Source organism: Sphaeramia orbicularis, chromosome 13 (assembly GCF_902148855.1).
Source record: "Sphaeramia orbicularis chromosome 13, fSphaOr1.1, whole genome shotgun sequence".
Lineage (NCBI taxonomy): Eukaryota > Metazoa > Chordata > Actinopteri > Kurtiformes > Apogonidae > Sphaeramia > Sphaeramia orbicularis.
In genome coordinates, this window is record NC_043969.1 from 49341203 (window position 1) to 49484938 (window position 143736).

General features: G+C 39.8%; 9 protein-coding genes across 11 annotated transcripts in view; 5 read left to right on the forward strand and 4 right to left on the reverse strand.

The window, feature by feature from the left end:
• Positions 1-21998, forward strand: part of dgkd (diacylglycerol kinase delta) — a 36082-nt gene extending 14084 nt beyond the window's left edge. For both annotated transcript variants that reach the window (XM_030152638.1, XM_030152639.1), the window contains 24 exons: positions 670-772; positions 1967-2129; positions 2241-2349; positions 5181-5320; positions 6630-6714; positions 6836-6930; positions 7813-7912; positions 8006-8312; positions 8384-8545; positions 8725-8853; positions 9001-9097; positions 10259-10369; positions 11216-11312; positions 11395-11502; positions 12718-12831; positions 15239-15373; positions 15454-15620; positions 16277-16388; positions 16770-16862; positions 16976-17095; positions 17194-17311; positions 18221-18351; positions 18585-18684; positions 20126-21998. In XM_030152638.1, the coding sequence (XP_030008498.1) occupies positions 670-772; positions 1967-2129; positions 2241-2349; positions 5181-5320; positions 6630-6714; positions 6836-6930; positions 7813-7912; positions 8006-8312; positions 8384-8545; positions 8725-8853; positions 9001-9097; positions 10259-10369; positions 11216-11312; positions 11395-11502; positions 12718-12831; positions 15239-15373; positions 15454-15620; positions 16277-16388; positions 16770-16862; positions 16976-17095; positions 17194-17311; positions 18221-18351; positions 18585-18674 (2886 nt within the window). In that variant the 3' untranslated portion in view covers positions 18675-18684; positions 20126-21998. The remainder of the gene's footprint in view (positions 1-669; positions 773-1966; positions 2130-2240; positions 2350-5180; positions 5321-6629; positions 6715-6835; positions 6931-7812; positions 7913-8005; positions 8313-8383; positions 8546-8724; positions 8854-9000; positions 9098-10258; positions 10370-11215; positions 11313-11394; positions 11503-12717; positions 12832-15238; positions 15374-15453; positions 15621-16276; positions 16389-16769; positions 16863-16975; positions 17096-17193; positions 17312-18220; positions 18352-18584; positions 18685-20125) is intronic.
• A 6558-nt stretch (positions 21999-28556) lies between these two features.
• LOC115431170 (coagulation factor VII) lies at positions 28557-37028 on the forward strand. The gene is made up of 11 exons (XM_030151403.1): positions 28557-28626; positions 29748-29822; positions 30102-30268; positions 30360-30384; positions 30478-30591; positions 30802-30936; positions 33055-33368; positions 35171-35285; positions 35367-35563; positions 35893-36018; positions 36517-37028. Exons 1-11 carry the CDS (start codon positions 28557-28559, stop codon positions 36757-36759), a joined length of 1581 nt encoding a protein of 526 aa, XP_030007263.1. The 3' UTR covers positions 36760-37028.
• Positions 37029-39270: 2242 nt separating this feature from the next.
• Positions 39271-57610, reverse strand: masp1 (MBL associated serine protease 1). The gene is made up of 13 exons (XM_030152851.1): positions 57543-57610; positions 56235-56460; positions 52768-52945; positions 51583-51714; positions 47936-48132; positions 47704-47851; positions 47291-47409; positions 47089-47167; positions 43414-43545; positions 43087-43161; positions 42734-42981; positions 41576-41764; positions 39271-40553 (listed from the first exon to the last, which is right to left on the reverse strand). The coding sequence occupies exons 1-13, from the start codon at positions 57545-57547 to the stop codon at positions 40071-40073; spliced, it is 2211 nt and encodes a 736-aa protein (XP_030008711.1). The 5' UTR covers positions 57548-57610; the 3' UTR covers positions 39271-40070.
• Positions 57611-60762: 3152 nt separating this feature from the next.
• On the forward strand, positions 60763-71047 carry clrn1 (clarin 1). Its single transcript, XM_030152853.1, has 3 exons — positions 60763-61015; positions 68202-68381; positions 69875-71047. Exons 1-3 carry the CDS (start codon positions 60763-60765, stop codon positions 70138-70140), a joined length of 699 nt encoding a protein of 232 aa, XP_030008713.1. The 3' UTR covers positions 70141-71047.
• A 10649-nt stretch (positions 71048-81696) lies between these two features.
• mindy4b (MINDY family member 4B) lies at positions 81697-89592 on the forward strand. Its single transcript, XM_030153160.1, has 11 exons — positions 81697-81903; positions 82767-82910; positions 83310-83429; positions 85066-85166; positions 85853-86018; positions 86088-86153; positions 86229-86299; positions 87622-87694; positions 87768-87944; positions 88170-88350; positions 88684-89592. Exons 1-11 carry the CDS (start codon positions 81835-81837, stop codon positions 88815-88817), a joined length of 1302 nt encoding a protein of 433 aa, XP_030009020.1. The 5' UTR covers positions 81697-81834; the 3' UTR covers positions 88818-89592.
• On the reverse strand, positions 89572-95616 carry tsen34 (TSEN34 tRNA splicing endonuclease subunit). Its single transcript, XM_030153159.1, has 5 exons — positions 94879-95616; positions 93876-94149; positions 91928-92072; positions 91551-91823; positions 89572-90160 (listed from the first exon to the last, which is right to left on the reverse strand). Exons 2-5 carry the CDS (start codon positions 94137-94139, stop codon positions 89973-89975), a joined length of 870 nt encoding a protein of 289 aa, XP_030009019.1. The 5' UTR covers positions 94140-94149; positions 94879-95616; the 3' UTR covers positions 89572-89972.
• A 702-nt stretch (positions 95617-96318) lies between these two features.
• Positions 96319-111168, reverse strand: eif2a (eukaryotic translation initiation factor 2A). Of its 2 annotated transcripts, none has more exons than XM_030152005.1 (16): positions 111114-111168; positions 108087-108156; positions 106608-106679; positions 106090-106208; positions 105417-105516; positions 104749-104831; positions 104492-104565; positions 104260-104404; positions 102198-102314; positions 100965-101121; positions 99028-99112; positions 98135-98467; positions 97843-97956; positions 97486-97605; positions 97122-97187; positions 96319-97024 (listed from the first exon to the last, which is right to left on the reverse strand). In XM_030152005.1, exons 1-16 carry the CDS (start codon positions 111139-111141, stop codon positions 96959-96961), a joined length of 1749 nt encoding a protein of 582 aa, XP_030007865.1. In that variant the 5' UTR covers positions 111142-111168; the 3' UTR covers positions 96319-96958. The 2 variants fall into 2 exon arrangements, with proteins under 2 accessions (XP_030007865.1, XP_030007866.1); XM_030152006.1 differs by having other exon boundaries at positions 97486-97601; positions 97839-97956.
• A 1651-nt stretch (positions 111169-112819) lies between these two features.
• Positions 112820-118956, forward strand: LOC115431565 (stress-associated endoplasmic reticulum protein 1). Its single transcript, XM_030152008.1, has 3 exons — positions 112820-113038; positions 114996-115068; positions 116798-118956. Exons 1-3 carry the CDS (start codon positions 112955-112957, stop codon positions 116836-116838), a joined length of 198 nt encoding a protein of 65 aa, XP_030007868.1. The 5' UTR covers positions 112820-112954; the 3' UTR covers positions 116839-118956.
• An 8988-nt stretch (positions 118957-127944) lies between these two features.
• On the reverse strand, positions 127945-140674 carry mmp23bb (matrix metallopeptidase 23bb). The gene is made up of 8 exons (XM_030152007.1): positions 140283-140674; positions 136547-136662; positions 134335-134474; positions 133113-133280; positions 132790-132954; positions 130872-130982; positions 130565-130691; positions 127945-130010 (listed from the first exon to the last, which is right to left on the reverse strand). Exons 1-8 carry the CDS (start codon positions 140337-140339, stop codon positions 129818-129820), a joined length of 1077 nt encoding a protein of 358 aa, XP_030007867.1. The 5' UTR covers positions 140340-140674; the 3' UTR covers positions 127945-129817.
• Positions 140675-143736: the final 3062 nt, after the last annotated feature.

Sequence of the window (143736 nt, forward strand, 5' to 3'; positions counted from 1 at the left end):
CAAAGCATAACATGTATAATATCAAGAGCAGTTTTGGTCCCACTACCATGCACATATTTTATAAATTTCAATAACTATATATCAATCATAAATGAACAAACTAATCTTCATTTACAGTAAAAATGAACTTCTCTACAACATGAAACTTCATTAACCATTAAAGACTTACAACTATTTTGTGGGGATGTGCAAATTAATTTTTCTCTACATTTATTGCAATTTAAGTGACTTATCGTTCATTATTACAATATCACCCTCTGCATTTTGCATTTTTCCATTGGAAATCAGGTTTTTCCCTAGTTTTAATTTACAGATAGCAATTGAGTTGATTATGTAGATGTTCATAAAAGCTCAGAGTAAATTGATAGATTATTCTATTAAAGCAGAACTGAAGAAAAAGTGACTTTTCAGCAAAACATATTGAATAAAAAATATGAGCCTCTGAACATCCAAATAAGACACATCTGATAATGAAAAGCTGAGAAACTACATTTTACCTGAAGTGTTTCAGTGTATTGATGTCAGATTAGTCTGTGTTTTTAAAATGTTATTAAATATTATTGATCTGTGGATGTTTTTGGTCGCTGGAGCCTGTTCAGGCCTTTAAGGGTTAAACACTCATGAACTCAGTGTGAACGTTTGTGTCTGATTTGCTTCTGTCGTCGTCAGGTTCACTCCGGCTGTAAAGAACACCTGTCGTCCAAGTGTCCTCTGGGTCAGTGTAAAGTGTCCGTCATCCCTCCCACCGCCCTCAACAGCATCGACTCAGACGGTGAGCACCTGAACGCACCGGCCGAAGGCTCATTTATCCATGAGAGAGTGTGTGTTTGTGTGCATGTGTTGTGTTGTGTTCACTGTCTGTCCTTGTGTTGCGTTCAGGGTTCTGGAAGATGTGTTCACTGTCTGTCCTTGTGTTGCGTTCAGGGTTGTGGAAGATGTTGTGTTCATTTTCTGTCCTTGTGTTGTGTTCAGGGTTCTGTTAGGTGTTGTGTTCACTGTCTGTCCTTGTGTTGCGTTCAGGATTCTGTTAGGTGTTGTGTTCACTGTCTGTCCTTGTGTTGCGTTCAGGATTCTGTTAGGTGTTGTGTTCACTGTCTGTCCTTGTGTTGCGTTCAGGGTTCTGGAAGATGTGTTCACTGTCTGTCCTTGTGTTGCATTCAGGGTTCTGTTAGGTGTTGTGTTCACTGTCTGTCCTTGTGTTGCATTCAGGGTTGTGGAAGATGTTGTGTTCACTGTCTGTCCTTGTTGCGTTCAGGGTTCTGTTAGGTGTTGTGTTCACTGTCTGTCCTTGTGTTGCATTCAGGGTTCTGGAAGGCGTTGTGTTCACTGTCTGTCCTTGTGTTGCGTTCAGGGTTCTGGAAGATGTTGTGTTCGCTGTCTGTCCTTGTGTTGTGTTCAGGGTTCTGGAAGATGTTGTGTTCGCTGTCTGTCCTGTGTTGCGTTCAGGGTTCTGGAAGCTGTTGTGTTCTGTCCTTGTGTTGTGTTCAGGGTTCTGGAAGATGTTGTGTTCGCTGTCTGTCCTGTGTTGCGTTCAGGGTTCTGGAAGCTGTTGTGTTTGCTGTCTGTCCTTGTGTTGCGTTCAGGGTTCTGGAAGGTGTTGTGTTCACTGTCTGTCCTTGTGATGCGTTCAGGGTTCTGGAAGGCGTTGTGTTCACTGTCTGTCCTTGTGTTGCGTTCAGGGTTCTGGAAGATGTTGTGTTCACTGTCTGTCCTTGTGTTGCGTTCAGGGTTCTGGAAGATGTTGTGTTCGCTGTCTGTCCTTGTGTTGTGTTCAGGGTTCTGGAAGATGTTGTGTTCGCTGTCTGTCCTGTGTTGCGTTCAGGGTTCTGGAAGCTGTTGTGTTTGCTGTCTGTCCTTGTGTTGCGTTCAGGGTTCTGGAAGGCGTTGTGTTCACTGTCTGTCCTTGTGATGCGTTCAGGGTTCTGGAAGGCGTTGTGTTCACTGTCTGTCCTTGTGTTGCGTTCAGGGTTCTGGAAGGCGTCCTGTCCGCCGTCCTGCACCAGTCCTCTGCTGGTCTTCGTCAACTCCAAAAGCGGAGACAATCAGGGCGTGAAGTTCTTGCGTCGCTTCAAGCAGCTGCTGAACCCGGCGCAGGTGTTCGACCTGATGAACGGAGGACCACACCTGGGGTCAGAACCACAGTTTTACACTCACCTGTCATGTCGCTGACATTCCATACAGAGGGGGAAGTGGGCGGAGCCTGTCGGTGATGATGCTGATGAACGTCCTGTTTGTTTCAGGCTGAGGCTGTTTCAGAAGTTCGATACGTTCAGGATCCTGGTTTGTGGAGGAGACGGCAGCGTCGGCTGGGTCCTGTCGGAGATCGACGCCCTCACGCTGCACAAACAGGTGGAGTACCTGATCAGACGCCGTTAAACGGAGTCAGGACATAGCATAATTTCATCGTGTGGTCACAGTTTAACCCATAAAGACCCAAATGTCCACCTATAACCTGAACCATCTACTGATCTAAACTGTTTAATACCAGTTGATCCATTAATCCTATCAATCCATGTCAATAATTGGTGTAAAATACAGGTATTCGTCTTTTCATGGTCATCAGATATGACCCATTAGGATTTTCAGAGGCTCCACAATTACCGTGGAAACACCATCATCTTCTACAACATTGATTCACCAGGAAAACCCATGAACAAAAATAAATAAAAGACCTACCAAAAAAATGATAATGTGGAAAAAATAAGCCAAAAATGTACTAAAATTAAAAAAAAAAAGGATAAAATAAGCTGCAAAATGAATAAAATCAGGCAAAGTCATGAATAAAGTGAACAAAAATTTATACTAAGTCAACAAAATAAGTATCATGAACAAAACCCCCCACAAACTCAAGTAATTTGAAGAAAAACAAAGGATAAAATGAACAAAAACAAATAAGAAAATTTACAAAATAATAAATAACATAAAGAAAATAAGCAATGAAATGACTAAACAATTGAAACATTAATTCATCAGTAAAACCTATGGAGTTGGATCAGTGACAGTGGATGGACACACTATTGTTTTTATTTATATTCATAGATAAAATGAACAAAAACAAATAAATAACCTCCAAAAAATATAAATGTGGAGAAAATGAGCCAAAAGTGTACTAAAATGAAGTTAAAAAAAAAAAAAAAAAAAAAGGATAAAATAACCGACAAAATGAATAAAATCAGCCAAAGTCATGAATATAGTGAACAAAAATGAAACATTAATTCATCAGTAAAACCTATGGAGTTGGATCAGTGACAGTGGATGGGCACACTTTTGTTTTTATTTATAATCATAGATAAAATGAACAAAAATAAATAAAAAACCTACCAAAAAATTATAATGTGGAAAAAATAAGCAAAAAATGTTTACTAAAATAAAGTAAAAAAGGATAAAATAAGCTACAGAATGAATAAAATCAGCCAAAGTAATAAATAAAGTGAAAAAACATGAATAATAAGTCAACAAAATAATAAGTAGCATGAACAAAATAAGCCACAAACTCAAGTAATTTGAAGAAAAAAAACAAAACAAAAAACAAAGGGTAATAAAATGAACAAAAACGAATAAGACAATTTGCAAAATAATAAATAACATGGAGAAAATGAGCAATAAAATGAATAAACAATTGAAACATTGATTCACCAGTAAAACCCATGGAGTTGGATCAGTGACAGTGGATGGACACACTGGGTTTATGTTCAGTTAATGAGAGATTTACTGAAAAAGTCACATTTTCTTCAGTTTTCTCTGAACCTTTGAATTTCCTCTGAGCTTTAATGAACATCTGTGATCAGTGAATTAAATATAAGAAAATACATGATTTAAAACATGATGCAAAAACATGCACTAATAGGTTAATTGGTTAATCTAAATTGCCCATAGGTGTGAATGTGAGAGTGATTGTTTGTCTCTATATGTTCAGCCCTGCGATGAACTGGCGACTTGTCCAGGGTGTACCCCGCCTTCGCCCCTGTGTAGCTGGGATAGGCTCCAAGCGACCCCCGTGACCCTAGTGAGGATAAAGTGGGTTCAGAAAATGAATGAAAATACATGATTTACACTGAAAAATGGTGAAAAATCACTTCAGAAAAATTAAGGGGGAAAAAAATCCTTTGGAAGTGTTTCTGGGTCTTTAAGGGTTAATGGTCACTTCCTGTTCGGGACATGAAGTGTCTAAATGTCAGATGCATCGCTGGGCGTCTGTCTGCATCGGTTCATAAAACGATTGAGGTTTTTTTTTGTAAATGTGTATGATTCAGTCTCTGCACCAAAGATGGATAAATTAAAAAAAAGCAAACAAACCAAACAGATGATGACGTTCATATCAGGTCATCTGTACTTAAACGGTTTTCATTTGTTTGTGATGAACTTGAATTTTCAGAATCTATCAGTGTCAGATGTTAACGTTAAACTTAAACAGTCTGCTTTATTTCAGACTCTTTCTTTCTTCTTTGTGGTTGTGCTGCTGTTCCAGTGTGAACAGACTTCCTCAGGTTTATTCAACAGTTCATCCTCAGCTGACTTTTACTCAACGTCGCCCCCTGCTGCACAACATGCTCACAACAACCATGACAACGAAAACCACTTATTACAATAAAACAGCAGCACAGACCAATTATTTTCAGTATTTGTGTTTTTATGACACATAAATCATCATTCGTGAGCATATCTTCTATGTTTATTTTTGGATTTAGACCAAAACTAGACAAACCAACACTTTTCACTGTTAAAGGAACCAAACTAAAAGACTGAATGAAAATAAATATAATATTATTATATGATAATTAAATATATATTTATTTAGTATAATATATATATATATATATATATATATATATATATATATATATATATATATATATATATAAATACATATATAATATGTGTTCTATAATAAATAATAAGTATTCTGAAATCAATATATAGAGATAAATATTAATAAAAATATAAAATAAAATAATGAAACAATAACTCGCAGATGTTACGGGTTCTTGTCATAAATACAGTAAAAGGTTAATTCATCCATATTATGAGAACATTCTGGATTTTCAGTCAAATCAGATGAAACCAGCCGACTGCAGCTCATTAAAACCAGGAGACGGTACAGGTTCTGTCCAGGTTTCAGGACTGTTTCCAGTCCCTGTTGGACTCTGTGGGTTGAACCTGGTCTTCACCTGTGTCTGCAGTGTCAGCTGGGAGTCCTGCCTCTGGGGACCGGCAACGACCTAGCCCGGGTTCTGGGCTGGGGTTCGGCCTGCGACGACGACACACAGCTGCCCCAGATTCTGGAGAAACTGGAACGAGCCAGCACCAAGATGTTGGACAGGTGAGACGGCCTGATCCAGACCAGGGTCACGGGTCCAGGATTCAGGACTGTGTTGATTCAGATCCACCCGTTCAGATCCACCTGTTCAGATCCCTTTGTTCAGATCCTTCTGTTCTCGTCACATTAGCGCTGATATGTGTGTTCTTTATTTCTATTTAAACGTATCTGCAGGTTTCCTTCTTTTACTTTTAAAACAGACTTTTCTAAAACTCTCTTCTCTTCTGTGTGAATATTCAGTTCATCTCAGTCATGTTTAATCTGTTTGATGCAGTTTTTCAGCCATTAACGTCTGAGCAGCTGATGGATGTCAAACCTGAGTCTGTTGTTAGCTTACCAGCTGACAGGCCGTCAGCTATTGTCGTCGTCCGGCGTCGTCGTCTGTCGTCGTCTGTTGACATCTGTCGTCCATTACAAAAATTTAAATCGTCTTCTTCTCCCAAACTACAATTCCGATTGACTTCAAACTTGGTATACAGCTTCTTAATGATGATGTCAACAAAAGTTAGTGAAATTATTTGCATCCGGATCTGATTCTGGATTTGGTGCCACTTTGAAAAATGTCCCCATTATAAGAGATAGGAAGTGGATGGATGCAATAACTCAGTAAATATAAATGATATCCAGTGTAAATTTCTACAGTCCAGCCCTGATGGGGAGATGACCCAAACATAATGTCCACATGCCGATCGGGATCTTCTTCTGGATCCAGGAACTTACGGAAAATTTAACATGGACTCTTATGGGGAAAAAATTTCAATCGTCTTCTTTGCCCAAACTACGGTTCTGATTGACTTCAAACTTGGTATACAGCTTCTGTATGAAGATGTCAACACAAGGTATTGAAATTATTTCGATCCAGATCTCATTCTGGATTTGGCGCGACTTTGAAAAATTTTCCCATTATAACAGATAGGAAGTGGATTGATCCGATAAATCAGTATCAGTGATATCAAGTTGGAATTTGAATTTTTTACAGATCTGATTGGAATATGACCAAAACATGGGCTATTTCTGTAATAGAATAAATACACAGAACTGGGTGATAATAAATGGCATCTGGATACATTTCCCAAAGCTTTTCATTTGGCCGGTAAGCTACAGGGCCACTGGTCCTATTTGTTTTAGTTTTAGTCTGAACCTGTGCTTTCTGTTTCTTGTTCATCTCTACATGTGGTTACTCTGTATTTATTCACATTTTTTTTCCTTAACCACTTTTCTGCCTCTCCAAAGCCTAGAAACCTTATAAAAAATGGAAAACATAAATAAAACCATCTTGGTGGAAACATGACTAATGTTTCTCTTGCTGCAGGTGGAGCATCATGGTCTACGAGACCAAGTTTCCACGGCAACACTCCGCCTCTACCGTCACAGAGGACTGCAGCGATGACTCCGAGGTAACAGGAAACAGGATTTAACTGCGACAAACGCTAAAAATCCACCTGTTGACTCCTGCTCTGGGTCTGGGGAGGCTGTTTGCTGACTTTTGACCTTTGTGGTTTGTGTCCTGTGGTCCAGGTCCAGCAGATCCTGACCTACGAGGACTCTGTGGCTGCTCACCTGTCCAAGATCCTGACTTCAGACCAGCACTCGGTGGTCATCTCCTCCGCCAAGTACGTCTGTATACCTGTTCCTGGAACTAACACCGACACCTTAGAAGTTTAGAGTTTTTGATGCAAAAATATATAGTATATTTTCAATCTTCTACATAAAGATTATATTAGTTATTTTTTTTATTTTTTCATCCTGTCGTTTGTCAATGATTAACAGTAACCTTGGTTCATATACATTATTATTTTTGGTTCTAGGTCAAATGTTAAATGTGTCAGTGTATTTTGGTTGGTACCAGTGGAACTGGTACCAACTGCAGGACAGAATGACCCATTGGAGTCTCTTTATCTTGCACACACATTCCACAGTTACATAGCACATACATAAATATTCCTTGCCCCAAACCCCAATATCACGTCTGAATTCTGCCTTTAAAGTTCACACTGTCCCCCAAATTCCTTTCATCTCCATGAAAAAATTCCAGCATGTGTCCATGTGTACTGTGTGAAAACTGTATGATGTCTTATGTTTGTGCTTTGCATTATCTTGTTCTTCTCTTCAAATTTCGAAGAAAAGGGTTCAGTGGCAGCGCACCAGTTGCAGCGGCCCAATGTCCCTAATCACTGATCGAAATCTCGTTTGATGTACTCTGTGCTGTATGTACACTGTGCTGTCACATGACAATAAAGAAATCTGTAATTTTGTACTCACGTGGTAGAAGGGTGTTAGTGTAGGAATTTAACAGTTTACAATGTGCTGGGGTTTTTTTTCACTTATGTTTTTATTGAAATTTTATAAACACATAGTCACCAAAAACAACAACAAACAAACAACCTCCTCAGTTACGACTGTTTATGGATGATACAGTCATTAAAATCACTCAGACAGAAACTAAATCGGCCTTAAATGGTCCTTCATATGATCCTCTGCTTTTGTCGGTTCAGGGTTCTGTGTGAGACTGTGAAGGACTTTGTGGCCCGTGTCGGTAAGGCGTACGAGAAGAACACAGAGAGCTCCGAGGAGTCTGAGGCCATGGCCAAGAAGGTACGATCCTGACTTATCGAAACACCCCCCCTCTATTCAGTAAAACAGTTGAAGGGTGGGCATGGTCTTGAACCTGCTGCTCTGTGTTGTCAGTGCGGCGTCCTGAAGGAGAAACTGGACTCTCTGTTGAAGACGCTGAACGAGGAGTCGCAGGCCTCCACGGTGCTGCCTCAGGCTCCACCCCCCACCATCGCCGAGGAGCAGGAGGAGGCCGAGGGCGTCCTGCTGCCTCCTCCTCCTCCGTCAAACCCCCTGCCGACCTCCGCCCCCTGCTCCCCTCGTACCAACACCACCTCCTCATCCGCGGCAGCGGCCATCTTTAAACCTCGGGAGCAGCTGATGCTGAGAGCCAACAGTCTGAAGAAAGCCATCAGACAGATCATCGAGCACACGGAGAAAGGTGAGGCGACCCTTCTGTTGGACGGTTGGACGGCGTCTTGGCGTGTGCTAAGTGTGTGTTTTGTGTGTCAGCTGTGGACGAGCAGAACGCTCAGACGCAGCAGCAGCAGGTGTTCTCTCTGAGCCGAACTGGGGACGATGAAGGTCTAGTGGAGGAAGATGAGGACGAGCTGGAGGACGACAAGATGTCTCTGCAGTCGTCGTACAGCGCCAAACACCGCAACACCCGCAGAGGTTGGAAACATGACACACACAAAGAAACACACACCCATGAAGAAGCACACACCTACGGAGAAACACACACCACGAAGAAACACAACACAGACAGAAGTGCATAGTTTATTGTGTAGTTAAATGTGTGTAGTTTGATGAGTGTAGGTTAACATCCCTCTGTTATGTGTTTTTGTGTTCAGTCAGTAAAACGCCGTGTGAGAAGCTCATCAGTAAAGGCAGCCTATCACTGGGCAGCTCCGCATCACTTCCTGTCCAGACAGGAAACAGGGAGTACATGCCCATGCTGAACACAAAGATCCTTTATCCAGGTGAGATGTTGCACTCGGACACAAGAAACATGAACAGGTTACATGTATGTCAGTTTATATTGATTCAATACACCTCTGTCTATCTGTCTATCTGTCTGTCTATCTGTCTATCTGTCTGTCTGTCTGTCTGTTTGCGTGCGTGTCCAGGTCTCAGGGCCGGTATCTCAGGCTCTCTGTCCAGCAGCTCTGTGATCAGCCGACTGTTGGTCAACGCCGACCCGTTCAGCTGTGACCCCGACAACATGTACGTACATCTGTCTCTCTGTGGTCTGAAATGTGTCTCTGGTGAAACATGCTGTTATCAAATGTCTAAACCTCAGGGAGGGTTGGGCGTCCTCAGTCCGACTGGGAGGTAAACGACTGATAATCCATGACCTTCTGCTCAAAGAACCAACGGGTCATGGATACTGACATAGGACTGGAACCGGGAGTGCACCTTGGTTCCCCGGTACCTGTCTTCCTGGGTACCTAGGTTCCCTAGTACCTATGTAACTGTACCTAACCTTAATCCTGAGCCCTGGGTGAAACTAGTGTAACACGACGTCCTGCAGTTCTGCTTTGTAGGTCTTCGTCTCCACATATGGAATTACATTCTTGTCATATATGTTGGACTGGGGAACATAGGGCGGACTCCCCGGAACCAGGTTTACTGACATTAATATGGACCTGATTCCAACACCAAGAAAAAGTGTGGATGCTTCTTTGTACTTTTTCTGTGTTTACCAGTAAACACAGAACACTCAGGACCTCCTATGCTTCATGTCATGACAGTAGTTTAGTGACATTCAGCTTCTAGAAACATGGTAGAAACATGGACAGCATCAGCTGTTTTCAGGTCAGGTGGTCAAAGTAACAAACTGCACTTTGGATGAAACTGACTGGAAACATTACATGATCACTTTTATCAGTAGTTAAAGTAAAATGTGTAACAGAATTATTGTCACTAACTTCTTAATTCGAAGTGCTGCACTGACAGGAAGATGTGAACGTTCACATCCATCCATTCGTCTGTTTTCTGAACTTGATCCTTGTGAGGGCTGCGTTAGTGCTGAAGCCTAACCTAACCTACTGAGGCTAAGGTTAATTCACTTTATCTTCCCTGTAGAAAATTCAGTCTGCTTTTTAATACACACACTACCTAGCATTAGCATTAGCGGTCCCACAGTTAATCCAACATAGGACATTGTAGCTGCTAAACACTACTGCGTCATGTGTGACTCAGCTAAATGATGCACTGAGCAGGTGTTTGTTGGAATCTGCCTGTATTGGACATCAGAGGTCGACCCCGACATTTAAAGCCTCGTCTGCTCTAGAGGAAACGCATGAGGTCACAATGGTTTCTGTCGATCCACTTCAATCTAAGTTCACCTAGAGCTCATTCTTCCACATCTGTGTTGTGTTCCAGGGACTGCTACACTGAGAAATGTGTCATGAATAACTACTTCGGAATCGGACTCGATGCCAAAATCTCCTTAGATTTCAACAACAAGAGGGACGAACATCCAGAGAAGTGCAGGTACGACGAACACCATCAAGTACTTCAGTTAACCCCCCGGTGCCCCGCCCACAGAGGGCTGTCCACTGCTGTAGAAATGTCCTTTTTTCATTATTATTATGTATTTATTTATTTTTCATATTTCATCAACTTGAGCCATAAACAAAAATACCAAAATACTCAATAGCTGTCATATGTTTCAGCCCTTTAAGTGACATGTTTTTAGTGTAAACAAACCATATTTTTTGATGCAAACAGTACTAAAAAATGTCTTTCTTTTTTTTTTAATGTTCTACATAAAAATATTACTTGAGTACTTATTTGTTTTGTCCTCCTGTCATATGTCAATGATTAACACCTACATTGGTTCATATTCATTATTATTTTTGGTTCTTGGTCAAATGTTAAATGTGTCAGTGTGTATTTTGTACTCACTTGGTAGAACAGTGTTAGTGCAGGAATCTAACACTGTTTATTATGAGATGGTTTTAGTGGGTTGATCGGAATTTGAAAAATCCTGCAAAAATGAACAACTTTTGAATTCACACCTAAAACAAATTGTGAAAAATAACATGTTTTTTTTTTTTATAACATGAAGTGTAAACTGTGCATAATGTGCTCACCTGGATACTGGAAGGGTAATGATGCCATCTTGGCTTTTGGTTTTTCTGAGATTTTTTTGGACCAAACAATTGCGAAATGAATCAACACATTTCCCAGAACATAAGTTCTCGCCTTAGTCAGATGTGTTTCGGTGTGAACTGTCATGAGCATCAGACTTACAGAACCAGATCTGCTTCAGACCAGCTGATCCACAGATCCACCTGTGGATCTATACGTTAAATGATGATTGTTCGATGTGATCAGGAGTCGGACCAAGAACATGATGTGGTATGGAGTCCTGGGAACCAAAGAGCTGCTGCACAGAACCTACAAGAACCTGGAGCAGAGGGTCCTGCTGGAGGTGAGGCTGGGCCAGGCCCTTGACCCGTTTGACTCGGTTGACTCTGTTTCCATGGTAACCTGTGTGTTGGTTGTGTCCACAGTGCGACGGTCGGCCCATCCCCCTCCCCAGTCTGCAGGGCATCGCAGTGTTAAACATCCCCAGTTACGCAGGAGGAACCAACTTCTGGGGAGGAACCAAAGAGGACGATGTAAGACCCTGCCCACCCGTCTGTGTGTGTGTGTGTGTGTGTGTCTGTGTCTGTGTGTGTGTGTCTGTGTGTGTGTGTGTGTGTGTGTCTGTGTGTGTGTGTGTGTCTGTGTGTGTGTGTGTGTTTCTGTCTCTGTCTGTGTATGTGTGTGTCTGCGTGTGTGTGTGTCTGTCTGTGTATGTGTGTGTGTCTGTCTGTCTGTGTATGTGTGTGTCTGTGTGTGTGTGTGTGTGTGTCTGTCTGTCTGTGTATGTGTGTGTCTGTGTATGTGTGTGTCTGTGTGTGTGTGTGTGTCTGTCTGTCTGTCTGTGTGTGTTTCTGTCTGTATGTGTGTGTGTCTGTCTGTCTGTGTATGTGTGTGTCTGTGTGTGTGTGTGTGTGTCTGTCTGTGTGTGTTTCTGTCTGTGTGTGTGTGTGTGTGTTTCTGTCTGTCTGTGTATGTGTGTGTCGATGTGTGTGTGTGTGTGTGTGTCTGTCTGTCTGTGTTTCTGTCTGTCTATGTGTGTGTGTGTGTCTGTCTGTCTGTGTGTGTTTCTGTCTGTCTGTGTGTGTGTGTTTCTGTCTGTCTGTGTATGTGTGTGTCGGTGTGTGTGTCTGTCGGTCTGTGTATGTGTGTGTCTGTGTGTGTGTGTGTGTGTGTGTCTGTCTGTCTGTGTGTGTTTCTGTCTGTGTGTGTGTGTGTGTTTCTGTCTGTCTGTGTATGTGTGTGTCGATGTGTGTGTGTGTGTGTCTGTCTGTCTGTCTGTGTTTCTGTCTGTCTATGTGTGTGTGTGTGTGTGTCTGTCTGTCTGTGTGTGTTTCTGTCTGTCTGTGTGTGTGTGTTTCTGTCTGTCTGTGTATGTGTGTGTCGGTGTGTGTGTGTGTGTCTGTCTGTCTTGCTTCCTTCACGTACTATCGGAAAGAGCACTTTTGTTGGTAAATTGTTCATACTCTAAATGTGTAAAATCCTCCACTAACAGCAGCAGAACATTAATAAAACCGTTGTTTATCATGACTCATGAATCCCTCGTTGCTCTCCTCCATGTTGAAAAGGTCAAAGGTTATTTTCATCTTGTGGATTAAAATTTTCTCCCAGTTCTCCAGTGGAAAATACAAGTTTGAGTTCGTAACTAGTATTTACCATAATTCCCATAGCACGTGAAGGCAGCATAAGTGGTCAGTCTGAGTCATGTGATGTGTGATGTCACGGTCTGACCGCTTCTGTCTGTGTCGCAGACGTTCACCGCTCCGTCCTTCGATGATAAGATCCTGGAGGTGGTGGCCGTGTTCGGCAGCATGCAGATGGCCGTGTCCAGAGTCATCAACCTGCAGCACCACCGCATCGCACAGGTCTGTCCGTCCGCCTGTCCGTCTGCACGTCTGTCCGTCTGCAGAGGACAGATTAGTTCTATGACAGGACTCCTCTGTTTACATACATACATTAAAGCATAAAGCAAATACACATGAACACAGAAAAAGAAGAAACTGAATATATTTCTGCTTCATTTAACCTTTGCTTCCTCACTGAGTTTAAAATCTGTTGTCTCCAGCACTGACCCCGTTTATTTATTTATTTATCTATTTATTTGCACAAGATAAAACAGCAAAAAAAACAGCATTCAAACAAGTAACATCATTGTGCAGGACAGGTTAGAAGCCAAAAAAGGCTTATATGAATACCTCCCCAGAAATGAACAATACACAAGAAAATAAAATAAATAAAAATACAATATAACTGAATGAATAAAGTAAAGTAAAAAAACAATTAAAATGCAAATCACATTACAAATCATCAAATACAAATCAAATGACATATCGCCTTACATTTTTTCATGAATTCCAGTCCTTTTCAGATGCTTTTTAAACACTGATAAAGAAGATGTTGATTGAAGTTCAGGTCGCAGATTATTCCACAGATTTGGTCCACCGTATTTCAGAGAATACTGACAGACTGAAGTTCGGCAGTACGGAAGATAATATTTGCTTGAATATCATGTAGGATAATTGTGAATAACAGAGGACAGCATAAAGAAATTCTGAAAAACTTTGGGAAGAATATGAGTTAAATGAACGGATTTGTACATGAAGACACAGGTCTGGTAAACGTTCACGTCAAAAACTGAAAGAAGTTTGAATTTTTTTGAAGAGGAGCAGATGGGTGGAGTCTCTTAGAAAAGCTGATCATTCTCAAAAATTTCTTTTGAATTAGGAGAATCTTATTGAGATATGTGGGACAGGTTGCCACCCAAACAGTATTGCAATCAATAATGTAAGGATAAATTAAGCAATAATAAAAAGTCAAGAAACAGGAATGATTTATCAAAGAACAGACTCTACACAAAATGCTAATTGACTCCATGATTTTTTTACAGACAAGATCAACATCACATCAATTACATCCACACTAATACTCTGATCAGTATCTGATTTGTGGAGTTATCAGATTATTATTGATCATGTAAACAGTATAATCTGATCTGTTTTATCAGATAACAGCAGTAATCTGATTATAATAAATCAGATTAACACACCAGCATTTGTCCCCAGTACTCCCATGTCTTCCTGCATGTTTACAGGTTCATGTGATTTATTGAGTTCTGTTACGTCTGCACATGTGGAAAAACAGTTAAATTGTTAAAATAGAAGTGATGTAGTCAAACATGAGCAGAAGACAATAACAGGAAATTTGATTCTCCCGTCAGACTTCCTGTATGTACGAACTCCAGAATAAATCCAATAATAGACTGAAACGTCTAAACCAGGGTTTTTCTTTTATTGTGTTTCTGAAGTGCACTTAAACGAATCGGATCTGATTATTACAATGATCTGATTGTAATGATGATACAATTAAAGACAAACATAGTAAAGATTAAAGACGAATGTCAGTGCAAATTTAAAAGCATCACATCGGCCAAAAGGATGAAAAATAAAGTAGAATAAAAGACACCGTGTAAATAGTCACTTTTCCATTGACCCTCAAATTGCGTGAATATAACTTGTGCATAAAAATTTACCTAATGGAAAAATGACAATTTGGCCAAAACTCTCATTTTTGCGCTGGCAAGAGGTGGTTTTTCAGGTGTAGCACAATTGGTATTTCACACAAAACTGCGATGGAAAGACCTTTTTCTGCAACTAGAGTCATGTGGAAAAAAAAACAAAACGGATGTTGACGGATGTTATAACAAGAGAAGAAGAAGAGTTCAGAAAGAAACATGGTGCGGTATATGTGGACACACCAGGAAACTGAATCAATTTTTAATTTAGTACGGGATAGAGGAGTAATATATAATAATAATATATCTGTAAATCAACACCATATTTATGTTCATCACCATGTTTATGGAATGACTTCTTGTGTCCTGTTGCGATACTAAATAAACAAATCATCGCATTTGTGATTTAATGGAAAAACCAACATTACACACTAATGTTTTTTCAACATTTAGTAAATATTGGTGAAGTTTTGTCCAACGGGAAAGCGACTAGTGACTCCGTCCGATCCAGATCCAGATCCTGCGTCTGCATTCTCACATCAGTCTGACCAGTGCGCGGTTTGTTAAAGGTTTTTAACCAGTAGAACCAGTAGAGTCCAGGTGTTATTGGTTAGACATAAAAGTAAATCTGATGAAGTTCAGCTCCACGTTTCTAGAATCCACAGCATCAGTCTTTCCTAGTTTCCTCAGTCCGGTTCTAGTCCGGTTCTGCGGTAACTGGTCACATGATCAGACTCTGACCAACCGGGTCTCTTCCTCAGTGTCGGACCGTGAAGATCACCATCCTGGGAGACGAAGGCGTCCCGGTTCAGGTGGACGGGGAGGCGTGGGTCCAACCGCCCGGTTACATCAAGATCATCCACAAGAACCGGACCCAGACCCTGACCAGGGACCGGGTCAGTACTGCAGCCGATGCGGATCAAGGGGCCGGGGCGTGACCGGGTTCTGAGACGTTAACCGTGTCCGTTGGTTTCAGGCGTTCGAGAGCACGTTGAAGTCCTGGGAGGACAAACAGAAATGTGAGTTTCCCCGAACGCCGCCGCCGCCACAGCCGCCCCTCAGCTTGCAGCCGGAGATCGTGTCTGAGGACGAGGCGTCGCTCATCAGCGAGTTTGGTCAGGCAGCAGGAGCTCTGATCTGCAGGTGAGGACCAGGTCTGGACTGGGTCTGGACTGGATCTGGTGGATTATGTCACAGTTTTATCCAGAATAATCGCACTGTTTGTCATTAACATAATTTAACACATTAATTAATTAATTTTTTATTTTTCATTATTTATATATTTCTTAATTATTTATCTATCTATATATTTTGTTTGTTTACTTTTTATTTATTTATATTTGTTTAAATCATTAATTTATGATTTATTTATTTCAAATTTGTTCAACATTCCCAGTCCTTCTATGGAACATTTACATTTTCTTTTCTTCTGTTTGTAAAGGAGCAGAAGTATAAACGTACGTGTTCCCATCACACACAACTCAGATGAATGTGTTTAATTAAAGAACAGAACAGATGTTCTTTGTTTTCTTTAAACACTTCCATTTCTGTCCTGGATTAAACTGCCTTTCCTTATCCTTATATTTATTTAAACTTGTATTTGATTTGTTCCTTTAAACTGGTTCATGTTCATGTGTTCGACTCTTCCATAATTTAACCCCCGTCATTCAAACACTCGTCCTCTTCACTGTTGTTCTGCCGTTCCCTCTTAAATACATTTGTCCTGTTCTTTTTCAAGTGTCTGTAGTTTCGGCCTCAGACTGAACAGATGGTCATGTGTCTTCTGTTTTTTGTCCCAGTATCCGTGAAATCGCTCAGTCCCACCACAGTATGGAACAGGAACTGGCCCACGCCGTAAACGCCAGCTCCAAGGCCATGGACGTGGTCTACGCCAACTCAAAGAACTCAGGGGTACGAGGACTCTGCTTCACACTCTGACTGTTGCATCAGTCTCATATGTGACGGCTTCATGATCACAACAACCAGATGTTTATATGTTTATGTTTACATGTTTATGTTCAAATACACCTGATGGTCCTCTAACGACTCTTTACTCCTGTCTGTCTGTTTCCATGTCTGTCTGTTGGTTGGTTTGTTTGTTTGTTCATTTGTTTGTTCATTCATTCATCTGTTTGTTTGTTTGTTCATCTGTGCGTTTATTTGTTCATTAATCTATTCATTTATTTGTTCATCTGTTCATTTGTTTGTTTGTTTGTTCATCTCTTTGTTTGTTCATCTATTTGTTTGTTTGTTCATCTGTTTGTTTGTTTGTTTGTCTGTCTGTCTGTCCAGGCACTGAGCTGCAGCGTGGTCATCCAGATGGTCAGTAACGTCAAAGCTCTTCTCAGTGAGACCGAGCTGCTTCTGGCTGGAAACATGTCGATGGTAAATGTGCTGTGGTTGTTGTCATGGGGGTCTGGTCTAGGGGGGTCTGGGAGGTCTGTTCTGGTCCTGCCGGTCCGGGTCCTGATGCCGGTCTTGTCTTTGTGTCTGTGCAGCAGCTGGATCCTCCTCAGCAGGACCAGTTAAACGCAGCTCTGAGTTCAGTGGCTCAGCAGCTCCGACGGATGTCCGACGTGTCCTGGATCAGCGCCGTCGTCGACCCGTCGGAGCACGAGGTAAAGACCCGGGCGTCGACCCCAGACAGTTAAACTGCCTCTGTCCGGTTTGACCTCAGCAACAAAATAATCACCTGTCTGTCCGTCCACGTCTCCAGGGTCCTCTGACCGACTTCTCCAAGCGCAGTCGAAGTGCAAAGTTCCGTCTCGTCCCGAAGTTCAAAAAAGACAAAAACAACAAAAACAAAGAGACGTGTTCGACTCTGTCTCTGCCAGGTAAACAGATGCTCGCTCTCTCCATTCATCCTGATGCTCTCTCATCCCTCTGGGTTTTCAGTATCTTTTCTCTGTCGTCTTTGTTTCTCGGAACACTGAGCAGAAAAACATCACTCAGCTTCAAACAGAATGAAACCGGCTTCTACAAAACTGAAACACAGGTTACATGTGGTTTAATCCTTGTAATAAATGCTGTATTTTAGGTTTTTCACCCAGAATGTGGACTCACAGGCTTAAAATGTTTGAATATGTGGAATGTTTTTTAACCCTTAAACACCCAAAGGTCCACCATCAACCAAAAACATCTACTGATCTAAACTGTTTAATATCTGTTGATCCACTAATCCTATCAATACATGTAAATAATTGGTGTAAAATACAGTTATTCATCTTTTCATGGTCATCAGATAACACCATATTTGGATGTTCAGAGACTCCGTAGTTACTATGGAAACACCATCATCTTCTACAACATTGATTCACCAGTAAAACCCATGGAGTTGGATCAGTGACAGTGGATGGATACACTGGGTTTATTTTCAGTTAATGACAGATTGGACTGTTTTCTCTGTTTCGATCTAATAACCTTTGAATTTGCTCTGAGCTTTAATGAACATCTACATGATCAGTGAATTAAATATAAGAAAATACATAGTTTACACTAAAAAATACAAAATACAGAGGATAATATTACAATAAATGGGGATAAATCACTTAAGAAAGATTAAAAAGAGAGAAAAATGTATTTTGGAACTACCACAAAAGTAGCGCTGGGTCTTTATAGGTTGAATTAATATCAGAATTTTTTTAATAATCGGATTTAGATGCAGTTGGTTCATATGGTTGGTCTGGCTGTTTGTGGTTTTATTGTGGCGAGGCATCTTCTGAACCACTTCCTGTCCGTCTCAGTTCACCAGTGGGGGACGGAGGAGGTGGGGGCGTGGCTGGACTTCCTGTGTCTCACTGAGTACAAGGACATCTTCATCGGACACGACGTCCGCGGAGCTGAGCTCATCCACCTGGAGAGGAGGGACCTGAAGGTACCACGACTCACTGATAAGCGATCAATAACCCATCGTTAAAGGACCCTAGTCACACGGCTGACGTTCTCCTCCGTCATCAGCGCAATAATAGAACACCGCTGAGTCTGAGTGGTTTGAAGTGAGGAAGGAGGACGCCGTGTGGATACGGTCCATCCAGGCGCCTCACTGGTCAATAGATCAGAGTTAACGAACGGATGGTAAGTGTAGTTCATGGTTCTGTTTGTGTTCAGGATCTGGGCGTGACCAAAGTGGGTCACATGAAGCGGATTCTCCAGGGAATCAGAGAACTGAACCGGAACAGCAGTGCCAGTGAGGCCTGACGTCCACCAGGTACAAACACGTAAACCACATCTTTGTTAACGTGTTTTTTTAGTGGAAGCTCTAAGGACGAGTCTGGATTCAGATCGGTCTCAAAGTTAACAAAATGTATTCAGATTACAAATAAGGTGGACACTCAGCGCTGAGGACTCAAAGACAATGAGTCCTGAACATTACATAAAATGTACATTTATTGATTGTGTGGGCGGGCTCGCCTGTACAAATGGGTTGGTCTTTAACTTAGTGTTCTCTAAAAAGATCAAACAGATGTGGGGCCTTAACTCTAAGTAAATTTATGCCAACAATACATTTACCCTTATCACCTATATTTGAAAACACTGTGTGTGTGAATGTGTGTGTTCAGATGTGTATCTAGGAGAGGAACAGAACCTACTTAACTCTTGTGCAGACAGATGGTTCCTATCTGAACAAGCTTAACCTAGTGATAACATACTGAAACTACAACAGAGTACGACATAAATCCTGGTCACAAAGAACTCACTATTAACATTACTGAAGTAAAACAGATTAAACAAAAGAATCCTATGTTAAAACAATAACTACTTAATACTAAAACAATTCATCCTACAACTTCCATATCTAAAGTAAAATATATTTCACCTTCAGTTCATACACTGAACATGCAGTCACTTTTTTTTTTACCTTTATTTAAACAGGGACGTCAACTGACAAACAACCAACTCTGATTTAAAGTTATGACCTGGTCAACAAGCACAAAAACAGATCAAAACAATATCCAACCATTTATAAAGTCACATGAACAAATAAAAAATCAGGTGAAACAGTCACAAAATGTTGCCTTTTTTAAGACTAGAATGAATGAATGAGTTTTCGCTTTAGTTTCATGAGCTCCTTCTCCACCAGATTCCCAGGAACTTATTTACCTGGTAAAAGATCATCTGTGTGTTTTGAGTTTCTACCTCAGATTTATTCAAATGAGACTCAGTCGTCTCCACTCACTGACGTGAAATTTCACTGAATTTCTTTTAAAATTGAATTTGTTTTTTCTAAATCCGCTCGACGAGGTCCAGGCTGTTCTGAACGTATCTGCTAAATGCACTTCTCTTCTTTTGCTCCATTTTCCAAATGATCAAAACACAAATGAAATGAATCTCATACAAATGGAATAAACTCGTTCACAGACAGCACTGGATTAAACATGGAAGTGTGTTCCACCAATCAGTGTTCTTCAACACACAGCCACGCCCCCAAGATTTCCAGGGAATCTGAAAAGTCCCGCCCCCTACCAGCAACTTTAATCAGGGAAAGTTTAGAGTCAAAGGTAATTTTAGTGGAAACATGCTGAGGTTAAAAGTTCCTTCAGTGGAAAAGGATCTAAAACCAGCAGAAAAATTGAACTGATGTAATTGATCTGTCAGTTTTACTCTGTTCCCATTAACTATTCTAACGCTATCCGCCTCCTGTCGCCTAGCAACCGCTGCCTGATCTCCTCCTACCTCTGCTGCTATGGACCACCTCATCCCGCGGACCTGACCTCTGACCTCCAGCCCGGGACCAGGTCCACGTAAAACAGATGAAACAATCCCAGACCAACCAATCAGAGGATCCGCTAGTGCCTTGTCATCCCACCTGCCGACCAATCAGTATCCTGGACACAGGAGGGCAGGAGGGTGAAGATTCAGAGCCAAAAAGACTGACAGTGGTCTACCTGAACCTGAACCAGAACCAGAGTCTTTATCCACTGAAACAAATCTCCAGTAACGACTGTTTTCCTATCAGCTGATCGTCTGAAGGGTCGTCTCTAACAGAAGCTTCACAAATTAACAGAAGTACATGTATGTGGGCTTCGTCATCATCCTGGTTTAGAAGCGTTCCAGTTCACCTGAGCTGAGCGGCACCTTTGAATCAGACACAGACAGACTTTATTTGTCATTAAGATTTGCATCAAAATGAAATTCCGATGCAATGGCTCAGTGCGGAACAGGAACAATGACAGTATTATTTACAGAAGAATAAATATACAAATTAAAAACAGAAATATAAAAACTTTTGAATAGTTATTATTATTAATAGTAATAATTTGAATTAGAAGTTGAATTAGCATTTATTTGGTGAAATGCAGATCACCAAGTAGGCTAATTTTAACCCGACAAACCACTGAACCTAATACCGGCTGAGAGACCCTCAGGGCTTCTGGTGGATCCCAGACAAGCCCCCAGTGCTGTTTTAATCTGGGTTGAAACATATTGATGATCCCACATAAACCTCCACGAAACACGTTAATCTGAGAAACTGAAAAGAGGAGCTCCACGATCCCAGACGAGCCTCCACAAACGGACTAATACAGTCTGAGAAACTTCAAAACCTCTTGTTGGAGGAGGTCTGACGAACGCTGATGAACACTCCCCCTTTGGTGTTTTTATCTCAGTTACTAGCGTCGGTTCTTCAGATTGAAGGTTTGGACAGTTTGTTAAGACAGAGATTTGTTTTCAGTGTTGATTCATCTCATCACACCTGGAGAACGCTGACCAGTACCAGCAGAGTCCGGTCTGTTTCGGACCAGATCCGATCCAGGCCTGACCTGTTTCTGACTCCGATGGATCAGGACCCTGGACTCCGCTGAGGACCAATCAGATTCAGCTCCCTATGATCTACTGCCACCAAACCTTTAACAGCTGACCAATCACAGCCTTGTCTGGTCCCGGACCTGCTGGACCAGGACTCAGCAGAACCCTTTAACATGGATCACTGTGACTTTGTGACATAGTCTGAGCATGTCTGGTTTTCTTCCTTTTCGACTGGATCAGAAACCGAAGAACTTGTTTAGTTTTGTACTCGAACGTATTTATTTCCTCTTTGAACTTTGACCTTCAGTTCAGTTGTTGAAAACAGGAAATGAATGAAACGGCAGAAATTGAGTCGTGTAACAGCGACCGAGCTTCTGTCGGAACCGGAGGCGTGGACCGTCGCATTTAGGGACCAACGAACGTTTTCTGTTCGTTTTCGTAGACTTGACATTGAATTCTTTCAGTTTTCAGATGTTAGCGATAGTGAACTCATTCTATTTGTATCAGACGTATTTGAATCCTGTTGACGACGTCCAGTGAAGGTTTCCAGCCTTAACTTGAACTCGGACGTTGTGGAGTCAGAGGTTTAGTGGTTTCTGTTCGGTTTTCAGCTGCTTTATATCGGTCAAATCAATCTGTGAGTTTTTTTTGTTTCCAGTTGAATTTCATTAGATCACGACCAAAGCAACAGAAACACCTCAGTTTTTATATTCACTGCCCGGCCCCAAAAAAAAGTTGCACTTTGGTACAGTTTAAGTTAAACAGCCTGGCCAAAAATAGGAACTGCCTGGATTTAACTAAGCTAATAGCTCCGATCCTTCCATGGGTCAGTCCTGCAGAGGTTCAGAATGTTTCAGCTGGAACATGTCTATGGCTGCGTTCACACAGCAGGTCTTCATGCACAATTTGGATTTTTTGGCAAAATCTGATTTTTCTGTGTGCTCCGTCATATTCCACATTAAATGCGACTTCTATCAGTTTTGAGTTTGAACTGATTGTGACCCTGAAGTGACCCACATGCACTAAAGAGGTCCTGACGTAACACATGACCACACAGACACATACTATGTTTACAGAAGGAAATGTGGAGGCATCTCGTCTCATTGCAGAATTGTGACGTTTGTCGCATTGCAATGACATGAAGGTCGGATAAATGTGACCTGGCCGTTCAGACTGAAGTTGCATTGCCAAATAGAAGATACGTATCAGATTTTGGACCACACATAAAAGTGGCCTGGGTCAGATTAGTGCTGTTTCAAACTGTCATTAGTCACTTTTCCATTGGACATCTACGCAAAACTTTACCGATATTTACTAAATGTCGAAAAAACAGAAATGCATAATGTCAGTTTTTCCATTAAATCACAACTGTGATGATTTGTTTATTATCACGAGATGACACAAGAAGTCATTCCATAAACATGGTGATGAATGTAAATATGGTGTTTACAGATATATTCATTATTATTATATATTACCCCTCTATCTCGTACTAAATTGAAAATGATTTGGTTTCCTGGTGTGTCCACACATACCGCGACATGTGTCTTTTAAAACTCTTCCTCTCTTGTTGTAACATCCGTTGTTTTTTTGTTGTTTTTTTTTATTCACATGACTCTAGTTGTGGAAAAAGTTCTTTCCGTTGCAGTTTTGTGTGCTATACCAATTGCACTGCGCCTGAAAAACCACCTCTTGCCAGTGCAAAAACTTTTAATGGAAAAATGAGAGTTTTGGCGAAATTGTCATTTTTCCATTAGGCAAATTTTTATGCGCTAGTTATATTCGCGCAATTTGAGGGTTAATGGAAAAGCGTCTATTAACAGATCGGATACAGGTCACATAGGGGCACAAAAATCAGATTTGGTCCACGTTTACCTGCAGTCTGAACGTAGCCTAAAAGATGATCAGGTGACAGAATGGTTCAGGGAGAATGAGACGTCATTTTCACACATAGATTCTCCTCCATAAAGTCCAGACTAATTTTAGATGTGATGCAGACCTGATGCAGCGGTCCGATTCCCCATCAGTGATCAAAAATTAATGCAACTATGGATGGAAAGAATATCATGAACGTTATTGTGATACCACATAAGCATTATGTGGGAAAAAACGTGACGGTGAACGTCTGCTGTCATCAGAACCAAAGGGGGTGGAGTCAAATATGGCATGTGAGAATTTTTTTTTTTTTTTTTTTTGGCCGGGCAGCGTATTTTAGTGTTTTATGAAGCGAAGGTTATCTACTCTGCTGTTCAAAATGTGTAACATGAATTAAATCTGAAACTCATCTTGGAGCAGGGGTGTCAAACATACGACCTATGGGCTAAAACCTACAGCTAGAGAGTCCAATCCAACCCGTGGGATGAATAGAAAAAAAATGCAAAAATCACACTTTAAAGGTGGGGTAGGAGATCCTGAAAAAACGGTTCAAGCAAATACATAATTCAAAAGTCCAAACCCCTTTCCTCAGACCCCCCCCCCCCCCCCCGAAGCCACGCCTCCAGCGTACCGGATTGTACTTGCACAGGGGGGAGGGGGGAGGGACAAATGACAGTTGAGTTTGATAGACATATCACCATTCAATCATTTCAATGGGTTGGATAAAATGATTGGACGGTGTTTTTTCAGTCCTGTCTGTTCCACAGGTGACTAAAACTTTTTTTTTTTGTGTTAGAGCGTTTAATTAATTGGTTGTAATCGGGGTGTGAAGGGGATTTTAAGTAATATAGTAAAAAATGCTCCAGGAAAACATCTCTTACCCCACCTTTAAGGGCCAGATGAAGCCCTGTTTAATCTAAAGTGGATCAGACCAGTAAAATACTGTCATAATAACCTAGAAATAATGACAACTACAAGTATTTTCTTTTAGTGTAAAAAAAAAAAAAAAAAAAAAGCCAAATTACATGAAAATATTCACATTTAGAAACTGTCCTTTCACAAAAAATGTGACTAACCTGAATAAAAATGAACATGAAAGAAAAATAAGTGTAATTGTACCAATATTCTGCCTGTTACTAAATGTTTTGTTCATTTCTAGATCCAATGTGATCTATAAATTTAAATGTACATGTATAAGTGATAAACTGAGGCAGAATATTGTTAAAATTGCACTTATTTTTCTTAAGAAATTTCAGGTTCGTGTTATTCACGTTTTTTAAAGTATACTTTGTAGATGTAAATATTTTCATCATGTCATTTTCTTTTTTCACTCAAAAACAGAGAGAAAAGTTTGGATTTGAGATTCTTTGTATATTATTTTCCTGCTTCTGATCCACTTTAGATCATATCGGGCTGAATGTGGAACCTAAACTGAAATGAGTTTGACGCTGTCGTGGAGTTTATTTATGACGTCTATAAAAAAAATAATAAAACTATCGGACTCAAAGCTGAAGGAACAGAAGCCAAGCCACAGGACAAAGGTTGGATTCAGTCACTTAATGTTTACATGATTTATTTTGGTCTTGAACCAACAGGTAAAAACAGAAACCAAACCTTAAAGAGTCGAAGCCTTAACCGTGAGTCGGAGCGGCAGTAAAACGACGACCTGCCTTCAGTCGTGTTCAAAGACCTAGGAACAGATCGTGTTCACGCCGTTGACAGTCGTTTCAGACTGAACAGACACGAAACCACCTGGACATGAAACCGCCCCTTCTTTTTTGTTCTGAGGGTCGATGAAGAACGAGAGGAGGAAAAAACAAAATCAACTCAACGATGGAGTCTGAAGGAAACACTGACGGACGCATGAGAACCAAGACGGAATATTTAGACAAAACCAGCTTCAGAAAAACCTCATGTTGTATCGTCATCGAACTTCATCAGATGATGTTTTTTATCGATTTTATTCTTATAATATTATGACTTTTTTCTTGAAATATTACAACTTTTAAGATTGTTTTTTCTTAATATTTTACCTGATTCTCATAACTTGTGATAAATTCAACTTTTTCTTATAATATTAACAACTTTTTCCCGATATGTATTATTTCCTCATAAAATCAGAATTTTCTCTCATAATATTCCAGCTGATGGGCCTACACTAATAGAACAGTGTCTATTGAGAAATTTAGATTTTTGACCAGTTTTTAGAAATATTTAAAATTTGCATTTCCTTCTAATGGTCCAAATTTTTGATGGTTTATAACATGCAAATGGTTACAGATATTAATATAGTTATTGATCACTGATTGGAAGTCACATATGGACTTTGATTTGGGTCCATGACCTTTGACCTTGAGTGACCTTGAAGGGTCAAACGCAAGGTCACCAATCTTTAAATTTCAGCACTCTCTTCCAAAACTACTGGTCGGATTCATTTCAAATTTTCTTTGTATCTTCCTTGGGACAATGTCAACAAAGTTTGTAATTTTGAAAAATTTCGATTTTTTTTAAATTTTTGACGAATTTTTAAAATATTGTTAAACCTCGGTGTCCTTCAGACTCATTAAACCGTTCATAGTTGATGTTTCATGTCCTAAAATGGCGTCGTCTTGGGGCTGGCGAGCGGTTTCTCTTCAGTCCGTTGCCGTGGTTACGTCTCAGCGGCGGTGGCGTTCCAAAGCGTCTGTAAACAGCGTGAACGTGTCGTTTGCTGGTGTTGGTCCTGCTGTATTCAGTGTCCGACGCTACACGTGGACATATCAGTGACCGAGTGCCTTGCTCAAGGGCATTTTGAACAGGTCCGTCTGTTTCTGCTCATATCCATCCTGTGTATTTATTGGATAATTTATGCATTAATATGGTCATACCTCTGTTTGTACATACGCCCCCTGCTGGGCTGCCAGTGTAAATACATTGTGTTGTGTACAGAGAAACTCCAGTATCTGTGACAATAAAGTCATGTCTCCACAAACAACTGCTGATCTGAGGTTTTTACTTGAATCAACATTAGATGAGTCAGAAAGTGTTTGAATGATTTAGACTCAGAAATACTGAAAAAAGACCAAAACACAAGAAGAAAACAACAAGACAAAAATAATAAACACAACAGGTAGAAAAAGACAAGCTGAATACAACATCTGGAATTCAAATTCAAATGGGGTCGCCTGAAATTTCTAATTGATTAAAAAAAAAACCCAAAACATTACTAATAAACTAGAAGCACTCGGAGAGCGCAGACCTCCGCCAAGGCTGATCAGTGGCCCCCCCCGTGGGCCCCCCCACCCCCGATCACCACCAAAATTTAATCATTTCTTCCTCATCCCATTTCCAACAAACCCTGAAAATTTCATCCAAATCTGTCCATAACTTTTTGAGTTATGTTGCACACTAACGGACAGACAAACAAACAAACAAACCCTGGCAAAAACATAACCTCCTTGGCGGAGGTAAAAATACATTGTGAGTTGAGAGAGAGACTATCCCAATCCATAAAAGACGTGACAAACTGAGTCTGAAACTGCAGCACTGTGGTTCTGTTTATCTGTCAAATGTTCATTGTGGTCAGTTTCAGATGCTGCAGCTCTTTCATAATTCATAGTTTGAGTTCTTGTTTGTTCAGTATTAATTGTCAGCCTTGTAAATCACAGCTGGACTGACTACATATCCTGACCAAGGAAAATACAGTTCTCCCTTTGTGCAGTAATCTACACCTGGCTTTTCTGCCTCCATCCACAATAATATACATTATATAGACTAAATGTCCTCTAAAATTAACCTGTATTTGAAATATAGTATAGAAAACTATTACATGATCAAAAACAAATTAATTTTAGCAAAAAAAAAGTTTCTCTGTTTTGAATGTCTGGGGTTACCAGATATTTCTGATGTTAAAACGGGGTCACGAGCCAAAAAAGGTTGGAAACCACTGACATAAAAGAATTAAAATGAAAATGATAGACACAAAATAATGAAAACGATGCAACAACACAAAAAAAAAGAAGAAAAAGACTAACCCTTTAATGACCACAGTCTCTCTGCTTCTGCATTTTGCTCTTTACAGTTTTCAAATGACTTTAACTCCTGAACCGTTTGTTCTGTCCACAGAATTCAAACGTCATCTGAAAGCTGAGGTCCTGAGCTTTCCGACACTATAGAACACTTTACGGCACCAATGTGGGACTCTATAGCCGTTTCTCAATAGGCCTTCTTGTCTGTTCTTCTGTTCTCACGATCTTGTGAAACATGATCAGCCGAGTTCTGTTCCAGTTGAAAGTTCACGTAAACCAAGAACGTATGGAATACCCGGATGTTGTTCTTGTCTGCTAGCTTAAACTAAGGATGCACTGGTTGGTGGGGAGTCCTATTTTTCGTGGCATTTCACTGTACGTGCTTTGTCCGGGGGCGTGGTTTAGGGTTAGGGGATGACCCGATTATGACACCATGCTGACACCATTTATTTTTGTTTGTTGTTTACATATTTATTTATTTTTTGTTATACAGAATACAATGGAAACATAAGGAATACAGTATAATATTAATATAACAACATGAACACAACAGAACAGCCAGGGGACAAAATATACAGGCAGAAATAGATCAGTTTACGTAAAGATTACTCTGCGAACTTGGTATTGACAAACGGTCGAATTACAAGTAGCAAGGAACTGTTTCAGAGACTTCCACACAGGCAAAAATAAAAATAAAAAACACCTAGAAATAAAAAAAGAGAGAGAGAAGAGAGGTCTTAATATGGACACTGAATGTTCAAGACCCAAAAGCATGTTTGAGCAGATTGAAAAGAGTTGAAAGTTTATTTCATTAATCTCAAAAAGTTTCATTATGGACATTTGCAGTTACTCCGTTCAGTCTGTTTTTTTTTTTTTTGTTTGTTTGTTTGTTTGTTTTTTTAACTGAAACACACTGTCTAAAGCATTTATTTATTTATTTTTTTTTCCCAACCTTTGTTTATTTGGAGTTTTATAGAAATTGGGCAATACAAACACTATCATATGTGACATCAATTGAAAATAAATTGTTGCACAATTTCCTTTTTTTTTTTTTTTTACATGCAAACAAACCCAAGAACAAGAACAAGTACACCAACCTTCTCCATTAACAAAAACAAACAAACCAAAAAAAAAACCCCAAAAAAACAAACAACATTTAAAGCATTTATTATTTCTAATTATGATAATTAATGGACAGATATTGAAAGTTAAGTTCTACCTGAAAACAAAAGTGCAAAAGAATTGGCAAAAAAGACATTTTCTGACACTTTTATTGCAAAATCATGTAGACCCCAGGTGGTCTGTTAGAATGACAGTCTGAAAATGAATATTTGTAATTATTTGTCCCAAATGCAGTCATGTTCCGTCGGATGTTGGACTCTGACTCGGTGGAAAGTCCTCGATATCGAAAACCACAGCGTTCGTTCAAACATGACGTTGGTTTTTCATCGTCATGGGAGCAGCTCCGTCACAGGCCATTCCCGTTACTGATGATGAAGACGCTGCAGATGAGGAGGACGTGTGTGATGGTGTTTGTTGTTTTGTGGGTCTCTGCAGCTGATTGGTCGTGTCTGGGTCAATATTTACCGTGGGGTTAACCATAAACCCATCAGCTGGATCGGAGGCTCCATTTTAGAAACAAACAGACCCTGTCGCCGTCTCTGAAGACCACAGGTAAGACCACGTCCACCTTAGACCTGCAGAGGTCAACCTGAGGCCCGCGGTCCTCCTCAGGGTCGTCTGGTCCCTGAACCAGGTCCACCTGAATCCAGTGAGGTGGTTTCGTTTAAGTTTGGACTTTGGACTTTTAGATTCTGTGTTATTTTAGTCGAGTTAAACCAACCAGACTCATTTAACCCTTAAACATCCACCGTCGACCAAAACCATCTACTGATGTAGAGGTTCAGTACACACTTAGTTTATGTTCAATTAATGACAGATTTACAAGTAAAAGACACTTTTTCTTCAGTTTTCTCTGTTTTGATAAAATAACCTTTGAATTTACTCTGAGCTTTAATGAACATCTACATTTATATTGAATTAAATATCGAAAAATATATGATTTACACTGAAAAATGCAACGTGATAACATGACTCACATAAATATATATAGGACACTTTTAAATGGTGTTAATTGGCGTGTTATCTGTACGCATTATAAGTTTTCACGTTGCATCAAATCCCACACACTGAGGGTTAGGGTTATGTGAACCTGAGATTCTGGCATAAATTGACACGCGATCAAATGGCATTAAATAACATGAAAAAAGACAAAAATGTGTACAAAAATGTGTATAAAAATGTGTACGTATATCACGCCAAATGCCATAAGAACTGGTGTGACATACAATGAGATTTTATGAGATCAGTCTCAAAAAATGCAAATAAAAAGGATAATATTATAATAAATGGTGGCAAATCACAGGGGAAAGACAAAAAAAAATTATGTGGAAGTTGTGATAAAAATAGTTGTGGGTCTTCAAGGGACAAACTGAAACATATTTAGGACGTCAGCTAACATTTCCAAATGCATGAGATCCTTAAAGTGGAAAACATACGTGGACGTTGTAAATCTATAAAGAACTGTTTAAATTCACGGTACAGGTTAAAATGAGCTTTTTCTGTTTCCATCTGTTTCCGTCAGCAATGCCGTCGTCCACAGTTCTGACCTGGACCTTCGTCGTTCTCCTCACCTGTAGTGAACTGAGCCAAAGTCAAGGTGAGAAAAACATGACAACAAATAATTAACAAAAGACACAAAACCCTGCATTTACGCAAATACACATATAACGTTAGCCTCACAGCGTAATCGCCTCAGTCACATTTTTTTCAGGTCGTGGCCAATGATGAAAAATTAATCTGCAGTTTTGAGAGAGTAAAGTTATGCAGATTTCACAATTTCACCAAAAAATAATATGACTTAGGCAATGGTGCCATGATGCTCATGCTAAGCTACATGTTGTGATGGAGCTGAGATGCTAACATGGCGTCCGGTCAGTGTTCCTGCAGCGATCGGTGGCCGAGCAGCTCCTCCTCCTCCGGCGGCGGCGGGCCAACTCCCACCTCATGGAGGAGGTGTTACCAGGAAACCTGGAGAGGGAGTGTTACGAAGAGACATGCTCACAGGAGGAGGCGTTGGAGATCTTCCAGACAAAGGAGAAGACGGTACGAACTGTCGGACAGCCGACCCCGTTTAAGGTGGATTTAATGTGTTGAAAGTTCGGGTGTTGAACTGTTTCGCTCTGTCGTCCCACAGCTGGAGTTTTGGTTCGTATACCAGAGTAAGTCAATCCACTGATTTTTCCATTCGTCATCGATCACATGTCTCTGGATGAATGAGTCGTGATGTGTTCGAGTGTCTTCGTGCGTCGTAGATCTGAACCCCTGTCGGTCCAACCCCTGTCTGAACGGAGGCATCTGCTCCCTGGACCGAGGTGACTTCCTGTGTCTCTGTCCACCTCAGTACCGTGGCAAGACCTGCGAATCAGGTAACGGCTGCGAACTCTGACCTTCATTCTGATGACGGTGGTCTGTGTTGTGAATGTTGTGGAGTCCCTCAGGGCAGCGTCCTCGGCCCCTGTTTGCTCCTATAGAAAAAGCAAAAACTACTGAATATTGAGTTTGTGACAAACACTCCCACTGCTGACGGTTCATTTATGTGCATTTGTGTTTTTGTGTAATTGCGTTGTGTTGTGTAGACGTGGTGGAGTGTAGCTATAGAAACGGCGGCTGTATGCAGTACTGCAGAGACCTGGAGGGTGGAGCCGGAGTTCAGTGTGGCTGCGCTGACGGATATGAACTGAACGTTGACGGAAAAAGCTGCTCCGAGACAGGTCAGAGGAATATGGTTACTATGGTTACACCTAACCTCACAGAACTCAACAACGGATCCATAAGACGCTTTGCACTCTCAGTAGAACAGGACAGGACACGCCCACTCGATCAGTACCAAGGTTATAATAGTTTTGGATTTTTCATCCTAGTTTAGTTACCTCCGCCAGGATGTATTTTGATCACTTTGCTTTATGTGTTTGCATGCATGCATGTTGGATTGTTTGTTTGTTAGCAAGAGAACTCAAAAAGTTATGGATGGATTTTCATGAAATTTTCAGGAAATGTTGATACTGGCACAAGGAAGAAGAAGTGATTAAATTTTGGTGGTGACTGGGGGGGGCAGATCTGTCTTGGCGGAGGTCTGCGCTCTCCGAGTGCTTTTCTTCTTTTATTTAGTTTAGACTTTTTTTCTCTAATTCAGTTCATTTTAATTATATTTTAGAGCAGGCTTGCTAGTTTTTATTAGTTTTCTTTTTTTTTCTGAATGCTTAGTTTTAGTTTTTTCATATCTTTCATTCAAATAAATCCCAGACAGGACTCTGCTGTTTTCTCCCAACTTTAGTCTCCATGTTTCCAGGTAGAGTAGGGACCAGAAGCCGACTGGAAACCACAAGTGAACACAAGTGATGGACCGTGAAGTGCCGTATGGTGCTGCTAGCTAAAATTGCTAGAGCGAAATAAATTGATTTCGAATGAATACGACATTGACAAAGACGAAAATGAAGGGAATTTTATCCATAATTTTTACACGTTTTAGTTCATTTTATAAGCACACAATACAGTTTCAGTTAGTTGTCATTTTTTCTTTTAATTATAGTTTTTATTTATTTCAGTTAATGAAAATGTTTTTTCAATTCTAGTTTTTGTCATTTCGTTAGTTTTCGTTAACGATAATAACCTTGGTTCTGTGTCCGTTATTCTGTCACTATCAGGTCCATGGAGCTCAAACTGAGTTCATATTCACTGTCTAACAGTTCTCTGTTTCTTCACGCCACTACCTTGAGTTTAAATGATGTCATATTTTGACACTGGGGGCGGGTTCCAAATGGTTGGGGGATGTTTGATAATGTTCTGAAAATATCACATGAACAGTTTTGGATGTTTCTATACAATATCATATTTCATATTATATCTGGAGGAATAGAACCCGGGAGTTGGATGTTGAAAGTCTGTAAAGTATTGCACTTAATGTGGAATTTTTGTTGCTATTCTCAGGCAGAATGTGAACTGACAGAACTGTGATTAGATTTGTGTTGTTTGTTCAAAACTACCTTTCAGGGAAAAGTGCAATACTAATGTTTAAAATACATTTAGTAATATTTTATTTATTTTATTTTCTATTTGATTTATAGCAGCAGAATTATTATTATTATTATTATTATTATTATTATTATTCTCACTGCACTGCAAACCTGGACTACTTAAATGCCATAGTCACTTTAAAGTTTGAAAGTTTGCACTACGGATACTTGTGTCACTTTATTTTATTCTATTTTTCTATTTATATATATATATATATATATCTTAGATGTGCCTTTTATATTATATGTGTGTAAATATGTGTGCCTTAATGCCAAGAGCTGCTGGACGAAATTTCATTGTGCCTCGCATAATGACAATAAAGATTCTATTCTATTCTATTCTTTATATTATTCCTGTTTTTCTATATTCTGGTGTCTCCAAAACTTGGGGTTAAAATGTTCAAAAATTCATAATAAATGCATTAAAGACATTTTGAGGAGTTTAATTTCTTCCAGTACCGAACTGAAAAAAAACGAACCGCGGCTTTCAACACCGAAAACGTACCAAACCAAAAATTTTGTGTACCATTACAGGTCTAATATCTATACACAACCTGCTTTCTGAATAACAATTAAGTTGGTATCTTTTGTACATTGTGTTGTTTATTTGTTTTATTATATAACAGAGGACTGGGGGGATTTTGGGGATGTACCCTTACTGTCAACCCCCGACCGCTTAAGCCTCGTTTTAATTCCAAGTTTTCTTATTTACATGAATTCCTGAGCACATTCCAATATAAAAGGAACTGATTTGAGAATAATGTCGGTGTTCTCCATCATTTTCTTCCCATAACCGAGTCTCTTGTCCTGTTTCAGTGGCGTTTCCCTGTGGTCGGAAACGGAATCAGGTTTGGTTCAGAGGACGGTCCTTGTGGAGCCATGATAACGTCACCATGGAGATGGATGTCACTATGGAGACAAACATCACCACAGAGACAGACGCCGGCCTACTGGACAGCAACGGCACCGACAGCTGGGTCCCTAAACATAACATGACAGAGACAGAGGTGTCCATGAACGCATCGTCTGGACAGGCTGACCGTGAGCTGGAGCCGTGGGAGGAGGAGAGGGTGGAGCATTTACGAATAGTGGGCGGAGATTTGGAGAAACAAGGAGGAAGTCCATGGCAGGTGAGTCTTTAAATGTGTCATTTGTGATCCGTGTGAATGGATTTGGTTTTGTTTTCAGTTTTTAAAGTGGATTTTATACTTTAGTCTAAAACTAAATAAAGGCAGATGTTAATGATCTGATGGCGTTTAAACATAAACATGAAAAGAACACACACACACACACACACACACACACACACACACACACACATATATATATATATATATATATATATGTATTAGTGCTGGACAACAATTCAAATTCTTTATTGCAATTAATCGTGTGGATTTCTGTGATTAATCATGATTAATCGCCTCGTTATATGGGGGGGGGTTGCCGGCATCAACAGCGTGTATTGCCTTTCAGTGATATTTCAGACTCGAAGTACTCCGGTGATAAAAAATAATTCCATGTTGCAGTGCTTACAAACACCTGTGTCCTTGTCAACCCCACCATCTGAGGACATTTAAATGAAAATGTCCATGTAAAAGACCGCTACTTTTCTCCATGTTTATGTTCACACCAGTTTATTTCTGGTGATTGACAGGAGTCTTAAGCCCACCCCAAATGCTGTCATTGGTTGAAACACATGATGACACCGATTGTCAGACCAACCCTGGTGAACATCCCCCTGTTCCTGTGATGCATGGTTTACCTTCATGTATTCACAGAGCCAGAGCAACGGACTTTTAAAATATGTGATGTTCAGTTGTTCAAAGTAAACAAAGGGGGCCCTCTAGTGGTTGGAATAAGTTGCACTAACGTATGTTTTGTCCTTGCGGTGTTACCGTAGTCAGTTTGGACATAAGAAGGAACTAACAGACACGTTTCTTTCACTCTGTATGGCCCCAAAAACGTTTGCCTGTGAGTATTTTATGTTCAGTTGTTGTAAGAATGAATAGTATCAAATATCTCTGATGTGAACCTTTGTTGCTGGATAAAAAGACGTTGTAAATCTTAAGTTAATCAGTAAATGCTAATCATTAACGTGTCTATTGATTTTCCCATTCAAGTTAGCATCGAGCTAGCGATCTTTTTCCCATTCATTTAAATGTATAATGCCATGTAAATGTACTAAGGCAATGAACAGAACCGAGACATATTTTATATGTATGTTACAGTTTTACAGTGAGTCTCAAGTAAAAGATTTGGACAGAAGTTTTCGGTGTCCCACTTTTCTTGGTAAACCTGTTGTCTATCTGCCGAGCTAATCGCTACACGCACACAAGCAGAAGAATAGAAGTTAGAATAAAACAGCATTAACAGGAGATAAAAAAAATTGTTGGCATTATTTAATGAATGCATTAATGCGGTAATAACGCATTAACTTGCCCAGCCCTAGTATATATAAATATACATATATATACACACACACACACACACACACATATATATATATATATATATATATATATATATATATATTCTTCTATTCTCAGCTATGGAACAGTTCTATTCAAATCCCATCTCAGTCTACCTCAGTTAGTTTAAGTTTAGGCTTAGGACAGATCTGATTCAACAAATGTAAATATTCTTCATACACACACTCTCCCACCCTTAGACACCCTTACACATACTCTTTTTCTTATATTCTTTGTTTGTGTTTTGGTTGTACTTTGTATATTATTGGTTTATTCCTCTTGTCTTTCTTTAAGCTACTGCTGTAATGAGGTCAGATTAATTTGATAAACCCCACTGGGTTTTCTGATCTCACCTGCACAGTTTGTTTCTTTTTTTGTCCTAATGTTTGATTTGTTGTTGTGCAAGATAGATAAATAAATAAATAAATAAATAAATGTGATTTGACCCGGTTCTGATCTAGGTCCTGATCCGCAGGTCTGACGGGTACGGGTTCTGTGGAGGAACCCTGGTCTCTGACCGGTGGGTTGTCACCGCCGCTCACTGCCTGGAGGAGGAGGCAGACCATGTGACCATAGGTGAGTGCACCCCACCCCCCACCCCCCTCTGTCTCTGAAGGCCTTCCCTGATGTTCTGACTCGGTTCCTCTGGTTCTCCAGGTGACTACGATAAGAAGCGTCCGGATCCAGGGGAGCAGCTCATCAAGGTGCAGAAGGCCATTGTCCATCCTCACTTCCACGCCTTCACCTTCGACAGTGACGTGGCGCTGCTGTACCTCGCCCAGCCTGTCATCTTCAGCGCCGCTGCCATCCCCGCCTGCCTGCCGGACCGCCACTTGGCCCAGTACCTGTTGAAGGTCAGTGGACAAAGACACGCAAACACCTGATGGACCTCCTGTTGGGTTTAGGGTTGGTCTCGGTTCTTCCTCTGGATCTGAGACTTCACCAAACCTCATGTTGGCTTTGGAGGGTCTGGATTTTCTTGAGGCGCCATTGAGTCATGTTTTCACCCTGACGTCCATAATGTCTTTCTCTATTTCTGAATCCGCAGAGTTTGGACCAGGAAGCCGATTAAATACTTTAAGAGTTTGTTGACATATTGAAGACACATCATTTAATTTGTCATCCCAGTCCATCTAAGTCCATCTGTGGAGCTGCAGATCTAACGCTGAGCCTCTGTGTTCAGGAGGGGAACCGGGGTCAGGTGACCGGATGGGGGACCACCCAGTACCTGGGCCGCTCGTCCCGGTTCCTCAGGAAGGTGGTTCTGCCGGTGATCAGCTACCAGGACTGCAGGATGTCCACAGACCAGGTGAGTGGAGGTCACTGCTCCACAGGTAGACCTTCAGACCTTTTATATGAGTATTATTGTCATGAAATAGACAGAGTTTATTTTTGGTTTTTTTATATGTGCATTATTGTTATGAAAAAAAACCAGTTTATTTTTGTTTTTTATATGTGCACTAGTACTGCTACGAAAAGGACAGTTTATTGTAATGTGAAATGCTGTTGTTAAATGGACAGTCTATCTTTGATATGTTCAGCAATTTAGTGTTTTGTATTTCGTCAGAATTTAGTCTGGTATGTGGAGGATTTCTGAATTACTTACGGAATCTGACAGAGGAATTTAGGGTAGGTGGAGGATGGAGTAAGGGGGACTTTCTTTTCTATAATCCTTTTGTTGTTTGGTTTTAATGCGGATTTGAAATAAATAGAAAAACAATGAACAGACAATAACCAGACCTGGACCTCCACAGACCAGGCTGAAAACCCTCCAGCTCTAATAAACCTCCTCTAACGTCGTCTGCAGGTGATCACCGACAACATGTTCTGTGCCGGATACCTGGAGGCGCCTGTGGACTCCTGCAGCGGGGATAGCGGCGGGCCCTTCGTGGTCCACTACAGGGACACCTGGTTCCTGACCGGGGTCGTCAGCTGGGGGGAGAAGTGCGCCTCCAGGGGCAAGTATGGAGTCTACACCCGACTGGGAAACTTCCTGAGCTGGATCCAAGACACCATGAGGAGAACTGACCTGAACGGTACCGAGAGCTGAACCTGGACTGGGAGGACCGGGAGGACCAGGAGGACTGACTAGACCGACTGGACCCGGGTACAGGGTCTGAAGCCCAGGTTTACATGTTCATGCTGCTGATTCCAACATAAACTTCTAATGATCTCAGAGGAATCGTACAAGAAACTTAATGAACCATAATCGCTCTGTCCGAACTTTCCTCCGTCACTAAAATTCTTGCCGTCGCGTGTGAAATGTTTCAGACCAGTTTGATGTCTTTTCAGAATGTGTCCTATGTCCTCCGGTGGTTTAAAGGTGTGGGAGACTTTCATGACCAATTTTTCATCAAATCTGTCAAAGCTCAGTCATATCCTCAGTATCATGAATCTGTTAGTCTGTCATTACTCACCTGAATCTCTTCACTCACGACCAACAGTTTCTTAGTGCCATCCACCAGAAACAAACCATGTGTTTACAAACAGAGCCGGGAGGGAAGTCAGGCATCTTCGGAATTTTGTTGCGACGTGCATTGTGGTAAACAGAGGTTTGCGCAGCTACCTGACAGTGGCAGCTGGAACAGAAACGACACAGAAACGGCAGGAGCTCCCTTCCCTCTATGCATATTCCTTTCAGCTGTTTCCACATTTCAGCCGTTTCCACGTCATGTTTGTTTCATCCAGTCTAATATCATGTGGTTGCGCTGCCGCTGCCACTGTCAGGCAGCGGCACGAGCCTCCCTTTCCCACAGTGCACATCGTGACAAAATTCCTCAGATGCCCGAATGACCTCCTGGCTCTGAATGTAAACACATGGTTTGTTTCTGGTGGATGGCACTAAGAAACTGTTCACCCTAATGCAAGAGATTCAGGTGATTAATGATAGACAGACTTACAGATTCATGACACTGAGGATGTGACTGAGCTTTGACAGATTTGATGAAAAATTGGTCATGAAAGTCTCCCACAGCTTTAATAATAAGACTACACTATGTCGTTTGAAAATGGACATCTGGGAAAAAATTTAAATGGGTCTAAATGTGTTTTGTACAGTTCCAGAGACGACATGAAACCATTTCTGAGAGACAATGTCTGAAAAAAACAGAAGAAAGACAGAATATATTCACATTAATGCAGTGAAACTAGTACAATTTATAATCCTGTCAGTGATCAGATTATCCAACTGGATAGTGGTTGATTCACTAGTATGAACCAGTTCAGTGGAGTTTTGTTTATCTTGTATCTTAATGATTCATTAGTTCATATTTTAACCTCCTAAGACCCACTGTCCACATTTGTGAACAGGAGTTTCACAACTTTATGAAAAAACAAAAAACAAAAAAAAAAAAACTGTCCACCATAAAAGACATTCCATAAAAATTTAAAAAACTGCATCTGAAAAAACTGTTGCATCATGATGTTTCTAATATAGGCACTTATTTAATACAAAACAAAAGAGCTCATACTCTGCTGACATGTCCTGGGTCTTAGGAGGTTAAAGTATCAGTGTTTTAATACATTTTAATACATTATGTTTCCATGTAGCTTCATTGTTTTTTGCATTTGAAACTTTTATCTGTAGATATTAAACATTAAAACAACCTAAAACACCTCAGGATGGGTTCAGTAAGGTTTAAGGAAATGAAGAAAAAAAACAAGGGTATTTAAATCCTGTCCATTTTCAGAGAACACAGTGTAGTCTTATCGTCCGACTACTGGAGGACGCCGCTGAAGACATGCCATTTCAGTAAAACTCAGATCAGACGATTGTTCGTTGTAAAAATATATTTATTTCAATGTGTAAATGTAGTTTCATATAAATGGTACAAAAAAAAGAGAAAACAACACAGATAAATGAGACATGAGGATAAATATGAGTGATTTGATACAAGTCAAATACAGGAGTGATCAGTTCATCAATAATAAAAGGATCCTGATGACACGTCAACAGTTCTGAAAAACGAAAACATTAAAAGTCATGAACAGAATCTGAACAAAACCTTCAAGAACACACTCGACATATTACAGAAGTGTTTTAAGAATGTTTTCAACCTGTAGCAGAAATGATTAATGGATTTAAAACTCCAAGGGAAAACACCAGAGTTTGGCTAAATATTAAATCTTTACTAATATTTAACCCTCCGGTATCCAGGTGAGCATATTATACACACTTTACACTTCATCTTATTAGAGGTCAGATTATTTTTCACAGTTTGTTTTTGGTCAGAATTCAAAAGTTGTCCATTTTTGCATGACTTTTTAAAATTCAAAATAAAATCAGCACATTATAAACCGTGTTAAATTCCTAAACTAACACCCTTCACCGAAGTGAGTAAAAAATTCACACTGACACATTTTAGAATATTTCATGTAGTGCAAAAATAATAATGTGTATTAACCAATGTCACTGTAAATCATTGACATATGCCAGAATGAAAAAATAAAAAAGAACTAATACATTTTTATGTGGTATATTAAAAAAAAAAAAAAAAAGGTTGTTTTTTTTTGTTTTTTTGCATCAAAAATTATGGTTTGTTTACATTACAAACATGGCATTTAAAGGGTTAAAAATGACAATTACTGAGTATTTGGTATTTTTGTTGATGAAATAAAAAAAGTTGAAAAAAAAAGAGAAAAAGTTTAAAACAAACTGTGTGAAAAAAATTCTGACATGTGGTTAGAAGGACGTCTGTGGGCGGGACACCAGAGGGTTAAAGACAACGACAGGATTTAACATTTTAATATTGGTTTTGTTGTGTGTGACGTTCACTGACCAAGTCATGTTTCAGGTTAAAATCAGACTCACACAGATGGAAAATAAAACTGCATAAAGTACAGATATCTGAGTAAACATCGAACACACTGAGCCCGTTTACATGAACATACAAATCTGACAACTGGGACTAAATCAGATAATTGTAATAATCCTGTCTGACAGGGAAAAAAAAATAGTTAAAAAAATGAGTTCATTTAAAAAAAAAATTGGATTATTGGATTTATTTCGTGATGATAGACTCAAACTTTTATTCTCTTTAATGTTAATTCCATTTCCACAATTTAATGTATTTTCCACATGTTCAGATGTAACAGAACTAAATAAATCAGACTAACTTGTTTACATATGTGAAGACAGAGTACTGGGGCAAATCCAAATGTGTTAATCTGATTTTCTGTAATCAGATTACTGCTGATCAAATATATCAGATTAAACTGTTTATATGATCAATAATAATCGGATAACTGTAGAAATCAGACAATGGTCACTTTTAGTGTCAGTGACGTTTCACTTCAGATGAAAAACCAAACGCTGTGTGAACACATTGAACCTGGTCCAGTGTGGACGGGTTCCCGCCTCGTTCACCACTGGGGGGCGCTGCGAAGGAGGCGTTGGATCCAGTCCACGTAGTTGGAGACCCGGGTGTAGACCCCGTAGACCCTCTGGCTGCCGCAGTCCTCGGGTCCGCCCCAGGACACTAGACCGAGCACCGCCCACCTCTGCCTGACCTCGTCCTCCATGACAAACGCCCCCCCGCTGTCGCCCAAGCAGGTGTCCCGCCCCCCCTCGAAGAAGCCGGCGCAGAACATGTTGTGGGTGATGTTGTAGCTGACGGAGCGCGAGGCGTAGCTGGACCGACACTCGTCCTGGGACACCACCGGCAGCTTCACGTACTGCAGCAGGTCGGAGGTCAACCTGAGGTCTGCGGCCCCGATGGGGTCCGAGATCAGAGAGGAGGGGTCACCGGAGGAGGAGGGGTCACCGGAGGAGGAGGTATTGGGGGTGGAGATCCCCCACCCGGCGACCACACCCAGAGAGTTAGGTGATGGGAGGGGGGGCTCATCCTGAAACACAAACACAAAGATTCCTGGAGTTTTCAGATCATTAGTGATTTAAGTCCATGTTTTATTAAACTGAGAATGGGATCCCACAGGGCACCATCTTAGGCCCCATCATTTATATGTTTACGTTAATGTGTTTTCAGGTGTAGGTTCTATAGACATACGCTGATGACGCTGAACTGTTTACATTCACATTAATACTCTGATCAGTATCTGATTTATGGAGTTATCAGATTATTATTGATCATGTAAACAGTCTAATCTGATCTGTTTTATCAGATAACAGCAGTAATCTGATTATAATAAATTAGATTAACACACCTGGATTTGTCCCCAATACTCAGATTTTTTCCTACATGTTTACAGGTTCATCTGATTTATTTAGGTTTTTTTACATCTGCACAAGTGGGAAAAAAATGTATTATAGAAAATGGAAGTGACGTAGTCAAACATGAGCTGAAGACAATAACAGGAAGTCGGACTCTCCCGTCACTAAACAAAACCAATAACAGACTGAAATGTTTAAACCAGGGTTTTTCAATTATCCTATTTCTGAAGTTCATGTAAACACCTCAGATCTGATTATTACAATTATCAGATTTTTATGGCCAGTGTAAACGGACTCTGTCTTTTTAAATTTAACATTTGCAAAAAGTAAAGTCAGACATATTTTGTTAAGGTTTCCCTTCTACTTTTCTTAAATGAACTCTTTTTTGTTTGTTTGTTTTTATTTATTTATTTTTTTTACTTTTTTTTGGTTCATGCTTCTAAATGTCACCTTTTAAAAACATCATTCACATCTTTAAAATATTGAAAACTATCTCACTTTTCAGACAAATGTTATTACTTTCCAAATGTTTACTCTACTTTTCTTCCCAAAAAAATCGACCATTATTTATTTTCTAAAATGGCCTCATGGGAAACGTCTCCACCTTCGGTACATTTTCTGAGGTGAACAGTTGTTTTGTGTCTCTGTGTCCTGCATTTATTTGTTGTATTTTTTTTTTTTTTTTTTATTTTATTACCCTCATGTTTGGCATCGGCAGACACACGGGTCGGATGACATCATCAAACTCCACCCCCTGACTCAGCTTCACCATGGCGATGTCGTTGTTGTAGTTGTCAGGCTGGAAGTCTGGATGCAGGACGATGGTGTCCACGGAGCGTTGTGTGGACAGACGTTTGTCTTGAGTGTTGAGGACGCCGAGGAAAACCTGCAACAGAAAAAAAAGAAAAAAACAGTCAAACTGAAACCAAATAAAAACTCAGTCAGTTCATATGAACTTCAGCTGCTTTAAACGTTAACGTCACATCCTCAGGTCCATAAATGTTTTATCTTCTAACTTTTTTCATCTTCATACATCCTGTTTTTACAGTTTGTACTTTATTGTTCTGAAAATATGTTCAATGTAAAACAAACTCACTGCAGCCACTGATAAAATGATCAAATATTCATCTGTTTGTTCTTTTAAAAAAAAAAAAAAAAAAAAAAAATTCATTTTTATAGTTATAACAAGATAAATAGGCATTTCATAAATATTTGTATTTGGTCAAATTTGGGAGTTCTATTGATTTTTTTCTTTTTTCTATTATTTTGTTCATTTAATTTATTATGTAAATTTTATTCATGATTTAATTCACTTTTGTTCATTTTCTTAATTAACTGGTTCATTATTTCTTCAATTTATTGATTTTTTTGGTTCATTTTCATTCATTCGTTCATTTTGGGACATTTTTTGTTCATTTTACACAATATTTTGCTCACATTTGTTCTTTTTTTTATTAATGTGCTCATTTTTATTATTTTATTCTCTATTTATTTCTCTAATATTTGGTTCATTTGATTTTTTCCAATTTTGTTCATTTTATTGATTTTTTTGTTTGTTTGTTTGTTGAAAAATCCCCAGCCTTTATTATTATTCTACTGTATAATGCGCGTTTTGTGTCCGGTGTCCGATCGATGTCCACTCGATGTTGCAGCACGGGAGGGTGCTATCATACAATGGCACCATGGGTACAATGTCACTAGTAGTTATAACAAGCGTTCTATAGGTTCTATGGGTTCTTTGGGTTTTATGGGTTCTACGGATGTTACAGTTTGTTCAGGTTCTACAGGTGCTATGGGTTCTCCAGTTTCTCCAGGTTCTATGGGTTCTACAGGTTCTCCAGATCCGTCCACTGACCTGGACATGTTCCGGTGCCACGGGGACCACACTGGCGTCCCTCCTCTGGGACCGCAGGACGTGGGCCGCCGTCAGGACCCAGGACGGGGACAGCAGGGCTCCGGACCCAAACCAGCGGTCCTCCGGGATCCGGGACAGATCCTCCACACTGAGCAGAACCTGCCACGGGAACATACCGGGCTCGGCACTACGACCTCCCACAATCCTTTTCACTTGAGCGGGGAGGGAGCGAGACGGGCGACCGCAGGCTGGACAGAGGAAGGACACGTTAGACCGGACGTAGATCCAGAATCTGTAGAACCCAAACTGTTGAGTTGGCTCCGTCACCGTGTCAATGATGTCATGTGACCTACCTGGCAGACAGGTGGGCAGCTTATTTCCTGTTTCCTGATTGGTCCATTCTCCGTCTGGTCCACAGATGAACTCACCTGAACAAACACAAATGTTAAAGACACGACGGTGGCCATCTTGGTTCTGTGGAACAGAAACTCATCAGCTGTTCTGGGTCATAGCTGTAAACCCCGCCCCTTTTCACAGAAATGGATGTGATTGGTCGGCTGTCTCTGAGTGATAATAATAAGAAGAAGAAGAAGAAGAATGATGATGATAATAATAATGATGATAGTAATAACAATAATGGTAACAATAATAATTATAATTATAATAATAATGATAATAACCTTCACTCTCCAGTTGGAAACTGTCGTTCCTACAAACGTAGCGAACAGTTGCACCGAACAGCGTAGTATTGTCATGGTTACCAAACTCCACCTCTGCCATGTCCACTGCCTTCGGACTCCCACAATCCACCACTGTGAGAGAGGAGACCAGCAGCCAATCAGCTTTCAGAACAGAGGATGACAGTGCTGAGATGATGTGGGTTTAACACAGTAAAAAGTAAAAATGAGGTTTTTCAGTATTTTTACAACTAACAGCAGTAAAATCAGAGTACAAATCCTGCAGCAGGATGATGATGATGATGATGATAAGGATGATGATGAGGTGTTCTTTAACGCCCTACCTGTCTGAGTTTCTGAAGGTCACCACCACCAGGAGAAACTTCACGTCTATTTGTAATCGGCAACATTTAATTTAATTTAGATTTGATTCCTTATTTTCTCAGGTTAAGTTTAATCAATTATTTAATTAATTTAATTCATTCATTCATTGCTTCACTCACACTTGTGTGTTTTCATCTTTAGTTCAGTGAAAATACTGATTACTGATCAGAGTAATATCCCATTTATAAACTCCTCCGTTTTCATCACATTGTCAGATTTAAATGTTCATTTGGATCATGTGTTTTGTCCTCACTTGTTTGAAGGGTGTTAGTGACGGAATTTAAAATCATTTACAATGTGCTGATTTTAATTGGTCAGAATTTTTAAAATCAGGCAAAAATGAACAACTTTTGAATTCTGACCTAAAACAAATTGTAAAAAAAATAATATGACTTTTAATAAGATGAAGTGTAAAGTGTGTTTAATAGGTTCACTCCGATACTGGGAGGTTAAAATAAAAACTACAGTAGAGTGTGTGTTCAGCTCTTACCTGAACTGATGGAAAGAGTCTGATATTAACGTATAAATGGTTAATTTGAGGTAATTTCAGCTAAATGAACTCAAGTGTTTCCATTACTGATTTAGCCACTATCAGTGAAAATATCTACGACTTGTTCAAGAATTGAACATGTGAAGGTCATTTCAGCTTCATGACAGGTTAAGATGGTGTTTTTTTATCGTCTGTGTTTAAATGTGATTTTTAAGTTTTCACACTTTGACCACGGTGACATCATGTGACTCTGTCATGTGACATAAACATGTCATAAACAGACACGTAGCTGCTGATTCTGGTTTTTACTGTTTTTAATTTAAAGCAGCGTATGACTTTCATTATAATTTTTTTTTCAAATGTGCAAAAGTCAGATCCTAATTATCTCTAATCCTTTAGGGTTAGGGTAATTTCCGAAAAAGGCCAGAGTGACGTTTGGGTTTGTTCTGTAAACAAATGGACTGTGTTTATGATGAACATCTTCGAAGGTGTTGACTGTGAGGGAAGGGATTCAGGCGCATAAGAACAGACAGACGAATGGATTAGAGAGAATTAGGATCTGACTGGGGTTAGGGTTAGGGTCAGGTTTAGGGTTCGGGTTAGGGTCAGGGTTAGGGTCAGGGTTAAGGTTAGGGTCAGGGTCAGGGGTTAGGGTTAGGGCTATCACTGGGGTTGGACACATTTGAACAAACATCTGGGACCAAAGTCAGACGCTGCCTTAACATCAGAGCTAAACTCGTGGTTTCCAACCTGTTTGTGTTTTAATTCTCTGTCTTCCTCATCTTTATCCCATAATCTAACCTGTGGTGAACAGAGTCATGTGACTATCAACCACCGTTAGCGTTAGCATTAGCATTAGTAACTGGTTTTAGCTTTATGGTTCAGAAATGTCCTTCAGTTTCATTCTACTGATTAGTTTCATGAGGAAATGACGAGACATTATTTAATCGTCACGGTTATTTTTATGTCAAATAATGAAAAACTTTTTAATGTGGTATTTTGACTCATAGTTTTCCTTTAAGCTTATTATGATGTATGTGTTCATTGCAAGAAATCACATTATTTTCCTTTTTTCTCATAATTTTTACATCTAAAACAATGGATAAAGGTTTTAAAAGCTTTAAAACTACACTAACCTCTGACATTTTGTAAATACAATATCATTACGCTAAAACTTACATACAAAATAAATGCATATGTATTATGTATGTGTTATGTATTAACCAAATACATGACAAAACTGTAAAAGTAAAATGTTACAAACAAAACAGCAGCTAAACTTTTTAATCAAACATTTCCTTTTCGCCATAAGCAACCAATAAATCAAGATAAACTACATTATCTGAAAACAGTAAAAAAAAATAGATTAAATATTATAAATTGGAGGTAAATCATTTTTGTATATTCACATTAAGTAAATATCCCATAATGCTAAACTTCTATGTATTTTTATACTGAGTGATCAGCTGAGCTAGCTATATTGCTAAGTGTAGTTAAACACTAAAAAATAAAATTAATATTTATAAAATCTGTGGATATTTTTCTTTTATTATTATCTGACATGTATACACAAAAAAATCACATTACATGATTCTGCTTGGAAAAAAATACAGCAACTTTATTTCTAAACATGCATTTCGCCAAAATTAGCTCAAAAGTAGTAAAGCTGAAAAATATCCTGTAGTTACTATGAAATCTATGGATATTATTTTTATTAACTGTGTGCAGTAATGAGTATCTGCAGCAAAAAAAAACATGGCTAAATCAATTATTCACAGTAATTTTACTTAAAAACTAAATGAGTAACAACTGAGGCTATGAGGATGTGTTTAACACTAAAAAATAAAATATGTAAAAAATAAGGAAATGTAAGATGTCTGTGCTACAGAAAAAAAACTCCTTCTAACCTCAGCTGTAAATGTGCATTAGCTGAGTTAGCGAGGCTATGCTAACTAACCCAAAATTAGCTGAACATACAACATAAGTTTAAAGTTTAATAAAGTCTGCAGATATTTTTCTCTCATTATGTATGTGAGATTTATAAATACTATAAATATTCACTCAAATTGAAGTATGATGCTTCTGCTGTTAAAAAACACAGCTAACACGCCACCCTGGTGCTAGCTAGGCTACATTCATGATACTTAAGTGGATCTATACAATTTTGATGTATTTGGATTCTGAATAATAATATAATAATGAGTAATAATGTTTAATAATATCATAAATACCATGTCCTAAAATAGTGATTATTAAGTATTAAGTTATTTTCATGTTTAAGAAAAAAAAAGAAAAGGAAATTGTCCAGCAGTTGATGAACACAATTATTCATAAAACAGGTCATTTAAAAAAAAAAATCATTCAAGACATGTACAATAAAATATTACAGATTTTTTAATTTAATGATTTAAATATATTAGAAAAGGACTGATTGGGAATGACTGAACTACACAGTCACACAGTCTGAGTTTGACTAATCTACACCGTGATTGGTTAAGATGTTGGATAGGGACCGCCTCCTTCTCACAGACGCTGTTTCTACAGATAAAGAGAAATAGAAGACAGACAGGTAAACAGACAGATGGACAGACAGATAGACAAACAGATAAACAGACAGGTAAATGGACAGACAGACAGATAAACAGACAGACAGACAGACAGACAGACAGGTAAATGGACAGACAGAGGGACATGTTCAGTCTGCTGTTTTTCTCTGTTCAATGTCAAACAACTCAACCAGATAAAGCTGAAGGCAGGTTTGAGTGACAGCTAAAGGTCAGAGGTCACAGGTTGTGTTTTCTTACTCTGACACTGGGGGGCGCTGCTGCTCCATGACCCATCTACCTGACAGTCCAGCTGATAATGATCCAACAACTCCCCATCCTGTTCAGACACAACGAGTCGAATCAAAGGAGAAACTGTCCCACAAACAAACAAACAAACAAACAAACAAACAGGAACACAACCCTCTGACCTGATGCTTCATCCCCTGACACAGCATCTCACCTTCAACAGTCTGTACCCAGGTTCACAGGTGAACAGAACATGGTCTTTGAAGATGTATTCTGATTGGACGGGGTTCAGCAGGGCATTGGGCGGAGTCTCAGGTACTGGACATTTACTTCCTATTTGGGCAAAATAAAAGCACTTAAAAGAACGAACAAATGTGCAACAAACACGACAAAATGAAAACAGTGTCTAAGTGTTTTTTTAAACTAAATGGACAGTGAAGGCGTCACACACGTTGTGTTTATGGACAGTGAAGGCATCATATTTGTAGTGTTTACGGACAGTGAAGGCATCATATTTGTTATGTTTATGGACAGTGAAGGCATCATATATTTTGTGTTTATGGACAGTGAAGGGATCATATTCGTTGTGTTTATGGACAGTGAAGGTGTCATACGTGTTGCATTCACCTGTCACTGTGTATGTGAGTCTCCATCCTGTGTTTTCTCCTGAGTTGTCGCTGTGGAAGACGATGGTGGCTTCATTGCTGTCGGTTTCAATCAGTCCTGGGGATCGGTCTCCACAAAATGGGCCGAACTCGTTGCTTCCTGCTTTAATCTGAAACCGATCGACATTAATACAACTCACCCCCCACCCCACCCCCCCGTTACCACCGTGGCCATGGGGTAAGCATGCGCTCACCTGGACATAGTCGTAGGGACACGTGACGTCAGGATGATCCTCCACGTCGAAGCTGGGATCGAACTGGAGGCGGAGCTTAAAGCCCGGCTCCGCCTCAATGCGGTACAGACACTCGGAGCTCTTCGGATACGGAGCCGGGAAGTCGACGCTGCTGAGGATTCCCGAGCGTTCCCTGAGCACACCGTCGCTGCATTCCACTGGAAAGAGACGCCAAGTTTAACAAAACCTGAAACCAGGACTAAAGGTCTGAGGTGTCCTTTCAGAAAACATCCAGAAGGTGGAGACAAAACACATACGCAGTCAAGATATGATCAAAAAGTTATGTTTATGAATATGAAAATGTCCTGTTAAAATAAAAAAGACTGATAATAAATGACATTTTAGAATTTGTGTGACATGAAACATGGGACTAGAGAGAAAATGTAGAAAAATAAAAAAAAAAACATTAAGATGCAGGATCTGCCCTGATCCAGACCCTGGTCCAGGTCCAGGTCCAGGTCCATACCCTGATCCAGGTCCTGGTCCAGACCCTGGTCGAGGTCCAGACCCTAGTCCAGAACCAGGTCCAAACCCTGGTCCAGGTCCTGGTCCAGGTCCAGGTCCAGACCCTAGTCCAGGTCCAGGTCCAGGTCCAGACCCTAGTCCTGGTCCAGGTCCAGGTCCAGGTCTTGCTGCTGTGTGTTCCTCCAGACTAATGAAGTCCATGTAAATATTTGTGCTTCTTATCAGTCGGTCCGAGGTTCCTCTAAACTAAACTAAACTAAACTCGTGTTATCGCAGCGGTCGTTCATCAGGCCGACAGAACACAGACGCCGCGGGTTTACATGTCAGCGTCAAACGCCACAGAAGTCAGAGATTCAAAATGAAAACGATGGAGCTGACGTTTCAGTTCTGTTTAAAACATCACATTAACCCTTAAAGACCCACATTCAGTTTTACTAATGAGTTTCACTGTTTATTATATTATCTTGTGTATTTGACATTTTTCAGTATAAATCATGTATTTTTCTATAATTCACTGATCATGTAGATGTTCATTAAAGCTCAGAGTAAATTCAAAGGTTATTTGATCAAAACCGAAAAAACTAAAGACAGTGACTTTTTCAAACAGATCAGTAACCAAACATAAAAACAAGGGTCTATAAACTCATTTTGTTCATTTTTTATTCATTTTATATTTGCGTTTGTTCACTGTGTTACCTATTTTACTATTGTTTCTTCAATTTTGTTCAGTTTGTGGCTTATTTTGTTCATATTATTTTATTCATTTCTGTTCATTTTATTGATTACTTTGGCTGTTTTGGCTCATTTTGTTTCTTAATTTGTTCTTTTTCAGTTTCATTTTGGTAGATTTTTTTCTACAATATTATTTTGCACATTTTTTCATTCATCTTTGTTTTTTTATTGTTTTGTTTTCTGTGTTTTTATTTATTATTTTATATATATAAACCCAGTATCTCCATCCACCGCCATTTATCAAACTCCACAGGTTTTACTGGTGAATCAATGTTTTCAATATTTTTTATTCAGTTTGTTAATTTTATTAATTACTTTTATAGTGTTTTTGTTCATTTTGTTACTTATTTGATATATGTTATTTATTATTTTGTAGGTTTTCTTATTTGTTTGTCTTCATGTTACCTATTTTTTTGTAGAGTTTTTTTTTTTTAACTTATTCATTACTTTGGCTGTTTATTTTGGTGCTGATTTTATTCTTTTTTTTTTTAAACTTTATTTTAGTCTATTTTGCTTAGTTTTTCACATCATTTTATACATTTTTTTAAATTAATTTTTGTTCATTTTATCTATTATTTAAACCCAGTATCTCCATCCACCGTCATTTATCCAACTCCACAGGTTTTACTGATGAATCAATGTTTTCAATATTTTTATTCAGTTTGTTCATTTTTTAAATTACTTATACTGTTTTTGTTCATTTTGTTGCTTATTTGATACATGTTATTTATGATTTTGTAGATTTTCTCATTTGTTTTTGTTCATGTAACTTATTATTTTTTTGATTTTTTAAAAAATGTACTTATTCATTACTTTGGCTGTTCATTTTGTTGCTGACTTTATTTATTTCTTTATTCATTTTAACTTTATTTTAGTCTATTTTTGCTTATTTTTTCCACATCATCTTACACGTTTTTTAAATTAATTTTTGTTCATATTATCTATTATTTAAACCCAGTGTGTCCATCCACTGTCACTGATCCAACTCCATGGGTTTTACTGGTGAATCAGTGTTGTAGGAGATGACGGTGTTTCCATGGTAACTATGCAGCCTCTGAAGGTTCAAATGGGTCATATCTGATGACCATGAAAAGATGAAGGCATGTATTTTACACCAATTATTGACATGTATTGATAGGATTAATGGCTCAGAGGTTATTGATCGTTTTCGATCAGCAGATGGTTTAGATCTCTGAGGGTTAAACTGGAGTTTTCTTTGAACAGATGTGAATAATGTTCAGCTGTTTGTGTTTGACCTGGCTTCTAATCCTGCAGATTTCCATTCAGACGTTTCGGAGCTCACACATCAGACAACGTGAACTGCACTTCTGAGCTGAATTCCAGCGGCTTGATCCAGATTAAAGTCATTGCCAACAAGTCACGGTTACAAACACTGAGCTCCTTTGTAACTGGGTTCGGGTCCGAGAAAAAAACACCAACATGTTTGTCACATGGTCGGTCAGGACGTCCACTCTGTTTACACTGGACATTCACTGAACAACACAAGCGTTTAACCTGCCAGTGTCTGGGTGAGCATATTATACACACTTTACACTTCATCTAATTAAAGGTCAGATTATTTTTCACAATTGTTTTAGGTCAATATTCAAAAGTTACTCATTTTTGTCTGGTGCAATTTCAAATGTCTATAAAAACATCAGTTTTGTTTCAATTTACTTCAAACTTGGCACAAATATAGAGGCAACTGATATGACATCAGCACACGCATAGACATGATGACATCAGCTGGATCGAGGCCAAAATAAGATATAATACGTGTGAGGGGCGGGGTTTGTTGTGCCCGGAACCACTTGTTAAAATTCTGATCCATCCACTAAAACCATCCCATAATAAACAGTGTTAAATTCCTACATTAACACCCTTCTAGCAAGTGAAATACATGCTGACATATTTAACATCTGACCTACAACCAAAAATAATAATGGATGTGAACCAATGTTGGTGTGAATCACTGACATGAAAAAAAAATAAAATAAAATAAAAATCTAATCCAATTTTTACACAGTACATTGAAAATGCTTTTTTGAGTGTTTTTTTTTTTTGCATCAAAAAATAGAGTTTGTTTAAATTAAATACATGACATTTAAAAAGTTAAAAATCTGACAGTTATTGAGTATTTGTTATTTTTGTTTATGTCTCAAGTTGATGAAATACAAAAAAGTAAAGGAGTTAAAAAGAAACTGTATGATAACATTTTTGATATTCCTACGACACTGCACACATTATGAAGGACGTCTGTGGGCGGGGTTTATGTGGACGATGAGTCCTCAGATCATCTGGGATCAGTCTCTAGAATAAAAAATATGAAAACCCAACTGAAATCCCTCTGGTCTCTGTCTTTCAGTTTTGTTGGACTTCTTCTGGTGTTCGTCCTCCATCTGCAGACTCACCTCTACAGGTGCGGTTATCGGAGTGCAGCAGGTAACCATAGCGACAGGAGCAGTAGTATCCTCCGATGTAGTTGTGACAGAAATGATCGCAGAGCAGGTCCTCATCGCTCCGGTCACTGCATTCGTCTACGTCTGAAAAAAAAGACAAAGAAGAACCAGAAAACAGGCATGAAGACGTCAGAGTAGTGAGGAGAAATCCAAGAGTTAATCTGATTTATCATAATCTAATAAACTATAATCTGTAATATAATATAATAATTTATATAATCAGATTATACTGTTACCTGATAAAAACAATGTCACACAGGTGTTTACGGACAGTGAAGGCATCATATACATTGTGTTTACGGACAGTGAAGGTGCCATAAACACTGTGTTTACGGACAGCGAAGGTGTCATATGTGTTGTGTTTACAGACTGTGAAGATGTGATACATGCTGTGTTTACGGACAGTGAAAGCGTCATATACGTGTTTACGGACAATCAGTGTGTCATACATGTTGTGTTTATGGACAGCAAAGGAGTCATATAGATTGTGTTTACGGACAGTGAATGTGTCATATACGTTGTGTTTACAGACAGTGAATGCATCATACTTGTTGTGTTTACAGACAGGGAATGCATCATACTTGTGTTTACGGACAGCGAATGCATCATACTTGTGTTTACAGACAGCGAAGGCGTCATTTACGTTATGTTTACGGACAGTGAATGCATCATACTCATGGTGTTTACACACAGTGAAGGCGTCATTTACATTGTGTTTACAGACAGTGAATGCATCATACTCGTTCTTACGGACAGTGAATGCATCATACCCGTTGTCTAATCACTTTTCAGTGATAACTGGTTCATTGATGGAAAATAAAACTAGATGTTTGACCTCAGATGAATTAAAACCAAACTTTGTCTGTGAGAAGGAGAAAGTGCTGATAACTCCAGGAAATCAGATAAAGATAGTGGTTTTAATTTGGGTGTAAATGAGCTCAGTGATGTCACAGCGAGGAGGTAAAAGAAGGTCAAATTAAGAGGAATTAAACCCCTGGCACGGATGAGCTTCACTAAACCCAACAGTGGTTCTGGTTTGAATAAAATCCAAACGTTTTACTTTGATACTTCACTGTGTCAGTCCCACCAGGTGAGGCCCCGCCCACTGCTGGTTGCCGCAGTAACCCCTGTCCTCACCCACGGCGCTGTAGTGAGCCATGAAGCCGGCGTAGCGCTCCTCGTTGGAGAAGTCGGAGGAGAACAGGAGGCTGAGAGAGTTCCTGGGGGAGGTGACCGTCTGCTGGGCCGGGATCGACTCGGTGTCCGTGGGTTCTCGACCGCAGAACAACGCCAACACCTCGCCCTCCGCCTCCACCTGATGACCACAACGCCAACACCGTTAACCCCGAGTGTCAGAGGCTTCGAACACAGGAAGACGAAACGGAGATCAACACTGTGACTCAAAGGAAGGAACAGTGATGTAACAGTAGTAGCAGTTCAGCCGTACCCATAATGCAACAGGTCTGTAAAACCACTGGCATTGGATGAAAACTGAAGGAAACATGAAGCTCAGAGTCAGTGAAACATGTGGAAGAGAATCCAGCAGATAAAACCTCAGTTCAATGAACAGCAGGACTCAGGGGTCAAAGGTCAGCAGCGTGTTAGCATTCTGACCGTATCATCTCATTAGGAGCAGATGACGCCATGGCAACGCAAACCGGCTGTTGACCCGACGGGTACACGACTGACGGTTCACGAAGAGTCAGGGTTTACTCTACGAAAAACACACGGAAATACAGGAAGTCTGGGTTTGTCAGGGTTCAAGTTTATCAGAGTCCAGGTTCATCCAGGGATCCAGGGTCCAGTTTTATTCGAGTCCAGGTTCATCAGGGTGCAGGTTTATTAGTGCTCAGATCTATCTGGGTCCAGGTTTTTTTGGTTCGGTCTATCTGGGTCCAGGTTTATCAGGTTTGGGTCTATCTGGGCAACGTGATATCATGAATTGTATACAGATACCACGCCACTTTTAATTAGTGTGTTATCTGTAGTGTTAAAAACTTTCCGCATGTATGTTCACGCCACGTCAAATACCACGTGATTAGTAGTCAGGTTTAGGGTTAGGTTTAGGGCTAGGGTAAGGGTTAGGTTTAGGGTTAGGTTTAGGGTTAGGTTTAGGGCTAGGGTAAGGGTTAGGTTTAGGGTTAGGGTTAGGGCAAGGTTTAGGGTTAGGGTTAGGCTTATGTTCAGGTTTAGGATTAGGTTAGGGTTAGGGTTCGGTTTACTGTTAGGGTTAGGTCAGGGTTAGTGGTTTGGATATGTAAATCGAAGATCTTAGCGTACATTGACATGTGACCAAATGGTGTTGAATAACACACAAAAGGATGAAAATGCGTACGTATAAAATGCCAAATGTCATCAGAACTGGCGTGACATACACTAACCCTAACCCATACATGATTTCATCAGACCAGTCTGATCTGGGTCCAGGTTTACTGGGTTCGGGTCTATCAGGGTCCAGGTTCATTTGGGTTCGGGTCTATCTGGTTACAGGTTCATTTGGGTTCGTTCAGGTCTATCTGGGTCCAGGTTTATTGGGTTCGGTCTATCTGGGTCCAGGTTTATTGGGTTCAGGGTTCAGGTCTGTGAAGGGTTATGAGGTCTTCTGGAGTTGCGGTGCGTTCAGAGTTCTCAGCAGACTGTGGGAAACCCAGTCCCCTCAACCTCAGTGTTTGGATTAAAGGAGAGCAGTGCATTGTGGGAAGGCGATCAGCTGGTCTCTTTTGTGATGCAGCTGCTTGTTGTTGAGGGACGGTTGCCGAGGCGCGTTGCCGTGACGCCCAGTGACATCATTTGAATATGAATACATGAGGGGCAGGTGGTGGAATGAGTTCATCTGGTCCTGTTTTGAACATGATTTAATGAGTTTAATACAAATGTATTTGTTTACAAGGTCAGTGAACATCTCACCTATTTCTTAAATGTATAAAACTATATTTAAATAACTGTAAAAATTTATTGTTTACATTTGTATCTGTCAGATTAACCTTTATCTGTGACTTTGTTTCTTTTTTATTTATAAACAATTATATAAATATTTTTTACTCAATATTTACATATATTTCAACATAGAATCTGATGAATGATGATAACTATGATTGTAATAGTTAGTTTGGTTTAAATTGTTATTGGGAAATATTGATGTTTTTAAGTCTGATCCTCATGAACAGGACATGTTACATGATGTGTCCACATATTTATGTCCATATAGTTTAGAAACATCAATATTTCCTTAAAGTTTAATGGTAATCTTCCTCAGTCAGATGTGAAGAAAGTAGAAGGTTAGATGGGGACGAAAATTATTATTTACAGTCAGAGCAGGAAAAATATTTTAGAAATTTAGAGACAGAACATTTAAAATCAGTCATTGATAAAATAATAATAATAATAATAATAATAATAATAATAATAATAATAATAATAATAAATCTATGTTGAGAAAAATATAAATATTATAATTATAAATATTGTCCTAAGTGCAATGTTTGATGTACAAACCAAACTAAAAAAAAAATTCATTCATTCTTTCAATGTTGAGAAAAATTAAGTAGAAACCATTTCTGAGTCATTTTGGAAACAAAGATAATAATTTAAACCAAACGAACCAATGCAATGATATTTATGCCAATGTCTGTAACATAATACTGGAAGGTCTCAGAGCGTGTGTGTGTGTGTGTGTGTGTGTGTGTGTGTGTGTGTTTATCTGGTCAGTTTGGTTCCTTCAGTTGAGGAACAGTCCCATCTCCACATTAAATATCTCAGCAAATTGATGGGACCAATATTTGGGAGATATTAGTCATTTTGAATACAATAGTTTTACAATCGGGTTGTGTTGCCCATGACGGTTGACCAGAAGTGCAGTACCACACTGCATGATGGGAAATGAAGTTAAAAACAGGAATTACACATTTACTAACTTCAGTCCCTAGATATCAGTATTAACATGAGCCCTGGTTCCCCACAGGTCAGCGCACTAGTAAAACTATATTCTGACATTAGTCCTTATTGTTTTTATCCCAGACCTGTTAGAAAAGAAACACCTGGATTCAACATGTCCACATACTTTTGTCCATATATATAGTTATTAGAACCTCTAGTGGTCATATGAGGAACTGCTGGAAGAAAAGTGAAGGAGACATAGTTGAATTTGGACAAGCCTTTGGAGGAGGTGGACGGACATAAACCAGCGTCCACGTCCTGTTTATGAGTGAGGGACGTTTCTTCTGTTGGTCCTATTTCAGTCTTCATCTTGACTCTAAACTGGTTTGTGTCTAAAGTGATTTTTCAACATTATTTTTTAGTGTAAATTTAATATGTTATTTAGGGTATTCTGAGTATTCTGCTGTTTAGAAGAAAACAACAATAAACAAATAAACATAGTAAAATGCAAATAATATAACATTAATAATGATGTAAATAATTAAAAATGTGTTGAAAAAATGCTGCAAAATGTTAATTTAACATTTTTCACATGATTTAGCATCAAATGTTTAACTGGATTCCACTGATATTTTTAAAGTACAGAGCGGCGGTATCAGCGTCCAGGTCTGGGTTAAGCTCCGCCTCCACCGGTGTTGAGTACCCATGATGCCTTGCGTGTGCCTCACCTTGACGTAGTCGTATTCGCAGAGGTAGGACGGCTCCAGGTCGAAATGGCTGAAGTACAGCCGCACCTGGAAACCGTCTGGAACGCTGATGTTCCAGCGCAGCACCGTCTCCCTGGGATACGCATCCGGGAAGTTTGGAGACTGGAGGCTGCCATACAACCCTGAGACAGAGATCAGCTGACCGTCAACAGCCAATGAGACGGTCAGGAGGAGGAGGAAGAGGAGGCTGTGGAATGAAAACTGATGTTAGAATCAGTTACTGATGTTTGTTTATTACCTCCGCCAAGGAGGTTATGTTTTTGCTGGCGTTGGTTTGTCTGTCTGTCCGTGTGCAAGATAACTCAAAAAGTTCGGGATGGATTTCGATAAAAAAAATTTCAGGAAATGTTGATACTGGTACAAGGAACAAATGATTAAATTTTGGTGGTGATGGGGGGGGGGACGACTGATCTGCCTTGGCGGAGGTCTGCACTCTTCTGCTTTTCCAGTTTAAATTATGCTGTTGTTTAATTTTCAGCCACAGTTTTGCACCATCACTTGTGGATTTCTGATTTTTGATGATCACATGGTCCTGACATGGAATAATGGACACGCCTCCGTTATTGAAAACAGACAAATGATCATTAATCTAAAGGTTGATTATTGAATAAATCATACACAGATCTATGGTTTTAAATCACTCACAAAAGATGAAATGAAAACATGTTCGTTTTAACAAATTCTTCTTTATGATCAGAATATACAATAGAGAAACACACATAAAACTGTTTCATGTTTTAACATCGAATATCAAACTAATGCAAAACTAATATCAAACGAACATTAAACTGAAGTCAAACTCAAGTTAAACAAATGTTAAACTAATGATGAACTAAAATTATACTAATGTGGGTTTTTAATCTGCTTTTATATATTTCATTGTTTGAATCCAGATCAGACTCATGGATTTAACTTCACGTGCATAAACTCATTTCTGTTCATTATTTAAAGTGAATCTAACTTTTACAAACATCTTCAGTTTCTTTTTTCTTTCTGTCTTTCTTTTTTTTTTTTTTAACAGTGACAGAAAAACGGAACTTAATCCGAACCCTTACAACTTCATAAAGTACAGTTTAATGTCTGTTTTGTTCTGACTTCTCTCCGACATGAAATCACAGCTGAACCTTTGTCTGAACTGAACCTGAGGAGAATGAATCAGGTTTTTTTTTTTTTTTTTTTTTTTTTTTTTTTTTACGTTCAGGTTCCGGTGGATTCATCGGTATTAAAGCTTTAACCAGATAAACAGAGAATAAAAGCACAGACACTGACCTCATGACGGACCGCGGACCCGATCAGCTGCTCACACCCGAGTCCGCACCGCGCGCTCACCCACCGCGGCCAACGGATGACGTCAGCCACCACGGATACGTCATCACGTCAGGTCTGAGGAGCGTCAGGATGAACTGATTCCAGCCTCCGAACTTTATAAAGAGAATTTAACTCACTTTATAAAGCATTAGCCCTTGTTCATAATAAAATAAATAAATAAATAAATAAAATATTTCTTGATAGCTAGGATAAGATATTTAATGTATCATCTGACGTTTAATGACATTCTGGATGAGAAATTATTATTTATTTATTTATGCATTTATTTTATTTTTTGTACATAAATTATTGAAACTGTATTCTGTACTCATACTCATTCTATGATTGAATTCTATTTTTGTATCTGTATCACCTCTCATGTATTGTGTGTAGTGTGTTATGGTTCACAGTGTAATGTAATGTTTGATTTGCAGTTGGCTTGTTGTTGACCTTCAGGCGCCCCCTTGTGGTGAAACTTATGTTCATACGTCAGTTTACCTTGAGCGAAGTTCAGTGTTGATGAAAAAGAACCTGTCCAGAATGTCCATTTTTGGACCACATAGTATGGCCTTACTATGCAAAAACTGAACACCATTGGTGACCACCTCTGAAGTGCTTCCACTGAATCTAAAACACCTCAGCAAGTGTTTGTTTAGGCCTCAGTGAGGATCTAAAACACTTTGGAAACATGTTTGAAAACATGTCCAGAATGTCCATTTTTGGACCACATACTATAGCCTTACTACTTGGCCAGCAGAGGGCACTGATGACCACTGGAATAAAAGTCTGAAACACCCTCAAACAACTCAGGGAACAATTATTGATAAAATAGATCACAATTCAGGCAAATTTTAGAACCTGTCCAGAATGTCCATTTTTGGACCACATACTATAGCCTTATGATGTGAAAACTGAACACCATTGGTGACCACCTCTGAAATGTTTCCACTGAATCTAAAACACTTCAGGAAGTGTTTGTTTAGGCCTCAGTGATGCTCTAAAACACTTTGGAAACATGTTTGAAAACATGTCCAGAATGTCCATTTTTGGCCTTGCTATGTGGCGCTGATGACCACTGGAATAAAGGTCTGAAACACCCACAAACAACTCAGGGAACAATTATTGCCAAAATAGATCGCATTTTAGGCAAATTTTAGAACCTGTCCAGAATGTCCATTTTTGGACCACATAGCCTTACTGTGTGGCTGTTAGTCGTTAGTTGGGCAAAAAATACAATGTCTTGTAAGATACTAATGTTTCTTGGTAAATTCATATGTTTAGAGATGTAAATGTAATTAACAACGGGTTAAATATGAGCAATGCAAACGTTAGCATGTTAGCCCCACATGCTGGTGAACTTTGTTATGCTAATTAGGCTAATTCGGAATACATGATGTACAAGATAATCCATGTTACAGTGAATGTCAATAACTATGTACTTTCTAGTGTATGGGTTTGTACTTTTTTTGTTGTACTTATGACACAGTTGTATGCTAATTAAGGCAGCAAACATTGTTAGTCAGACATTTTAAGTGCAGTGCTAATTGTTTTTTATTGTGGTCTGTTACAGCTTTACAATTACAAAAAGATGAATAAACAGACATTTAAAACCATCAACAAACATCTCACCTGTTCACTGTCTATCCAGCTGGACAGAGCAGTTACACGTCTAGTGAGGACAGAGCATGTTAAATGTTTGACAATATTTGTAAACTGACATTTAAATAAAGCTTTTAAAAAAACAACAAAAATAAAAACAAAACACAAGAAAAAAACATCCACTTATAATCGATCTTTTCATTTTTTTCAGGGAAGTTTATTTACAAACGCAAAATGTTGAAAAACTTTTCTAACTTTAATATTTTTGTTTGTGAATCCAAAATGTATTTTAATACATTATCCATAATAAACAAAAAAATAAGCAACAAAAAAAAAAAAAACCAAATGGATTCACAATTAAACACAAAAAAGCTAGTAACTTCGCAACAAAATAATAACACACAGTTAACAGTTATTTCTAATAGTTATACACTTGTTATTATTATTGACAGAGTTTTGTGAGGAGAAAAATGATGAGTGAAGCTCAGTTTAGACGAAAGAAGTGACTGTAGATGAAATGTAAACAGTGTGAGTATTTACTTTAAAACGAACATATGATTGATGACATGATGAGTTGAATTAACCACTGGGGGGCGACACCTGAACACGTCACAGCAGTGGACTCCTCTGACACAGGAGCGGCGTTACCATGGTGACCTGTGTTACCATGGTGACATCCAGCGGCCTCTAAGTAAAACACTGATGAACGAGTTAAAATACGTGTTTTCATTTATCTGTTTTTTTTTTGTGTGTGTGTTTGTTTGTTTGTTTGTTTGTTTGTTTGTTTTCACTGTTTGATTAATTTCATTCCATGTTTTATTGAACTTTTTAGGCTTTTTTGACTTATTTTAACTTCATTTCCATCATATCTTGTGCATAAGGTTTTGTTTTTATTTTTTCCAAGATTCCACATTTTTCACATTAAACAAAACATGAACATGATGTCGATTGAGTGAATTTATGTCAAATATTTTCTCGTTTTACATCCGTTCCTACATATTAACCTTATTATCGCCTAGAGATGTGCGTCCAAACGTCGTAGTCCTACACTGTCCAACGACAATAAGGGAATTCTATTTTACTCTGATAGTTGCATCGTTTACTTAAATTCTTACTTTAATATAAAAAGTAAAATGTGAAACCAGATGTAAACACAAGCAGATAGGACTAAATATAGCATTAATACAAATTACTGCAAATACAACTAGAAATACAAACAAATAGGCGTATGAATACAAATAAATATATATGCAAATATAGAAATAGGCCTAAAAATAAATATAAATGCAAACAATTATAAATACAAGTAGGCTATATAAATAGAAATATAAATAAGCTAAATACAAATAAATATAAATATAAGTAGTCTCTGCTGTTTTCACTTCCATTAAATTTATTAATTATATCTGTTTAGATTTGTTTGTATATTTTCTGTATTTATTCTATTTATTTATCATTTATTAATCCCATCTGGGTCATCGGTGTTTATTGATCATTGATCGGCGATGGTCGGGTGTGTAGGCGGTCCCGGGGCCGCTCCCTCCCCGCCCCCCCAGGCCCGTCCCGGTGCTCCTCCGCCGCCATGCCGAGCCGACAGAAGCGGGTCCTGTTCGCGGCCTCCGGGGTGCTGGGTTTCTCGTGCGCCCTCGCGGCCGCCGTGGCCACCGGGCTGCCGTTCTGGGTGGACGGAACCGTGCTGTGCCGAACCGGGGCCGAACTGGTCAACGCCTCCGGAACCGAACTGGACAAGTTCGTGGGCGGCATCAGCTACGGGCTGTTCCACGGGGAGCGCGAGAAGCACTGCGGCCTGGGAGGAAGACCGTCCCGGTTCTCATGTGAGTCCCCGTTCAGTCCAGGTTCGGTTCGGTTCGGTTCGGTCCGGTTGGTTTCTGTCCTTTAGCGTGGGCCGTGTTTGTGGGAGCAGGTTCGGATCTCACCTGCGCATCAATAATTCACCTGTGTGAATAATTCAGCACGTGCGCAGGTGGAAGGAGCGGCTGTTCTCCTCCAGAACCGGCTTTGGTGGACTGGACTCCAGCTGATCCGGATCCGAACATTCAGTTACAGACTAGTGTTTATGAGAAACTGCTTTGAATGAGAACATTCATCTGTTAGACTGAGTGTGGACCTGTTGAACTGGAGCTGGAGTTGAAGTCAGAATAAGTTTACAGCTGAAAACCAGGAAAAAGAACCAGAACCAGAAGCAGAGTTAGAACCAGGATCTGCAGATGAAGGAGAACCGGTTCAGACCAGATCCAGGTCCAGGTCCAGGTCCAGGTCCACGTTAATGAGCCCAGAACACAATGAGACACACAGACAGTAATGAGCAGCAGTAATGAGTTCTGCCTGAGCGACCACGGACACACAACTACTACTACACACACACAACAACTACACACACACAACTACACACACACAAACACAACTACACACACAACTACTACACAGACACACAACTACACACACACACAAACACAACTACACACACAACTACTACACAGACACACAACTACACACACACAAACACAACTACACACACAACTACTACACAGACACACAACCACAACTACACACACAACTACTACACAGACACACACACAAACACAACTACACACACAACTACTACACAGACACACAACTACACACACACACAAACACAACTACACACACAACTACTACACAGACACACAACAACTACACACACAACTACTACACAAACACAACTACACATTCACACAACTACAAACACACAAACACAACTACACACACAACAACTACACAGATGCACAACTACACACACAACAACTACACAAACACACAACTACACACACACAAACACAACTACACAAACACACAACTACACACACAACTACTACACAGACACACAACTACACACACAACTACTACACAGACACACAACAACTACACAAACACAACTACTACACAGACACACAACTACACAGACACACAACTACAAACACACAAACACAACTACACACACAACAACTACACAGATGCACAACTACACACACAACAACTACACACACACAACTACACACACACAAACACAACTACACAACTACACACACTCAAACACAACTACACACACAACTACAAACACACAACTACACACACAACAACTACACAGATGCACAACTACACACAACACCAACTACACAGATGCACAACTACACACACAACAACTACACACACATAACTACACACACAAATACTACACAAACACACAACTACACACACAACAACTACACAAGCATACAACTACAAACACAACAACGACACAAACACACAACTACAAACACACAAACACAACTACACACACAACAACTACACAAACACACAACTACGAACACACAAACACAGCTACACACACAAAAGCTACAAGCACACAAACACAACTACACACAACAACTACACAAACACACAACTACAAACACACAAACACAACTACACACACAACAACTACAAACACAACTACACACAACAGCTACACAAACACACAACTACACAGACACAACTACACATAACTAAACAAACACCCAACTACAAACACACAAACACAACTACACAAACACACCACTACACAGACACACAACTACACACACACAACTGCATGAACACAACTACACACACAACTACTCAAACACACTAACGCAACTACACGTAACAACTACACACACAACTACACAAACACACAACAACAACAACAATTACACACAACAACTACACAAACACACAGCTACACACACAACAACTACACAAACACACAACTACACACACAACAACAATTACACACAACTACACGAACACACAACTACACACAACAACTACACAAACATACGACTACACACACACAACTACACTCACAACAACTACACAAATGCAACTACACACACAACAACTACACAAATACAACAACAATAACAGGTCAATGCAATCAACACAAACACAACTACAAATACAACTACTACACAAACACAAGCATCAACTACACAATGAACACAACCTTCACTACACAACAGCTACACAATAAACACAACCACTCAAGGTACACAATCACACAGTAAACGCAAACACAATTAACAAACACACAACAAAAATAATGAACACAACCAACAACCACACACTCAACACAAACACACATCATACTGTAGTTTGGTTTTACTACACTTTACTTGAACCATTTTTAAGTCTGGTTTAACCTTCACACAATCTGTTTGTACCATCTGTAGTTCGGTTTAGCATCTTTTAGTTTAGTTTGATTAACTTTTAGTTTATTTTAACCACCGTTTATTCAACAGGATATGAGTTGCATAAATATACACAACACTTTTAATTGGTTATCTGTACACATTTTAAGCTTTCCACGTGAATGTTAGTGATGCGTCAAATACCACATGATTAGTGGTTAGGTTTAGGGTTAGGGCTAGGGTTAAGGTTAAGGTTAGGGTTAGGGTTAGGGTTAAGAAATAACAGGGTCATTATTAGGGTTCAGAAATAACATTTTAGAGAAACATCAGTCTGGTTTTAGGAGGAACCACAGTACCGAGACAGCACTTTTAAAGATTTTAAACAACATCAGGTGGAATTTTGATAATAAAAAGCTCACAGTGTTGGTTCTACTGGATCTAAGCGCCGCTTTTGATACGGTAGACCATCACGTTTTATTAAATAGACTCAGACACCTAGTCGGCTTCTCCGGTACTGTTTTTAACTGGTTTTGTTCTTATCTCACAGACCGATGCTTTTATGTAAGTATGGATACATGTTCCTCAAGAACACATGAAACTGGATGTGGGGTTCCCCAAGGTTCAATTTTAGGTCCACTTCTTTTTAATCTGTACATGCTTCCCCTTGGGGACGTCATCAGGAGACATGGCATCAGCTTCCATAGTTATGCTGATGATACACAGCTATACATCGCCGTGTCTCCTGATGACACAGGGCCAATTGATGCCCTTTTTAACTGCATTGTAGACATCAAGTCATGGATGGCAGAGAATTTCCTACAGCTCAACCAGGACAAAACTGAGGTTTTAGTTATAGGTCCTGAAGGCCAGAGGGAGAAACTTTTACCAAAACTAAAAGATCTTAAACTAACACAATCAGTAAAAAATCTGGGCGTGATTTTTGACTCTGAGCTGAATTTTATCCCACATATCAAAAATATAACAAAAACAGGTTTTTATCACCTTAAGAACATAGCCAGAGTCCGCCCGTTTCTCTCTCAGGCCAGTACGGAGGTGCTAATGCATGCTTTTATTTCCTGTCGCTTAGATTATTGTAATGCCCTGCTCTCTGGTCTTCCCAAAAAGAGTATTTTAAATCTCCAATTACTACAAAACTCAGCCGCACGCGTGCTGACAAGGACCAGAGGGCGGGAGCACATTACACCGGTTTTAGAGTCGCTGCATTGGCTCCCCGTACGCTTCAGGATCGATTTTAAGATTCTCTTGCTGGTTTTTAAATGTCTTAACGGCCTTGCGCCCTCCTATTTATCTGATCTGCTTTTACCATATCAACCCTCGCGGACCCTGAGGTCCTCCGGCACTGGCCTTTTAACCATACCAAAACCCAGAACAAAAACCCACGGTGAGGCAGCATTTAGCCACTATGGCCCCCACCTGTGGAACAGCCTGCCGGAGCGCCTCAGGACTGCAGAGACTGTTGGTATTTTTAAAAGAAGATTAAAGACACACCTTTTTAATCAGGCTTTTAACTAATTTTTTAAACTCTTCTTGTTCTTATTTTGTTTTATTTATCACTGATACTTTATCTATTCTATTTTATTTATAATCTTACGTATTTTACTCTTGGTACTGTATTTATTTTATTTATTCTCTTAGTCCTATGTTCTGCTTTTAGTCTTTAGCTTTTAACACCAGTGTTTCCTCAGGGGGGTCCTCCACACTGGGAGCTGTGTCTGGTCTGCTAGTGGGGGTACTGTCCTTGGGTCCCTTTGGCCCGGCTGGCTGGGGGTCCTCCCTTCGATGTGGGGGTCCACCTGTCTGTCGGAGTCGGGGGGCCTGGGTGCCGGTCCCCCCGATGGCACGGCCTGTGGCTCCTCCCAGTGTGGACGGCCCCAAAGGGGGCGTTTCCTTGATCCTCAGTGCCATGCCATGTCTCCCTGTTGTGTGCGTGTGCGTGTGTGCGTGTGTGGGCATGTGTGTGTGTGTGTGTGTGTGTGTGTGTGCGTGTCTAGTATGGAGGGTGGGAGGGAGGGGTTTTCTTTGTAATTGTTTTTCTGTTTTTATTGTGTAATTGTTTTTAATTCTGTAAAGCACTTTGTGTTGCATCTGTGCATGAAAAGCGCTTTATAAATAAAGGTTGATTGATTGATTGATTGATTGATTGATTGATTGATTGATTAAGGTTGGGGTTGGGGTTAAGGTTGGGGTTAGAGTTAAGGTTAGGGTTGGGGTTAAGGTTAGGGCTAGGGTTAAGGTTAGGGTTGGGGCTAGGGTTAAGGTTGGGGCTAGGGTTAGAGTTAGGGCTAGGGTTAGGGCTAGGGTTAAGGTTGGGGCTAGGGTTAGGGCAAGGGTTAAGGTTGGGGATAGGGTTAAGGTTAGGGCTAGGGTTAGGGTTAAGGTTGGGGTTGGGGCTAGGGTTAAGGTTGGGGCTAGGGTTAGGGCTAGGGTTAAGGTTGGGGATAGGGTTAAAGTTAGGGCTAGGGTTAGAGTTAAGGTTGGGGCTAGGGTTAGGGCTAGTGGTAAGGTTGAGGTTGGGGTTAGGGTTAAGGTTGGGGCTAGGGTTAGAGTTAGGGCTAGGGTTGGGGCTAGGGTTAGGGCTAGGGTTAAGGTTGGGGCTAGGGTTAGGGCAAGGGTTAAGGTTGGGGATAGGGTTAAGGTTAGGGCTAGGGTTAGAGTTAAGGTTGGGGCTAGGGTTAGGGTTAGAGCTAGGGCAGTGGTTCTTAACCTGGGTTCGATCGAACCCTAGGGGTTCGGTGAGTCAGTCTCAGGGGTTCGGCGGAGGTCAAGACACACTCAACTCATTAGTCGGGTGTGTGTGTCGGGCTAGGTCCGTGTATGTAAACAAACGGCTTCGGAGACTCTTTCTCTCATTGACATCCAATATATGCGGTGTATTGTTGTTGCTTATAGCACTATAACACATCCGGAAGTGTTTATAATCTCTTCCACTCGTCTGACGATTAATTATTTGAGTATTTTCCACATCGTTGTTATGACTTTTGCTACTTCCTGTTAACCACAGAGGCAGCCATGTGTAGCGTTTGTTTACATTTTTCGGTCACCGCACTGGTCAGTTACAATCATGTGACAACTGACGCACCGTCGCGGATGGAGAAATCGTATTACACTAAAGCCGAGCTAGTGCCGTAATAAAACAACGATCACAAAAATACTGAAGGAGTATAACGAGAACTTTTTTTTTGATACACTACATGCAATTATCTTTTTTTTTTATGTCAAAATTGCGTGGTTCAGAAAGTTTGGAGCGAGATGAAATGAAAACCGGGTTGACCTGACGGCCTACACATACATATACACAACAGCAGAAGTCACACTGATTTGCAGTAAATAGTCATTATTATTGTAGCCTGATTGGAATTAGGTGATGGGTGTGTGTTAAAATGTTAAAAATGATAAATAGCATAAATACAATAAGTTCATTATTGGAATACATAAGGTTAAAAATTAAAACCATTTCAGTGTGGTAATATTAAAAAAGATCATGTCTTTGTGAAAAGGTATGTAATTTGTTGTAAGTTCATGCACTGTATTGGTTTTGTTCTTTGAGCACAGTGATGTTAATGCACGGTTCATTTTGTGCACCAGTAAAACATATGCCGGTGTCTTGAATTTGAAAAAAATCGTATTGTATTTTTTAATAAAGAAGGGTTCGGTGAATGCGCATATGAAACTGGTGGGGTTCAATACCGCCAACAAGGTTAAGAACCACTGAGCTAGGGTTAAGGTTAGGGTTGGGGTTAGGGCTAGGGTTAAGGTTAGGGTTGGGGCTAGGGTTTGGGCTAGTGGTAAGGTTGAGGTTGGGGTTAGGGCTAGGGTTAAGGTTTGGGCTTGGGTTAGAGTTAGGGCTAGGGTTGGGGCTAGGGTTAGGGCTAGGGTTAAGGTTAGGGTTGGGGCTAGAGTTAGGGTGAAGGTTGGGGTTAGGGCTAGGGTTAAGGTTGGGGTTGGGCTACGGCTAGGGTTAGGGCTAGGGTTGGGACTAGGGTTAGGGCTACGGTTATGGTTGGGGTTGGGGCTAGGGTTAGGGTTAAGGTTAGGGCTAGGGCTACGGTTGGAACTAGGGTTAGAGCTAGGGTTAAGTTTAGGGTTAGGGCTAGGGTTGGGGCTAGGGTTAGGGCTAGGGTTAAGGTTAAGGTTGGGGTTAGGGCTAGGGTTAGGGTTAAGGTTGGGGCTAGGGTTAGCAGTTACAGATATGTAAACTGGAGATCTTGGTGCAAATTGACATGTGATCAGATGCCATTGAATAACACGTGAGAGGATGAAAATGCGTACATAGAACACCAAATGCCAAAGAACTGACATGACATACAGTGTGATTTCATCAGATCAGTCTGGTTTAGTTTAGTTTTACTGTCTTTAATCGTGGTTTCACCGACTTTGTCTTTGTCACCCACCTGTTTATTTGGTTTTACTATACTTTAGTTTAACCATTTTTAAGTCTGGTGTAGCCTTCACATAGTTTGGTTTTACGATCTTTTAGACTAGTTTTACACATTTTTAGTCTTTTTTAACCATCTTTTATTTTAGTTTACTATCCTTATTAGTGTTTTTTACAACTTTTAGTGTGTTTCAACCATCTCTACATTTGGTTTTATCATAGTTTATTTTATTTTATTTTAGTTTTGTTGTTAATCCCTGTAGTAATCATCCAATGGAGGAATCTGGAATATCTGTTCCGTTCCAGCTCTGGTCTGAAGATGAAGGGATGTTTTCCAGTGAATGGCAGGTGCGTTCAGAGGTCAGAGGTCAAAGGTCAGTGCGTCCCATTAACTGCTCTGGTGTGGTTTGTTTCCAGTCTTCCCAGACCTGCAGAACGCCATCCCCGCGGGCCTCCACGTCACCGTCATCTTCTTCTGTGGTGTCGTCATCATCTTCTCGTCCGTGGCCACCGGCTTCTTCTTCTTCAACGCCTTCGGGAGGCCTTACGAGACGCTGCAAGGCCCCATGGGACTTTACCTCTGGACCTTCATCTGCTGTGAGACCTTCACTTTTATCTCATGTGTTTTCAAGTTCATCAAATTCAAATCTTTGCAGCTTTGCAAAAGTTTATTTACAACTAAAAATGGAAAATATTTTGGCTGAATGAAGGCGTAGAAAGTGCAGATAGTGTTAAAGTAAAAGTATCTCCTGTGTGGCCTTCAAAGCCTCGTGATCTGATGGAAATGAGACGCACAGGTTTGGTATGAAAGGAGATTAGAGGCCGACAAACGGCTGATAATCACCGCAATTAGTGAACCGGAGCCCGAGGCAGGAGGGAATAAGCCCCGCCCACTTCCTCCTTCACTCAGGTTTCATCCATTACAGACGCATTGAACACAACAGAAGGAAAACCAGTAGAAAACAGCTGCACTTAAAGGCAACTAACAGACCAGCACACTTAAAGGCAACTAACAGACCAACGCACTTAAAGGCAACTAACAGACCAATGCACTTAAAGGCAACTAACAGACCAGCACACTTAAAGGCAACTAACAGACCAATGCATTTAAAGGCAACTAACAGACCAGCACACTTAAAGGCAACTAACAGACCAATGCACTTAAAGGCAACTAACAGACCAGCACACTTAAAGGCAACTAACAGACCAATGCATTTAAAGGCAACTAACAGACCAATGCATTTAAAGGCAACTAACAGACCAGCACACTTAAAGGCAACTAACCGACCAATGCACTTAAAGGCAACTAACAGACCAGCACACTTAAAGGCAACTAACAGACCAATGCATTTAAAGGCAACTAACAGACCAATGCATTTAAAGGCAACTAACAGACCAATGCAGACCAATGCATTTAAAGGCAACTAACAGACCAATGCATTTAAAGGCAACTAACAGACCAGCACACTTAAAGGCAACTAACAGACCAACGCACTTAAAGGCAACTAACAGACCAATGCACTTAAAGGCAACTAACAGACCAGCACACTTAAAGGCAACTAACAGACCATCGCACTTAAAGGCAACTAACAGACCAGCACACTTAAAGGCAACTAACAGACCAATGCACTTAAAGGCAACTAACAGACCAGCACACTTAAAGGCAACTAACAGACCACCGCACTTAAAGGCAACTAACAGACCATCGCACTTAAAGGCAACTAACAGACCAACGCACTTAAAGGCAACTAACAGACCATCGCACTTAAAGGCAACTAACAGACCAACGCACTTAAAGGCAACTAACAGACCAACGTCAATCTGATCAGTCAGTTTGGTGATTATTTTGTACATTTTGTTGATTATTTTGTGAAATTTTGCTAATTTTGTTGATTGTATTTTTCATTTTTTATTTTGTTGATTATTTTTTACATTTTACTGATTATTTTGTTAGTTTGTCTTGATTTTCTTTCATTTTGTTGATTATTTTGTTCACTGTGTCGACATACATTTTAAATTTTTTTATGTTAACATCACTTCCTGTTCTTTTCACGTAAACCGTCACTTCCTGTTTCCATATTTTCCTAAAGGCGTGTGCAGCTGCCTGGTGATGATCCTGTTTGCATCGGAGGTGAAGCTGCTTCATCTTTCTGAACGGATTGCGAACTTTAACGAGGCGACGTACACGTTTCAGACGCACAGCGAACGCTATGACCGCTGCTTCTGGCTCTTCCTCCTCATCTTCTTCCTCCACGGACTCAACTTCCTGCTCATCCGGCTGACAGGAATCCAGTTCCCGTTCCAGGAGGCCAAGGAGGCGGAGCTGAATGGGGGAGGAGCCGACCTCATGTACTGATGAGAGCCCGGAGACTCAACCCTCACACTGTATCTCACAGCGGCCATTTTGAAGACAGTGACGAACAGCCGGTCTCACGATTTAAAAGAAAACAAATCCCTGACGCATCTAGAACACGCACTTTTACCAACAAACTTTAACTCACAAGTATTTTATTTAACATTTAACGTCCAGCAAAATATTTCATTTAAAAGCATAAAAATGTACAATTTTGGTTTAAAACTGAACCTTAAACATTCCTTTGTTGGACAAATGTTATCAAATCAAACAGTTTTTCAGTTTAAAGTCAGTAAATGAAGGAAAATTTCTTCATTTATCTTTTTTATATAAAACATTTGAAGACAACAAACTGACTTTTTGTTTAAAAACATTTTGTTTAAATTTACAAACATATAGGAAGTTTTATAAAATTAAAATCTTTGCATGAATTAATTTAAAACTAAAAATGGAAAATATTTTCTCCATTTATCATTTTTGATCAAATGTGTAATTAATGCAGACTCATTTTTCTTGATAAATAATCTGAAATATTTAAATTTACAAAAACAAGCAAAAAATACATCTTAAAATTGTACTGAAATTAAAATTCTTAACTGACTCACCGCCTTATGGTTCAAACTCTGAACTGCATCTGGTTTGGTTTTTAATGTATTTATCGAAGTAACTTTACAGGAAATATGTTGTTTTGTGACATTTTTACTTCATCAGTTTTTTGTTCAAATGAACTAAAACCTTCACTTTTATAAATGTATTCAGTGTTTTGTCTCTTTGATACAAGTTTGATAAAACACTCTGTGTTTTATATGAAACTTTAGATCCTTTTGTGTAAGTTTTGTACATTTTGTTTAGTTTATTTAATATTAGATAAAATTCACAAAGAAGCACAATAAAGTCCAGACTTTATGTTTATCAGTCTCTGCTGTCTGTGAATGTCAGTGTTTTTATCTTGAAGTTGAGTCCTTTCAGTTTTCTCTGTAGATCAACCACCGGTGGAACCTCAGATTAACCCAGTGGTTTCCAATCTTTTTTGGCTCATGACTCCATTTTAACATCACAAATTTCTGGCGACCCCAGACATTCAAAATTAAGACATTTTTTGGGCTAAAATTAATTTGGATTTGATCATGTAATAGTTTTCTATACTATGTTACAAATAAATGTTAATTTTAGAGGACATTTAGTCTATATGTATATTATTGTGGACAGAGGCAGTAAATCCAGGTGTAGATTACTGCACAAAGGGAGAATTGGATTTTTCTTGGTCAGGATATGTACAGTCAGTCCAGCTGTGATTTACAAGGAGGACAATTAATACTGAACAAACAAGAACTCAAACTATGAATTATGAAAGAGCTGCAGCATCTGAAACCGACCACAATGAACATTTGACAGATAAACAGAACCACAGTGCTGCAGTTTCACAACCACAGTTTGTCTTTTATGGATTGGGTTTGTCTCTCTCAACTCACCATATTTTTTTATTAGTAAGTTTTTTTTATTTAATTTTTAACAATTACTAGAAATTTCAGGCGACCCCATTTGAATTCCAGGTGACCTCATGTGGGGTCCCGACCCCAAGGTTGAAAAACACTGGATTAACCCTTTACCTGCCAAACAGGCCACGCCCACAACTTCAAACTTCAAACCCGAAATGTTCACTTCAGTTCTGTGTTTCAGTTGGTGTTTTATGATAGATCAGGACTGTCAAACTCAGTTTAGTTCAGACGCCACATTCAGCCCAGTATGATCGAAAGTGGATCAGAACCAGTAAAATAATAATAACAGTGAAACAACAGTTCCAGTGTCCCTGTCCGTCAGCATCTGTTTGTATGTGGATCAGAACCAGTTGAATGTGTGAGGTTGTCAGGTTCTGCTCTATGTTCCAGTCCTGTGGTCTGGATGCACATCAATCTAACTACAGAAGTGGGCAGGACTTTCACTGGAGGAGAACTCAACTCATCCAATCACAGTCTGACTTCTATCAGTGACCAATAGGAACTATACTGATATCTGGAACCATTTACATATTACGAACCATCAACATATGGACCAGTAGAAGGAAAGGAACATTTAGAATATTTTTAAAAACTCAAAATGCACAATTTCTAAAAACTGTGAACACACTTTGCAGACATGGTCCCAAAGAAGACTCATAAAAAAAAATTTGAAATGAATCTGATCAGCAGTTTCATCAGAGAAGATGCAGACGACTCTGGACATGCCTTCACACTAACTCATGGATCAGTGAAAAAAAAAGTAAAGTTACATTATGAAAATGTTTACATCTACTAAGTATTCTTCAAAAATGTGAATAACATCAACAACTACAAATAGCCTGAAATTTCTTGAAAAAAAATAAGTGTAATTTTAGTTTAACAATGTTCTGCCTCAGTTCATCATTTACACATGTGCATTAGACCTTCCAGATCACAGTGGATCTACAAATACACAAAACATTTAATAACAGAACACTGGTCCACTTACACTCACAGAACAATTTCAGGTTATTCACATTTTTTGTGAAAGGACACTTTGTGAATGCAAACATTTACGCATCATTTTAGTATTTTTACACTAAAACAAAGAGAAAAATGTATAGTTGTGATTATTTATGGGTTATTATGACAGTATTTTACTGGTTCTGATCCACTTGAGATCATATTGGTCTGAATGTGGAACTGGAACTAAAATAATTTTGACACCATCGATTGTTAATGTCTTCAGTGTAGTTTTTGCATTTCACAAATTTATCCCACAGGCCAAATTGGACCCTTTGGCGGGCTGGTTTTTCGTCTACTGACCATATGTGATAGGCCATGGTGATGGTCTACATCCTGGTCTAGATCGACCACCTCCAAGACCTTTGGACCAAAACCTCAGATCTACTCTGAGGCTACGTTCCGACGGTAATGATCTGAACGGAAAACGGAAAAGTAGTGTTGCATTCTCACTTTTAATTCTGCATTTAGACATGTGTTCTGGGGGAAAATCATGCAGACGGACACAAAAGTGTGTGACGTTTCCTATTTATAGATGTAGTTTGAACACCAGGTGGAATCAGCACCAAGACCCAGCGCCTGCGTAGAACCTTTGTACTTTTCTTCCTGTTTTCTCCTACAATCACAAAACAGGAAACAGAACATGGCAAAGCACCTCACAAAAACGGACAGTTTCGTCTGGACAGACGAGGACATGGTGTTATTACTTAACACCACGTTAGATTAAAATAAATAATCCAACATGTTGTTTTTTTTTTGTACTGACATGTTTCTGCGATGTAAACTCTATGCGACGAGAAAATACAGTTTTGTGTTTTTGACCCTTTAGACGGTGACGCTAGAGTGGAGCGTTTTTAAGATTTCCACTCTAGAAGGTGGTTTCACTTTTTGTGTGTCAACCCCCAAAAACACCATTGCCATCTAAACAAAAGTCACATCTGATCAAATATTTTGTCATTTTCACCTGAGAGCGTCGTCATAAACTGGGCCTAAGGTTCTGTCAGGTTTTTGGTCGTCCACGTCCTGGGGCGCCACTAGCAATCATGGGCCCCATGGAAGCAAAACGTTGTGGGCCCTTTATAAAACTCAGTGTCTTGTGTGAATTTGATGGAGCGGGGGGGGGCAGAAGTTATATACATGGGGTGCAGTCCATAACTTATGTAATTAATGCTGGTGTGAAACAAAACTGAAACTTAACATACTTTCTCCGTCAGAGTCTCGGCTTCTATTCCTCTCTTATACAGCGGACCTTACACAAAATTTTCCCAACTTCTAACCTGTATCCACTTGACCCCCTCCACTGCTCTATGGGCCCCCCAGGAATACTGGGCCCCATGAATTTGTCCTGTTTACTCCCCCTTTACGGCAGTGGTTGGTCGACAGATCTGCATCCAGGTCCAGGTCTAGGTCCATCCAACAGCATGGAGACATGTATCCACATGTTGACTCCAATCACAAGATGATAACTGTAAATCCTCGTCTTTCTACAACTTCTCATTAAAGTGGGTTGGTCTGATGTCGAGGTCTCAGAAGGTCCAGAGTCTCGGTCCTCGTCTTTCAGACCCCGGAGACTCCTGGCATCAGCGCTCCTTCTGTTCTTTTGTCCTCTGTCGTCTTGTGTCTCCTCTTTTGTGTCTGAACCCTTTGGTGGACTCCTCAGGATGAACCTGATCCGCCAGTCCAATCCCGCCCCCCGCGGTGACACCACCCACCCTCGGAGGTTTTGGGTGCTGGCGTGCTGACAGGACGCTGTGAATCGAGGCGTCCGTCCTCGGTTTGTCCCCGTGGGTCTTCTGTCCTGTGCTTTAATTGCGGTGTCATGTTCAATAGGTCGACCAATTAAAGTCCAGGATTTCAGGGGACTCCATGGGACCAGGACCGACCTGTGGTTTCAGATCCGTCGGACTGAACGGACTCGTCTTCCATTCATTGGACAAACACAGCTTTGACCTCATGGTTTTAACATGAGCCCATTAGTCTTTTATTTCTATTAGTTTTCTGGGTATTGTTGGGGTTCTGGTAGATGTTCTCCGTGGTTTCAGACACTGATCTACTGAAACCTACCAACGTCAAAATGAAACCAAGTCATGTTTCACTTTTTAGGATCAAAGTGGATTAAAATCCTCAGTGTTTTCATCACAATCACAATAAAATGTGGTTTTAATCTGTAACTAAAGGATGAAACTCTTTTTCTCAATACATGTTCGTCTTTCATGTCCAGATCCATCTCCAGACTTTGCTGGTGCTGTCCCAGTTCTGGTTCAGGCCTGGTTAAGTTCTGGTTAAATTCTGGTTCAGGCCTGGGTCAGTTCTGGTTCGGGTCCTGTTATATTCTAGATAAGTTCTGGTCCAGGTCTGGTTAAATTCTGGTTCAGTTCTGGTTAAATTCTGGTTCAGGCCTGGTTCAGTTCTGGTTCAGGTCTGGTTCAGTTCTGGTTAAATTCTGGTTCAGGCCTGGTTCAGTTCTGGTTCAGGTCTGGTTCAGTTCTGGTTCAGGCCTGGTTCAGTTCTGGTTCAGGTCTGGTTCAGTTCTGGTTAAATTCCGGTTCAGGCCTGGTTCAATTCTGGTTCAGTTCTGGCCCATCTCCAGCCCAGTTGGTACTGGACCAGTAGAACCATACCTCCTCATGAACTGTTTCTGTTTTTAACTGAACGTACTGACACGGTTCTGGTTCTGATTCTGTTCAGGTTCACCACTAACAGAAACATGTCCCTGAAGTATCTGTTTCAGTTTGTTGGTTCTATTTTCATTAAATCCTCACATGAGCCTCATGAACTGACACCAAACCTCTGTTAGAACTTCCATCCTTCAGCCTCCACCGTCCTCAAACTGAATGAAACAGAAATAAAACATGTTTCAAATCCATCAAATCTCAGCGACACAAACACAGATCGACTGTTGAAACTGACAGATGAGTTTCATACTGGACCGTCTGAGGATCTGTCTGTCATCCCTTATTTTCCAGCTCCTCCCTTTTGTCCAAATATGGTCACTTCCAGGTCCAAAAGAAACAAAACAGTGATGAGCAAGCAGAAAACTCAAACTAACAGAGGCTCCGCCCACATCTTAGACGGTCTGTGTTTGGATGTAAAAACCTTTAAAGGGTCTATATGTTCTATTTCTTCAGTCAAATAGTGTTTTACAAAATTATCCTCAAAGTTTTTACATCATTAAAATGAGGCTTTCCCCCAATCCTCTGCTACATAATAAAGCAAATAAACGACACAATGTACAAAAGATACAAACTTAACTGTTTTTCAGAAAGCAGACTGCAGATAGATTTAATATGGAATGTGACCCATAGCTAGGGATGCACCGATACCGATACCAGTATTGGGTATTGGGTCCGATACTCAGCATTTGTACTTGTACTCATACTCGTAAAAGTACTCTGACACAAACACACCGGTACCACTTACAACAGTGTGACGTTCACAGTTTAGTGCAGCAGGTACGAGGAGGAGGAATAATGTCAGCAGTGTGGAGATTTAACCAAATAAACCATGGTGACAAACAGTGGCGGCTGCTCGTCTTTCAGACAGGGGAAGCTCATTGTCGGCTTACATCAAAACAAAACAAAACAAAAAAGTCAAGTTATTTAAACATACATTCGGCCCTCCGTTCCTTTTTAAGAAAATGGTCAGAAACCTTATCGTACCAAGTAGGCGTCTTTTCCAGGGACTGGACCAGTGTCCTCTCTGCTTAGACTGCCTTGGCCCATTGTGTTGTGGGTGTCAGACTTCAGCCTTTTTAAACAGATGCTCCTTTCACTGCGACCGAGCCGACAGTTTGATTGATTTAACTATCTACAAAACGATATTAAACTCGAACAAGAAATGATTAAATTATGTAACCAAAACAAGAAAATGCTGAAATTATGTTAAATTGAAACAAAAAAAGTCCAATGAGTGTGTTTTATTTACAGTGCAAGAAATGAACGAGTAATTTCGTAGTGGTTTCTCTGATTTCACAGCAGAATGTGTGACAGTATTAAACTGAACTGTGTCAGTGAAGGAGTAGATCTGAAAACAGCTGTCAATCAAACGGGATTCAGCCTTTCGACTGATCCTCCAATCAGCACGTGGGATTCTGGGGTCCAGCCCGGCCAAGCTCCGCCCACAGCTCCATTCACCAACAGAGACGCCCGGTGTCCAGGGGCGGGACAACATTGTGGCATTTATCCAATTACCGTCCAGTTTTGAGGCAATGAAAAAAACTGTTCCACTCAGTCCCATTGAAGTCCAGAGACGGACACAGTCTACGGACAAATGCACTGAGCAGAGATGGAGGAGAAAACAGAGACACAGGAATGGAGGAGAAGTGAACAACATCGCATCCGTTGATTTGTGATAAAGCTGATTCTGAACGAACTCATCTTTAAGATGAACGTGTTCTAACACATTTATAGTCAATAAAATGTCAACACAACCGAACATATTTAACCATTTAATTTTCATAATTTTAGGGGAAGCTGGGCCTCCCTTGCAGTCTATGAGAAATCTCCACTGGTGACAAAGTAACGTTACAGACACAGATGGACGCAGCGTTCTGTCCGTCCTCCGCGTACATTCCATCTGTTTTCCAGGTGCTGGCAGATGTGTACCCAGACGGAGAATACCAGCGGAACCGTGGAGGTAGAGGATCTGTTCAAAGAGCCACGGTGTGAGTTAGAGACAAACTACTGACACGTTTAGGACAACTACCCTCATCCATATCAACATTAGTATCACATTAGTGTTCCCTCTGTCGTCTCCAGGTTTATTATTACTGACTTTCTTCTTCTCATAAAACTTTCCTCTTCTTCGTGGTATTTGTCCAGTATGGTTAATTCAGAGCGGCGCCCCCTGGTGGATTAACTGACAAACGCTCATTCCAACACATTAAATGTCAGTAGCAGCACTTTGTTCCAGTCAGACTAATGACAACGACAACAAGAAAAGCACTCGGAGAGCGCAGACCTCTGCCAAGACAGATCTGCCTCCCATGCATGTTTGTTTGTTTGTTTGTTTGTTTGTTTGTTTGTTTGTTTGTTTGTGTGCAAGATAACTCAAAAAGTTCTGGATGGATTTTCATGAAATTTTCAGGAAATGTTGATACAGGCACAAGGAAGAAATTATTACATTTTGGTGGCGATCAGGGGTGGGGGGGTGGGGGGTGTTCGCAATAGTACGATAAAAAGCCATAATTTTTAAATCATTAGCCTTAATCCTTGTTGATGACAGAGTTTCCGTTTACAGAGAACACAACAAACAAAGCAGTAACTTTCACTTCTGTCGGAGCGGACGACTAATGCTAATGTGTTGATGGTGGGTGGAGCTAATAGTCTCAGTATTTGGCCTTTGTGCGCAAACCCCAAAAGAAAGTGGAACCTCACAAAATGTTCCAAGTTCTTCATTATGCAACAAGTGGGTACGACTTTATTCTGTAAATTATGATATTTTTCCACCTGTTTTTAAATTACGTTGTTCTCGTAATATTATGGCTTTATTCTCAAAATATGACAACTTTTTTCTCATAAAAGTACCACATTATTTTCATCATATTTTGAGGTTGTTGTTTTTGTTTTTTTTTTTAACTACAACTTTATTCTCATAATATTATTGCTATATTCTCGTAAAATGATAACTCTGTATTCGACTTTATTCTCATAAAATTATGGGTTTTATCTCAATATTTTACGAGTTTATTCTGGTACTGACGTGTTTTTATTTCTTTTGTTCTTATTTATCTTATAATTCGATATAAAGTGTATGTGTGTATATGTGGATCCAGGCGTGGTGCATTCAGGTTCAGGTGTGGTGCGTTCATGTTCAGGTGCTTTTTCAGGTTCAGGTGATATCAGGTTACACTCAGGTGTGTGTGGTTCAGTCTCATCAGTGTGAGATGTGCAGACGCTGGACGACCTTCAGCTGCCTCTGGTTTGGACTTAAACCTCCAGTCCTTCCACTTCAAATATTAGTTCTTTTGTTGTTTTTTTCTTATAAATTTACATCATTAACCTCAGACACTATTCAACTTTTTGATCATGAATTTGTGAATTTCTTTCTTATAAATTCACATCTTCAGTTTCAGTAAATGTACAGGTTTTTTTCAGTAAATTTACATCATTAATCTGAGAATATTCAACATTTTTCAGGTAGATTTTTTTTTCTCATATATTGCTGAGTTGTTTCTTGCAAAATTATGACAATATCCATGATTTTTCTCCTAAATTTCAGGGTTAATTTTCTGTATCTTTACAACTTCAGTCTCTGAGGTTATTAGAGTTTTTCCTCATAAATGTTGGTGTGTCTTTAATAATAATAATACCAAGAATTTTTTTCCACACAAATGTTCATCTTTAACCTCAGAAAATGTTTTATATTTTCCTTATAATTTTTATTTATTTATTTTTATTTTTTCTTGAAACTGTCTCTTTAAGTTCAGAGAATTTTCCAGTTTTTCTTCATAAATGTCTGATTTGGATTCAATGCTGACGTCCAAACAGGAGGTGAGTGGAAAAAAACATAAATAATCAGAGCCATTGATTAGTGATTGATCATTAAATAAATGCATTAGTTTAATAATCGATCAGTTAGATGTGAATATTTCCTGTTTCCTTCATCTTCTGTGACTCTGAACATGTTGAACAGTTATTTTAGTGTAAAAATCTACTTTAATATTTAATACTTTAACCCATAATGACCCAGTGCTACTTTGTGTCAGTTCCCAAATTGTTTTCGTTCTATATTTGACTTTTCTTGAGTGATTTATCACCATTTATCATAATTTTATCATCTGTATTTTGCATTTTTAAGTGAAAATCAGGTATTTTCTTATATTTAATTAATTGATCATGTAGATGTTCATAACTGCTCAGATTAAAGTTGAGGGTTATTAAATCATATAACAGAAAAAAATGAAGAACAAGTGAAATATATTATTATCTGAACATAAAAACAAGTGTCAACAATCTCATTTTGTTCTTTTTTTATTCATTTTATTTTTTTATTTGTTTTTGTTAATTTTGGTGCCTCTTTTATTATTGTTTCTTCAATTTTATTCAGTTTGTGTTTTATTTTGCTCATGTTACTTATTATTTTGTTAATTTATTAATTTTTTGCTCATAATATTGATTACTTTGGCTGTTTTTGTTCATTTTGCTGCTTAATTTAGTCCTCATTAATTTGCTCTTTTAAAATTTCATTTTAGTTTTTTTTTTTTTTTTTCAACGTTTGTTTATTTGGAGATTTGCAGCAATTTGGCAATACAAACACTGTATCATATGTGACAAATCAATTGAAAATGAATTGTTGCACAATTTCCTTTTTTTTTTTTTTTTACATGTATACAAAAACAAAACAAACATACCCAAGAACAACTCCACCAACCTTCTCCTTTTCAGAAAAAAAAAAAGGTTCACATTTAGAATGTTGATGTGTTATGTGTTACACAAGGTAAATTACCGGACTGAAAAAAAAGAAGAGGACCAGGTGGAAAAAATACCATAAAGGTCAATCTGGAATAAAGGGGAAATTAGTTTTTCTGACTAGTTGAAACAGAGGATTCCAGATTTGTGAGAGTTTAGTTAATTTTTTATGTAATTATTTTGTGGATTTTTTTAAATTCCTTTTTGTTTAATTGCATTTATCTAATATTTATAAACCCAGTGTGTCCATCCACTGTCATTGATGCAACTCCATGGGTTTTACTGGTGAATCAATGTTGTAGAGGATGACGGAGTTTCCACGGTAACGACGGACCCTCTGAACATCCAAATATGGTCATATCTGATGACCATGGAAAGATGAAGAACTGTATTTTACACCAGTTATTGACATGGATTGATAGGATTAGTGGATGAACAGGTATTAAACAGTTTAGATCAGTAGATGGTTTAGGTTAAAGGTGGACGTTTGGGTCTTTAAGGGTTAAACAGTTTCAGCTTTAACCTGTTTCAGTGTAATGTTCATGTTTGTCCAGATGGAGGCGGAGCTACAGCAGATCCTGGACCAGGTCTCAGATCTGCAGAACACGAGGTGGTTTTAACAGAACCTTTGACAAACATCTCTTTTCTTCAGTTTTAGTAAAATTCTTGTTAAACCTGATGGTTTTTTATTGTTTTTTGTTTCCAACAGGACGAAGCTTCGTCAAACATCTGTAAGTTCACGACTTTTTTCAGCTCCATCGTCCGTCGTCTGTTTCCTGACGTTTGAATTCAGTTTTATTGTCGTCGTCCTGAATGCGTTTAAGGCTGAACCAGTTCAAAGTACATCAGTAGAGGTAGAAAACCATGGATCTGAATCATCTGGGTCCAGTTTGTCCTCTGAACATCAGCGCCCTCTGCTGGTCACAACGTCTGAGTCCAGATCCACATGAAACCACGAGTCCACATAAAACCACGAGTCCACACAAAACCACATCAGTCCACATGGAACCATATTATTTTTGTTCTGTCTTTGATTCTGAAGTTTGTTCTTACAATTGTAAAACTTCATCATCTCTGAAAACATTTATTTTTTTCAAACAAATTTGCATCTTTAATCTGAGAGAATATTCACTGGAGAACATCCATTATGCATGTTTTCTTAAATTTGTGGGTTATTCTCCTGTAAATTTACACTTTGAATCTTTGAGAATGTTGGAGTTTTTCCTCATAAACTTTCCTCATGAACTTTGGACTTTATAGATTCTATAAATCTTTCCATTTTATTTTATTTTATTTTTTCACATAAATTTCCATCAGAAAATCTGAGAAAATTGAGGGTTTTTTTAATTTATTTATTTATTTTTAGCAAATTTCAGACTTCATAATCTCTAAATTTTTTTTTTTTTTTCGTTCTTTAAGCTCAGAATTGTATTATAAAATTATTGCAAAATTGCAGGGTTTTTTTTTCTCCTAAAGTTACAAAGCTACTTTAAAATGTCTGTTTTATAAACTTTTTTCTTTTCCTCAATTTGTTCAACTGTGATTCCATGTGGACCACCTATGGGTCCGGTCCAGGTCCTGTAGCGGTCTCTGCTGGTCTTTGTGAGTCACTGCACTCGGTTCATGTGTTTACGTAACAGAACCTGATCCTGGTCTCACAAACCGGATCCAGTTTCAGTTTCAACCTCCTGCTTCTGTGAAAACCTGCAGTCCGTCTCAGTCCTGATCAGTCCAGGACCGGACCGGCTGCAGGTCCACAGGCTCATCCAGAACCAGCAGAGACCGTTATGATCCAGAGGGACTGCAGACTGGACTACATCCAGCTGCTCCAGAACCAGGTCCACAACAATCCAGATGTAAGTCCTCCAGGTCCAGTAGAAGAACCAGTCCGCAGTGGACCAGAACCAGGACCAGGACTAGGATGTAGATATGAGAGTCACTGATTAAATGACATTACTTATTTGATACAAATCATCTGAAAAACGTAATGTTTAAGGTTTGATTTAAACATGGTCATTTTATTAATAATGTCACTAAATCATGTTGAAGGACGTTTATGACTTTAAGAGAATATTCAGGTTTATTCTTATAGATTCATGAGGACTTTTTATGACTTTATAATCTATAGATTATTTGACTTTTTTCCTCATAAATTTACATCTTTAATGTCTGAGAATGTGTTTATTTGTTTATTTGTTTGTTTGGTTTCATTATGTATTTATGTTAGTTACACTTTTTTTTACTCCATTTCATTTACATTCATTATTGAAGGTATGATGATAAATATACGACTTCAGAACAACCACTGGAAATATGAGGGCCTTCACTTTACTCAGCTTTACCCGGATCAGTGGGTCTTAAAGAGTTTATGGAATTTTAAAAAACTATAAATCCGCTCTTTTCCATCCTCTGGTGTTGTGTTCAGGGTCACTTTGGTGTCATTCTTCTTCCGACCTTTGGATCCATCGATTTTAAAACCTGTTAAAGTCTTAAACGATAAGAATCATGACGCTTTTAACCCAGAAATCAACAGACTGGAAGAGAAGAACCTCCGGTCTTCAGGATAAAAACCTCCTCAGGGGTTTTATCCCGGATGAGCCCCCACAAAACACCTGGCTCGTCTGCTGGGTCATGTGATGGATCATGTGATGCAGTTTCACAGCGGATTCAGCGAATGCTTCATTTCAGGTGTGCTCTCTCTCTCTCTCTGTTTCCTCAGACGTTACTGGATGTGAGGAAGGAGGAGGAGTCAGACCAGGCTCCGCCCCCCAACAAGCTCCTCCCCTATCTCTGCTCCATCCCCAGCAGAGCCTTGGTGTCCCCGAGTCTGGGAGGGACCCCGGTCACCCCTCAGCTGACCGAGGTGAGAATCGGACCTGGACCAGGACCAGGTCTCGGTCTGGACCATGAAGCTATAAGTATTGTAATGATAATTTTTTTTAAGGTTCATTCTGTTCATATTCTTGTTTTGTTGTTTTCTTTAATTCATATAATTTATATTTGACGTTGAACAAACATTTCAGTCTAAAATGTTCTGATTTGGAAAAATTTAAAACAACAAATAACGTCTTTTAATTCATTTTCACCTTTTAACATCTTTTAAAAAACACATAAATCAATAAATAATCATCCAGTTCCTTCAACTTTAACAACAATAATAATGATTTGATATTGAAGGTAACCATAAAACCTCCTCAGACCAGGATCAGGACTTTGGACCACTATGAGGGTGCTAAACCTGTATCTGTTGGTCCCGTTTCAGAACTTGAGGAAGATCCTGTTTGGTGGAACCTTTCATGTCTTCAGCTACGAGTGGAGGAGGTCTTTGTTCCAGTTCAGAGACCCGGACTCGGAGATGGCCTACAGTCTGGAGACGGACCAGGTGAGTACTGGACCAGTACCGAACGTCACCACTTGGGGTCAGATCTGGTTCAGCAGTGACCGGATGAGGCTGTAGCTGCTTCTACAACCGCCAAAAACACCAGCGAAGAAGAAGGAAGTGAACAGCATCATCACCAGTTTGAAAGTTTTCCTGTCGACACATTTCACCTGAAATGGTTTTTAAGTCGACCCAACCTGAGTAACAGTAAAACCAGGACCAGGTTCAGGTTCTGGCTGCCTGTTGGGGATTTCAGAGAACCTAAGGAGAACACACTGTTAAATATCACTCTAAAAACAGTTCCAGTGTCCCCGCACGTCAGCGTCTGTTCTATGTGGATCAGAACCAGTTGAATGTGTGAGGTTGTCAGGTTCTGTTCTATGTTCCAGTCCTGGTTCTGTTCTATGTTCCAGTCCTGGTTCTGTTCTATGTTCCAGTCCTGTGGTCTGGATGCACATCAATCTAACTATAGAAGTGGGCGGGACTTTGACTGGAGGAGAACTCAACTCATCCAATCAAAGTCCATGTATGACTTCTATCAGTGACCAATAGGAACTAGACTGATATCTGGAACCATTTACATGTTCTAAACCATCAACATATGGACCAGTAGAAGGAAAGGAACATTTAGAATATTTTAAAAATTCACCAGAAATGTAAAAATCAAAAATTTCTCAAAACTGTGAACAATGTTTGTAGACAATGTTACAAGGAAGATACAGATAAAATCTGAAATGAATCTGAGCTGCAGTTTTGTTGAAGAAGATGTTTGAAGAAATTGCTAAGAAAGACAATAGTCTCTTTTCCATTGGACATCTGTGTAAAACTTTACCAATTTTTACTAAATGTTGAAAAAACAGAAGTGCGGAATATCGGTTTTTCCATTAAATCACAAATGCGATGATTTGTTTATTTATTATCACGAGATGACACAAGAAGTCATTCCATAAACATGGTGACGAACGTAAATATGGTGTTGATTTACAGATATATTCATTGTTATTATTATTATTATTATTATTATTATTATTATTATTATTATATATTACCCCTCTGTCTCGTACTAAATTAAAAAACAAGTCCATTTCCTGGTGTGTCCACACATACCACATCATGTTTCTTTTAAAACTCTTCTTCTTCTCTTGTTGTAACATCTGTCAACATCCGTTTTTTTTTTTTTTTTTTTAATTCATGTGACTAGTTGCGTAAAAAGGTCTTTCCATTGCAGTTTTGCATGATATACCATTTGTGCTACACCCGAAAAACCACCTCTTGCCAGAATTAAAAACTTCAAAAAAAACCTTACTTTTTAATTGTTTTTCCATTTAGTAAATTTTTATACGCAAGTTATAGTCACACAATTTGAGGGTCAATGGAAAAGCGACTCATAACAATGGACAAAAAAGAGATTCTAATTTTTGTTTTTTTATTGCAATTTATTTAGTTAGTGTGGACTTAACATTCATTATTACAGTATAAAGGTTGTATTGATGTACATCAGATTAAAATTATACAAAAATGTCAGTAAAGTACACATGTGGACTGGTCCTACGGTGGGTTATAAAGGGTTAACAGCTGATGAAGTGGATCAATGAAGGTGTGTTCAGGTGTCAGTCTCACCTGTCCAGGTGTATTTCAGGGCGGGGCTCGGCCCGTTCAGACGGTGGTCCAGGCTCGGATCATCAAACACCTGCTGTTCAGTCGACAGACCGGCGCTGAAGGACGGACGACGGTCCACAGGTGAGGACGAACCACGTGGTCCGGTCCAACACCAACAAACAACACCCGAAGGCATCACATGGGTTTGTCCTGTCAGTGAATGTAACATGGACCTTATCCAGAAACGTGGTCTTTGTCTGAATCTGAAACTAGTGACGAGAATCAAACCAAGAATTCACAAAAAAAAACCCTGAGATGAGTCAGATGAGGTCGAACAGAATCACCTGAACCCTGGTCTGGGTTGAAGTTTTTTAATAATTTTGTGAATTTGTTGAGTTTTTGCCAGAAATTTGCCACTGAATGATGAAGAATTTCCCTCGGGATTAATAAAGTGTCTGTCTGTCTGTCTTCCGTCCGTCCGTCCGTCCTCTCATAGATTAGTGTGGCTATAATCTTAGACAATACCAACATTTTTCCCATAATTGAGTTTTATTTTCAAAATTTACAACATAAACCTCAGAGATTTCCAGTTATTCTTAGACATTTATGACTTTACGACATCAGAACCATTTTTTTCCTCATAAATGCTGACTTTAATATTTTACTTTTGTATTTTTATTTCTCCTCCTTCACCACCTGAACATTTCATTTTTCAGTGAATTGTCTTTAAAAAAATGATCTGATTCACCTTTATCAACGTGTTTCCACACATTGCGTCATGTGGTATTGTTCTGAGGTCACTTCCAACTCCTTTTTTCGTCCTTCAGTCTTCGTGACGTCAGTCGGCGAGACCAGGAGAGGGCGCTGGCGGCGGCATTGACCGATAGCCTCTGGTTGGCCGGTCAGGAGATCAGCGCTACCGTTACCTTGGTAACCGTTGACTACTGCATCCCCCCTCCACTGGACTACAAACTGGACAACTTCACAGAGAAGGTACCTGCAGAACGGGCTTGGTCCGATGGGTCGCATGACCAGCGTTAACTCAAACTGTCTATTCTTCAGCTGCAGCTTTTCACCTTCAACGACAAAGACGACGTCCAGACGTTCATCCTGCGACACATTCACTGTGTGAGTCCGAACCCTGACGACTAAAATAAGACAACGACGTTGATCAGGTTCATGACGTGACTGGTTGTGTTCTAGTTCACGGAGGAGGGAAGTCACGGCGTCGTCCTGTTCCTGTACAGCCTCATCTGCTCCAGAACTGTGGAAAGGTAAGAACCCTGATGCTCTGAACCCGGTCCCAGGTGACTCACCTCCAACCAAACCCCAGGACAGGGCTAAAGAGGAGGTTGGATGGTGGACGGGTTTATCTGAGACCAGTGATCCACATGGACTCACCTGAACTGATCTGAACATGTTGATCAAAAGTCAAATTAATTCAGAATCCAAAAAGTTAGTTCAAAACTGGAACAAACAGAGAACAGCAGGTTTTCCACGACCCTGAGGAGTGAATGGATTCAGACTCTGTTCCTGATGGTTTTATCTACGACCAACCTGAACAGTTTTATGATCTGGAAAAAAGCTTGTGTTTATTGTGTTATTTGGGATTTTGATTAATTTTCTAAATATTCTTATGACGTAGACATAAAATTATGCAAATATGAACATTTACAGTGGTGAAGGTCCACAACAGGACCTGGTTCATTAGATGGAACCAGGTCAAGAACCAGAACTTCCCTTATGGTAACGACTCCTCAGGAACATTTACTGGAATTGTTCTTGAAATGTTACCAAACACAGAACCCACTAGAGGTTCATGAGCAGAACCCATGTGTCTGGGTGTGAAGATGCACGAGTGAACGGTTCGAAAACTGAAAGAATGATCTGACTTGAGTCCAGGTTTGTCCAACATGTCTTCAGTCTTTTCAGGACAAGACGATTGCTGCGTTTCCACTACGTGGAACCGGCCCGACTCGACTCGGGTACCAGGTCCTATTCCTGGAGACCGTTTCCATTACAGGATACTACAGACTTTACAGTACCTGGATGTCATAGTGATGCGGCACGTTACTTCCGTGTCGTCTGCTCAGAGTTGCTGATAAACTCATTCGTTGCGTGTTGTCTCGTCAACCTCATGCTGAATTTTTACATCTGAACCTCCTCGACCAACCATGGTGTAGTTTTGCGGTCTGTCATTATGTGGATTAACCTACCGCTATATTTACTGTAAACTTCTGCATCTGTTTTTTGTAAAACGGCGGGTCACAGAGAAAACTCCCTGACCAATCAGTGGTCTGCAGTGTTTACACGTCACGTTTTAGTGTCTGTTCCCCAGTCCTGGAACCTCGGCGGAGGTGATACCAAAAAATTAGTACTGGGTACCAGATTCCAGGTCCTTTTTCACAATGGAAAAGTAAAAAGCCTGAGTCGAGCCAGTACCACATAGTGGAAACGTGGCAAATGTGAACTATCATGTCTAGGAGAAGCTGCTATGATGTGAGATGTTTAAAGACCCATTAGACATGGACTTGGCTTAGTCTGTAAAGCCCAGGAGGTTCTGGTCTTCACACAAACCCTGTCCTCTTCCTGTCAGACTGAGGGACGACCTGGACTCGCCAACCTCTCACCTGTTGCACCTCAGATGGGAAACCTTCGTCTGTCGCCAGGTACAAGGTTTGGGACTCAAATCAAAGACGTATGAACCTAGCAGGTTCTGATCCACCTTCTCCATCTCTGCAGGCTTTGCTGAACCTGCTGTTGACGGGTCGAGCCAGTCCCAATGTCTTCAATGGGACCGTCCACCTGGATGAGGACGGGCGGCCTCTGCAGCACCCCCTGCAGGGCGTCCTGAACCGCTGCGACGTCGGGTTTCTGACCTGGAGTCGGGAGCAGATGGAGCGCGACCGGCTGCCTCAGGTAAAGTCCAACCACAGGGAAACACCGTCTGAAGGTGGAATTACCCAAGTGTCACAGGTGACAGCAGTTTATTGTTGAGCGTCTGATCAGACCGGATCATGTTCACATTCATCAGGTTCTACATCAGATCATCTTCTTGCTCTTTGTTCATTGGTGGTAATGAAACACTCGTTCACTGTTCACGTGTCTGGTGTCATCTGAGTCGGATCTGTGCTGGTCCTACAGGTGGGCAGCATGTTGAAGACGCCCCGGTTCCCGGTCTGGGTCTGCTCCATTAACGGCAGCTACTCTGTTCTGTTCAGTCCAAACCGGTCACTGCTGTCGGACTGGAAGACGGAGCATCTGTTCCACCTGTACCTGTGCACCGGGCAGAACTCGCAGAAAACCACCACCAGACTGACTGTTGGTATGGACCGGGTTTAGACTGGATAAGACTGGGTTTAGACTGGGTTCAGACTGCATTGGATTGGGTTTAGATTGGGTTGGACTGGGTTTAGACAGGTTTGGATTGGGTTGGACTGACTTTAGATGGGTTTCACTGATCCAGAATGGGTTTGTACAAGGTTTACAATGGGTTTAGATAGATTTGGGCTGGTTTGGACTAGTTTTAGACTTGGTTTTAACTGAGTCAGGACTTGGTTTTAATTTGGACAGGGTTTAGATTGGACTGTTTTGGGTTTAGACTTGGTTTGGACTTGGTTTAGACTGGTTCCTGTTTAACACTGTGGTTCCTGGACAGATACCCATTCTCACCACTGGGAGGCCAACTCGGACCCAGACCCAGAGAAGAGGTTCCCGTCTCTGGAAATGACCATCAGGACCAAATGGGACGGAGCTGCCATCGACTGGAACGGAACCACACCTTTCTACTGATCACCTGACAGGAAGTGGGCCGGCCAGGTTCTGTTCTGGAGCTTCGGTCCAGATGAACGTCTCCTAGGGATATTTCCATGTTCTGGTCCAGATTAATTGGATTAATTGTTGACTTTTATTCATTTTCTTTCATATTTCTTCATCATTTTTAATTCAAATGTTTGTTCATTTCTTTCAGTGGTTTTGATGGTGGTCCATCAGTTTGTCTGAACCAGAGCCATCAGTTTTTCATAATTTATTTTATTAAATAAATTCTCTGATAAATAATGTTGACTCTGGTTCTGGTTCAATGGTTTTGTGTTGAGGGTTTTTTAATGTGGGTTTGTAGGTGTTGCAGGTCTGGTCTGTTCTAGTCTGGTCCACTTCCTGTGTCCAGTACTTCCTGTTTGATTTTGGGTTCAGCTCCAGGTCCTTTTCTGCATCTGGACCTGGTTGATTAATCCAAATCTGGTTCATCTACGTCCAACCTCCTTCAGGGTCTTCGTCTTCAGATTCCTGGAGGATGTTGGAGGGACATGTCCACATTTGTGCCTTAGACATTCAGACTGGACCGGGAATGATCTGAACCTGCACACGAATCCATGAACGTCATTAAATGACAGCTCAGACTGAGACCGATGAGTCCAGATGGACAGAACCAGGGTCAACATTAACGTCATTCAGTCCAAGATAAACAAGAATAAAAGCAACAAAACATCTAAAAGTTTATCTGGATGAAGACGATCAGTGAGAAAAATAAACATCAGTAAAAATAGAACAAATCTGTCTTTTATTGTTCAACAAGCATTTTACACCGAGAAATAAAAAATGTACTTTAAAAAAATCATCAAAATAAAAATACAGAAAAGCTCAACGTCCTCCAGTTCAAACACAATCTGAACGTTTTCTGACTCAGTTTTAAAAAGTTTAGAATCAAATGTTGGTCACCATGTGGTCCTGGTTTAGAGCCAGACCTGGAGACCACCAGGCCATCAGAACCCCAGACCATCAGACCAAAAGACCATCAGACCCCGAACCTGGAGACCAACAGACCATCAGACCCCCAGACATGGAGACCACCAGACCTAGAGACACCCAAACCTGAAGACCCTTAGACTCCCAGACCTGAAGGGCCTATGAACCCCAGACCTTCAGACCCTTTAGACCTTCAGACCCTCAGACCATACCGCTCCACTGTAGTGAGGTGTAGACCACGCCCCCTTCAGGCGTGGCAGAGCACAGCAGGACCGTCTTCTTGACATTGGATCCGAGCCGAGCCACTGTCAGGACGTCCAGCAGACACATGGACTCGTCCAGAGACAGACAGATGGCGATAAAGTGGGAGTGGAAACGCAGAGGGTCACCTGACCAAGACAGAACACGGGTCAGAGTGTATAGCGTTTAAAAAAAATTAACAGGAAGTGGAATTTTAAAGCTGCAGTATGTAGGAATTATGTTCTAAGTAATTGTAAAATTGCCTTGACTGTCACCAGACATTAAGGAATCATGTTCATTTCAAATACTGATCTCACTGACAGTAGTAGTCCAGCCAGAATATGTGCCGTTGAAAAGCTCAGTGTCAGCCCTGAAATGATGTTTATGTTGACATTGTGTGTTTTGGTCTGATGCCCCGCCCATCACCTGTCTGCTAATCACAGAGTCAGAAGCCTTTCAGCTCCAGGTTGCCAGTTCCCAGTGAGCTGCAGCTGGAACATTTCTGATCACAAATGTCTGACGTTATTAAACCTAAAAGGACTCTTATTATTCCCAAATACATCGTGACAAAGTGAGAAATAAAACAAGGAGATGTATAGGAGATGATTTAGAAACATGGAGACGGCTGAAAGAGAAGAAGGATCTGAAGACCGACGCCGGCCCTGCCTTAGTCTGACCACCGGTAAGAGCCACTCAGAGCCGGTCGCGGCCTCTTCACCTGGTCCCTTCTTCCGAGGCCGGGCAGCAGTCTCTTCTCCTGGCCCCGGTGAAGAGACTGCCGGTCCGGGACTGGTGAACAGACCAGGTACCGGTGTAGGACTTGTCTCTTGCCATGGTAGCTCCTTGTAGTTCAGTGTTTTCTGTGGAAGTGACCTGTTCATTTAGCGGTGTGTAATCCGAACGGGGGGGGGTGCGGGGGGGGGTGTTCGGTCCGTGGTTTGGTCGGGGGGGGGGGTTCGGTAGCTCGGTGTCTGTGGTTCGGTCGGGGGGTTCGGTTGGTAGTTTGGCGTCTGTGGTTCGGTGTGTGTGTGGGGGATCAGTAGTCCGGAAAGTGTGTGTGTGTGTGGGGGGGGGGTTCGGTAGTTCAGCGTCCGTGGTTCGGTGGTGGTGGTGGGGGGTGTCGGTAGTTCGGCGTCCGTGGTTCGGTGGTGGTGGTGGGGGGTTAGAGCTCCTGAATCTTCGCAAATTTTCATTTGACTGTGCAGGACGTTTGTTCTGGCCTGTTATATATTAAACTTATGTAGAGTAAGTCTGGTGATGATTTTTTTGTATGAAATTTATGGTGTGGTGGCAAGGATTAGAGGAAACGCTAGTAGTGGATGCTCATGCGGGATCTGGCAACCCCTAGCCTGGGGGGAGGAGGAGAGGATACCACGTTCTACAGTATTTTGAATGTAATTGCAGTACCAGTTTTGGCCACAATCCTACATACTGCAGCTTTAAGTTATAGCAAAAGATAAAACTGACAAAAACACATAAAACATAAGCTCAGAAGTAAAAGTAGATTAAACGTCTAAATGTCAGAGTAAATGAGCTGACCTGGGTAGACCAGGAAGTCCCCTCCGAACTTCCCAGCAGAGGTCAGGTAGAAGCCCCGCCCCCTGAGGTCTCTGAACACCTGGTACTTGGCCTCGCTCTGAGGACTGACTGGGCCCCTGGGGGACCGGTCGGCCTGCAGGTAGACCCGGTCCTCGGGGCAGTAGGTGAGACCTGCCCGGGCTGTGCTCAGCTGGACCGCCAGACCCGACCGGGGGAAGGTGAAGTGGTGGTCCAGGGTCTCCAGGTGGCCACGCAGGGCCACGTGTTTGGACTCTGAAAGGACCAGAACCAGGACCGTCAGAACTGAGCTCCACTAGTGTAATCAGCTGACTGTCTGCTGTCGTCATGGTGACGGCTGGGACATGGGCGGTCCTCACCTGTATGGGGCGTGGGCGTGGTCATGGCCCTCAGCAGACTGGACTTCTTGTCCTCCAGAGCCAGAACCGTCTGCTCCTCATAACTCCTCTGCTGAAACTCCTCGTGCTGCTGCACTTCCTGGCAGAGCTCCGCCCCTTCAACAACCTGAAGCAACCAATCAGATCAGACCAAAGTCAAATACAGGTTCTATAGAGGGTATGCACGTGACGTCACTGTGGTTCCACCCACTGAGTGGCAGAAAGAGGGAGATGAGTGACAGCATTGGCTTCAATACTGTCTAAACTGAAGAACAGTATTTAATCAAAAATGGGGAAAAGCTGTTGTGAGACTGATTGTATGAACAGGTTCTTAAAGCAGTTGGAGCTATCGTTTTACAGACACCAAAAGACCAAGAAAAGAGAAGCAGATGGATCCACAAATGCAGGAAACCAAACCTAGATCTGTGGATCCTGTTTGGTGTCAGCTAACAATAATTTATGCTGAATATTTGGGTAAAATCAGACCTTAAATGACCTATTGTTTTGGCTAATGTTCCTTCTTAGTGCAGCTCTTGGTTTCATGATCAGATCTTTCATGGTTTTTGTCTTCATTTGGTGATTGTGCACCTTGTGCTCCTACATGATTAGTAAACTAACTGAAACTGAGGCCAACCTAGTTTTTCAAATACGGGGGAACTGGAGAATAAAGCTACGACGGAGTATTAGGACCACAGAAGAAAAGAAAAACACTGGTCACTACGAGAATAAAGCCATAAAATACCGATATAAAACCCGAAATTTATGAGAATAAAGTTGAATACAAAAATAATCACAATGTTATGAGAATAAAGTCGTACTTGTAAAAAAAAAAAAAAAAAAAAAAACCTGATAATTGAACAAAAATGTCATTACGAGATTAAAGTTGTCATATTCCGACAATAAAGCCATAATATTATCAGAATAATGTGTTAATTTAAAAACAGGTGGTGTAAATCTGCTAATTTCCCAGAATGCAGTGGTGCCCTGCTGGTCCACAGCAGTAGTATCTGTGTTGGATAAAGGACTGGATCTGAACTAGACTCAGTAAATCTGCTCAGTCCCAGTAGATCATGCATATATTCACTGGGGTCAGTCCACGCTCGACTGGAAATGACCTTTGGATCAGCTGGTTCTGGGCCCTAGTTCTGGACCCTTTGGATCAGCTGGTTCTGGGCCCTAGTTCTGGACCCTTTGGATCAGCTGGTTCTGGGCCCTAGTTCTGGACCCTTTGGATCAGCTGGTTCTGGGCCCTAGTTTTGGAGCCTTTGGATCAGCTGGTTCTGGTCCTAGTTTTGGAGCCTTTGGATCAGCTGGTTCTGGGCCCCAGTTTTGGAGCCTTTGGATCAGCTGGTTCTGGGCCCCAGTTTTGGAGCCTTTGGATCAGCTGGTTCTGGGCCCCAGTTTTGGAGCCTTTGGATCAGCTGGTTCTGGGCCCTAGTTTTGGACCCTGGTTGTCAGTCCTGATGAAACCATGTATATTTGTTTCAGGTCCAAATAGCGCTGATCCCCTCCACCCTGGATCAGGTCTGGATCCTCCATTTGTGTCCACATGTCAGTGTTCATGAACCACTTGTTCTTTGGTCGCTCGTACAGATCCATGTCCAGTCCAACTGTCCTTCATTTAATTTCATATTTCACATGTTCCTTTTCTCTGGCTGTGTTTACTGCTGTACTCCGTCATGTTGAGCAGGTCGGTTTTTGACACTCAGTCTGACTTAGAGGGGCGTGGCCTGGGGGGGAAGTAACGTATGTGCATACCCTGTATAACGACAAATCAAACGGTCTGACCTGATACAGAAGACGATTCCCTGAAACGGTGAAGAAAATGAACCAGAAGAAACAGGATTAAAACGATACAAATAAATACATGATGAGATAAAACATAACTGTCAAAAGACTCAAAGACTAAACTCCTCCTCTCCTCACTGACCTGTTTCCTTGTTGCCATGGCGATGGCGCCCTGTTCTCCCAGAAGCCTTTGCTCCTCCTGCAGCAGCTGCAGGGGCCGTCCCATTCGTCCGTTCTGTCGGGGCACCCGGGCCAGCGAGCCCACCAGCGCCCCCACCAGGCCCTGCCCCCTCACTGCTCGGAGGTCCTGCATCCTCCAAAGCAGGGGGGTGGAGTCAACCAGACTGACAGCCACCACATGGGACTGAGACTCCGCCTCCTGCTCCTCACTGATCTGGTCAGACATCAAACCCTGTCTGAAAGAGGAGGAGAGGGAGAGAGGTGACGGACGGCGGTTACCTGGATCATCTGTTGCCATGGTAACAGACACTGACGATTCAATTAGAACTGTGATTGTTATTATTGATCGAATTAATCAATATTCAACCGGTGGACAACTCGGATACATAGATGGAGACTCTGGACATCAGCTTTATATGGAAGTAAATCTGTCTCATCAGATGTTGAAATATAAAAGCCACTGAATTTCTAGCACTGAATTATTTCACTCTGAAATTAAGTATCTGAATATTTTGCATCTGAATTTTTTGGTTCTGGATTTTTTTACATCTGAATTTTTTTATTCAAAATTTATGAACATAGTTGAATTCAGAGCCAAAATATTCAGATACTTAATTTTAGAGCATAAAAAAATCAGTGCTAGAAATTCAGTGGCTTTTCTACTTCAAAATCTGATGACACAGCTTGACTTCCACAGCTTTAGCATCATGTTAGGATCATATTGAACAAATAATTTGGAAAATGATTTAATTAATTTTTAATATTAATTATTGTTCATGTTGTGTTTATTACTGATGGTGACTGAGATCAACAACAACTGTGGGTTTATCATTTATGTCTGAATGAAACTAGATCCACAGAATCTGAAATGAACTCATTCACTGACTAGTCTGGAGATCACGTGACCCCGTCAGGACGCGTTTACGGACACACTGAACGATTAAAACTAAAAATTCAGACATTACCAGCAGTTTGCTCCGTTCACAGACACACATCAGACAGGTGAAGGCTCGTGCAGGTAAACAGGTCCACGTGGATGTTTGCTCTAATCACCGGGGACACGTGCGCCGCTTCCTCTCGCTCCGCTGTGTCGGAGGTTTTACGACATGCCGTAAAAAGAGTGTCGGTCTCCTTCACCTAATGAAGAACGTAAACCTGACAGAAAGAGCTCCATTAAACAACAGGACCCAGAAACCGGACACACGGACGACGTTCACGGCTCACGGTCCACTTCCGGAAGGGGAGGAGCTACGGGATGCCTTCACGGACTGTCGGAATCCCCGGATGTGACAGATCCCGCCTCACTGAGGAGATCAGGATTTTTATCAGAGCATACATTAGAATATGAAGACATTAATTATACAAAAGAATATTCAGCTGTTATATCATCACAAGAATGTGACACGGGATGTTTGGGTTCATTAGCACAAATTAACCAGATCAGTCGATATTTAAAGTCATATTAATAATCAATATTTCAGTCTGTTAATAATCCATAATTAGACCTAAATAAACTGCTTCATATTTGTCTAGTGTTGGTATCATACAATACAATAAATGATGTTTCACTGCTGGTTTAAGTCGTTTATTTTAGGCTACATTAAAAGTATGACTGACCTCAGATCTGTGTCTTGTATTAGTTCAACACTAGATACAAATAATTTTAGTAAACTTAAGTGTTTGATCTATTTTGTCAATTTTTTAACATCCTATGCATTTATATATAATATAATATATTTATAGTTAGAGACCTGATGACACATGTCCAACCTGATGGACAATGAGTCCATTCTATTGTAAAGCCATGAACAGTCAGAGCATTTAGATTTTTAACACCTAAATCATTATTTAACATTTTTGACATTGTCATTAATCACATTTTTTTAGGTTTTATTTAATATCAGTGGACGAGTATCATTAGTGCAAGTCTGAAACTGAACCTCTGAGCAGAAACACTGAATTTACCTGCTGAAAATTCACCTCTAACCTCACAGTTATTACATCTGAGGAAAGATTAGCTTGACATATTAGGATTAGACTGAAATGTGTGGTCATTACTGTGATTACTGCCTTTTATCTAGTTGATTCTGTAAATCACTGGGTTCTTTGCATCATTTGAAAGAGGATGAAATGAATGCAGCTTCATCTGGAGTAAGTTTGGTAAAACTGGAAGGAAACGGACTCAGAGGAACAGCAGGATGAATAGGATCATCCAATCCACCACCATTATAAAACCATAAACAGACGCAGAAAAGCACCAGAGTTAAAGTGTGTCTGAACCAGGTTTCAATAGTAATGAATGGAGTAACGGGGCTCTGAAGTGGGCAGGGTTTGAACATTTCCATTTTCTTCCATTGGAAATGAATGGGATGTTTTGTACAGATTCACTCCAATCGTAAAACACGCACATTTAAATGTATAATGATTTTATTCAAATCTGTGTGACCATTAGACCAAATGTTACAGCAGGAGATGAAGACTAAATGTCACATGATTCCAAGATGTCACTGTGATCCACGTGGGCGGGGCCTCAGATGAGTAATGACAGGTAGGAATCACTCTGAACACCAAACTCTCCCACATCAGTTTATTACAGTTAAATGTTGCAGTAAAATGTGGCATCAGGCTTTTACTGTGAAAGTAACACTGCAGTTCCCTATAAACAGACTGTCCGTCGCTATGGCAGCATCGGCGTTGCATAGCAACAGGGCTGTGACGAACAGGTGTGGATTTAAAGGAACATTCCCACATTTTTAAAATAAAAGGTAGAACTGTTCCTTTAAAAATAAAACTGGTTTTTCATAAATATGTCAGTGAACCCTCATACCGCATTTCCCAGGATGCATTTCAGCAGCAGCCAGGAATGAATTTGCCATTTTCACTTGGATAGAAAACAAACCAATCAGGGAACAAGCGCAGGGGGCATGTCCAGCTTTAAGCCTCGCCCCTCCAGTCCAACAGGTGAGTCTAAACCTGTCTCTAACTCAAACAGGCTGAGTCTGCAGCTGCTTGTGCAATGGCTGATGGGATTGGAGGCGTGGCCTCCTAGTGTCCAATCTGCAGCTCCTCCAGCTCCTTCAGCAGCTGCTCCTCCTTCTGGACCTTCTCCAGCTGATGAGACAACAAACATCAGAACAAACAAACATTTGCTACCCTTTGTTGTTTCAACGTAAACAGGAAGTGAAATGTGAAATTGAACAAACGTCACCTGGTTTTTCTGCAGGACTTTTCCAGACGCTTGCTGCTCCTTCAGCTCCTCAATAGCTTTGAGTTTCTGAAACCGACCAATCAACAAACAGGATCATCAACAACAACGGAAACTTAAGTCATTAGTTATTACATGAAAATAAAATGGTTTCAGGTGAAAACAGGTACAGGTTTGGTTTTTAACATCATTTCTACAGAAACATGTTTGATGTTTGCAGGATCTGAGATGATGCAGTAACAGACTGGTTCCAGACGGAGGCAGCAAAACACCAGCTGACATTAAACTCAGAGATGACGATGATGACGATTAAGACTGTGATGAACTAAAACCATGCAAATGTCTGGAATAAAAGAACCCTCTGGACCTTCTTCAGATTCCTGATCTTCTTGTCTGTCTCAGATTCTCCACAGGTTGAAGCTGATTGGCTGTTGCTGACGGGGGCGGGGTCAGACGAAGGCTCAGGCTCAGGTTCAGATTTTGCTTCCTAAAGAAGTAACAGACACATCATACAAACACGTTAAAGCAAACACAACATGTGTGAGGTCAGTGATGACATGACTGAGTTCTAGTGTTTGCGTCATCATTGTTTGTCGTTGTTGTTGATGTTGTTTGAGGCATTTGTTCTTCTTGATGTTGTTGTTTGTATCATTTGTGTTGTTTGTTGATGTTTGTTGTTGTTTGTGTCGCCGTGTGCGTCGTCATGTCATGCGGCGCCACCCGCCTGCTTCGCCGCCTTCTTGGCCTCCCGTTTCCTCTGGTTCTTCAGCGCCGTCTTGGACAACGCCTTCTCTCCAGAGGCTCCGGGTCTCATGTTCTGAGGAGGTTCTTCTTCGTGCTGAAACAGAGTCAATGTTTCTTTAAATACTGATGTTGATCCGGTTCATGTTCTGGTGTCAGACCCATGAACCAGAACCAGAACCAGATCAGGTCCATTAAATACATTCGATTTAGTGTATAAATCTGACTGAACAGAACCAGAACCAGAACATTTCACTGATGAACCGGACCCTCACCAGTTTGGAGCTGGCGGCGGCCGGCAGGTGTCTGAGGGCAGGAGGGCGGTACGCCTGGGTGGGCGCAGCCTGCGTGGTGCCCAGTTCAGTGGGCGTGGCCTGGTAGCGGATGGGCCGCTCAGGGAAGCTGCCGTCTGCGAAGTTCTGCCAGCAGACCTCCCACAGCTCCGAACCCGCCGCCACCTCCCACTTGTGCAGAACCGAGCCCGTGTAGTGCCAGATCTTAAAACCGTTACTGACGCGCAGACGCGGAGAGCAGGTCGCCGTGACAACGTGCTCACCGTCAGGACACCAGGAGAAGTGGGTGGCGTCTGGAGCCTGAGGTTTGGACACCTGGACGAGGACAGATAAGGACAGCGCTAAACCTCATTAACCCTGTGGTGTCCAGGTGAGTATATTATACACACTTTACACTTCATCTTATTAAAGGTCAGATTATTTACACAATTTTGTTTTAGGTCAGAATTCAGAAGTTGTTCATTTTTGCATGATTTCTTAAATTCTGATCCATCCAATAAAATCATCCCATTGTGAGTGACCAAGTGAGTACAAACGCACACTGACACATTTAGCATTTAACATTTGACCAAGAACAAAAAATAATAACACATATTAACCAATGTTGGTGTTAATCATTGACATATGACGGGATGAAAAAACCAAAAAATAATCACATTTTTAAGTGGCATATTGAAAAATAAATTTCAAAAAATTTTTTTGCATCAAAAAATGTTTTTTTGGGGTTTTTTTTTACATTACAAACATGGCATTTAAAGGGTGAAAATAGATGACAGTTATTGAGTATTTGGTATTTTTGTTCATGGCTCAAGTTGATGAAATACAGAAAAAAAGGGTGGAAAAAAAGCTAAAAACAGATTGTATGAAAAACTCACTTGTTTGTATTTCTTGACGTCCCAGACCTCCATCTGACCCCTCAGGTTCCCGAACCCGGCCAGAACCAGGATGTGGCCCTGAGGACTGAAAACAGGACGTCACACATCCGACCAATCAGAGACAAAAGGGTAGAGACCTGGGTGGACCGGGTCGGTACCGTCATGTTTCTGATACAATAAATGATTAAACTCTGGAACCTGAGCCTGAACGAGGCAAACATTTCAAACTAGAGCTGTAACAAATGATTATTTCAAATAAGTCGACGAGTCATCAACTACTGTAACGAAGAGTGGACTAAGAGTCGAGAAAATGAACCGCAAAAAAAAAAAAAAAAAAAAAAAAAAAAAAGACAATGGCTTTTATATTTATTAGAGCAATAAAATACGTTTTCTTTCCTTTAACAAGAACATTCAATGACAACAGTGAGAATAAATAAAGTTTGTATATAGCCTACAGACTGATTACTTACTGCTATTATTATTTATTTTATACATTTTTCTGTTTTTCTGTTTCTGCAGGTATCAGCAAATCTAAATTAATTCCCTTTCTAATGCCACTTTAAACAAATTTAATGCCCATGTCCAACTGCAGATACAGTTTTATATATACATTTATCATCCACAGGCTTTCACCAGGTTCTGAATAGTTCCTCCTCCAATCACTTCCGCTGAAACTTGCATTTTCCCATTTTTCCCACATTTGCTAATACAGTCTACTCTCGTTAAACCTCCCGCCGTTATACCGCCATTTTCGCTCACCGCCGACCAAAACCATTGCACAAAAATCCCCAATGCATTATTCCACTAGCTACCGCCATTTCCGCCTATCGCCATCCGCCAGCCCAGTTCCATGCACAAACAACACTTATACCATTGATTTCCCGACTGTTATACCGCCAGTGCCGCAGCACGGCACCTTCGAGGTGAGCCGCGGAAACCGGCGTGGAAACCAGGTCGAAATGGCTCTTTGAGTGTTAAAGGTTGCCGATCCCTGCCTTACAACATAACAGAATCAAGATTTATTTAGAAATGCAATTAGAACGGGTTAACGGAGGCAGCATAGACATCATATAGTAAAGACATGCACATTATGGACGCAACCCGTTGTAACGCCATTTTCGCTATACCGCCAATTTGGCCGTGAACGGAAGTTGGCGGTATAACGAGAGTAGACTGTATTCCCTCCGCTCTTTCATCACAGCATGAACACACTCACAGTGCATTGCATTCCAATCATCTGGTGTTGTGACTTAGTTTATCAGTCATAAACAATAGACAATTAAAGAGTTCCACCGGTCAATCATCACACTATACTACTGATCAAAATTATTAAATGTTTAAATAATCAAAATAAATCCTGAATAACAACGCTTTTTTTTCCATAAAGTGTATTTAATTTTTTAATGCCTCTGGACATTGAATTTAATGCTTTTTAATGCCATTTAAGGCCTTAATTTTCACAAAATCTATTTAATGACTTTTAATTCTTTTTAATGACCTGCAGAAACCCTGTTGTTTGTCTTTATGTTGAACTTTTTTCTTGCACTTTAATCTGTTGCTGCCTTGACCAGTGAATTTTCTCATTGTGGGATCAATAAAGTCTCATCTAATCTAATCTAATTTCCAAATCAATATTCAACAAATACTGTAGCAACAATAATAAAAAAAATCATTAAACAAAAGTGCTTTTTCTGCAGAACAATTCCAGTGTTTAACAAACTTTGTTAAACTAAATACTCAAGAGTTAAAATTAGTAATAAAATAAACATTTTTCTTCAAACAAAAGTGCGTGACATCATTTACGACCTGTCGACTAAATTAGTCGTCGACTATTTATCAACCAGTCGAACAGTTGTTGCAGCTAAAACAGGGTCTGGACTCCAGTTTAGACCAGAATGTTTCAGGCTAAACCAGGACATGAGGGTCCGGGTCGGTACCTGTAGTAGGCGGCATTCCGAGGTCCGGTTCCGAAGTCAAACACCGGGTCACATTTCAGGTTGAAGATGGTGGCTTTGGCGGGCATGAAGCCGTAGACCACACAGAACTCGGAGGAGGTGGGACTCCAGGCCACGTCATAGATTGGACCGTTCTTCGCTGTTTCACAGGAAAAACCATAGTTACGTCACGTTTATGGTTTTACATCATATCTGAGGGAGTTTGGTAACGGGGTTGTTCTGATGATCCGAACTCTGAGGCGCTGGAAGAACGTTAGTGACTGATTCTAAAACCTCAGCGGGGGTGTCGAACATACGGCCTGGGGGCCAAAACCAGCCACTACAGGGTCTGATCAGGCCCCTGGGATGAGTTTGCAAATGTCAGGATCAAAGTCATTTTAGTTCAGGTTCCACATTCAGACCAACAGGATCTAAAGGGGGTCGGACCAGTAAAATAACAGAATGATAACCTGCAAATAACAAAAACAACAACACATTTTCTCTTCAGTTTGATTAAAGCATTATGAAAATATTTACATGAACAATCTATCCTTTCACAATAAAATGTGAATAACCCAAAGAAATATAAACATGAAGTGTAAATGGACCAATATTCTGCCTGTCACTAAATGTTTTGTATATTTGTAGATCCACTGTGATCTGTACGTTAAAATGTGGAAATGATGACACATAATATTGTTAAAATTGCACTTAATTTTGTGGTTAACATTAAAATTTGATTGATTGAGTGATTTGATTGGTTTTCCCCTGTAAGTCACTTGGGGAAAAAGTGTCTGCCAAATGCATAAACAAACATTTTCTTGTGAAAGATTTTCATCATGTGATTTTACTGATTTCACACAAATACAAAAATAAAAAGTTGGAGTTGCCATTATTTCGAGGTTATTATATTATGATTTTACTGGTCCGGCCCACTTTAGATCATATTGGTCCAGAACTGTATTGCTGCACAAACTACAGAAGAACGTTAATCACCGCGTCTAAAACAACAAATATCAGAACATGGAGATGTAGAGGACAAAAGGGTGAATGAAGCATTAGACCAGACATGGATGATGGAGCTAAACCCAAACAAACGTCCTCATCCTTTACTCAAACCTCTGAACATGGCCTGAACCCTCCATAAATAACACATGGAAACACAGTGTGGGTTGGACCTACGGTGGCCCTGAGGGGTCAGAGGTCACCGTGTGATTGGTTGACAGTGTTACTCACGTAGCTGGACCAGTGCCGTCTCTCCATTCACCGCCAGGTAATGCAGCGTCTGCTCGCCGTAATACGATGCTCCTGTTTTGTCTACCTCGGTGCTCGCCGTCACCAGAACGGCCGACGCTGCAGCAACGAGACGAGAAACGAGTCATGTCACGGTTTCAACAACATCTGTTCAACACATCCAATCAGCTTCCGATGAGACGCAAACCCATTAACCTGAGGGTCTGCTGGAACTTTAACTCTGAACCCATTAAGACTAGGGCTGTGCATTGGCAAGAATCTGGCGATACGATACAAATCACAATACTAGGATCACGATATGATATATCACGATATATCATGATACTGTTAAAAAGAAAAATTTTTGTTAACTTCTTTTTTTTTTTTTAAAGATTATTTCCTGGAAGAACTGAATTACACCAGAAATATGCACAAATAGTTAACATGTTTTAATTTGATCAGAACAGGATCTAATGCTATATCACAAAATTTTTCTGATTCTCCTAGTTTCCAAAGGAACTACCATCTGCCTCTCAGACAGTAAAAAGTGCTTTTAGGATGCTTCAAATAACCATTATTTAAAAAAACAGTGTTAAATAATAATAAATAAGATATAAACAATGAAGAAAAACAAAATACAAAAATGAAACTCCGCAATATCTGCATTTGAAGAAATACCTAAAAAAAAAAAAAAAAAAATCGATACAGTACTTTTTAATTGCAGAACCGATATTTTCTAACATCCCTAATTAAGACCCAAACCATCTACTGATGTAACTGTTTAATACCTGCTGATCCAATAACACAGGTTGGCAAGATTTACAACCTAAAGAGTTATTTATGACAAAAAAAGAGAAGAAGGAAATCTGACTGGAGCCATGAAAAGACTATTTAAACCTATCTACACATTACCATGAGGGTGCTTCTCTGCTGTAGCCCATTTGTGATTAGTTTGCAGTTTAATTTTGTATTTCCATTCCAATAATGCAATGTCTGGTGCATTTATGAAATTATACAACTATAATAAAGAAAACATTCAAGATGTGTATAATTTTTTTTTTTAAAGATGGACACAAACATAATTACATTGTGTAATAGAGAAAAAGCTCAACGTTCATATTTTGAGGCATACTTTTAAACAGAAAAACTCTGAACAAATGCAAATTGAGCATCTTGTATTAAATTTGTTGAACTGAATATTTATTTCATAAATGACAAAGAAACTTGCATTAAAACACATACTGACATTAAGAATATGTGTCATTCAATAAAATGTCTTCTGATCATTTACAGTGACTAATGATACGTTAAAGGTTATTCTATTACGTATTTAAAAGATAATGATAATAATAAAAAAAATACTAAGAAAATGACATTTTTTACTCTAAAACACACTTCACACTCTTCCTTTAGGTGATAAAATAATTAAGCTACGACAACACATGATATATTTAATGATAATCCATTATATAATTGAGTTTTCTTTTTTTTTTTAAACTGATCAGAGCCGTACATGGAGGCGTCATTTTCTGTTTTTCTGTTCTGTGTTACAGGAAGTGGAGGTAAAGCAGCAGCTGTTGCACTTTCTCACTGTGTTTATCTCTTTCACTGAAAACGTGCTTCGAATGTTCTGATATCAGGCTGATAACAGGTATGGGCTGGTTTTGTAACAGATACTTGTACAGCATTAGTGAGCAGCTCAGGTTACAGCAGAACCTCACAGAACCACTTTAATTCACTCCATGACTGGGCTCAGTTTGTGATTTACTTGTTTTATGAATCAGTTTTCCCCACTGAAAGGCCTTAAAATATAATTAATCTGTTCCAGCCCCAAAAAAACACCAACAATTCATTTTAAAGGTTTTTTAAACAGAAAAAGTGCAGTTAAAAATAAAATAACAATTATAAAAACAAATAAACTGGTTTGAAGAGGAGAAGGAGGAGGAGAAAGAAGGAGGAAGAAAAATCAGAAGAGAAAGAAAGAAAGAAAGAAAGAAAGAAAGAAAGAAAGAAAGAAAGAAAGAAAGAAAGAAAGAAAGAAAGAAAAGAAGAAGAATCTCCTCACCTTTCTTGTTCCACTGCATGGTCACTTTGTCAGCTTTGAAGAAGCTCTTGTTGGCGAGTGCTGCCGTGGGTCCGCCCAGAACTGGGTACTGGTACAAACGCACGAAAGACGGCGCTCCTTTACTGCCCGGCACGTAGACAGCCACCTGCGAGGACAAACCACGACGATGGGACCACGGTATCACCTGAGCTCATTCATCAGGACCTGGACCTAGACCTGGACCAGTACTCACCTTACTGGGCTGTCCCCCAGGTGACAACGCAAAGTCTGAAACCTTCTGCATGTGCAGCTTGTTAGCGATGGTGTCTGAAAGATGAACAAAGACACGATTATTCACACTCTCACATCTGTTTAATATCAATAAATCAATTTTCTTTGCGACCAATCAGCCACCGTTGCCATAGAGAAGCAGCCAATCAGAGCCAATTAGAGTTAGTAAAAAACAGACCACAGCTAAATTTAGATGAAAAAAAGAATGTGTTTTCTTACTGAAATCGTTGTTCTCATAGAAATGCAGCTCGTTGTTGACGCTCCTCACTGCAATCTTCTCATCGTCAGACCAGCTGGGACACCTGCAGCCAATCAGATGCAAGCACAGACACCACATGACTCTGTGGTACAATAACGCAAAGACCAGAAGAAATGTTATAATGTTCCATATTCTACTATGGGAAAACGTGGAGATGAACAGAAGAGGACTGACAACAGGTCCTTGAGGAACTCCATGAGATAAAATTGTTCGGATTCATAAGATAAATATGATGCATTAGATAAACTTTATCATTCAGACGATAAACTATGCAGAGATTCAGTTAAAGTGACTGAAAAACAGTTCAACATATTCTGTTTATGGTAAAATTATTAAGAACTGAAACTGACCTAATTTTTTTTTAAATCAAAAACCAAAAAATGTTAGTTTCAGTTTCAATTGTAATTTGTTTACTTTTAAGATTCTTATTCAGTTAATGTAAGGACTACACTCATGTGGTGGCCATTATGTCGAGTTGTGTGTCATCTTTATAAAATGTTACACTATTAAGGAGATGCACCTACATGCTGAACAGAAGTGGATCAACAACAGAGCCTTGAGGAACTCCACACTAGTTTAGCTTCTTTTGATTCAGTTCACTTGTTAAATGGTTCTCGTTCACACTCACCACAGGTCTACCTTCTTCTGGTACAGAGCTTTGATCAACCGTCCACTTGGCAGCTCGAACAGTTGGAGGTTAGCGTCGCCCTGAGGACTGTCTGGAGACTCTGATTTACAGACAAACACAAACGCATCGGTGATTTCCTACAGGAATTTAACAACACTAGCTAAAAAAATCTAGATTTAGAAGTTTTTAACACTATTTGGTTTTCTGAAATGGTTTTGTTGGGACCTAAAACAGTGTGTTCAGATGTCGTGTAGAGGTCTCTGATGAACACGGACATGAAAACAAGGTGTTGTTGACATGAAAACATAACATTAGCCTTGTAGCATAATTGCCCAAGTCCTATTTTTTTCAAGTCAGAGCCAATGATTCAAATTGAGTCAGCAGTGTTAGGAGAGTAGTTACACAGATATCAAAATCTGACAGAAAATGTGACAACTTTGCTACAAGGCCGATGATAAGGAAGGATTTTAGAAGTTAGATGATAGATAACAGAGGAAACGTTGGGACAGAAACTCTGCATGAAGAACTGGACTAAAGCAGATACATAATGTATGAAACATCTGTGAGTCTGATGTTTCTACCTCGCCGTCATTTAAAAAACTCCATTTCCCATGAGCCCGCAGCCCATGAGTGGTCATATAGACCTACAGAGGTGAGTTGATGGTGATCTTACTGGTGTACGGTTGCCAGGTGACCAGGACGCCGCCCAGAGGAGAAAACTCCAGGAGAGCTGTCTTTGGGAGGTCAAAGGTCGCCACAATGGAGCTGTCTGAAGATTTGACCACAGTGACACTGACGGACACACATGACATTTAGTTTATTTAACACTCTGTGATAATTACCATTTAGTTATTGATAAAATCTGACCAGTTCTTCTCCTCGAACAATGAGTGAAACATGACGTGTGGTTGATAAAGACCTGGTTCCATGTGAGGAACGTAACCATCATATTCTGACCAATCAGCTGCTGTCACCGTGCAGAAGAAGCCAATCAAAGCGGAACAGAATTCTAAACATCGCCACATTAGTTTTAAGGTGTATGGTGGTGAAATGCACCCTGGGAGACACAGTTGACTTCTCACCTTCAGCGTTTAGATTGAAGACGTAGATACTGACTGATATTAACTGAACAAACAGTCGTTCATGTCGTACAAACATGACTGAAATCACTGATCGATAATCAATGGTTACCTCTGTCCGTTACACCAGCTGAACAGAGTCCCATCTCTGCTGAACGTAAAACACCTGCAGACCCGAGGGTCCCTGGGAAACAAACAAACAAACAAACAAACAAACACACAAGGGTTGGCTGCTGTTAATAAAGTGAGGAGCATTTTTTTTTCTAATATTGTCTATTTATAGAAAATGAACAATCAACAGGTTTAACTGAGGTCAAGAAGTAACAATAAAGCAGGTTAAATTATACACTTAAACATGTTTGACTTCGAGCTGAGTGTTCAGGCCTAAAATGCTCTAAAAAATACTATCTTTTCTGTTGATTCATTCATTCATTCATTTTCTGAACCCGCTTTATCCTCACTAGGGTCACGGGGGTCGCTTGGAGCCTATCCCAGCTACATAGGGGCGAAGGCGGGGTACACCCTGGACAAGTCGCCAGTTCATCACAGGGCTGAACATATAGAGACAAACAATCACTCTCACATTCACACCTATGGGCAATTTAGATTAACCAATTAACCTATTAGTGCATGTTTTTGGACTGTGGGAGGAAGCCGGAGTACCCGGAGAGAACCCACGCAGACACGGGGAGAACATGCAAACTCCACACAGAAAGGTCCCACCCCCCGTCGACTGGTGTTGGAATCGAACCCAGGACCTTCTTGCTGTGAGGCACGTGTGCTAACCACTGCACCACCGTGTCGCCCTCTTTTCTGTTGATGTCAATTCTTCAGCCTCTAAACTGGAAATAAATAATGATTTCAAATGTATAATTATAATTGACTTTTCTGTTGATGTCAATTATAATTATACATTTGAAATCATTATTTATTTCCAGTTTAGAGGCTGAAGAAACCAGACAGTTGCTCATGGTTTTAAGCGATTCTTGAAATCTGAAAACAGCATAAAATACTGAACAAAATGAAAATCTAAAAAACTCAACAAACTGAAAAAACTTAAATATGAAACATGAAAAGAAAGAAAAAGGAACAAAAAACACTAAAAGATAAAACTAAAATATTATAAGAGAAAGAAAACAAACAAAACTTAACCAAACAAAACTGTTGCCAATGATTAAACAAGATGAAAATGTAAGAAATGAAAACAGCAAAAAAAAAAAAAAAAAAACCTGAATAAAATGAAAAAGAGAATGAAGACGTAAGGACACAAATCCTTCATATTCTGTTGATTTTACTTATTTTCGTTAAAAATATTAAATCTAAATAAATGAATGCATTAATTACTGATGATTTTTTTACTCAAGAACATGAAAATGGTTTTATTTGATGATGTGAATCAAACATCAAGAAAATCCAGCTTTATTTTACATGGTATTTCTCCTTCAGCGTTTTCAGTGTCTGTAACTCCTGGCATTCGTCTTATTTCTTCATTTTCTAAACTTTGCGGCAGCGTGTCAGTAAAACGAAGCTGAGCACTGTCGTGTTCTTTAAAATACAAACTGAAGGTGTGACGGACGAGTTTGTGTTTTACCTCTGGAAGGCGGCATGTTGTTCACAGGTTGGCGGTCCACGAAGCAGAGATGTACCGTCAGATCCTCGCACTGAAAACACACAACACGTATGTTATTCTTCACACAGTTCAACACACATACACACATGGAACTAATGGAAATCAACAAAACCATCACATCAAACAAATTAAAGCCAGTAGTAAACCGTATACTGTATATGGGTTTACATTTAGCCCATATGTCAGTGTTTTTCAACCTTGGGGTCGGGACCCCATGTGGGGTCGGCTAGAATTCAAATGGGGTCAGCTAAAATTTCTAGTAATTGAAGAAAAAAAAAAAAAAAAACCCAAAAACTTATTAATAAAAAATAAATGGTGAGATGACAGAGACAACCCCAATCCACAAAAGACATGACAAACTGTGGTTGTGAAACTGCAGTACTGTGGTTCTGTTTATCTGTCAAATGTTCACTGTGGTCGGTTCCAGATGCTGCAGCTCTTTCATAATTCATAGTTTCAGTTCTGGTTCGTTCAGTATTAATTGTCAGCCTTGTAAATCCAAGCTGGACTGACTGTACATATCCTGACCAAGGAAAATACAATTCTCACTGTATGCAGTAATCTACACCTGGCTTTACTGCCTCCATCCATAATAATATACATTATATAGCCTAAATGTCCTCTAAAACTAACCTTTATTTGCAACATAGTAGAGCAAACTATTACAGGATCACAAACAAATTAATTTATCAAAAAAAAAAAAAAAGTCTCGTTTTGAATGTCTGGGGTCGCTGGAAACTTGTGATGTTAAAATGGGGTCACAAGCCAAAAAAGGTTGGAAACCACTGCCATATGTAGGGGAATTATATATATGTATAATATATGTATATATGTATATATATGTATAAGTATTATGACATAGACATACATGTTTTATTAACCCTCTGGTATCCCATCTATAAAAGTCCTTCTAACCACAGAAAGCGCATAATCTGCACAGCACCATAGTAATGATTTTGGTTGACACGGTTCCATGTTTGGTGTTCAATGGGCTCTAACTTTGTACATATATAATCTATATCAATGTGTGTTCCATATTTCAGTACGTATCTGTAAGTACTTAAACATAGTAAGGACGATGATTGCATAAAATAACATTTTTGACCAAAAATATTTTCAAATGTACTTTGTGACACAGTTTCATCAAAATGTCACTGATTTTGAGAAGTTTTACACTAAAGTGCTTAACCTGCAGTTCCCACGGGAAATTCACTTAAGTTTGCTTCTGATTTGTTAAATAATATATTAAGTTACACTGATGTCAACATTTAGGAGAACATCTTGGAAATTTTTGGACTTATTGACACAGATTTAAAGTAACACGGTTTCAATTCTTGATCCTATTATGATGTAAAAACCTATGTGTCTAGAAAACAAGTCAAATATTTTTAATACAAGCATTTATTCTACATCACAGTGATAAGCTAACAGATGAGTGTGTACAGAATAGGATAAGAGAAACTCAGACTTTTAGATGTGTGTTCCCTAGACCTGACCCTACAGAAAAATTAGATTTTTTTTTTCTATTTTGTCCTGGCAAATGTCAATAATAAACATCTACATTGGTTCATATGCATTATTATTTTTTTGTGCTAGGTCAAATGTTAAATGCTAAAAATGTGTATTTTATACTCACTTGGTAGAAGGGTGTTAGAGTAGGAATTTAACACTGTTTATTCTGGGATGATTTTAGTGGATGGATCAGAATTATAAAAATCATGCAAAAATGAACAACTTTTGAATTCTGACCTAAAACTAATTGTGAAAAACAACATGAGCTTTAATAACATGAAGTGCAAAGTGTGCATAATATGCTCACCTGGATACCTGAAGGTTAAGTGTATAAATAATGTGTATAATTTAACCAGATGAGTGAATGTGATGGAGGATTTAAGTATTTTTCTATTTCTAATGAATATTTCTGTATTAAGGAGGAAAAATAAGAAGAAAAAACTAAAAGAAACAACCAAAATGTCCTTTAAACACATCAGCCAAGAATTTTACCATAATAATAATAATAATGGATTGGATTTATATAGCGCCTTTCTAGACACCCAAAGCGCTTTACATTATTGACCCATTATTCATTCGCGCTCACATTCTCCCTCTGTGTATCCCTACTATAAAGTGGAAAAAATTCAAATCCATTTTTTGATCAGAAATCCAACACATCCAACAATGACTGATTGATTGGTTCTAGTCTTCGATTCATTTCACATGTGATCAGTGAACCCTGAGGCTTCACTGTGCTTTCATCCTTCACAAAACGCCTTCCATTAACACCACATTTAGATCACACATTAGCTCCACACTGACCAAGGAAAGCATGTAGTCTGGGTTTTCATGTTTAATATGTCAAAGTCTCATCTGTAAATATTAAGCTGCAGTCTGAGCTCCTTTAACTTAATAAACCCATCCAAACATCAACTCAGGCTCAGAACTTCATTTAGAAATCGACTCATTCTACTTCCTCTAGCGTTACAACTACAAAAACTTACATGTAAGATAACATTAACGTCTGTTTCTAAACCGACAGCAGCTGCTTTAACATTCGTCGTTAATATTTTCTCGTAAATATCCTTTTTCTTGGTGAATTTGTCTAATTAACACTGTCTGGTCTGTGCTTTCCACTGGCGTAAATGAATCGTGAAAAAGCGGGAACAGAAGTGAAAAAGTCCGGTTTATTTTACGAACATTTCCCCGTGTGGTTTTAAAATGACACCGAACATCATAAAACATTCTACTGGTTTACGAAAACGACATAATGTTGTTTTTAAGACGCATCAAGGTTCGTAAGATGAAGGTAAAACGCGAACGTCTCCTTTTTTAACGGAGTTCGGTGCATTAACCCGAGTTCACTTCAACATGGCCACGAACAGAAACCCGCCCGGGTCCGAACCTCGGTCTGGTAAATCCCGGAGCTCCGTCGCCTGTCAGTGGGACAACTTTAAATGGATAAAACACGGACTGAAACGTGAATTTACCCACCTGCCAGGAGCGGAATGGGGGGCGCCATGTTTGCGTGTGCCGGAAGAAGAAACACAGAAACCGGAAATACGTCACAGATGGGGAGGGGCGTGTCCTTCAGTGCCACATCAGCATACAATCCACGTAAATTCACTCAAAAAACAGGCTCTGAAACGATCATTTACACTTTAACGGTGTCATTTTGTACTCACAATGCACACTGTTTGGAATAAACCTAATTATAACGTGTTTTAAATTGTTGTATTTGTTTGTTTGACCACGGCTTCATCAGGTTATTGTAGATCACCAAGAAACACACAACACTTCCGCTTTCAAAATAAAAAATAAAATATATCCGACATGTATGAACTGCACGGTAACGAGACACTTTTATGCAACCAGATAAATTGAGAAAAATAAAACAATATCATGTAGTATATAATATAATACAGAAGAACAACTATGTGTAATGACTAACAAACCTCTGATATAAAAATTTTTAAAGATTCAACTGTCCAGAGAAGATTTAAACACATGACTGTAATGCATCTATCATTATGATACTAAATAAAGCCTGATCAAAAACATATGAAAGTGCAATCCGTCTCCTCAGATCTACCTCGCAGTGGTGTTTTATCACAGATGAACATCAACAAAATGAACAAAGAATCTACAAAATGACCAAGATAATCAACAATGTGAAATTTGGGAAATATAACGTGGAGTACAAGTGCATAGAAAAAAAACAAAACAAACATTTTTCATTGTGTCCAGTTCATACATACTTCACATACTTCATGTTTCCCTTTTGGGGGTTTGTAAAAGCCTTCACATGACAAGTGTTGTTAATAGGCATTACAAACACTACAGTGCTGTTCCTTGACCATCCACATATTGTATCTGTTCTTTAAATAAATAAACAGTAAATAAATAGTTGGACATTTTAAACAGATGGGAACGGATTTAGATAGTGTTAAACTTTATTTAAATCCATCAAAATATTATGTATTACCATGGAATCTGGTAAATCTGACAGTACAAATTTCCAATATAATGTTCATATCTTTAAATTGGCCCACCAGGGACAAAAATGTTTTTCAAATGGAACTGAAATCTGGTGAGAATTAAAATTTAGAGCTCCAACCGATTAATCGACTCAAAGTGATCCCAAAAAATCATTCATACACAATTCCCCTGAATCAAAACTTTGTTTCCTTTATTTCTCTGCTGTTAAACATTGGTTCCACTGTTGTGTTTCACATGGACGCTTATTGTGATGCACAAAGAAGCTTCAATTCAGGAAAACTGCAATAGAATATTTCCCTTCAATTAATTCGAGTCGATTAATCGAATTGTGAATTTTTCTATTCGCTTCAAGCACCTAATCAATTAATTGGTTGCAGCTCTAACAAAATTTAAAAAATAAATAAATAAATAAAAATGTTTTTTGAGTTCTACAGTATTTCTAAATTAAGAGACTGAGATCTGGTCAAACTGTTTCATTAAATCACACTACAGGTTTTTTTTGTTTGTTTGTTTGTTTTTAACAATTTTTTTAAAACTGAAAACCGTGACAGTGAGGTTTGTTGATCAGGTTTCAGCCCGGGTTTTATTTTGAAAGTGCATCCCGGGAAGTTTATTTTGATACTTTGTACCTTTACGTGGGAGAGGGCGGGTCTTGGAGCAGAGGGGGCGGGTCTAGTGGGCGGGGACTGAGCTTTTTGAGTACGTAGACAAGAGTGAATCTGTCCCAGTCCGACAACCAACGGAGGAGCGAGACGGAAAACAGCAAGAAAAACAACCAGTAAAACCAGTAAAAGTCGACTCAAACCCACCAGAACCAGCACCGACTCTAAGTCAAGATGGTGGCCAAGCAGAGGATCCGGATGGCGAACGAGAAGCACAGCAAGAACATCACCCAGAGAGGAAACGTGGCCAAGTCAACGGTGAGTTGAACAACGGCTCAGTCACACACCAGTGAGCGAAAAGACGCACAAAAGTGGGAAAATCCACCCGAAACCAGCACCAGAACCACGATCTGGACTCCAGGTTCAACCACAGACCACACTGAGAGGTCCCCTGTGATCCTGGACCAGGTAGAACCCACAGAAGCAGAAGCAGGTCCCAGTGAAACCACTTCACAGACTGTGGTGGAACGAGGAAGTTGTGATGAATCAGAACTGGAGCTGGTGTTCAGGTTTGGGTTTTCAAGACCTTCTGGAGAAAGTAACATGTGCTTATTTAAACCAGTTCCATCATCACACACTGACATAATGAAAGAAAATGAAGCAGATCCGGATGTGAGCCGTAGGAAGAGTCCAACCAGATGAAGACGAATTAACAAAGACTGTCAAGAGTCAGATCAGAACATTTAGAACAGGGCTCTCAAAGTCATTTCTTTCAGGTTCCACATTCAGCCTGATTTGATCCAAAGTGGGCCAGACCAGTAAAATAATAGTATAAGAACCAAGGTTATAATAGTTGTGGATTTTTCATTATAGTTTAGTTTTATTTAGTTTTGACTTTTTTTCTGTAATTCAGTTAGTTTTAATTAGTTTTTAGAGCAGGTTTGTTAGTTTTTGTTAGTTTTCGTTATTTTCTAAATGCTTAGTTTTAGTTTAGTTTTTTTCATATCTTTTCTCTTCCTCGCCGTCACATTCAAATAAATCCCAGACAGGACTCTGCTGCTTTCTCCCACCTTTAGTCTCCATGTTTCCAGGTAGAGTGGGGCCCAGAAGACGACTGGAAACCACAAGTGACGAGAAATGACGGACCGTTTAATATCATATGGTGCCAGCAGCTGAAATTGCTTGAGGGAAATAAATCCATTTCATATCAATCCCACATTGACAGAGACAAAAACTAAGGGAATTTTATCCATAATTTTTATACGTTTTAGTTAGTTTTGTAAATACACAATACAGTTTCACTTGGTTATCTTTTTTTTTTTTCTTTTAATTATAGTTTTTATTTATTTCAGTTAATGAAAATGTTTTTACAATTCTAGTTTTTGTCATTTTGTTAATTTTCGTTAACGATAATAACCTTGATAATAACCTATAAATAATGACAACTCCAAATTTTGTCTGTGTTTTAGTGCAAAAAAACCCCCAAAACATTAAATTATGAAAATACTTACTTTTATAAACAATCCAAACAAAAAAGATGTGAATGACCTGAAAAACTGAAATTTCTTAAGAAAAATAAGTGCAATTTTAACAATATTCTGCTTCAGCTAATCATTTCTCCATGTGCCTTATGGATTGGATCTGCAACTAAACACTGAGGAACAGGCAGAAAATTGTTAATATTGTGCTTAATTTTCTTTAGACATTTCAGGTTGTTCATATTTGTTCAGGTTATTCACATTTTATTGTTACACAAAGTTTGTAAATGTAAATATTTTCATACTTTAATGTTATTTTTTGCACTAAAAAAATTTTGAAGTTGTCATTATTTATAGGTATAATATAATATTTTTTTCACATCAAACCAAGAAGAAAATCTGGGGTCATTTTTTTTTGTCGGTTCTTCTGCTGTTATTATTTGACTGTAGATCATATTGGTCTGTATGTGGAACCGCAACTACAATGAGTTCCACAGCCTCGACTGTGGAATTTTTGCACTTTACAAATTCATCCCAGGGGCCGGATTGGAACCTTTGGGGGGACGCATTTGGCCCCCGGGACGCATGTTTGAGACCCCTGATTTAGAAGAACCTGTTTCCAAAGTTCACATCTGATAACATTCTGCTTCTACGTCATGTTCTATTCTTTGTGTTTCTGGGTCCGGTCACATATGACTCCATCTGGAAACATGAATAAATCCAATATTCAAAGACGTGATTGATCCTGAAGTCGTCATAGTGTTTAATGAACTCTGTGGATGTTTGTGCGTTTTCAGAGGAATATGACTGAAGATAAAGGCGTCGGACCGTGGCTGCTCGCACTCTTCATCTTCGTTGTCTGTGGATCAGGTGAGTCTTCCTCCTCCTCCTCAACATCCATTAGATCAGAGTCCGGATCCTCTTCGGTCCAGGTCTGAGGCTCAACATCATCTAATCATCTTCACTAAACTCCCATTTTTCTGCTTTGTGTTTTAACTCAGTGGACAAGATCAGACTTTTTTTTAGATCCCACCGTGGAGACATTGCAGTGTTTACTGTTGCAAAATTACAGAAAACACAAAATACAGAAAAGTGCAGAACATATGAGTGACAAACAAGAAATATAAGAGTATCTGCAATTTGAATGAGTTTTTCTGTACATACAGACATAATATTTACAAATGTAATGTTTTCCATGTGCAGTTTCCAGACAAACCAAATACAGACATCCATTTTAATGTATCTGATTATAGAATAGAATAGAATAGAATAGAATAGAATAGAATAGAATAATCTATATTGTTACTGTAGTACAAACAATGTAAATCAGTTTAGCAGCAGATTCTTAAAGTGCAAAAAAAAGACTGTATTTAAAAAGTTATCACTGATTAAAAAAAAAAAATATATATATATATATATATATATATATATATATATATATATATATATATATATAGATATATATATATATATTAAAAATTCCACCATTAACATGTGTTAAACAGCAGAAAAATTAAAAGAAAATAAGTAATTCCCTCTCAGCTACATTTTCTCTGTAATTATTGAGTTTTCTTATTAATAGATGAGTTGTTCTCTTTTACATATGCATAGTTCCGTCACTGAAACAAAAACGTTTGAAATTGTTTGTAGATAAAACTGAACATTCAGCATAAAACTCTAAATTAAAGGTGACATTAGTTTATCAGGTGTGCGTATAGCTCCGCCTCCTCCTCCCGTGATATCAGGGCTGAGGGGCGTGGCTTATCTGACATGTCGCTGTGTTCTCTGCGGTCACTTTGACTCGTAAACAGATGTCGCGTGGCTCTGAGTGTTGGACAGGTGTGGCTTTTATCTGAGCGTGCTCAGACAGGACAGAGATCAGCCAAAGAGCAGAGCGCTCACTCTGATCAAACATCAAAGTCCAGCTGATAAAACCTCGATTCAGCGCCACCGTCGGAGCGTCCTCGCATCAACCCTGTCACCCAGTCAGTTTGTACCATGAGTCGATGCCCAATAAAACATCTGCTGCTTCAGGACCACTTATGTCTATAATTAGTGACAATTAAAGTGTTAATTAAATGAAAATGGACTTAAAACTGTTGAATTATTAGTTACAAACATATTGTCTGGTGTTTTAACAGCCTTTTAATGTGACATTGAATAAAAATATAAATCTAAGGTATAGAAAGTGAACACATTAAATGTAAAATATATGAAATAAATCAAAAGTTGTCATTAAGATACTTACAATCAAATATACATTAATTACTCTATATTAAAAATGGAATTACTTTATACTGAAGATATTTAACAGAAAAGTCCTTAAAATAAAATATGGGGGGAAAAAAATCAAAGTTCAAATAAAACATGTAAAGAGTAAACAAAAGAAATGTAAAATAAAACATTTAACAAATAGAAAATAGATATTTAAGGAATAATGGCTTCATTAAGGATATCCCACATATCAGTTAACAATTAGTTTAGTTAAAAAGATAAATAATAATTAAATATAATCTAATATGTAATGTTAAAAGAACTGAAAATATTCAGTTAATTGTTAATAAATGTGTTAACATTTCCGCTTTCTCTCTTTTTGCAGCAATTTTCCAGATCATCCAGAGCATCCGGATGGGGATGTAAAGTCACATGACCAGCAGGGGGCGGAGTCGAGCATCATCCCGACCCCGCCCTGATCCGAAGCGACCGAAACATTCCTGACCCGTGTGCGCCGTTGTAGCCCCGCCCCTGCGTTTACTCCGTGTGGATGTGTTTGTTCCATGTGTTTGTGTTCGTGACCTTCTCACAGTGTTTCTCTGAATAAGCCATAGACCTGCCTTAGCCCCGCCCCCTCTGCAGCGGCGGGGGGAGGGGTCAGAGTCCACCTGCTCTGGAAAAAACATCAGGGTTTAATCCACACTTTCAGCCATGTTACAAGGATGTCCACGAAATAACTAAAAATGCTGATTATTTAGCTTTTCAAAAACTTAATTTAGGTTCTACTTAATGTCATAATATTGGGACTTAAATGTGATTTGTTAAAAACGCACAACAAAACTAATTAACAAATACAACTTAAACTAATTCTCACACAGAACAGATGGTAAACTCAATACTGTTGGACAAGCTGGGTTTTTATGGACGAGACATGCAAAAAAAAATTGACTAAAAAATGTAGTTAAAACTGGGGTGAATGTTATATTGTTGGTATTTATTTTCATAATGTGCTTGACTTGATGAGACACTTTATTACTTAAAACACGAGTCTTGTGCTTTTATGTTCTTTATTTACTGTGGTGAAATCCTGTACAGATGAACAGCAGCTGTGACTTAGACAAACTTTAACGTCTGAGTTCTATCATTAATCTGTAAAAACACACAGTTTAGTAGAAGATGGAGCTGTTTGTTAAATTATTTGTAAGTCGGATTTGTTAAAAGTCCATAAAATCACCAGACTGTGACTTTTTAAGGAATAAAATGTCTTCTCAAAGAATAAAAATCAGCGATTATGAATGAACATACTGTATGTAATATTAACAGATATGTTGTTAGCCAAATGCTAATGTCAGAGTGAACATTACAGTCATGAATATTGAATATTATTGTTGAAAGCTAACTTTTACTGCTTAAAACTAGCTTTGATTGTTAGCCTCTGCTAAAGACATGGAACCTCCTTACATTCCTGTAACATCGTCCACATTTTCAGTAATCGTTTGTCTTCCTCATCTTAAGAAATGCCAAAACTAAAGCTCTCACAGGGTTTTTGTCTTAAATTTAATCTCAGAAAAATACTATTTTCTTAGGAAAGAGAATGTCACCAGCAGCTAACAACAGGATAACCACTGTTAGCTTTCTTATTAGCTATAGACATTTTTATAGCTCACCTTAACAGAATGCTCAAATTGACATTTCCACTCATTGTTTTGTTTTCCTGGACTTAAGAACAGCAAAATTTCACAGGATTTTTAGTTCAGGGTTAATCCTACCAAACCTAGCAGCTTAGCAAAGAGGCTAGTTAACAACAGAATGGCTGCTATTAGCTATGTTGGCTAAAGACAGCTGTAGCTCATTATATGACATTAATAAAATTCTTGTGACATTTAAATGTAATTATTCTGTCCACGTTAAGTAAAGAAAAACTTAGAGTAAAGACACTTAAGATGCTAAAGATGTGTGTAACTCACTGTCTTTAAGTTAGCTAAAGACTATTAGTGCTATTTTAGCTAAAGACAAAGTAGTTCTATACATTCCAGTAATAAACCCATGATGTTAACATTTCCACACATGGTGTTTTCGTCCAGATTATAAGAAAAACTAAAACAGATTTCCGTGTTTTATCTAATGCTAACTGCCCTTAGCCGACAGGTTAGCTAATGCCAGTCACATCATCATGTCATCTTTAAACATGTTTTAATTTTCTTCAGTCTTTTTTTTTTTTTTTTTTTTTAACAGTTATTAATACACCCCGATGTGAAAAAGACTGATCTGATTGTTTAGTTGGTGGTCGGACTTATGTTCAACTTCATGCTGCTATTTCAGTGCTTTATTCTCCTGTTGTGAACGCTCAGTCCTGGTGTTTTCATGCTTTACATTCCTGATCCTGATCCGTCGTGTCCTCGTCCTCAGTGGAAATGAAATCAAATGAGATGAAGGTCTTTTGAATCAGAAGGTTTGGAGGTGGCGACAGGTGAGTCTGCACCGTGTGTAGACTCACCTGAACTAACGTTGAACTCACGTAATAAAAGTTCCTGTTGAAGGTGACGATGAGTTTGTCTTTAATGGATCGTCTTTGTCTGAAAGTCTTCACCGCAGACACAGAACAATGAACATCCTACAAACAGGGTCCTGAAAAAACCTGGAAACACATGGGCATTTGAAAGTTATTTTCCAGGGTTGGAAAACATTTGGAACAAGTGGTTCCAGACACAACAAGACCTGCCCCTTGTACATATTGTAGTTTATTTTGTCATCGATCCAGCTGATGTCATCATGTCTATGTGTGTGGTCATGTGAGCATATCAGTTACCTCTATGTATGGGCCAAGTTGGAAGTAAATGGAAAGAAAATGGAAGTTTTTATAGATGGGAAATTTTGCCCGTTATAAGTAAATTGGGGGGGGTTGAAAAAATTCATAAAAAACTTTAACTTCCACCAACTTTTCCAAAAATGTAATCACATCTATTCAGGATCACAGGCAATCTATAAACCCAATTTGGTATGAATTCAACCAATAGTTTTACTGCTACAGACATCTGAAATTTCGCCCATTATAAGTAAATGGGAGGAAAAAACCATTTAAAAAATTCATTAAAAAGTTGAACTTTGACCTACTGTTCCCAAAATATAATGACATCTATTCTGGGTCACTGGCAGTCTATAACCCAATTTGGTGTGAATTCAACCAATAGTTTTGCTGCTAGAGTGTAAACAAACAAACAAGCCAAACCAAAATCAATACCCCTTGCCTTGTAATGTGTCATTTCACATTTAGATGCTGAACGGGGACGTTAAAATGTGAAAATGTTTAAGTGCAGATGACGTCAGGGTTGGAAACAGTTTATTAGCCTTGTAGTATTTACGACTAGATTTGTATATATTTATTTATTATTAATATTGGTCTGGTTTAGTCTGATTTGAACCGTCTGGTGTCTGGCCCACAGAGGTCCTTCCAACCACCAACAGTGCATCATCTGCACAGTGGTTCAGGAAGGTCTAAGGATAATTTGAAAGGAAACATCACTGGACAGATAGGCAAATATTTTAAAATATGTTTGTAGTTATTTAGAACATTTTAATTTATTAAAGATTATAATGTAAATTATGTCTCCTATCACATGTTTAAGGGCTCCCCTTTATAATCTGAGGACTGCCTGTGGGGTGTCCTGTCACAAAAGGAATCCTATAAATGAACTGTCGATTTTAACCGTTTGTAATAACTTTGTAATAAATTGATTGATTTCATATAGTTTTTTTTTTTTTTTTTTAACTTTTTTCTTTTTATATTTCATCAACTTGAGTCATAAACAAACATGCCAAATACTCAATAACTGTCTTTTTTTTTACCCTTTAAATGCCATGTTTGTAATGGAAACAAACCATGTTTTTAATGCAAAAAAAAAACACTTTTTTTTTTTTTCCAATACGCTACATAAAAATGTAATTACTTAATTTTGGATTTTTGCGGCCTGGCATATGTTAATGATTAACAGCAATGTTCGTTAATATTCATTATTATTTTCTGTACTAAGTCAAATGTTAAATGCTAAGATGTGCCAATGTGCATTTTGTACTCGGAAGAAGGGTGTTAGTGTAGTTATTTAGCATTCAGACTCACATAACTTTGTCCGAAGGGGGTTATTTAAAGCACATGTGAGCAGCATGACTTAAAAACAGGACAGTACATATAAAAACAGGGCACTTATTAAAAAAGATCTAAGTAGAAAAATAAATAAACAACATGTACAAAGTGTATCCAATGTAGACAGTTTACAATATTTACAATGTGCTGATTTTAGTGGATGGCTCAGAATTTTAAAAATCAGGCAAAAATTAACAACTTTTGAATTCTTACCCACAACAAATTGTGAAAAATAATATGACCTTTAATAACATGAAGTATTAAGTGTGCATAATATGCTCACCTGATACCAGAAGGTTGACTAATTAACATGATTAATTAGGTTTATGGTTAAAAATATAATTGTGATTTTTATCCAAGTGACATTTTAACTTACACACATTTTGTACAATAAATATTTGGTCTAATCAGTGTATTTGTGCTGGAGATTATAGTTCTGGGAAAAGTGTAAATTTAGTTTATGAAAATATGTGGAAACTTTGTACTAAAGTTAAAACACATCTGCAGTTTTTACCAAAGGTTTCGGCAGTGACATATATTTTGTTTTCACATCATTTACCCCAATTTGTTTGAGTTTTTTCCACATATTTTTGATGGACAATGAAGAACAATTTGAAGTATTTTATAAGCATCAAAGACTTTCACTGAAAAATAATAATAATCACTAAAACTGAACATAAGCAGCAAAATAGATGCTACCAAAGTGAAAATACTAGTTTCATAGATGTGTCACAGTTACACAGGAAAGACTGTTTTTTTCCTATAAAATCAGGGCATTTGAACTCATCACTAAGCATCCAATGGGAAACCTGGAAAACCGTCCAAGGAGGAGACAGTAGATCTGATTTGAGTTCCATCACATGAATAAAGTTTAGCCTCTTCATTGGTTTGTTTTCTTTGTTTTTCTGCTATTTCAGGACAGATTCTGTGTTCCATGATAATGACTGAGGAGCGTGTTTTTACACTGAACGCTGTTTCTGAACCTGTTGAAAATCCTGAAAAACTCGAGTATAAGTACCTGAATGTAACTGGGTTTGGGTTCAACTGGATGGAGTTGGTGTTAGAGTTGCTGCAGTTGCACAGTTTGTCCACCAGATGACGCTGCACATCCAGCCTGAAACAAAAAAGTTGATGTGAATGAAGACATGTAAACAGATGATGATGATGATGATGATGATGATGATGATGATGATGATGATGATGATGATGATGAGATGAATAAGGTAACAAACCTTCAGTCCAGACGTGAGTGTTTCCTGTTTCCTCTGGTTCCATTTGTCACAAACATCAGAAACATCCACATTCAAACATCCGTATTTTAATACATTTTACTTTTAGGAAAATGGTGGATGAATCAGAAACATGTGATTTTCAACTCTTTAACCTTCCAGTATCCAGGTGAGCATATCATGAACACTTTGTACTTAATGTTGTATAAAGTCACATCATTTGTCACAATTTGTTTTAGGTCAGAATTAAAAAATTGTTCACTTGTGCAGGATTTTTAAAATTCTGATCCATCCACTAAAATCATCCCATAATAAACTGTTAAATTCCTACACTAACACCCTTCTGCCAACTGAGTACAAAATACACACTGACATGTTTTAGAACATTTGACCTAGAACAAGAAATTGTATTCTTGTGTTCTGTATTATATATACATACAGATCTGGTGACAGCAAGGGGTTGGGGAGGGTTAAGTGGGTTTTGTTTGATTTTTTTATTTTTTTTTTCTTTCTTTTTATGTGTTTGAATACCTGTGTGTATTCTGTATTTTGAAACTGAATAAATATATCTAAACAGAAAGAAATAATCATGCATATTAACCAATCTTGGTGTTAATCATTAACATATGACACGATGAAAAAAAAATAGTAATAATAATCCGATTTTTATGTAGAATATATACATATATACATACACACACATATACAGAGAATTTTTTGTGTGTATTCTTTGCATTTAAAAAAAGGTTTGTTTACATTACAAACATGGATTTTAAATGGTTAAAAATATGACAGTTATTAAGTATTTGGTATTTTTGTTTATGGTTAAAGTTGATGAAATATATTTTTAAACATGTGTTCAGAGAATTTAAACCTCCGCCAAGCACCCCACACGGTGTGCATGTGCAGATGGACTATTTCTTTTTAAATTAAACAGTTTCCAGGTTGTTCCATACAGCAGAAAAAGTTTAAGCTTGGTACCAGTCATGTGTTTGTCAAATTATATTCAATTCCAATCAATATTTGTTGAGTTATAATGAAAAATGTGGTAAATGGGATTTTCAGTGTTAAATGTAAATGTCCACAGAGTCCACATTCCACAGCGGATGTGGATAATTTTGTGTCAGATACAAGATACTGTTCTAAGCTACGGGTGGATCAAATTGGAGGCTAATCAGAGTCATTTTGAATTTTTTATGAATTTTCAAAAATTGCTCAATGATGACAGATAGGAAAATTGAGATTTTGTGACCCTGCTGTGACCTTGAACTTTGGCCTACTTGGCCCAAAATTTACTGGGCTGGTCCCAGGGCCTAGGCCTATCTGTGGGGAAGATTTGGGAAAGACTGTAATAGTTTTCCCGTAAAGTTGCTAACAAACAAACAAACAAACAAACAAACACACAAAGCAAAGTGATCACAATACCTCCTGGCGGAGGCAACAAACAAACAAACAAACAAACAAACAAACAAACAAACAAACAAACAAAACAAAACAAACAAACAAACACCTTTGAAAATATAACCTCCTTGGCCGAGGCAATAAAAAAAGTTACAAACTGTATGAAAACATGCCCTTAGTCTGGTGCTGAGCAGATTATGTGGTTTCTGTGATTCTCAAAAGCACACCAAAGGGTTAAACACCTTCATCACTTCATCTCCACTTCAGCCTCTTCAGTTCACATCTTTTACATCATTTTTATCTTGTTGTCTCGTCTTTGTTTTGCATCTTGTTTCCATTATGTTACATCTTTTACAGTAGTTTCCTCATTTAGGTCATTTTTGTTTTGTTGCGTCTTTAACTGTGTGTTTTCAGTTCATGTGACGTATTTCAATAAAACCACAGACATTTAGATCCTTTTCTTCCTTTTCCTTCTGGTTCAGTTCACACTCAAGTTCTGTTTGACTTTATTTTTCTGTATTTTTTCACATTTACAGTGTCCTCTTTCCTGAATGAAGCCCAGTGTTTTGGTATAAACCTGCCCCCACCCCCCCGACGCCCCCCCATGGTGAGGCTCTGTTTTTGTCCTTCATGTGGACGTTGAACCAGATTCAGGTCTCAGTGTGAACCCGGTCAGATCTGGGTCAGCGAGGGTTAAAACTAGACGTTCTTTGTTTGTCAGGCGTTGGCTTTGTCAGTTGTTTGTCTCTGTGTTTCACATGGACACGTTTAGGACACGGATCGTCTGAGGACAACATGGTTCAGATGAAACCCAATACATCCGACAACAACAGGACGTTCATCTATTGACTCAGTAACTGTTGGATTAAATGAGACATAGAAACAAAACCAATAAAAAAAAGATTATTTTGATCAAGAAAAAATTAGTAAAACAATAAAATAGTTGCATCTTAACTCTTTCATGCATGAATTATGGGATTTTTACTTAAATGTGTCCAGTTTGATTATTTTGAGTGATTCATATACAGTATTAGTCTTAAAGTCAACTTTATCATAAATATATATTTTGGCATAGTGTCCAAAAACCTCTTTACTTAAAGAAAACATATGATTGATTTAGAAAAACATCATCTAAAACAGTGTTTACAACCTGTTTTGGCTCATGACCTCATTTTAACATCACCAATTTCTGGCCACCCCAGACATTCAAAACGGAGACATTTTTTTGTTAAAATTAATTTGTTTTTGATCATGTAATAGTTTGCTATATTATATTGCAAATAAATGTTAATTTTAGAGGACATTTAGTCTATATAATGTATATTATTATGGATGGAGGCAGTAAATCCAGGTGTAGATTACTGCACAAAGGTAGAATTTTATTTTCCTTGGTCAGGATATGTACAGTCAGTCCAGCTTGGATTTACAAGGCTGACAATTAATACTGAACAAACAAGAACTGAAACTATGAATTATGAAAGAGCTGCAGCATCTGAAACTGACCACAATGAACATTTGACAGATAAACAGAACCACAGTGCTGCAGTTTCACAACCACAGTTTGTCATGATTTTTATGGATTGGGATTGTCTCTCTCAACTCACCATATATTTTTATTAGTAAGTTTTCTTTTTTTTTTTTTTTTGATCAATTACTTGAAATTTCAGGCAACCCCATTTGAATTCCAGGCAACCCCACATGGGGTCCCGACCCCAAGGTTGAAGAACACTTATCTAAAAATTAACTGTGGTAATATAAATGATCTGATAATGGAGAAAAATGATTAATCAATCAGACAAACCATGCAGAAATGTTAATGTAGTAGTCTTATAACTCAACCAAAGGGGTAGTTACTGTAAATATAACTGCTAATAGAAGTTTGAGTAACAGCATGAAAGGGTTAAAACACAATCAAATGGATGTTTCTGCTCAGTTTGTCTCACGTTAAAGGACAATAACAGTTGACTTGTCCCACTGTCTTGTCTTATGTCTTTTTTGTCCCACTGTCTCATCTTGTCTCGTCCTGTCCCTGTACACTGTCGTCTGTGAGTCCTCCCTCTATGTATATGTATATATAAGATGTGAATATGAAGTTGGAGATTGTTGCTTAAACACAGGCTGTAATTACAAATAAAGTTGTCCTCCAAAGGGGGGGGGGGGGTGTTGGCGGATTGAAGAAAAAAAAAAAAAAAGAACAATAACAGTTATTAAACATAGTTCTTCTTCCTGTTCATTTTCTCTTCATAAACTCATCCATTTACCGTCGTCTTCCACGCTCTTGTTTTTCAAAACCTTATGTCCGTGTCGTCGGCATCTTGTGTCCGTCCTCTGACCCAGCGAGACACATCACGAAGACTGATGGTAATTATGGAAAAGGTCTGATAGGGAAACATTCACCTGAACAGGACATGAACATGAGCACCCGTTAGCCACCAATCAGGATTTATGGATCGTCTGCTCATCTTTCATTCAGTGGAATATAATAACACAGTTCAGTCATTATCAGCTGTTGACGTCTTCATTAGTTCTTGTGCTGGATGGGTTTTTTCAGGGGCTTCATCCTGCTCATTAATGCTGACTTTGGCTCCAGGTGTTAATTACTGAGGTCTGCTGCAGGTCAACACGTCAATTATTCATGTTGTACAAGAATAAAATGACTGTGCTCAGTGTGGTTCTTAATAAGATAATTTGAGCCACTATCATAATTACAAGGAGAGATCTCATTATTAGAAGATTATGGAGGAAGGGGGAACGTGGGCCGGGTCTGAACCATCCAAAACACAACACTACTGAGCTAAGACAATGAAGACACTGATGAACATGTCCTGACCTTCAGAAAACCCTGAGGTGGGTCTGGACCCACCAGAGTCCAGGACTTTCATTGGTCAGATGGTCATTCCTTCAGGTCCAGATGTTGTACAATGAAGTTCAGTACAATGTCTTCCTTCATTTCCCTGGAAAAACATAAATTGGGGAAAAAATGGAACATTCATATAAAACTTCCTGTTGGGTTTGGAGTTGGACATGATGTCCTACAGGAGTATGAGGACATGATGTCTCTGATGTACCAGTATTGAAGGTCCGGTCTGAGTCCGTCTCTCCATCCACGTCTTCAGTGGTTGGACGGCTGCTCTGGTTTTAGTCGGACCAGGAGTTGGCAGACATGATGTTGCCATGGCAATGGATGCGGCAGGTGCAGATGCCCTCGCTGAACTCGTTAGCAATGATACGGAGGTCTCGATCCTTCATGATGATGTATTTGTTTGTCTAATGGATCTCATTATTAGAAGATTATGGAGGAAGGGGGAATGTGGACCGGGTCTGAACCATCCAAAACACAACGCCACTGAGCTTGGACAATGAAGATACTGTTGAGCATGTCCTGACCTTCAGAAAACCTTGAGGTGGGTCTGGACCTGCCAGAGTCCAGGCCTTTCATTGGTCAGATGGTCCTTCCTTCAGGTCCAGATGTTGTACAAAGGAGTTTAATACCATGTCTTCCTTCATTTCCCTGGAAAAGCATTAATTGGAGAAAAAAAATGGAATATTCATATAAAACTGGTGGACTTCCTGTTGGGTTTGGCGTTGGACATGATGTCTCTGATGTACCAGTATTGAAGGTCTGGTCTGAGTCCGACTGTTCGTCCACCTCTTCAGTGGTTGGATGGCTGCGCTGGTTTTAGTCGGATCGGGAGCTGGCGGACATGATGTTGCCGTGGTGATGGATGTGGCAGGTGTAGATGCAACAAAACTTGTTGGCAATGATACGAAGATCTCGATCCTTTACGATGATGTATTGGTCTAATGGATCTCATTATTAGAAGATTATGGAGGAAGGGGGAACGTGGGCCGGGTCTGAACCATCCAAAACACAACGCTACTGACCGAAGACAAAGACACTGATGAACATGTCCTGACCTTCAGAAAACCCTGAGGTGGGTCTGGACCCATCAAAGTCCAGGCCTTTCATTGGTCAGATGGTCATTCCTTCAGGTCCAGGTGTTGTACAATGAAGTTCAATACAATGTCTTCCTTCATTTCCCTGGAAAAGCATAAATTGGCTTCTCTGGTCTTAGTCAGACCAGGAGTTGGCTGACATGATGTTGCTGTGGTGATGGACACAGCAGATGTAGTTGCCCTTGCTGAACTCGCTGGCGATGATACGGAGGTCTTGATCCTTCATGATGACGTCTCTGTTTGTCTAATGGAACTCATTATTATTACATTATAGAGGTAGTGAAGTGTGGACCAGGTCTGAACTGGTGTTGAAGACAATCCACTCAGACATTTCCAGATGACTTTTTTTTGTTCTGAAGTGGACACCATGGACAAACATCTGGTGAAACACTGAAATGAAATCAGAACAGCAGCACCAGTCAATAAGAAGTCAGTTTGATAACATTTCATTGCCGAAGTCTTGATGAAATTGATTAAAGGTTCCAGGAGGAATCAGTCAAAATCCAGCATGTGGACATGGGACAATAGATCCAACATGGTGGTCTTGATGGGTTCAGGATTTTTCTCTAAGATGCTTTTTATTGCATCTGGACCTGACCCATGTCCAGTTAGAAACATCAGAGTCAATGCTTTGTTGACTGATGTTTTTTGTTGAAGTGCATCCTGGGAGTTGTTGGCACGCACGATTCTTCTGTTGCTAAGTGGGCCAGAGTTAAGTGATCTTTGTCAATGCTAAAACTAAATTCATGGTGAAACTAGTCCACTCCTCCAAAAAAAAAAACAACAACTCAGGGAGAGTGTTAAAAAGTGTTGGTTGGTTTTTATTGGAGTTGGATTCGAACACAAACACTGAAAAACAGCTACAAACACATGACTGTTAGCAAATAATAAACAGAAGATGCTTTAGCATCGGCGCTGACCTGACTAACCTTTAACAAACTGACCTGCATCGTGTCTCACTAAACTGTCCTCATGGAAAAAGTAAAAAACACAGTGAACTTTTCATGTAAACAGTCACAGGTTCAAACCAAACAGACGTCGAGGCAGTAGATCCACAAAACCAGTAAAACCAGTAAAGTCACAGAGACAACAGTGGACATAGACATCAGTCACCATATGGAGACAAACTGTCCTGTTCTGAGGATTAGAGGTCCAGGATGTGACCTCCTGTAGGACCACGTGGACACGGCAGGGCCAAAGTGGGGACAGGGTGGAGCATGGTGGGGACCCAGTGGAACACAGTGGGGACACAGTGGAATATGGTGGGGGCACAGTAGGACACAGTGGGACATGGTGGAACATGGTGGAACATGGTAGGGACACAGTGGTGGCCTTGATGGGACATGGGAGGACATGGTGGAGACACAGTGGGGACATGGTTTGGTGGGATATGGTGTAACATGGTGGAGATACTGTGGGGGCACTGTGGGACATGCAGGGACACGGTGGGGACATGATAAAGGTCTTTGCCCTTGGCCTGTGGTGGTGGATTCAGAATCCAGGGGGCCAGGGTTCAGATCCTGAATCCTCTGAGTGTTCGGACCAGATCCAGGTGTGGGATAACATCTATAAATCTACTGAATCATGTTTCACCTTTATGGACTTTCTCGGTTTTAAACTAAACCTTTAACACTGTTCATGTTTTATTCCCACAGGATGACATGAAGTGTTTAACACCGTATTGTAGGTGGAGTTGAATCTATACCTGAAATATGAGTCATGTGACCTGTTACACGTACAAGGACCAGGGATTAAAATACTGACGTTTAAAATAACTACTGAACCTACGAACGCAGGAGTTTTGTTTTCTTTGCTTTGTTTTCACAGTTTTTTCATGAAATGCTAGCATACTAACTGATATGCTAGCCTGCTAGCCCAGTAACCAGCAGCCCATTAGCATGATGTCCTTCAGGACTATGAGGACACGATGTCCCACAGGAGTTTGAGGACACACTCAATACATTTACACAACACATGACAAAACTGAATTACTGCGTTAGTTTGACTAAAACTGAACTTTAAATCTATATGTAAACATTAGCTCAACTGAAATCGTAGTTTTACTAGTGGGACTACCACACCCAGATAATGTGAATAAAGTGGATCTACTCCTGCATGTATACAGACCAATCAAACTGGAACAGGACCAGGTGTTCTGACCCAAACCCAGACCCATCATACATCTGCACAAGAAGTAGAGCAGAAACAAAGGACCATATGAACAGATTTACAACATTATTCATGACGGTTCCAGTTTAACCTCTGGGTTGGAGACTGTTAACTCACTATGGACTATTGTTGTGTCTGTGACGTCGTAGGTTAACAAGCTGAAAGACTGAACATCGCCACCTATCATAGAGGAGGAGACATGACTTCAACAGTAAATGGAGTACACTCCTGTCCATGTAGACGGAGACAAAGACAACAGTCTGATTAAACGGTTTAGTCGAACTAGTCATAGCTCGACTAAGGTGTGTATGTAAACGTACTGAGTGTCCTACAGGAGTATGAAGACATGATGTCCTACAGGACTATGAGGACATGATGTCTCTGTGATGTACCATATACCAGTGAAAGCACCTCGTGTTGACCAAACCCTTCAAACCTCAGCCATTCCATCTTCAACATCAGATCTTCTGAGAAGGTCCGGTCTCAGTCCATCCCTCCATCCACATCTTCAGCTATTGGATGGCTGCTCTGGCTTTAGTCGGATGGCCCAAGAGTTGGCAGACACAATGTCACCACGGCGATGGATGCGGCAGGTGTAGATGCCCTCGTTGAACTCGTTGGCGACGATGCGGAGGTCTCGGTCCTTCATGATGATGTACCCGGGGATGGAGGTCAGGATCTGTTCTCCGTCCTTGTACCAGCTGGACAGACACAGAAGACAGTAGTTAGTGGCAGGCTCTGCTCCTCCAGCGCCACCTTAAGGATAAACTCTACACTTCAGCTGTTTTCATCCAATCAGTGACACGTTTTCAAAGAACTCAGCTCAGAACTAATGTGAGAAACAAATAACAGGAGAAGACACTGAAATTAAAGGTCTGTGATGATGAACGGACACTGAAGGGAAAACCAAACTTAGAACAAAATTAAGCCAGTTGAACCTAAAAAGCAACCAAGAACAACCTCAACTGGTTTTACCTGATGTTCTGTTTTAGTTCAGATTCACAGAAGTTTTAACAGCTGTTTTTCTTGTCACTGCTGCTTTTAGTTTTTAATGAACTCTTTCCTCATGATCCCTGAACAAACACTAAAGCTAAGAAAACCTCAACCAGAACTAGTCCCTTCAGCTGAATAAAAGTCACTTATCCACCAGTAGAACAAACCCAACCTAAAACTAAACCAAACTGAAGGCATGTTTCTAAACCCTGGTCTGTTCTGTGCTGCAGCCTCTTTCTGTTTCATCAATCGATCAGCTGACCTGACTTTTGGCGGTGACCGGGGGTTTTTGGTTCCACAGCGGAAACCCACCACCTTCCCCCGGGGAACCATCTTGATCTTGACGTTGGCCGGAGGCGGCGTCGGCGTGGTAACGGCTTCCAGAGGCTCTGCAGCAGGAGGGGAACGGCGACAGGAAATGAGTGTCATACCAGGGCGGTTAGACCGGCGGACGAAACCTCAGACACAGAATCAGGTTTCAGACTGAAAAACACACAGACTGAACAACAACCGGGACTCTGGATCAGGTTTTGGAGCCCCGGGTCTGAGGACAGTCCTGATGGTCTCACCGTAGCAGAGGTCACAGCGCTGAGGACAGTTCTTCTTCATGAACGTCTTCCTCCGTTCACAGAATCCCAGTCGAGCCCAGGGATCGCAGACCCGCTTCTTATCCAGACATCCTGCACAGCATCATCACATGACTAAGTGTTTATGAAGACCTGAAGACACTCTGAGGATCATTATTATGTTTCTGAAACAATTATGTTTTGTTGGGGTAAATTACGATCAATAAAAAGTCATTTAAACATATGAAATTTCAGGGATTTTGTGTAAGTACATCAAAAAAAGATTAACCTCCAAGCACAAAATTCACAACACGCCCCTGGATTTACGAAGACGATCTATGACCTCAACCCTGCAGGATGTCGGCCATGTTGAATTTTGTGTTTGTTTTTGATGGTTTCCACCCTTCACGACTGTACAAACTGAGTAGTGTTAAACTTAGGAGCAATTTAAGGATCTTTACAATGAAAAGCTATTCAAAGGAGACACTTGATGCCATTGTAGCCATGGTGTCATAGTGAATTTCAGTGTTTCAACATGAAACTGTTTTATGTTCATTATCTGATCTGTCACCATACACAGAGTCTAGACAGATTATAATGCATGGACTGACCTCCGCCACGTCACCCATCAGTTTGTGAACTGTAGTTTCGAGACCTACAGGTGACATGGCCATCGCCATGTTGGTTTTATGGAAACAAGTGAGTGAAGTTGGAGAAGAGCAAGGGATGACGCCCCACCCACATTCTTAAACAGTGTTATAATAAACTCCGCCCACATGCACTAACAGTGTCATAATAAATCTCATCAGGTCATTTCAGATCCTTAATACATGTTAACACAGACAGTTTTGTTGATAACAGTATAAATGTACAAACACACTAATAACGGCTACCTGATCTAATTAGCAGGCTAGTGAACAGACAATAGAATTCAATATATGTTAATGCTACCATCATCTAATGCAGCAAAGTTCCTCTGGTTACTGTAATGAATCTCCAGTAAACTTCATGACAGAATCCTCTCACAGTCTAGTAAGTGGAACTCCTTAAGCACAACTACAGACAGACCACACTCACCTGCCAATCATAGAGACCACACCCTTAATTATGCAGAACTTCTGCTGTTGATATAAATTCACCTCCTGAACGGTTGTCACAGAAGAAAATTAACTAAAGAGACCGAAACGAGGTGGCAAACATGATCATTTCTGCTGTGAAGTTGAATACTTTAACATGGGGGTCTTTGGGGATCAGGCCCCAGTGGACGTTTAAAGAACTGCAGATTTGAACACTAATGCTTCGGTTTCACTTTTCAGCTCAGAAGTTGTGAACATCTACATGAGATACAGTCCTAGTGCCACCGGCTGGTAACAGAAAGTCAGACCTATGGGACCAACATCGTCTGACTACATGACCATGACACAGTGGCAGGACATGGAACTGGTGAGTGTTACTGACATCCTTAGCAGGACATCTATAGACTGGAACCCCTCAACTGCATCATCACTGATGCTTCCAGTTGGGTTTTATAAGTTCATGTTTCTTTGTGATGGCTTTACTTCTTCATACTTTGATGATGTTGTTTTAATGATATTTTTGCAGATACACAGTTTAGTTCAAGTTGTTAACTGTAGTTTTATTTAGTTTAATGTTTATGAAAACCCATTTTAATTCACAGTCATCGGTTAAAGGTCCAGTGAGGTTATGAGGATCTACATGCAGCTAATTCTAATTTAAATTTGTTTTCACTAACAGTATTAACCTGTTGCAGCTAAACAGACGAATTCTTTAAAGGTGGGGGAGACCAAAACTGAGGCAAAAGACGAGGAAATACTGGACTGTTTGAAACATGGAGTAAAAACATACAGCTATGTACTGTATTTGTGGATGTATGTATATATGTGCATGTGTGTTGCGTTACCGTAGAGCCTCTGGATGCCCCATACGTCATCCTGGGCGATGTTCCTCTGGCCGGTGTACGTGGCGTTCGGGTGCATCAGGGCCTGTGGATCTCTGGAATGCCACAGACCCAGAGCGTGACCGATCTCATGAGCCGCCACCTGGACCAGGTCGTTCAGCCACACCCCTATGTAAACATGTGACATCAGTGTCTCCATGGTAACAAACAGGACAGAAAGACTACGGCTGAAAACATCTAGCCAAAACCAGACAAAATGAAGAGTTATGTAAACTACTAGAACCTCTGCGATGGTGTGATCTTAACACAGTCCATAGTCCTGGTACCTTGTTTCCAGCTGAACCTGGACTTCCCAAGGATCCAGAACTCGTGATTGTCAAAGTGGATTTCCCCTCGTGGAGGCAGGAAGGCGTGAGCAAGTTCTCCATTCAGACCATCGAAACAGGGGTGGAGAGGAGACCACCAGCAGTCGGTGTGATTGAAGGTGTAGAAACCTGAATGTGGATTCAGCAGCAGGTGTTAGTGTCAGGGATCGTTAGTGCGACGTTCATGATCCTTCTGTGTCTGGTAGGGGTGTAAGAAAATATTGGTTCTGCAATATATCGTGATATTTCATTTCACAATACTGTATCGATATTTAAAAGTACTGTATCAATATTTTTAGGTATTTATTCAAATGAAGATATTGCGGAGGTTCATTTTTGTTTTTGTTTTTTGTTTTTTATTATTGAACACTCTTTTATTAAATAATGTTAGTTCATTTGTTAGGATTGCACAAAAATAATGTTCTGATGTTAGTTTTGAACTAATAGAATATGAACATTTGAACAGGATCTTAAACTGTAATGTCTGTAAAACAGAATTTCAGTTTGAACACAGGAAATTTTGGGATATAGCATTAGATCCTGTTCTGATCAAATAAAAATGTGTGTAGTATTTGTGCATATTTCTGGTGTAATTCAATTCTTCAAGGAAATAATCATTTAAAAAATAAATAAATAAAAATTGCCTTTCAACAGTATCGTGATATATTGTATTGTGATCCTAGTATTGTGATTTGTATTGTATCACCAGATTCTTGCCAATACACAGCCCTTGTGTCTGGGGTTTACTGTCACATGAAACACTTACACAAGGCTTGATTTAACGTTAAAACCACCTGAAAACTGTCTTAACTGACATTTGCTGAGATGTCTGTGGAAGTTCTCATGGCCCAGGTCATCGTTCTTCTTGCTTGTACCTACTTCTTGGTACCCTAACACTTGAGGTCATTAACACATAGAAAAGGACAACCTCCACAGACCACTCCCCCTACAGGTTTATAAGTCCGCTTTCCTCCACCAACAATTAGAACTGAAGAAGTCTCTTGGATGAGAGATGAAACATTTACAAAAGAGCAAAGCTGTTTGAACCTTGAAAAACTACCAAGAAAGACATTTGTTGAAATAATTGCCAATATCAGTCAGATGTTTCCTACAAACTACTGTTCATCTCAAATGACATCTGTTGTAAATCTGTTAAACCCCGCCCCTTGCCACCTCGTCCTACCGATGGTGATGTCTGCGGTGGCGTTGGCGTCCGTAACCTCGGTGAAGGTCAGCGGTGAAACGTCGCTCCACTTGGTGAAGGCGATGCTGATGGCCTTCCTGGTGTCATCAACGTTCAGGGTGTTGGGAAACTTGGTGATTCTGAAAACAGACAGAGGGGTTGTGAAGGTCCAGAGCAGGTCGACAAACGTAGATCGCTCAGGTTTATGTATCAAACATTTTACCCTCATCATCAAACTCTTCCCCCTCCGTGTTTGGTTCGTCAGGTTTTCTACTGTCAGAAAAATATGGAGGTTTACATCGTGAAAATGGTCCATGATAGTCCAGAATGTCCAAGGGTCCCCGTCGGTTCCTCACATATGTGCTGGGGTCACTGTGATTGAACAACTGCTGTGTTTCTGTTGAATGGAGCTGATTGGGGCTGAATGAGCCCTGATTGGCTGTTTATACCCTGAACTATGGCTGACAGGCTGGTTATTACAGCATGGGCTTGACCAATCAGATGGCTGAATTATCTGGAAATGGGTTGTGTTTTTTATAAGGCTCATTCTGTCTTTACCTGTAGGTCACGTGTTTGCCTGTAGGTCACATGCTCACCTGTAGGTCCTGTGTTCACCTGCAGGTCACATGTTCACCTGTAGGTCACATGTTTACCTGTAGGTCACACACTCATTTGTAGGTCATGTGTTCACCTGTTGGTCACATGTTTACCTGTAGTCACATGTAGGTCACATGTTCACCTGTAGGTCACGTGGTCACCTTTAGGTCACGTGGTCACCTGTAGGTCACGTGTTCACCTGCAGGTCACGTGGTCACCTGTAGGTCACGTGTTCACCTGCAGGTCACGTGGTCACCTTTAGGTCATGTGGTCACCTGTAGGTCACGTGTTCACCTGCAGGTCACGTGGTCACCTTTAGGTCACGTGTTCACCTGTAGGTCACGTGTTCACCTGCAGGTCACGTGGTCACCTGCAGGTCACGTGTTCACCTGCAGGTCACGTGGTCACCTGCAGGTCACGTGTTCACCTGCAGGTCACGTGTTCACCTGCAGGTCATGTGTTCACCTGTTGGTCACGCGTTCACCTGTAGGTCACATGTTTACCTGTAGTCACATGTAGGTCACATGTTCACCTGCAGGTCACGTGGTCACCTTTAGGTCATGTGTTCACCTGCAGGTCACGTGGTCACCTGCAGGTCACGTGTTCACCTGTAGGTCACGTGTTCACCTGTAGGTCACGTGTTCACCTGCAGGTCACGTGTTCACCTGTAGGTCACGTGTTCACCTGCAGGTCACGTGTTTACCTGTAGGTCACATGTTCACCTGTAGGTCACGTGTTTACCTGTAGGTCACATGTTTACCTGTAGATCACATGTTTACCTGTGGGTCACATGTTCACTTGTAGGTCACATGTTCACCTGTAGGTCACATGTTTACCTGTAGTTCATATGTTTACCTGTAGTTCACATGTTTACCTGTAGTTCACATGTTTACCTGTGGGTCACATGTTTACCTGTAGTTCATATGTTTACCTGTAGTTCACATGTTTACCTGTAGTTCACATGTTTACCTGTGGGTCACATGGTCACCTGTAGGTCACATGTTTACCTGTAGTTCATATGTTTACCTGTAGTTCACATGTTTACCTGTAGGTCACATGTTTACCTGTAGGTCACATGTTTACCTGTAGTTCACATGTTTACCTGTGGGTCACATGTTCACCTGTAGGTCACATGTTTACCTGTAGTTCATATGTTTACCTGTAGTTCACATGTTTACCTGTAGGTCACATGTTTACCTGTAGTTCACATGTTTACCTGTAGTTCACATGTTTACCTGTAGTTCACATGTTTACCTGTAGGTCACATGGTTACCTGTAGGTCACATGTTTACCTGTAGTTCACATGTTTACCTGTAGTTCACATGTTTACCTGTAGGTCACATGTTTACCTGTAGTTCACATGTTTACCTGTAGTTCACATGGTTACCTGTAGGTCACATGTTTACCTGTAGGTCACATGTTTACCTGTAGTTCACATGTTTACCTGTAGGTCACATGTTTACCTGTAGTTCACATGGTTACCTGTAGTTCACATGGTTACCTGTAGGTCACATGTTTACCTGTAGGTCACATGTTTACCTGTAGTTCACATGTTTACCTGTAGTTCACATGATTACCTGTAGTTCACATGGTTACCTGTAGGTCACATGTTTACCTGTAGGTGATGTTGTGATGCGTCCACTTGTGTCCCAGGGGGTTGATGGCATATCGTTTGCTTCGTCCGTAAACCGAGCGCTCGCCGTGCGTCTGCGTTTCTCTGCCGCCGATCGTCTGAAACACAGAAACCACATGTTTTAATAAAATCCAGACGTGGTTTCAAAGCGTCCTGCGTCTCTGGTTTCTGAAGAGGCTGACGCTGAAACGTGGCACTGAGCTGATTCCATACAGATGTGAACCACTTCCTCCTCCCTCTCACATATCTGTCGCCCACATGTGAACTGGACTGACAGTGAACCTCCTCCACTCCAGACCTGGACCAGTTTCCTCTCAGACCACAAACCTTAAACCACATGAAGGCTGGTTTCCTCTCAGATTTATACGATCACCGTACGTTATCGCGTTTTGGTCCTTTATACGTTTTATCTTAAGGATCATTTTCCATTTATCTTTTTTTTTAAATGTGTTATAAAATGAAAACTGTGAAAATGTTTGATTTAAATTTTATGGTTTTCTTTAACAAACTACAAATGAACAACAAATATTTGCTGTTTTTACTGAATAAAACATTCAGCAAAAGAAACTTAATGAACATGAAACACAGAAAAATACTGAAACCATGAACTAATCAGGCTATATTTTAGTTCATGGAAAATGATGAATGATGCTCATAATATTTATATTAAAGCACAGAATAATGAGTCAAACTGACACAAATATCAGCTGGGATTTAAGTAGTGATCAAAAGTACAAGTACTGCACTTTGAAAATACTCTGTTTCAGTAAAAGTAGGAACACTAGGCACTTTTCCATTGGATATATGCGCAAAACTTTATCGATATTTGCTAAATGTCGAAAAAACAGAAGTGTGTAATGTTGATTTTTTCCATTAAATCACAAATACAATGATTTGTTTATTATCGTGAGATGACACAAGAAGTCATTCCATAAACATGGCGACGAACATAAATATGGTGTTGATTTACAGATATATTCATTATTATTATTATTATTATATATTACCCCTCTATCTCGTACTAAATTAAAAAATTATTCAGTTTCCTGGTGTGTCCAAACATACCGCACCATGTTTCTTTTAAAACTCTTCTTCTCTTGTTGTAATGTTTGTCAACATCCTATTTTTTTTTTTTTATTCACGTGACTCTAGTAGCAGAAAAGGTCTTTCCATTGCAGTTTTGCCTGACATACCATTTGCGCTACACCTGAAAAACCACCTCTTGCCAGCGCAAAAACTTTTAATCGAAAAACGAAAGTTTTGGCAAAATTGTCATTTTTCCAAAAGGTAAATTTCTATGCGCAAGTTATATTCGTGCAGTTTGAGGGTCAATGGAAACGCGACTACTGGGTCATTTGTAAATCTGCATAAAGACATAGAACAAGAACCACCGGCCCATTTACAGACTCCGGCACAAATTGCTCGTTAATAATCAAATGAAGGCATTACTGTTAAAAATAATAATTTGTCTGATTTCTAGTCTAGTTTCAGAAAACACCACGGACCATGACTTGACCGGTTCCACGGTCGACACCACGGCACCTGTTTTATCGACTCATCAGAAGAATCCGACACCGTAGATCATTCAATTCTACTTCATAGACTTGAGTGTCGGTTTCTCTGAACATGACTGATAACCTTACATCTGGTTCAGTCACTTTAACCAATGGAGTACCTCAGGGCTCAGGCCTTCGACCACTCCTATTCATCCTCTACATAAATAACACTGAGCGACATGTTTCTGAAGCAGATTTGACTATTATGCTGATGATACATTAATATTTAACTCAGTATCCACGTCCAACCTGGTGTTCTCCCAGACGGCTTTTAACACCGTCCAACAAAATCAACTTGAGTTAAAACTGGGCTTAAATGATAAAACTAAGTTTATGTTTTTAAACACGTCTTCAAACACCATGTTCAACGAGTCTCAAGTCAAATCCGAGTCCTGTCCAGGTGTTTTACCTGATTCTCTTACAATAAAAAAAAAAAAAAAAAGAAACTAAAAGTGGGATTTTATTTCATTAATTTAATTCTTGTATTTCATTTGAAGCTAAAAAGAAACTCACTGCTGTGATATTTAAGTCAGAGCTGGTCTATGTCGGTGTGATGTACACGCCTTCATCCTCTCAGAGCCGTTTCCCATGAAGCTCTGAGGTTTATTCTGAACGTTAAAGCTGTCACTCATGACTGTTCGCTCTTTGTTTACGTCACATGGTCTGAAACATCGGCATGTTCTCGTCTTTAAAGGTGTCTTAGATCCGGTTCAGGAGGTTCAGGCTTCAGTCTCAGGGTTTAGTTGTTCATGGTCCAAAGGTCTTTAAATCTGATCCTTCAGCTCAGAACCAGGAACAAACTGACCAGAGACGGAAGGATCTGGTCTCATCGAACACTGGAAAAGATATTTGAACCCTCAGATGTCTGAGTGTCCGGACCCTCCCCTCTTCCATAAACGAGTCCAAATGACCCTGTTAAAATCTGTGTGTTTTTATGCCACGTTTGTCATTCTGTCATGTTAAAAAGAATAATTTGTGTTATATTTTGGTCAAAAAAAGAATGATTTTTTTTTTCTTTTCTTTTTTTTTTTTTTTTTTACATTTTTAACAATTTAAAAATGTTTTTAACCCTTTGTGTTTGACTCTTGCAGGTGTAGGTGTAAACCAGTGGTTTTCAACCTTTTTTTTTCTCCTGACCCCATTTTAACATCATAAATTTCTGGCGACCCCAGACATTTTTGATGGAGACTTTTTTTTTTTTGCTAATATTTATTTGTTTTTGATCATGTAATAGTTTGCTATACTATGTTGCAAATAAACGTTAATTTTAGAGGACATTTAGTCTATATAATGTATATTATTGTGGACAGAGGCAGTAAATCCAGGTGTAGATTACTGCACGAAGGGAGAATTGTATTTTCCTTGGTCAGGATCTGTACAGTCAGTCCAGCTGTGATTTACAAGGAGGACAATTAATACTGAACAAACAAGAACTGAAACTATGAATTATGAAAGAGCTGCAGCATCTGAAACCGATCACAATGAACATTTGACAGAGAAACAGAACCACAGTGCTGCAGTTTGTCGTGTCTTATTTATTGTGATTGTCTCTCTCAAGTCACCATATATTTTTTATCAGTAAGTTGTTTTTTTGGGAATTACTAGAAATTCCAGGCGACCCCATTTGAATTCCAGGCGACCCCACGTGGGGTCCCAACCCAAAGGCTGAAAAACACCAATCTAAGGGTTAATGACATGGAGGCACAAACATCAGACTGCAGAAGTTTAACCTGATTTATTCAACAGTAAGCCTCGTCCATCAGTGTTTGATCTGGTCCTGTCCTTGTATCTGACATGTGCTCTGTTCTTTATGACCTGGGTAAATGCTCTGCTGCTGATCTCAGCCGTTACGTTGCTTTAAAAGACATTTTTCATGTCAGTGAGTCTTTACTAGTTAAAAAAAATTTAAACACAAACAAAAACACTTAACTTTTTTCAGTTTAATGAACTAGAAGTTTTTGTTTTTGTTTTTTTTTTTTAAGTCAAAGTGTTTTCATTTCTTTCTCATTAATTATGTCAAAGTTCATCAAGTATAAAAGGAAAATTAAAGGATTCACACAGTTTTCTATTAATTAAATGTTTCTGGGTTCTGTTTTCAGTTCATTCTGTTTTCATTCATGAACTCAGCTGTTCTCAGGTCAGTTTCGGACCTCCGGCCTCACCTTCATCACCATCATCATCATCAGCATCAGCACCAGCAGCGGCGGAACAGGGTCCATGATGAGATCCGGATCCACAGACCCTACACGGTCCTGAACATGACCCGCCCGCAGTCAATCAGCTGTCAATCAATCAGTCCGGCAGACCGCAGCCTGGACCCCCTCCACGCGCTCAGGTCTCAGGTGTCATAAGAACCAGGTCCGACACGCGCAAACCTCCAGTCCGGGTCCAACAAAGAAAGAAAAGCACAAAAAGATCCGAAACAGATGAGACCCCGAGTGTCCCGGGTCTCTGCGTCCGTCTGTCCGGCTGCAGCGGATCCCGGACCCGGTGCGTCCTGGTGCGTCCCGGTGCGTCCTGGAGCGGCGGATCCCGGACCCGGTGCGTCCTTCGGGTCAGTCTGAGGAAGTTGTGTCAGTTTCGCTGCTGCAGAGGGGCTGGTCTGGAGGGGCGGGGTCGGCTCCAGAGGGGGGCGGGGTCAGGACCGGGGGGCGGGGTCAGGTGTGTGCGGTGTCCGTTTACACACAGACATATGTGGATTTTAACCCTTAACTGTCCTTTTGTTTCTTTTTGTCATCTGATTTAATGTAATTTTAGATTAATTTAATTATTTTTATTTTGTCTTATTTTCTCACATTTTATTCAATAGATTATTTATTTATTTATTTATTTATTTTAACTTTTTATTTTAATATTTTAAATCACTTTTACAGTGCAGTGCAGAAACAACAAAAAAGGAAAAAAAAGAAAAACAGAAACACACAATACAACAAGGGGGGGGATGCTGTTCCTAATACATTTGACTGCTTTTCTGTACCTGATCTGATAGCAAGAATTAGTGTCCTTGGTCCATTTCTCCCATTTTCGCTTAAAGGTTCCCATCTTAATCCTCAACTGAAATGTTAATTTTTCCATGATATATATTTCCTCTATAATGTCCAGCCATTGTTTTAGTCAAGGAGGGTCACTTTTTAACCAGTTCATTGTGACTACCTCTTTGCAGGCAAGAATTAAAATTTTAAATAAGTGTGTGTCTTCTCTTTTAATTACGTCATCAGGTATTAGACCCATGTAGATAGTCTGGGGGTCCATTGGGATTTTATAATTTAAAATATTCTCCATTGTCTGAACAACGTGGTTCCAAAACATTTGCATTTAGATTATTTGATTTTACTTAAAGTCACACATTATAAAATTGTATTTTACATGATGCTAAATTAAACTGTTCCATTAAATCACATTTTGTTGAATGACAAACATGCACATTTATTGCAATAGAATAAAAGGTATTGTTTTTATTTTATATATGACACTGGTGAATTTTATGTAGGTATTATATTTTTGTTTATTTCATTCTGTTTTGTCTTTAGTTTTTATTTCATTCACATACTTATTTTGTTTTTTCTTCTATTTTGTTCATTGTTCTGTTTCATCAGATTCAGATTCAAATGTATTTGTCATGTTAGCATATAGAATACACAGAAACAAAACATTGTACTCAGGTCCCTGACTGTCAGCAGCATTTAGTAAATAGTATACATTACTGATAAAAAAAAAAAATTAAGAATGAATAAATAAATAAATAAATAAATAAATAGATTAATAATAATAATAATAATAATAATAATAATAATAATAATCTTTTCTAATCATCTTTTCGGTTTTTTCCTGTTTCATCTGAGGAGCTTCTTCTGGTCCTGGATCTGAATTGTCAAAAAACAGACCTGGTCCTTGCCCGGGTCTGGGTCCCGGCCTGGGTTCCAGCCCAGGTCCAGATCCTGGTGCTTCTTGTGGCCCCGGAGGCCTCACGGGGGCCCGGGGCCACAGGTAGGGCCACCCAGAGATGTTTTTTCTGCAGCAGGTCCAGATGTGCGGCGTTAGTGGAACATCTGTCCAAACAGGGCGACCACCGTCTGCGCTTTCTTCTGTCCATGATGTGGACACGTCTGTTTGAAGACACAACACTCAGAACATCCATGATCCTGGACCACAGGAGTCCACCTGCAGCACCACACAAAGACACAACACTACACAACATTCAGAGACGACACCGGACGCCGAACACGCCTCAGCTCCTGAATAAAACCTGAACCGGTTCACGGAGGTCGAACGGAACTTTTCCAGCAGGAGGTTCAGACGCTGACGAACAACAGAGTGTGAACAGACAGGATCGGACTCACAGCCAACACAACTTTGGTTTGAACGCATCAGACGTGATTTACCCAGTATTTAGATCTTTGTGTGTCACTGTGTGTCTGTTTCGCTGATCCCACACTGAACCCACTGGAGAAAAGATCACACAACAAACACTAGAACTAAACCATGAATCTACTGTGACGATGTTTGTGTTGAAGTCTGTAACGATAAACTCGATGTTAGGGGTGACCAGGACCAGGACACCAGGATCAGGACTCTGGGACCAGGACTGGGACTCCAGGACTAGGACTCCAGAACCTGAACTCCAGGACTAGGACTCCATGACCAGGAATCTGAGATTCCAGGACTGGGGCTCTTGGACTCTGGGAAAAGGTCTCCAGGACTAGGACTGCAGGACCAGGACTCTGGGACTAGGACTCCAGGACCAGAACTCCAGGACTCCAGGACCAGGATTGCAGGACCACGACTTTGGGACTAGGATTCTAACACCAGGACTCCAGGACCAGAAATTCAGGACTCCACAACCAGGATTCCAGGACTCCATGACCAGGACTCTAGGACTCCAGGACTAGGACTCCAGGACCTGGATTGCAGGACTAGGACTAGGACTCCAGGACCAGAACTCCAGGACTCCTGGACCAGAACTCTAGGACTCCATGACCAGGATTGCAGGACCAGGACTTTGGGTCTAGGATTCTAAGACCAGGACTGCAGGACCAAAAATCCAGGACTCCACAACCAGGATTCCAGGACTCTACAACCAGGACTCCATGGCCAGGACTCTAGGACTCCAGGACCAGAACTCCAGGACTCCAAGATCAGGATTCTAAGACTCTGGGAAAAGGACTCCATTACCAGGACTCCGAGACCAGGACTCTATGATCAGGACTCCGAGACCAGGACTCTGGGACCAGAACTAGGACTCCAGGACCAGGACTCCAGAACCTGGGACATTGGGAGTCCTGGCTGAAGGTCTTTTATTCTGAAGTCCTCTTCCTGTGCCTCCTCATCAGACTTTGAGTATTGATTTTTGCAGCTCTGGACGTTTGTGTCGACTCAGCTGATGGACAGTTATTTTGGGATTAAAGCCTCCACTGCTGACACCCCCCACCACCACCACCACCACTAGCCCCCTCCTCCTGACCCCCCCTCCCTCCCGCTGCTCATTGTGTCCATTGTTTGTTTGTTTGTTTGTTTGTTTGCATTGTGGGTCTGTTTATCTGCGGCTCACACCCGGGTCACCTTCAGACCATCACAGCCGCATTGTGACTCGCTGAGGCTCCTAATGTTGGCAGCCCG

Bases quoted from the DNA above. Each gene is read 5' to 3' on its own strand.
- LOC115431170 (XM_030151403.1), top strand. From the start codon at position 28,557: ATGGGAGCAGCTCCGTCACAGGCCATTCCCGTTACTGATGATGAAGAC. The intron at 30,937-33,054 runs GTCAGAGGAATA...GTCCTGTTTCAG, and splicing joins AAAAAGCTGCTCCGAGACAG to TGGCGTTTCCCTGTGGTCGG. The intron at 35,564-35,892 runs GTCAGTGGACAA...CTCTGTGTTCAG, and splicing joins TGGCCCAGTACCTGTTGAAG to GAGGGGAACCGGGGTCAGGT.
- masp1 (XM_030152851.1), bottom strand. The intron at 51,715-52,767 runs GTGAGGACAGGG...CTTTTTTTTCAG, and splicing joins GGCTCACTACAGCGCCGTGG to ACGTAGACGAATGCAGTGAC. The intron at 43,546-47,088 runs GTAAGAAAACAC...CCTCTCTCACAG, and splicing joins CAGCGCCCCCCAGTGTCAGA to TGGTGGATTGTGGGAGTCCG.
- clrn1 (XM_030152853.1), top strand. From the start codon at position 60,763: ATGCCGAGCCGACAGAAGCGGGTCCTGTTCGCGGCCTCCGGGGTGCTG. The intron at 61,016-68,201 runs GTGAGTCCCCGT...GTTTGTTTCCAG, and splicing joins AAGACCGTCCCGGTTCTCAT to TCTTCCCAGACCTGCAGAAC. The intron at 68,382-69,874 runs GTGAGACCTTCA...ATTTTCCTAAAG, and splicing joins CCTCTGGACCTTCATCTGCT to GCGTGTGCAGCTGCCTGGTG.
- mindy4b (XM_030153160.1), top strand. From the start codon at position 81,835: ATGATCCAGAGGGACTGCAGACTGGACTACATCCAGCTGCTCCAGAAC. The intron at 86,154-86,228 runs GTGAGTCCGAAC...GTTGTGTTCTAG, and splicing joins TCCTGCGACACATTCACTGT to TTCACGGAGGAGGGAAGTCA. The intron at 87,695-87,767 runs GTACAAGGTTTG...CCATCTCTGCAG, and splicing joins AAACCTTCGTCTGTCGCCAG to GCTTTGCTGAACCTGCTGTT.
- tsen34 (XM_030153159.1), bottom strand. From the start codon at position 94,139: ATGTCTGACCAGATCAGTGAGGAGCAGGAGGCGGAGTCTCAGTCCCAT. The intron at 91,824-91,927 runs GTGAGGACCGCC...TGGTCCTTTCAG, and splicing joins CACGCCCACGCCCCATACAG to AGTCCAAACACGTGGCCCTG. The intron at 90,161-91,550 runs GTCAGCTCATTT...TGTCTTGGTCAG, and splicing joins GGACTTCCTGGTCTACCCAG to GTGACCCTCTGCGTTTCCAC.
- eif2a (XM_030152005.1), bottom strand. From the start codon at position 111,141: ATGGCGCCCCCCATTCCGCTCCTGGCAG. The intron at 106,680-108,086 runs GTAAAACACAAA...TTTGTTTCCCAG, and splicing joins CAACATGCCGCCTTCCAGAG to GGACCCTCGGGTCTGCAGGT. The intron at 104,832-105,416 runs GTGAGTGTGAAC...GATTGGCTGCAG, and splicing joins CAGAAGAAGGTAGACCTGTG to GTGTCCCAGCTGGTCTGACG.
- LOC115431565 (XM_030152008.1), top strand. From the start codon at position 112,955: ATGGTGGCCAAGCAGAGGATCCGGATGGCGAACGAGAAGCACAGCAAG. The intron at 113,039-114,995 runs GTGAGTTGAACA...GTGCGTTTTCAG, and splicing joins GAAACGTGGCCAAGTCAACG to AGGAATATGACTGAAGATAA. The intron at 115,069-116,797 runs GTGAGTCTTCCT...CTCTTTTTGCAG, and splicing joins CTTCGTTGTCTGTGGATCAG to CAATTTTCCAGATCATCCAG.
- mmp23bb (XM_030152007.1), bottom strand. From the start codon at position 140,339: ATGGACCCTGTTCCGCCGCTGCTGGTGCTGATGCTGATGATGATGATG. The intron at 133,281-134,334 runs GTAGGACGAGGT...ATCCACATTCAG, and splicing joins CACCGCAGACATCACCATCG to GTTTCTACACCTTCAATCAC. The intron at 130,983-132,789 runs GTAACGCAACAC...GATGCTGTGCAG, and splicing joins GGGCATCCAGAGGCTCTACG to GATGTCTGGATAAGAAGCGG.